Raw genomic sequence first — 144,179 nt, forward strand, 5'->3', positions numbered from 1 at the left:
GGGCAATTCTGATCCTGGCAACGCGCGAGGTCTTATTAGTACACTGTGAGCACTCGTACGGCTATAGTGAACATCAATAGAACAGTGACCAAGGGTTCCGTTTGATTCTTCTAGGATCATTACTTATTATATAACTTATATTAATTATTATTATATTAATTATTATATTACTTATTACTTAATAAATAAATATTTAGTGACTCTAGTTTCGTCATCTTTTACTTTCAGTAATAGCAAGCTGACCGTATATGGCTGACCTTTCCTCTAACATATACAGTGAACCCTCGTTAATATGACCCCCGATAATCTGACATACGCGCTTTACGACCATACTCTTGGGGAACAATGCAGTGAAACGTCTGCAAATCCCCCGGTTAATATGACAATTCCGCGATATGACCAAAATTTTCGGGGACTAACCATGGTCATAATAACGAGGGTTCACTGTATTTATTCCAATATCTATTCGATTCAATTAGTACTACAGTGAACCCTCGTTAATATGACCCCCGATAATCTGACATACGCGCTTTACGACCGTACTCCTGGGGAACAATGCAGTGAAACCTCTGCAAATTCCCCCCGTTAATACAGTGAGCCCTCGTTAATATGACCCCCGATAATCTGACATACGCGCTTTACGACCATACTCCTGGGGAACAATACAGTGAAACCTCTGCAAATCCCCCGTTAATATGACAATATCGCGTTATGACCAAAATTTTCGGCAACGACCATGGTCATAATAACGGGGGTTCACTGTATTACAATTCCGCGAATGACCAAAATTTTCGGCAACGATCATGGTCATAATAACGAGGGTTCACTGTAAACGAGCTGCATGGAATGAACGAGTCAGATCTACCGATGAATTCAACTAAATACTACGCATCCAGTGTGTGAGCGACGTTTAACTCGAATATTCCTCAACTCTCCAACGTATAATCCGTCTCCGAGCGTCATCGCGCTTAAAGTAGGTTATCGGGAAATTCCCGGAGAATGTTGCTTTCAGTCGAACTCAGGAAGATGTTTCTTCGTTTTGCGAGGAATTTAGTGTCATAAGTTATTTGGCCGTTTAAAGGACCGCTCCGACGTCAAAAACATAGTTTCACTTTGATTTCGTGACGATCTTGAGTAACAACGAGGTTACGTTGATATGAGAGTAACTTGTAACTCTAGCTATTGCTACCACTTTTGGTAAAAGTAACTGTAATTAGGTTACTTCGCGGGGGCAATACAATATTTTTTCGGCATATTTGCATGCTCCGAACGACTTTCTTATCGAGAAAATGATCGATTCCTGTTTTAAACGACCTGTTGTGGGAAGGGATGTGTTTGTACTGGAGAGGCACGTGATACAGGCACGTGATGCAAATTCGGTCGAACAGTACGAGAGCTAAAATAATGTGCTGTGAACTCTCGTTATTATGACCATGGTCGTTGCCGAAAATTTTGGTCATAACGCGGAATTGTCATATTAACGGGGTGGGGGTATTTGCAGAGGTTTCACTGCATTGTTCCCGAGGAGTATGGTCGTAAAGCGCGTATGTCAGATTATCGGGGGTCATATTAACGAGGGTTCACTGTATTCTAAATTTCTCAGATTTCGTTTCTCAAAAAGTAGTCTGTCAAGTGTCTGAATTACCTTAACGCGGTAGCGATAGACGTAACTCGTTGCCATTTAAAAAAAGTGACTTTAACTACTATTTCCACGAGCTAGCTGGAGCTGTAACTTGGTCACTTTTCGAAAGTAATCCACCGGTGGCTGTTTCGTACCAGGGTCCATCCGAATTCTAAATACTATCGGCGAACGTTCTGTCTCCCGAAATAAAGTTTCCAGTTTTCTTCCAACCTCCTGTAACTTCCACAAAGCCTCATTTTCTGCTTTCATTTCAGTTGTCCGAACCTCGAAGGAGCTTTCTATCTGATAAAGAAATAGAGTCGAACCACGTGTGTTTCTGTGGGCAATATACTGTATGTATACCTGGGAATCGTCATGGTATCACTCCGATGCATTTGTGCCAGGTACTGCATGAAGTACGACCAAATTCTTCACAGAAGTACTTATACTATATCACCTTAGAACTGATAATTTGTCTCTTTGCCTCACCCCAATTCAAACTACGGTTTACAGTGAACCCTCGTTATTATGACCATGGTCGTTGCCGAAAATTTTGGTCATAACGCTGTATTGTCATATTAACGGGGGGGATTTGCAGAGGTTTCACTGCATTTTTCCCCAGGAGTATGGTCGTAAAGCGCGTATGTCAGATTATCGGGGGTCATATTAACGAGGGTTCACAGTGAACCCTCGTTATTATGACCATGGTCGTTGCCGAAAATTTTGGTCATAACGTGGTATTGTCATATTAACGGGGGATTTGCACAGGTTTCACTGCATTGGTCCCCAGGAGTATGGTCGTAAAGCGCGTATGTCAGATTATCGGGGGTCATATTAACGAGGGTTCACTGTATTTTCTTTCTTTCTCTTATTTGCCCCGTCAATTGTGAACTGTCTTCCCTATTACGTGACTCCACATTTCTAATTTCATTTTGACGCGATCTTTATTTTTAACTCCCTGCTAGTGCCGCGAAGCAACTGTGTCCATGAGCGGCGCACAGACGTGGAGAAGATGGAGAGAGGTAGAGCAGGAAGGAGTGGGCGACAGGGGGCGACAAGTATGCGTTCTGGGCCAACTTCAGGGGGGAACTGTACCGACATTCGTCTCGAACGTCTGCCGGAAAATTCACGCAATAGTACCTCAGACGGCACACCCGGTGCCGGGATTCGAACCCGCGTCACCTCCCAGTCTCGGCGTGGAAAGAGCAACTTTCAGCCATGGTCAGCCATTTTCGGCTCCCATTGTTCCTAGAAATACAGTGAACCCTCGTTATTATGACCATGGTCGTTGCCGAAAATTTTGGGAATCGTCATATTAACGGGGGGGGGGATTTGCAGAGGTTTCACTGCATTTTTCCCCAGGAGTATGGTCGTAGAGCGCGTATGTCAGATTATCGGGGGTCATATTAACGAGGGTTCACTGTACCTCAGACGGCACAGCCGGTGCCGGGATTCGAACCCGCGTCACCTCCCAGTCTCGGTGTGGAAAGAGCAACTTTCAGCCATGGTCAGCCATTTTCGGCTCCCATTGTTCCTAGAAATACAGTGAACCCTCGTTATTATGACCATGGTCGTTGCCGAAAATTTTGGTCATATTAACGGGGGGGGGCGATTTGCAGAGGTTTCACTGCGTTGTTCCCCAGGAGTATGGTCGTAGAGCGCGTATGTCAGATTATCGGGGGTCATATTAACGAGGGCTCACTGTACACGTGGCACGGAAATTATGCTCGCCACGGTTATCAGATAACGAAGCCCTCAAATGAAAGTAGACTGAGAGGTGGTTGGTCCGAATCCTAACACCTGCTATGCTGTTGGAGGTTTTTCCGGCAATCTTTCCAGTTCCCCTTGAAGTCGGCCCAGGACGCACACACACCAGCGATGCCGCACGCCATATGTTTTGCCGGCGAATGATTAGTAGACATTACAGAAGGCAGGGAAACAACTACAAATCTCATTCCTAGACACTCTCTATTTGCGTTGTATTATACAGTGAACCCTCGTTATTATGACCATGGTCGTTGCCGAAAATTTTGGTCATAACGCGGAATTGTCAAATTAACGGGGGGATTTGCACAGGTTTCACTGCATTGTTCCCCAGGAGTATGGTCGTAAAGCGCGTATGTCACATTATCGGGGGTCATATTAACGAGGGTTCACTGTATTTTATTGTTTCCTTTTTATATCTGGACTAGGAAGCATTCGTAAGTTTCGGTTTCGTGACGTCATCGGACGTAGATATCTTCCTGGTCTTTTCGATTCATTGGTCAGCAGTTAGGGCTTAGAATGTAAAAGGTGTTGTTTGTGGAGACGCTCATCCTTACGTCATATTTCTTAAAACGAAAAATTAGTTTTTATTCATATTTTTATTACTGACTTATGTTACAGACACAGAGACGGAGATAGTACACGCCGGAGCGGTAGCACATTGGGCAGCGTGTCTGCCATCTGATCCCTAGCGTTATATAAGCAAATAATATAGCAAATAATAATAAATATTACCCGAACGATTTTATGTTGCCATCGTATAACGGGACTGGATGCATAGATGAGCAGCGCAAATACCGCGCTCTTTGCAAATAAGCGTGTTTTGGAGAACAAAAGATGTAATGGTAACGCGACTGGTGTTTGCTTTACCTCTATGGCATGAAACAAAAAAATTGTTACTTTGAAACATCGTGCTCTAGGACTCCGCCAAAGTCCAGCATCCATTTTTTTTTTTTTTTTACGAATTGGCACGTGTTTACCTTGTGTTCAAATTTTGCAAATAAAATGGGCAACTAACAAACAGAAAAGTTACAGCGAGAAAACGATAGAGATAAGTATAAGATGGCTGTAAAAGATGAGTAGAAAAAAAGAAAAACCCAAGGAAAATATGAAGCAAAATATATCGGGTCATAACAAAGGGAAAACATAATGAATCGTATACGTATATCGAGCTGTGATGTTGGATAAAGCGCATATGTTTCAAGTGTATCAATTTCAGAAAATATCTTTCCACAATGGGTACTGAAGCGTTCCACTGCAAAAGCGTATTCCTGCTTCCAAAAAGTGAGCTATATTATAGAACCGACTTTGACGGCCCTGTTTAAAACGATAACAAGAATCACTATGTTTCTGTGCCGCATAAAGTCGCCGTCAGTACATAATCACGAAATTTAAAAAAAAGAAGAAAAAAAATGCATCACACTCCGTGCCCGCAAAGAAGAATTCCGCGACCACCACCCTCAGCTCACATCCCCAGCTGACTACAACCCACCTTCCCTCCGCTCGCTACAATGAACTCTACCACACACTCTGTGGGCGAGGGAGTGAGGAGTCGCTGTGCTTTCCAACGGACCGGCGCAGTACTGAAGCCGTCGGCCTTTCAGCGCGGTGCTTCCGTATCGCAACGCCGCCGGAAAAACGTCTGGCAAACATTTTCGACATATTTTTTATTACTATTTCGGTGTCACTTCCTGCTTTCTTCCTGTTTTAGAGTCGTTCTAACCGTCGATTTGTGTGTGTGCATCATCGTCGAGTGCAGTGCAGCGTTTTTTTTTGGGATTCACCCTTCGATACATCGACACGACCAAGATGATTCTCCGACTCGTGGGATGTTCTTGTCACGGCGCCCAGTGCACATGAGTTGGGTAACGCAGTGCTTGTGAAAAAGGTGGATTCAAATGCGGTTGAGGCCCAGAGCGGTGGATATTGTTTTGCGGCGTCGCCCTGTGAACCTCTGACCCGTACCTTGTGTGGTTTCCAATGTCTTGGAGTAACAGTTACACCAAAGTAGAGGTGGTTCAACCTCAAACGTCGTCCGGATCTATCAAAGGTACGTATGTTTGCGTTTTTTTCCCCTTCCGGGCTGTGCGTGTGTGTGTGCTGTCCCGTTGGGTTATATAACGCCGGTTCGCGCCCGGCAGTTTCAGGCAACGTGCCAGTTTGCGATATATTGATTTCTCTGTACGGGAGCGGCATGCCGTACTTGTCGAACTAGAGTCACCTTCAACAGTCCTGCAGATTTTTCCTTTTTTAAAGCGTACTTTGGATCGGTGCCTTCCGTATTGGTTGAGTTCCGATGCTTGCAAATGTGTACTGCATTGTTTTGTCGATACGGTTCAACGACTCCGCGTATGAGTCAGAACGAGCATTTTGTTTCTTGCTTTTCCCCCCCACATGTTTCTGGAGCCTATCGCTGAGCCGATTATCTGTGAACAAAAAGTAGACTTATCGAGGAACGTTGGGAGAGGAGGCAGGAGCTAGGGACACTGGTGACTGATGTGACCTCAGCGTCCTTTTTTTTTTTTCACGATGACCCTATGGCTGTAAATGCCATATACGTATTGTCATGATTACAAAAATGCCGGGTTTGGGACATCTCGCCCTTATGACTAGCAGCTGTGCGCTTGAGCTGGTGATCGTCTGCTAACCGCATTGAGCCGCGCTGCTCGAAAACCCGGAAGTCAACTTGTCTCTCGGCAACACATTTGTAGAGCACTCTGCGACATGAAAGCGCATTGACTTTGCACGCTATCCATTCTGTTAATTGATCCTTAACTGCGCAAATATGTGCGTGATGTGTTTGATCCGTGCGAACATAACGGTAAGCATTCCGTTCCGCGCTGCCTCGCCTTTTGCGGCCGCTGCGCTGCACTTCCTGAAGCGAGCGAGCGAGAAAAAAAATCGAGAGGGGCGCCACTATTTCTTTTTTTTTTTTACGTTCACGTTTTTTTATCGCCGTCGCAATGTAGTGGTGTTGTCGGTGACCGCGGTTTTTCGCGTCCAGAACGCTTCGACCCCGGTTCATGTCTGGTGAGTTTTGACGTTTCCAGGGTTAGACATGTTAAAGTTGAAAATCAAGCTCCAAAGACGAGATCCCGTGTGCGGTGGAAGTGCGTTCGATGTGTGCGTGCGGTTGCTCCGGGCTCCCGAGATGTGTTTCTGCTTGCGTTCGCTCCTTATTCGATGCCGAGTATGAACAGTGTAACAGTGGCGATTGATGAGCGTCTGAGGAGCTGTAATACGACGCCTGGCAGTTCCGCATCACGCTGATCTGCTAATGGTCTCTATTACGTGTGGCTGCTATGCATGATTAGGGAGGGGGACACTTTTAAGATTGTCGTAAGGTACATAGCAAGTGCACGGTTAAGTTGCCCGTTTGAGGGAATACTATTACACCGAATATTACGAGGTATGGACCTGTCTCTGCTGATCATAGCGCAAATTGTGAACGTGGTTCTGTCACGCGTGGGATTCGGTGGATTTTTTCGCTGTCGAAATAATAACATGCGCGGAAAGATTTCAGACGGGGCGCACGCATTATTTTACGATATTGGTACGAGTAGAGTTGTAACTGCCCCGTAAATATAAACTCCTGGCACAATATATAGTGCGTGGACGAGGAAGAAATTTCCTGTTTAGTCGCGTTCTTGTCGAGTGTTGCACCTAACATTTTCACGTGGTCTATTTCGCAATTTTTTTAGTGAAAATTACAGGGAGTTCTGCGTCTTCACATATGAACTTGCGTTTCCTAGTTCTAGTCTTTCCGTGCGCTAACGGTCACATGACCTGAGCTTTTTTTTTTTTGTTTTGTTTCGTATTTATCTGCTAAACATATAAGACCTATATTTATAATTTTTGCACAGTAATTGCCCTCTAATGTTGTCTAATCAATCTAGGTCATGCTGGAGAGATTTCATTTTCTTCCAATTTCTCCGAAAAAGAAAATAAAGAAGCGAGAAAGTATTTTTAAGCGGCCACAAATTTCCGGAAATTTTGCATCTCTAGTAAAAGCAAGCAAATAGTCTAAACGAAGCACTAGCATTTTTTCTTTTAAAATCAATCAATCAATCAAGCACTAGTTAAACGACTTCTCTGGTCTTCCAAGTGTGTTATGTAACACGCTGTTCCCACCATGAATTTGAAAAAAAAAAGAAAAAAAAAACGCGTCATATGTTAACATTCCGTGCAGGCAGGTGAAAACTTTTCCTCGGAAGTCCATACGAGCGATTCGACCTTCGTCCAACAGCTCGTTTGGCGTAGCTGGAGCGGAAGTTATTTAATTTAGAGACTGACACTGGACTTGTAACTGTTATTGTAAGGAAATTCGAGGCGCTCGAAAATGCACTTCGCTTCCAGGAAGCCAATAAACATTTTTTTTTTCGTTATTATTTAACGGTTGCGTGCGTGCGTGCGAATAGCAAGTTTTTGACACGTAATTTTCGTGAATTGCGAATTGCGGAGCTTGTATTATACCCCCGTGTGTATACTTGTTTGCTGGCGATTGCGTAACAATGTAAGTAATGTTTTCTTGGAGGGTGGGGACAGTTTAATGGTCGCACGCACAGTGCGACATAGTTGCAGTCTTTTTACGCTGTGACGAACAGCGTTTTCGGGCTTAAGCTGTGCGCGCGTTTGAAGTGTCTCATTTAGTGCCGAACTTTTCCAAGCATATCTCAATTGGAGCTATGCATGTACAGTGAACCCTCGTTAATATGACCCCCGATAATCTGACATACGCGCTTTACGACCATACTCCTGGGGAACAATGCAGTGAAACCTCTGCAAATCCCCCCCGTTAATATGACAATTCAGCCTTATGACCAAAATTTTCGGCAACGACCATGGTCATAATAACGAGGGTTCACTGTATGTATCTCCCGGTGGCAATGAATAACCGTTCATAATAACAAGACGAAACGTGAGGAACGATATAATATCCAAGTGCAGAACAGCAGCTGTACGCAGGGATGTGCAATAGTTAAACTACTGCATGGTAGTTTAAACGTAGATAGAAACTACTTGGAAAATGGTAGTTTTAATTACTAGTTAATCTTATTTTTTTGTAGCTAACTATACAGTGGTTAGGTTACAGCGGGCTACAACTACTTCGCATTTTTTAAAAGAATTTTCGACTGGGAGTCTGGACATGTTGCTACAGGACATTGGTCCAGTTAGACTCGGAAATGGAGACATTCATTGTCAAGTTTGCGCACAGAAATGCTACGCCACGTAAGCAAAATGTACGTCTTTTGTGTTAATCAGGGCACATATAAGGATCGACACACACAGCACATTCAAAAAGCTTACGCCCCCTCAGTCTTCAGATTGGTGGATCATGACTTTATCGTTGCATGACGTATCACCACGTCAGTATTGTATATGGAGGGAGGCGCGCTGTGCTGTGATTGGTGCCACTGAGGGAGTTCACTGTTTTATGGCTCCCCACCCAAGCAGCACAACGTCTTGGACGAATCTTGGAACAATATTGGCAATGCCGGCCCGATATTGGGCCGCCCAGGCGTAGAAATAGCACGTGAGTACGTGCCCAAGCAGCACAACATCGTGGACCAATATTGGACCGATATTGGCAATATTGGTTCAATCTTGGTCCAATATCGGGCCGGCATTGGGCCACGATGTTGTGCTGCTTGGGCACGTACTCACGTGCGATTTCTACGCCTAGGCGGTCATAGATATAACGACGCGCACAAAATAGCAGATAGTTAAAAATGTAGTTAAACAACTACATCGCAGTAGTTGCAAAGTAGTTTTAACTAGTGCGGCTGTGATGTAGTTACACTAGTAGTTACAACACAGATCTGGTTGCACGAAAGAGTTTCCATTTGCAACTAGACCGGTAAAACGATGTATACCTAACACGATATCGATTACGTTGTGTTTTTTTTTATCTTTCGATCACTGCTCAGGTACGTATATAAACGCGCACGCGCAGTAGTCGTGATGTAGTATTGACCGCTCGCAGTAATAGTACAACGTACTTTGACATCTGAGAAGCATGCACTGTTCCGTGGGATGTAAAATCGATCAAATGGCTTTGTATGTACTGCTGTTTAGGTTTGCTTCAATTGGCATTCACTGCTTGCGCTTTGTTTCGTTTATGTAATGTTTATCATTTTTGTTTATATTTACTTTTTGCGTGCATATTATCCCAGACTACGAGTATCGGAGTAGCCAGTCCTGAGGTACATATGGGCTGACATCTCCACGTTTTCCTAATCAGATCGAAAAAATCTTTGCGTATGTGTCTGGTTTCTAGACGGTTCTATGCGAGCCTCTTTGCTTCGAATGACTTCCAGTGCTTGTGACGTGAGCGAATGTGTCAACAACTTTTTTTTTTTCCTTTCTTCTTTTGAACGTGAGCTATACTTGGCCCGCTTCTTGGATGCGATAGAAACGTTATACTTATTAACGTTACTTTGACGAGTACAGGTGTATGCAATTAGCACTCACTAGCAGTGTGCGATTTTGAAACTCTAGTTTCGGCACTAAATTGCGGCGAAGAGGCTGAAACAAAGTTCAAGATGACTGGCGTTTTTTTTTTCTTCATAAAAACGTTCATACATCTCTTGTAGGTCCATATTGTAGGTGTCGGTGTACAGTGTCATGGTGATGCTTAGCGTCTTGGGCAAATTTCACGACAACAGTGACAGAGTACAATCGCCTCATTCTAAACAGGGTTGGGCCTGGGGTGTCTCCTGTTTCATGTAAACCTCTTGCAGAGGTATATATATACGTATGACTGTGCAGATGTTTTCCGTATATTTGAGCGCACGTTTCTTCATACCCCGTTACTGCTGAAAATCATTTGGCACAAACCTCTTCTCAAGCAGCACAACATCTAGGGCCAATATTGGACCAACATTGGCAATGTCGGCCCAATATAGGACCAAGATTGGACCAATATCGGGCCAGTATTGCCGATATTGGTCCAATATTGGGCCAAGATGTTGTGCTGCTTGGGTTTCTGCGGTAGCTTCGCGGAGCCTTTTCCCACGCATGTATATATACATGGGAAGTAAAAGAACGGAATTAAATTGAGGCTGTCGTGTAGACAATCTTTTCGGAGCATGCACTTTTCGTTGTCATAGTAACGGGCCCGCATACACGTTCGAGTACTGCAAGAAAATAAACCCCTCTGGAAGATCACCCGGGGTGACGCGCAAAAGTAATCCACCATCACCGTAAGACTGTCGCTGCGATAGATGCTGGTACGAAAAACTTGTTACCTCGTTAATCAGTCGATTGTGGAATTTGACAATTACTACGAGGCCGGCATTTTCTTTGGCGTTCTGTACGGGTGAACGGACATGTTGGTGGACGTCATTTTGAGGCGTCACCGTTATGCTTCATTTGTATAGTATATATTCCGTGTGCCTTATGCCGATGGATTGTGTTTTGTTCTTGCCTTAGGAAGTGGGTGAATTATAGATTATATCTTAAGGCGGGAATGAGGTGGGGCTATATGTCATATAATCTGTCTGCCGTTTCTCTCGTTTATGAAGATTGTTTGGAGCTATGGAGAATTTTCACGCATTATATAAAATATTACGCGCAAAGCTTCTCGTTAATAACGTGATCGTTTTCTGATATTCTTTTATCGTTAGCACGCACCAAAAAGTTGGGTATTTCTTTCCATGTTGTCAATATCTTCATAGCTTTGTATTACCGCGAATAATAATATCCGTCGCTGTACTCCGTCTGTGCGTGTGCTCCCAAAGACGAAGAATGTGCTTCCCCATTTCCCCCGATGTCTCGCTTTTATTCGAGAACAATTCTTCTGCCCCACTAAGGAACAAAAAAGAGGGACCCGTGAGCAGATACTGTCACAAAACGTACGTACGGAGCAATCGATCTGGAACAAAGTTCCGGGCATAACTTGGGAACCCCATTTTGTAATAAGTCACAAGACATAATGTACTGAAGGTCCAGTTGCAATAGGGTTGGACAGTGTGTGTCTTATCAAAGTTGTTTAAGTTTCACGAGTCTGTTCAAGGCCTTCCTTCCACCTATACCCGTCCACCCCTATTGCACTCGACTTTCAGTACATTGTGCCGTTTGGGGTAAGGGTCATAACCACGTTCTCACGTGCATGTGACGCAGATTACGGGTCAACTCCTATATAGTGATGTGACCACGTGCTTCGTTCGTTCACCTCTCAGTCCGTTCTTTCACGGGAGCACAAAACCACAAAACAGAATCATCCCCCCGCCACCTGTTCTCGGGGATGGTGGACGACGACCTTGCGAAGGTCGATTCTACTCCGCTGATCCCTTCCCGCGTGCTCTCCTTTTTTTTCCCCTCCTATTAACCCCCGCTTTGGGGATATCTCTCTCTCGACAAGAGGCTCCGCAGAGGTTGCCCTGCAATGTATTGCTAGCGGAATTCGGCACGTGCGGCAAGCAGTACTGATGCGTGGTTGCGCTTTTGAGATTATCTTATATCGTGCCCCGGCGTTTCGGCGCATAGCCGGCGAAGACCGATTTAATTCCTCTCGAATTGTATCCAAAGTTTCAAGTGCGTGAAGCGGCGTGAATTGTTGAAATAAGAGAGAAACTGATGTTCTGAGGCTGGAACAACATAGAATCCAAAGTTTCAAGTGCGTGAAGCGGCGTGAATTGTTGAAATAAGAGAGAAACTGATGTTCTGAGGCTGGAACAACATAGAAGGAACAGATACAAACAAAGCCTCAAATTGCCTAAGAAATCAACGATGAAAGATGAAAGTCACTGAACAGGTTAGCCAGCTGTATAGGGATCGAACCCACATCTTCTGGATTACCGGATTACTGGATTGGTAGAGCCCTGGACCGGTAATCCAGAAGATGTGGGTTCGATCCCTACAGCTGGCTAACCTTTTCAGTGACTTTCATCTTTCATTGTTGAAATAAGCCGAGCGCCCGGATGAATTTGCTACATCGCGAACAGCGCTTTTTCTACGACGAATGTGAAGACTTCGAATGATTCTGAGCTAACCAGTGTTTCTTTGTTAACTTTGTTATTCCATGCCGTGTTCGTAACCTTTCAAAAGAATTCCAACGCAGAGAGCACAATGACCGGTGGTATTGAATGCCCTGTCATGTTCCGGAACGAGAAAGTACTCGACACATAAAACGCAAAAATAAGTATACTACCACACAATTGGAACAATCTCTGGAGTATGTTCAGTATTGGGAGGTAACAAATGCTACGGGTCAACCGCACCACTCCCTCGGGGGATAGAAGCCACGCGCTAAACCCTAGCCTGGGGAACAACAACAGTTTGGAAAGCAGTTATAATCTCTTAGGAGGAACTCTCGGGTGATTCACGCGGGGGATTTAACCGAAAAGTCCAGTGACCTGGATTCAGGCCACCGTGTTCATCGGTCAGCGGAAGGCAGCGCCGGCGGAAACCGGTTTCATGCTGCCAACGGAGTTTGTCAGCTTTTCTTCCTTTCTTTCTCTTTTTATTTTTTTATTTTTTTTAGGTAGAAGAACCATCCTAGGTGAATGGAATGTCAATCACTTAAGAGAGATGGCAACATAAATTTGAACAAAGATTAGCACAAATCGTGTCACAGAAAGAGAAAAAGAAAGGCAAAGAAGTACGTTATATAAACGACGCGAGGAAACTTGAAAAAGCAGGGGGGAAAAGATGTTCCTCTTCTTTTTTTTTACTCTTTATTATAGAGCATACAGCAGTGAGGGAATGCAGCGGAAGTATTCGGTCAAATTTAAAAAAAAAACTGCTTTGACTTAAAAATGGCGAACTTTCTGTGGTTTGAGGACTTGCACCGGAGTACATTCTGACAAGTCACTTTGATGGTTCACTGTTACGATTTTATCTCTATGGGCAGTCAGAAAGGGCGTGTCATTTGTATTTTGGGTTTCAAAGCTGGATGTCACTCGTTTATTACTCACATCAAACAGGCACAAAAAAACAAACAAAAAAAAACATTAAGTAGTCTGGGTCGGGTTCAACCCGATTTGTTTCCACGTATGTGAAGTGTAACATGTGTATCCTGCTGTAATCCACATTGTTCACCAAAGTATGTTTTATATACTCTCGTTCGATACTACCCGAACGCTCCATTCTAACCCGAAATTACAGATAAAACATCGATTTCGACTTCCCGAATATATGAAAGGCGACTAATCAGAGAAAAAGAAAACATGCATCCAGTTTTATGCGAATGAATCCCAAAGACCCCGTTCCTTACGAGGTAACCCCCCCCCCCCTTCGTTTCCTTTTTGTCTCTTTTTCCCCCCTCCCTTTATTAGATTGAAAGAGAGGTTATCCCCAGCGAGATGGCTAGCTACTCCAATCTCATCAATCCATCAACCTCGGTGTGTGGGGAGCTGTCCGTATCTTAGGATGACACTGCCGCTCCATTGAGCCGCATAGCTCCCGTCGGGCCGGAGTACACCTACTTCCGGGTTAGAGGGAAAGGGAATGCGAGCGCTGCGGGGCAAGAAAAAAAAAAAAAAGGACGACGAGGACATAGTGGGCGCTCATGGTGGTGGAGATGCCATTCCAATTCAGCTATCTGTCACGATTTCGTTGTGTATCGCTCCCTATTAGACTTCACAGCGGGGCGTACGCCCCCCCCCCCCCCTTTTGTGGCCAATTTGGACAATGTCAGTTACCAACAAATGCAGAGCGTTTTATGCTGCGAAGGCGTGTTTTTAGGGTGTGGAATCGAACGTTTTATTGACAATTTATTCGGAATAAGTTAAACGCGGGTGATCGTTTTGCGAAGGTAAAGGACTGGGTTGGATCAGTCACCTCTGTAGGCACAGAAATCTTCAGCGCAAGCTGGAAGATGAACGACGTTATATCTGAAGCAGCTGTGAAGCTTCGCTGTAGACGAATGATATCCTTGCAGGATCTCAGCACCGTCTTTCAAAATAGTGCAAAATAGTTGTAGAGAGTGTTATAATAATAATAATAATAATAATAATAATAATAATACCTTTATTAATGTGCCCAAGAACAGCTGAAGCCTTGGTGTTGTCGGTTCCTCATTATAGCAGAGTTGTAATATGTATAGACCAAAATGGCAGAATGGGCCTGTTGGTACATGACTGATGTGCTCCACTTCACTAGTTCATTCATTCAATATGCATAGAGTTGTGCAATATAAGCTTTCGTCCGTGTCGTACCTTGTGTGGGTATAATATTTTCGTAATATGGGCTCGTTAAAGTTGCACAGTCATCAGAAATATTAAAATCTCAATTTAAAAAAAATGACTACACACACAGCACTGTGCTGTGCTATCGTCCTTTTTCCTACCTTTGCACTGGGTTTTGTCCCCCCGTATTTTTAACGATTTTAATAAACACCACCCAAATTGTAACGCTTTCCATCAAAAATACAGTCTTCTGTTTTTCAGTATTGATGTCAATATTTTAGAGGTAGACCAGGGTAAAGTTAAGTAATTGCCTGGTATAGCACTGTAATAGCGTTGGAAAGGGTTAAAGTTGGAAAGATTTTGTTCATTACGAACTTCCTGTATACGAATAAAAAAAAAAAAGATACGTGCTACACACAGTGCCCTTATGCTAAAACAGCTTGGTACCACATTCAGTTATTGAGTAATGGCTGGGCTTTTTCTATGTGATTATCAGATTGATATTTGTCAATAGGGCAGTGGTGGTACCAGTGAATACGCTCATATTGAATCGTTAAAGGGAGACTTCGGAAGGATTCGAAAAAAAAAATTAGGTGAGCATGATACCGAACACGTGCCACTCCCTCGATACCGAATACGACATTCGCATTCATTTCGTACGAGTAACTAATTGGTAAATGATGACAATACCAAACCGAAACCAAAATGCAAAGCGCGCAGCGGTTCGCACAGAGGAAGATACTGTGACGTCACCCGGCATTGTCGTCTGCTACGAAGCTTGCATTCTTCCATGCAGGATGACGTCGGCAGTGTTGCTTTCAGCGCCCTCTTGCTTCACAGAGGCGAAGCGCGCACTTCGTAATAATTCGTTCGAATAAAATCTGAGCACTTTGGGAACGCGATATTTCGTACGTATGTTCCTGACACCGCAAGGGTTACTGCATTGTCGTCTGCTACAAAGCTTGCATTCTTCCATGCAGGATGACGTCGGCAGTGTTGTTTTCAGCGCCCTCTTGCTTCACAGTGGCGAAGCGCTCACTTCGTAATAATTCGTTCGAATAAAATCTGCGCACTTTGGGAACGCGATATTTCGTATGTATGTTCCTGACACCGCAAGGGTTACTGCTACGTCACAATCGTTGTGGTGATTTTGCTGCGGAGTCCCCCTTTAAAGAGAAATACGTTACCAAGAGCAATAAAAATCCATTCCAACCACTGTGCAAATCCTGTAAAAATCCGCCTTATCAAAACGAATAACAGAAAATCTTAATTTTTTTCCCCCTCGTTGTCGAGGGAGTGAACATTTTCCCGCAAGAAGTAGTGCAGGTGCAATTTGCTATCGTATCCTCGTTTCTGAAATTTTACAAAACTAATAATGTGTTTCACCTAACAGGGGGATAGCAAGCGTCGTAATCGTGGTAATCTTTGACCCCCCCCCCCCCCTCCACACTGTAACTAAACCTCGTGGTAGGTCAACAGATGGGTTTTCAACTATAAGGATCATTAAAGAGAGAGACACACACACCGGGAATAGAAAGCGATCTTCTTTTCCCGAATTGAAGAATTTTCTGCTCCGGCATCATTAGAGGGGGACGGTCATGCTCACACCGGAAATGTGGAGGAATACCGGAAGAGAGCGCTTCCTTCAACTGTCAGGTGCGCCTAGGAAAGCATTCCTCAACAGTCTTAGAATTCGTCGTATTTCTTGTTTTTTTCTTTTTTTTTCTGTTTCAATGTCTTTATTTCTATCGCTTTCGTCTGTTTAGATCTTCAAATACCTTTACGTTGCGGTACGTTTCTTCATTTCGGACGTTTCGGACTTTACGTTTCTACTTCTTCTTTTCGGAGCTCCTAAATAGGTATTCCATATGTGGGAACATTATATAATCGGACATGGTAAAAAGGAGGTTTGTACATTTTTTTGTTAACCAGTGATTTGTCCTAGTGTTACCATCTACCATAGTATTCTAATTTGCATTATAATCCCAAGCAGCACAACATCTTGGGCCAATATTGGACCAATATTGTCAATGTCGGCCCAATATAGGACCAAGATTGGACCAATATCGGGCCACTATTGCTGGTATTGGTCCAATATTGGGCCGGTATTGCCGATATTGGTCCAATATTGGGCCAAGGTGTTGTGCTGCTTCTGATCTTTGTAGCGTAACTTCGTTAAGTGACATTCCAGCTATCGTTTTAGACATTCGTTAAACTTTTTCTCACTGTTTGTTTCCGTTGTCAGAAATGCTGGTTCCGAACCGTGGGCAGCGGAGCCTCGTCAAGTTGCCAGGTGGCAGCTTTTTATTGCCCCTTTGCCCAACCATGTATATATGGTAAATTGAATCAATTGAATTTATTTGAATTTTCTTTTTAGTCCGTGTTAGCGCCCGCGAAGCAGCTGTGGCTATACGAACAGCGTGCGGCCGTGGGTTAGTGTGCGTCTAGGGCCGACTTCGCTGCTAGTGACTTGTAGGTGGTGTGGGTTCGTATCTCTGTCACCCACTCGTTCCCCTGTCCGTATGTCCATTTGTCGTATTTGTTGAAAACGGGGGGCGTACGCCATTTCTGTGACACTTATGCTGTTCATAATTGTCACAGAAAAGGCGTACGCCCCCTGTTTTCAACAAATCAGGGCAGATAACGATATCATTGGAGATAATGGTTGGCTAGGAGCGTGCCATGCGGTGAAGTTCATTTTTAAGAGTGATGCAGAGAGGGAATTTAAAAAAGTGCGGTCTTTTAACCCGTCCGGCCCGCGCGCGTGGGAGGAGCGCGCGCGCGCGTCCTTGAAGGCGGAAGCGTCTTGGTCGGAAGCGATCTGGAACGGGTGACCGACGCCGTTGCCGTTGTGAACGGATCGTTGCCAGCGCTCGCGCTTCCGGCCCCCTCACTCAGATGGGGCCGACAGGTGCTCTCGTGTGGAGTACACTACCCAGAGCACAGGGGTGACACAAGTCCGCCATTGTTGTAACTACCCTCAAGCGGGTGCTTTTGGCAAAACTGCCATCTTGTCCTGGTCGCACGTCATAAAAAACGTCATTTTCAGGTCATGTGACTTTGTTTACATGTCGTTTTGCCGCTTACCGACATATTTTCGCCGTCATAACACGAAGAGATTACCGTATTTTGCCAGCGTAAACTATGCGGTGCTTCTTCCGCAACATGGTAGCCCATTTCTCCTTAGTTTAAGTACATGGCATCGGCTCGGTAAGTCTTAACGAGCGGTCGTCATCACACCTTTGGAAGTCAACAATACGAGGCTTTGTGTGCAAAACTGCGCGTTTTACTGCGAGATTATCGGATAAAAATAGTTCCCGTGATCGAAAAACATCCAAAACGTCGTCCAGAAACAACAACCGCATTGTTTACAAACGGTTTGGCCGCCGATCACGGGCGCCGCCATCTTTAAGGTCACGTGCGCCTTGACGTTTGCTGTGACGTGCGACCAGGACCTGTCCAGGATGCATTGCGTTCGCCCAGCACGCTTTCGTCTACGGAGGAATACATTGGATGCCACCCCTGTGACCCAGAGCTTCAATGTACGAGGGGCAGACTTGTGCGTAACACGTTACTAGTAATTGCGTTACTTCGAATCAATTACTTTCTTGCGTAATTTTTCGAGTAATCATTTACTTTTTTGAGTAATCGATTACTTACTTTTCCGGCAGAGATTAAGTTATCTTTCGGATGTGCTGCCCCAAGTCATGCCCCTCGTGCCGTCAGCCTTGTGCCTTTGTTGGGTCGTTTACCTGGAGTCACTAAATACTATAGTTCTTCAACTATTACTACTACTACTACTATTTACTTCTACTATTCTATTACTTCTACTATTACTACTACTACTACTATTTACTTCTACTATTCTATTACTTCTACTATTACTACTACTACTTCTACTATAGCAAGCCTAGGTCCTTGTAATAACGTTCCGGAATTTCAGGGTGTCTCTCTCCCTAATCTCTTCCTACACCAGTATGCTGGTACATGAATTTTTGGGGGGTTTAGTGAGTCATGGGGGGAAGTTCCACCCAATGTTCTTCCACCAACGGGTCCACGTCTTCCCGGGCGGTAAATACAGTAGACGTACCTGTGCTACGCGTTTTTATTTTCCGAATTTTATCAGCTGTTCGGTTGTTCATACTTTTTTTCTTCTTCTTCTTTTACTGAGGCACGCGAAGATGGGTATAATTTGCGTGAATGCAGAGTAACGACCGGAGTAACGCGTTACTTTGCTACTCGTTACTCAATTAACTTTGGAGTCGAGTAATTGGTAACGGTAATCAATTACTTTTTTTCGAGTAACGGGCACCGGTCTGAATTCTAGGGGGTGCTTTATTGGAGAGCTTGACATTTCAGAACAGTAATGAAAGATGGCCAACACGGAGGGTAGGTAGCGTTCACGGCAGATGTTTTGGGTGTCGTAGGTGGCGCTGTTGTTCTCGTAAGCTTCTTGATCACAGCTGTCTCGCGGCGTAATGTCCCGAATTATTATTATTATGATAAGTTTCGATACGCATCGGGACTGGTTCTTTCTTTGTTGTTATTATCGTCATTAGGCGTTAAATTTAGTTTTCTAGGTCTCAGTATTCACTGTCTTCACTCGTCACCCCTCTAGAGGGCGCCAGCTTCGAAAAGCCGCCATGATGTCGGTCTGGCGAAGTTTGGTTTCGGTTTTCGTTCGATGCTAGCGGTATTCTGAGGGCTAATAACGTCGAAAATATGAATATTTCGGCAGTATTCACACGGTACAGTAACACCAAAAAAGAACGGGTGAATTCATCGTTGAAGATGAAGGTGAGGCCCCTCGGGTACCGTAATATTCCAAATTCTACACTCTAAGAAAAAAAGGAGTAAAACGGGGAGTAATTGCAGCTTCTACTCCCCTAGTCTGCAATTACTCCCCATTTTAGTCCCCTAACCCGACATTTAGTCCCGACGTTTACTCCCCAGGACTGAAAATAGTCACTAAACTTCGCGAATGGTCTCCCGAATGCAAAAGTCTACGTAAATATGTGCGCTTGGTCAGTTTGAACGACATAGGGCTGTATAACTCACACAACGTAGCAATTTTCCAGCCACACAGAGTAAGAAACAGTTAGCGCATCTTTCTTCGCAAATTGTGCCCTAGTATGGGGCAAGATTTTATATCATTCGATATATCACGGTTGACGGTTCAAAGTATCTTCATGCATGCGGACCAATTATGTACCTGGGACTCTTACAACAGCGCGTGAAATGCGGTCTTCACTCTGTGACATTCATTTACTCCCGTGCATTTACTCCCGAAAGGGACTATTTTTTGTGGCAAGGCAATTACTCCACAAAAGGAGTAAAAGTACTCCTTTTTTTTGCTTAGAGTGTAGAGCGAAAATTCTTTCTGTCTTTGTCTTTGTTGCTCAACCTCATGAGCTTCCGGGACCTGCCGTATGTGAGCGTGTGGCGACCCTGTAAGGAAGTCTTCTCGCATCGCATCCACGTAGGAACGAACGGCTGTGCAAAGAGGTAACATTTGCTCGGCGACGGGAAGAGAGCTGCTTGGAGTGTGGATATCATTTATCTGTTCCATTATTTATTTATTTATTTATTTGAAAGATACTGCCGGCCATCTCTTGATGGCCATGGCAGAGGAGGTGAGTACACTCCATACACCACATACAACATACAGCTATACACAGTGCAAAATGTCAAGTGTTAAACATCTGAAGTCAAGAAAGAAAGTTAGTCTACAAGACCTTGTAAAAACCGGGTTGGTGATGAAATTTGTGTAACACAAGAGGGCAATTTGTTCCATTCTCGTACAGTGCGAGGAAAAAAAGAAAATTTAAACACATCTTTATTGCAACGAAACTCACGGATTAATTTACTATGTTTCAGTCTTGTGGATCGGCTCGAATTGTAAGTTAAGTAATCGCAGAACTTGAGCCCATTGGTACCGCTGACCATATCGTGCAAAAACTTGAGACGCCGAATTTTCCTTCGTTGAGCCAAGGTTGGCAAACCAGATTTAGCATAGAGTGAAGTCGAAGATGTGTGCTGACCATATGCATTATATATAAATCGAAGGGCGAGGGAGGGAGGTTTGAGCAGTTTGTGTCTGTATACCTTTGACCCGGGCAAATGTTACTCGCTGCTAACTTGGAGAACACAGGTTCTCAACCGGTGGGCAGTGACTCTGGGAACGCTTCGACGTATGTCATGATGGCTCCAGGATGCGTAAGGTACGGGAAGGGCCATCTAGCGGTACACTGTAAACTGAAAAACACCCTTATGGGTGTAAATGGCTTGTCCTATAGCTCACACCACATTTTACACCGTATGGTCTTGGAACACCCTTTTTAGAGGGTGTATTCTGTGTAAAATACCCTTTGAAAGGATGCTTTTCCTTGAAAATGCCGTGTTTTGCATCCTTTATACACCATTTTGGAGGGTGTTTAACAATCTTACACCCCCATAAAGGGGTACTTAAGGGGTGCAAAAGAAGGCATTTTCAAGGAAAAGCACCCTTTCAAAGGGTGTTTTACACAGAATACACCCTCTAAAAAGGGTGTTCCAGACCATACGGCGTAAAAAGTGGTGTGAGTTATAGGACAAGCCACTTACACCCATAAGGGTGTTTTTCAGTTTACAGTGTGGGGTCACTCCGGAGTTGGAATGGTTCCGGAATGATTCCGGATTTAGCAGAGCTCGGAATGGAGTTGGAATGGAATGGCGGAAACTGTCCTATAGGAATGGGAATGCGAATGGTCTGGGTGCGCCGGTGGCAGTTTTTCGTTTCAGCGTGCTGGTTTCTGCCCTCGCACCCTTTGCACCGCACCTGCACACGGTCAAGAGTGATTGATTGATTGATTGATTGATTATTTAAAAGAGTGAAATAATCTGGTCTTTGTGCTTTTTCCGTGCTTGGTAATGTCAATCTCCTCCATAGCACTGCTGGACTTGCCAGTAGGGTTACGGGTCCTTTTTCTTTTATTGAGGGAATTAACCGGATGGAATTGGGTTGCCAAGCCCATTCCAGGAGTGCGAATTGACCGTACCTTTCAATTCCGAGGAATTGAAAGGAACGGGATTATCGCAAATCTCCATTCCTCGCAGTGGAATTGGAACGGAATGGGAGGTCTGAAGATTCACCATCGTTCGGGAAAAACCAATGTTGTCGCTGATGCTCTATCACGCATCCCACAACCTTTGGTTGCGTCACTAATTCTCACTGCCGAGAATTCTCATCTCTCCAATCACCAACAGTCAGATCCGTCGTTATTAGAGATTTTTGAAGTCCTCAAAAATCCTAATATTTCTTCTCGCAAAGCTGAGAACATGCGGAATACATTCATGTTGTCAAATGGCATACTCTGCCACAAAACCACTCAACAAAACGGACTGACAAAAACAAGGATTGTCATACCAGAATCTCTTAGGAAAGAGATATTGCTTAAGTTTCACGATAAACGTGGTCACATGGACAAATTCAAGACCAAAAGCAGTATTCTGAGTAAATACTGGTGGTCGTCCATTAATAAGGACGTCAAAGAGTACGTCCAGACCCTGCAACCCTGCTCGCAAAAAAAAAAAAAAAGTAACTCGCCGTCGCCCAGAGTCGCAACATATGTGTAATGTTCCCTCTTATCTGGTCGTCGCACAAGTATATTGTGGTGCAGTATAAGAGGCACACTTGATGTTGCCAGACGAAGTAGAGTTCTTGCGCCGCTGGTCTACCCGTTATATTTCTCTGAGGGGAACTGTCTACTGCACTGTCTAAGGTCGTGCACGTCTACTGGTTTTCCTATAGGCTTATCCGATTGCGTGTGTCTTAAGGTAGTTATGTCTACCTGGTAGTATCTTACCCGAGTAATAAACAACATACTGACCAGAAACTACACTCTTAAAAATGAACTTCACCGCATAGCACGCTCCTAGCCAACCATCATCTCGAATGATAACGTTATCTGCCCTGATTTGTTGAAAACGGGAGGCGTACGCCTTTTTTGTGACAATTATGAACAGCATAAGTGTCACAAAAAGGCGTACGCCTCCCGTTTTCAACAAATCAGGACAGGCAACGATATCATTCGAGATGATGGTTGGCTAGGAGCGTGCTATGCGGCGAAGTTCATTTTTAAGAGTGTAGGAAGAAGCGAGGGTGAATACTTCCAATTTGTATGCGTGTGTAACGCGTTCGTGAAGTTAATATATGGGGGATAACGCTTTTTGATGAGCGGCATATGGGGTGCACGGTGCAAAAAAAAAAAAAAAGGGTTGAGAGCTGGTGACGCAAAATAGCGGCATTTAAAACGTTACTCCGCGTGGTACTTTGAATTCGGAGCGCCGTCCATCACCGTGGCATTGTTTACACTGACGGCAAACGCTTTCGTCACTGCATTGGAAGGCAGACCTAAACGTGGGGTATTGTGTCTTGTGTAACGAGTGTAACCTTGTGAGACGGCATTCATTTGGCGGCTTCCTGTCTCTCCGACAGCCTGGTCATTTTCTTTTGCCACAAGGTCGGACGTTGATATAGTAGCACCGAACTCGGGGGCGGGACTGGTCTCGCTAAAGACCTCTTTTTTCGCGTTTTTTTGCGCTCTCGGGCACCGTCAACCGTTAAGCGCGGGCGCGGAAGCAGCTTTGCACGTGCCGAGTGTTTCGGGAACTTAATTGAACGGACTCAACTTTTTTTGTTTCCGTTCCCTCAGTTTCCGGTTTTCCTGGATGCAGCGTGGGCGTGAACATTAGGGACACAGGCATCCAGTGTATTGCTCCGTAGACGAAAGCGTGCTGGGCGAACGCAATGCGTCCCTGGACAGGTGCTGGTTGCACGTCACAGCAAACGTCACGGCGCACGTGACCTTAAAGATGGCGTCGCCCGTGATCGGCGGCCACACCGTTTGTAAACAATGTGGTTGTTGTTTCTGCGCGACGTTTTGGATGTCTTTCGATCACGGTAACTATTTTTATCCGATAATCTCGCATTAAAACGAGCAGTTTTGCATATAAGGCCTCGTACTGTTGACGACTCCCGAAGATGTGATGACGACCGCGCGTTAAGACTCACTGAGCCGATGCGATGACACTTAAACTAAGGAGAAATGGGCTGCCATGTTGCGGAAGAAGCACCGCATAGTTTACACTGGCAAAATGCGTTCATCTCTTGGCTTTACGACGACGGAGCTATGTCGGTAAGCGGCAAACCGACACGTAAACAAAGTCACATGACCTCAAAATGACGTTTTCTATGACGTGCGTCGAGGACAGGATGGCAGTTTTGTTAAAAGCGACCTCTTGAGGGTATAGTTACAACAATGGCGGGTTTGTATCACTCCTGTGATTAAGGAGCCCAATAGGGGGCTCAATATTAGCGGACCACCCTCCCCAAAAACATGAACACCCAAAAATTCGCAGCGCCATCGATGGGTCCCAAATATCGTGGCTGAATTTTAGTTGGCACTAAAATATTTGCTTTTCACTTCTCTTTTTGACTGTCTCGCACAGCGCCGCGAGCGACGGGTGTTCATTTTAGGAGTACGATGAATACCCATAGCGCGGTGGTTGGGTTGGGTTTCTAGATACCCCCCCCTCCCCCCCAAAAAAGCACACAAAAATAAAAAACACACACAAAAAAAAATAAACACGGGTTTGGTTACGAGGATACGCAATGGCAACCTCCATTTCATTACTATACCCTGGTTGCTACTGATAGTATCCTGGTACTACATTTATACCCGCTTTGGGGGAGGGGGGGATATGTTTATTACGAAAAAAAAGGGGGGTCAGGCAAAAGGAAAGGTCAGCCAGGCAGAAGCCGACTTGCTATTCCTTGAAAAAAAAATGAAAAAGAAAAAAAACAGAAAAAGAGAAAGACGCAAGCTTTGGTACCCAACATTCTAAAACTGCCGATCTTTTGGGGCAATGCACTGAGTCCACGCTCGGCTCCTGATTCCATTCGGCCACGGTTCCGCTTTTTTTTTTTTTTTTAAATTCCGTGTTAGCGCTGAGTAACAACTGTGGCTATCAGCGCCGTACAGACGTGGACAGATGGAGAGAGGGCAGCATTTAAGGAGTGGGGGGACAGAAGGGTTAGTGTGCGTCCTGGTCCGGCTTGACGAGGAACTGTGCCACCATTCGTCAGGAAAGTTAGTGAGCAATCAGAATTGTGACTATAAGTGGCGTGAGTGTAACTATAAGTGGCTGCTGTCTACGCAAAATGGTCATGCGTTAAACTTAGTGGAACAGCGGTACTTAGAGCACAGTGAACCCTGGTTAATATATGACCCCCGATAATCTGACATACGCGCTTTACGACCATACTCTTAGGGAACGATGCAATGAAACCTCTGCAAATCCCCCCGTTAATATGACAATTCCGCGCTATGACCAAAATTTTCGGGAACGACCGTGGTCATAATAACGAGGGTTCTCTGTACAGTGAACCCTCGTTAATATGACACCCGATAATCTGACATACGCGCTTTACGACCATACTCTTAGGGAACGATGCAATGAAACCTCTGCAAATCCCCCCCGTTAATATGGCAATTCCGCGCTATGACCAAAATTTTCGGGAACGACCGTGGTCATAATAACGAGGGTTCTCCGTATTTATCTACCGGCCGCTATTGTAAACACGCAAGAGCCTTAGGCCCCCAAATACATAACGGAACGCCGTTTGCTCCAGAATCCAAATTAGGTTTTTTCGGCTTGGGGCCCCAAGGCACTTGGGTCGCTAAAAGTCTGTCCCCCTATTTTTCCCGTTTAGCTCACACGGCGATCGCTGGAGTCATCCAGCCGATCTGCTATCGTGCGCGCTCCTTTTTATGTAGGTCATCCCTTGTCTGGCCACAAAGACAAGCCAGATAAGGTTCCCTTATCACTTGCGTAGTCGTCACCGTCTGCATAACCGCGCTGCACGTGTAAGTCGTCCCCCACCTAACGTGTAACAAAGTTCAGCAAAATTACGCATTCACTGTCATCGGTTGCATGCGGGTCGTGATCACTGGAGGCGATAATGTTAATACAGTGAACCCTCGTTATTATGACCATGGTCGTTCCCGAAAATTTTTGTCATAATGCGGAATTGTCATATTAACGGGCGAGATTTGCAGAGGTTCCACAGCATTGTCCCCCCAAGAGTATGGTCATAAAGCGCGTATGTCAGATTATCGGGGGTCATATTAACGAGGGTTCACTGTATCTTTATCCTAATCGCGGCTAGAGCTGTGCACGGGCCGACTTCTCCGAGCCCCATCTCATCGAAAAATGGCCCGGCCCGGCCCGGTGACTCAGCGAATAGAGCACGCCCTGACATTTCCAGCCGTGATTTGCGCGCTTCTAGCGCTTATCAGACAATTGTATAAGTAAATTTATAAGAAGAGAAGACAGGGGCCACAAACATACAATAACTGGCGGCTTAGCACCACAACACTACGAGACCGAATTAAATCCGTAAATTACAGTGAACACTCGTTATTATGACCATGGTCGTTCCCGAAAATTTTGGTCATAATGCGGAATTGTCATATTAACGAGAGGGATTTGCAGAGCTTTCACTGCATTGTTCCCCAGGTGTATGGTCGTAAAGCGGGTATGTCAGATTATCGGGGGTCATATTAACGAGGGTTCACTGTAAATGCGTTATCGTTACACTACAAATTTTTGTGGAGGCAGGGGACGTCGGGACAAACTCCTTTCCCAATCGCTACCCCTCTCACCAAGGTTCGCGAACGGGATTGTGAAATATGTGAGTAGTCAGGAGCAATGCGAAGTGGCTTTGAGAATGTTCTAGAGGGTCGAATCATGCGTATAATGCAGTGTCCCTTGCTTGTTTTTGCAAATATATGCGCGGGAATGACGCAAGCGCGTGATGACACGAACTAATAGACCTCCATTGTGTGGAATTAGCTGCGCAAACCCGGCCGAGCCGGACTCTCGGAAACATATTTGTCGGCCCGTGATCCGGCTCGGGCCCGCGGTGCTGGCGTAGTTTGTCGGTCCGACCCGGAGCACACAGCCAATAAGAAGTCCGGACCGCGGGCCGGGTCGGGGGCAAGGAAACGCTATACAAGCGACAGAGACAGACACTGTCCGTGTATTCATACGAACGACATTCCCGCAGAATGCGAAAGATGCGAAAAACGTCATAGCTTTCTGCTGTCACGTGTTTTCACGTGCAATGCTGACCGCGGGGAGCATCCCGCGCGACAGAGCCGCAAGATATTTCGTAGCAGACGACAGGAAAAGGCGCTGACGGTGTCGTCTGCTAAATGCGCAGTACGCCACGCCCGATATTCTGCACCGTGTGAATGCTCACATAACACGGGACGGAACTTCGTCTCTGTAAGCAGTTTTCTTGCTTTTTCTTCCACTAGAATATTCCGTGAGGATGTCGCTCGTGTGAATACACGGTAATTCGAACCGCGTATCAGGTTGTACCACGTATGACGTGCACTGTTTAGTAGCAGTTTGTTACGCAATCGTGTTGTAAATATTATTTGTGCACGACAAAGTATGCGATGCAGATTTGGTGTTACACCATGCGGTGCCTGTCACTATAAGTCGCGAGGTATATGTATCTTTGACGAATATATGCACTGTAATTGCGGGTGGCTTTCTAGACAGAAAGGAAAAAAAAATTATAACCCGATCACACCCGAACGTATCAGTAGCACGCGATTTCGTCCAAAAATTGCAGATTTAAAATAGCACCCGATTTTTCCCTCCCGAGTCCGTAGGGTTCGTTCGTGTGATATGCCGCGTGATATGCGTTCTGACCATCACCCTCTTCGAATTCGGGCTGCTTGTACTTCGTCAGTGCCATGCTTGTTCAATATCTCTGTAATTTCCCTACTTTCGAGGTTCATAGTCTTTCATATAGCATATGGCGGCCGACAGAACACAAAACTTCGAGGTTCATATCTTTCTAGTTCTATAGTCATAGGCCGACGGAACACAAAACTTCGCCGGACCTGCATCGTTGTGGTGGACTCCCCCTTTTCGAATCTAGCGCCCTCTAGGTAGGTGACGTCAGTGGTAAGCAGTATGGGGGAGAAAAGAAAGGACGAATAAATATTAATATTAAATAACGAATAAATCTTTCCGATAGGGGCTCCTGATGGACAGATATACGAATAGGAAACGGGTTGGAACCACGTTAAATGTCACCTCACTGCTCCTTTAAAAGGACACAAAATTCCACACAGTAACTTGTGTGCTTTCTTTCACGATAAAAACAACGTCAATTAAACACTCAATGCGCGAAATTTAAATTATGTGAGCGAACATTATGTACTTCTGCTAATTTCTCGAGGAACTGGAGAGCGTTTACATGTTTCAGTTTCGCGAACGGGTAGATGACGTCATCGCTTGGCTCACGTGTGCTATTCCCGCCAAGCGCAAGGGTTTCGCTGGTTACCGTCACATCGTGACTAGCATTTCTATGTGCCCGAAGGCGATGTGGTGGAGCAGCAATGTTGCCAACCGGGAGCCGGAGCGCGCGCGCATCTTTGGGTCGTATTTCTGGAAATTTAATAAATTCGTATTTAAGTTGCGCGTCGCAGAGTAGCAACAATGTTTGCTGGAACACACACTGAGTTCCATAGATTTAAACGCGCAGATTAGATTAACTAAATTAAAATTAATCGATTAAATTAAAACGCACGCCGGACTGACAATTGTGTGTGTTAGTTTTTAATTATTATTATTATTATTATTATATGAACCACCGCTGCTCAGAGAATCAGCTTACGAAGCATAAATGCTGTGAACGAACGTTACGTACACGTAAAATTTTTATTTTTGTTTAAGAACTGGCTAAATGACAATTTTTTGCTTCGCTCAGAAGAGTGACGTCATGATGCGCGCGCGAACGTTCGTCTCCTAGCAACGGCCATGTCGAAGGATGGCCATGCCCGGAAGTGGAGGAACAATGTTGCTAGACTGGAGGCAAATTGCGCGCATCTGCACGTCGCATTTTCCGAAATTGGAAATAATTTTTCGTTACTTCCGCGTCACATAAAGAAACGATATTTTTGGGAGCGCTCAGTTGTGAGACTGCACTGTCATAAATTATGAAGGACTTTAAAAACGCGAGATTGACTCCGGAGTGGCACCTTAAAGGTACTGTAAAGGCAGCAGAGCTGCAATCTCAGAAAATTTGTCAACTCGCCAGCCTCAGTACTCTTACGTCGCAATTTTCATCACGATTGCGCTCATAGTTTTTTTTTAGAAAATTAAAATTGAAAATTACGGGCAACACTGTGTCGAAGTCGCAACCAACTGCGCATTGCGCGTCAAGTACGGCGACAAAACTGCATTGTATGCGCGTAACACTGAGTCTAAAAGAAAAAGTCGGCTACGGAGCCATCATGAGCAAGCCAGTTGGGAACATAGATCACTGTTGCTTGACAAATTGGGGATTATTTCTCACCAGACGTCGCCCCGAGCCGTTTTACCGCAATTTTATAAATTCTGCGTTGGCGCCGCGAAGCAACTGTTGGTATGAGCGGCGACCGCAATTTTACGAGCAAATTAAAAATATTTAGAGTTCTGTGTCACGTGTTTAACTTGTTGTGCTGGTTTAACAAGCTGTGAAGGTGGACTCATGCGATCTCGTTTTTCGTTCGCTTCCGGCGAGAGATGGCGGTACCGTCGGAAAATAGTTTTCTTAGTTTTGTTTTCCTCGCGCGCTCTAACCAAGTGATGTAATCGGCGCCGCCATAGCAAACGACAAAACCATTTTCGTACGCAGGGATCTGGGAAACTAGAGTGAGTTTGTCGAATTTGTTGATTGCAATCAATTCCCAGACTGTTACAGTAGGGAAGGACATCATTTTTGGACCAGATAATCGCTGCCGTGCGTGCCCAGAGAAGCGATTTTGCGGCATCCCCCATAGACTCCCATGTATTAAAAATTTCACAAACTTTAATTCGCCAAAAATCAGTGGATCGTTTCTAGCCTTTAAAAAATGTGTCATTCCCTAGACAAACTCCAAAGGAACACGCCTGTATCTGTTTCGTGTAGAAATTTAGCGATGTTTCCGTGAACCCTGCGAACAAAAATTCCGCATAGACTTTCTTAAGAAGTGAGTCCGCCTACGCCTCCATCGTAACCTCTCTGCCTGCTTCTTTACGGTACCTTTAAATGTCTTTTTTTTTTCTTGGTTGAATTGTGTCAATAATATTCGAGTGCATTGTAGTTAACCGTGAGTGGTGGGTGGGTTCTGTGTCTTTCTAGCGCTCTCTGATGGTGGTGCTGGTGGCGGCGGCGGTGGTGGTGGTGACAGTGTTGGTGGTGGTGGTTTGAATGGTTGTGGTGGCCTTCTGGTCGGCGTTGACGTCACCCCGGCTTCCTGGGGGGACACGCGGAGGACGCCCCTCTGTGAGTTATCCTCACTCGCATGTGTCTCTCCCCCGCCACACGCACACATTTGCTATAGTTAGTATTGAAACAGCCCGTATGTAGCAGAACTTTACCTCATAGCACGTTGAAAGGCCAACCATGGCACAGAATGATGCCGTTATCACTCCTGAAAACGCGGGCGTACGCCTTTTTTTTTGGGGGGGGGACAATTAACGTAACTGCATAAGTGTCACAAAAAGGGGTACGCCTCCTCCGGTTTTTAACCAATCGTGGGGCGGAACGATGTCATCGGGGTTGGTGGTTGGCAAAGAGCGTGCTGTGCGGTCAATTTCTGTTTTGAGAGTGTGTAAAAGTGTAGCACGGAGGAGGAGGGCAGAGCTTTTTGCACGTAGATTGCGTTATAGGGGGCGCTAACCGCTGTATGCGAAAGGCGGTGGACGGCTTGACAATAGAAGGCGCGAGTTAACGTTTCTGTCTCGTTTCCGGTTGACCGCAAGCTAAATATGCGTTGCAAATACAGTGAACCCTCGTTAATATGACCCCCGATAATCTGACATACGCGCTTTATACGACCGTACTCCTGGGGAACAATGCAGTGAAACCTCTGCAAATCGCCCCCGTTAATATGACAATTCCGCATTATGACCAGAATTTTCGGGAACGACCATGGTCATAGTAACGAGGGTTCACTGTAGTAACGATAATCCAACTATAAAGGTAAGAAATAGTTGCGCGTTATATTTGCCGTTCAAATGAAACGATGGAAGGTTGGAACTTTTCGAGGCTGCCCCGCTGTAGGCTACACTTCTTAAAATTCAGGGGTGGGGGCAGAGAGGTAATGGCTTCACCACATAGCACGCTGTTGGCCAACCACCATCGCGAACGACACCGTTCTGCCCCCTGATTGGCTAAAAACGTGAGGTGCGCACGCCCCCCACCACCACCTTGTGACACTTATGCAGCTTTCTTAATCGTCACAAAAAAGCGTACGCCACGCTCTTTCCACAAATCAGGAGTAATAATGGTATCGTTCTGCGCAACACGCTTAAAAATGAACTTCACCGCATAGCACGCTCCTAGCCAACCATCATCTCGAATGATATCGTTATCTGCCCTGATTTGTTGAAAACGGGAGGCGTACGCCTTTTTTGTGACAATTATGAACAGCATAAGTGTCACAAAAAAGGCGTACGCCTCCCGTTTTCAACAAATCAGGGCAGATAACGATATCATTCGAGATGATGGTTGGCTAGAAGCGTGCTATGCGGTAAAGTTCATTTCTAAGAGTGAATGGTTGGCCTTCACCGTGCTTTGTGGTGAAGTTTTGTTTTAAGAGTGCAGTTCGAGGTATACCGAGTATGGCGGTATAGATATTACCATAACAACGTGGTAGTTTTTCGCGTCGGAGGCAGGATATAAGCACTGGTATGACGTCACAGACAAGAAGACGTAAGGAGATCCTTCGCCGGTGTCTTATCTTAGCGTGGGCTCGACTGGTGTTTAGCACGTTGGGGACCCAAAATCGCTTCCCAAACAGAAAGTTGCGCTTCTCACGTTTCATCAGTATAGAGATGTAAATGCTGCTAACTCAAGCAAAACGCTCCAACGTATAGTGTACACTGCATGACAGCTTTGTGTTTTGCACGACGCATGGAACTATTTCTAGGCATGCGTACTTTGCTCTTTAGCACCATTTTTATAGGCCCCTTTGCCATACCAGTAGGACGTCTCGCAAAAGGGTGTGCTGATATTTACCGACAATACAGTGAACCCTCGTTATTATGACCATGGTCGTTCCCGAACATTTTTGTCATAATGCGGAATTGTCATATTAACGGGCGAGATTTGCAGAGGTTCCACAGCATTGTCCCCCAAGAGTATGGTCATAAAGCGCGTATGTCAGATTATCGGGGGTCATATTAACGAGGGTTCACTGTAGTTATAAAGGAGCGCGCAGCTATACATCCGCGTGTTTTTTTTTTTTTTTTTGAAAGAGCTTTCAAATCTGGAGCGCGTGTACATCCACAAATAAGCACTGGGGGGGTATCCCGGAATCCAATACTTAAGAATCCAGAGGCTCGAAATCCCCAGACGTTCAAAATCCCAAATCGGCACAGTCTAATCGCCTATATATGAAACACGCGCGGAGACCTATGGTCTTGAACGAACTTATATATGGGCTCACTACAGCACTATATGGGATCCTTGTGACAAAAAACCAACGCGGCTTCGTTTTGTGATGCTCCAGCGCGTCCGCTAAAACGTGGTTTTCATTCACAACAGCGACTTCGACGGATATCGAAAGCACGCGAAGCTGGCACGTTGGCCAGTGATACCCTATACTTTGGAACACGGCCACTCTCAGACCTCGTTGATATAAGCTTTGATCTTGCAATATGGAATTTTGGTATTGGGGATTCTGAGATCTGGGATTTCTAACGCTGGGATATCGTAGCGTAACCGGCATTAGTGTATCTGCCGGCGTTTCCTATAGATGCCAAGTAATGCAATATGGCGTGTCGAATCAGTTGCGTTGCTGCTCTCTGCTGGAAGTCAGCGGGTGCATGGAATATTGTTCCTGAACAGTTTGTAAGCTCAGAAGCTGCATACGTAACACTTTCCTCACGTAGCTTTTTCACCGCCAATCTGTATCCGCGCGGATGCAGCTGCTTCAAGAAAAAATTGGCTGGGTTTCTTCCAAACGCGGGTGGTGCGTTAATGCGGGTAATGCGTGGATAATGCGTTCCAAAAGCGTTACCAACGCTTACCTCCAACAATAGTAAGCTACGTCTCTTCACAGCGACACAACGGGAAGGTGGTTTGGGGTTCTTCCAAATGCGGCTAATATGCGTTAATGCGCGGGTAATGCGTTCCAAAAAAGCGTTACCAACGCTTACCTCCAACAATAGTAAGCTACGTTTCTTCACAGCGACACAACGGGAAGGTGGTTCGGGGTTCTTCCAAATGCGGGTAATACGTTAATGCGCGGGTAATGCGTTCGAAAAGCGTTGCCAACGCTTACTTCCAACAATAGTAAGCTACGTCTCTTCACAGCGACACAACGGGAAGGTGGTTTGGGGTTCTTCCAAATGCGGCTAATGCGTTAATGCGCGGGTAATGCGTTCCAAAAAAGCGTTACCAACGCTTACCTCCAACAATAGTAAGCTATGTTTCTTCACAGCGACACAACGGGAAGGTGGTTCAGGGTTCTTCCAAATGCGGATAATGCGTTAATGCGCGGGTAATGCGTTCCAAAAAAAGCGTTACCAACGCTTACCTCCAACAATAGTAAGCTACGTTTCTTCGCAGCGACACAACGGGATTCTCGGATCTCTGACGCGCGGCTCAGATATAACGTTCGCGCGAATATAATCGAACCCGTTCTTTCGACGCGGTAGAGATACATGGTAATTTTTCTGGGCGTGCGCGCAGCACAAAGGTGTCTGCTTTGCGTATACGCCGCTAATGCCCCATAGCTCCGCCGTCAGTTGATCACCTCCCATCAACAACCATTACCCTACATTCGGAGCCCGTACACAAGTTGCTTTCTTCCGATGACACAAACCCCTTTGATTCTTAGTATCTCAGATGAGGTTAAAAGCTCTTTTTTTTCTCTCTCTCTCTTCTTATTTCATTTAATGTGAATGGCATCCTGATTAATGGGGGGGAGTCCATTTTTTTTATTTAGTTTTGGATAGCTCGTGATACTTTGCTCCAAGTTATGCTGCTGGCTAAATGTTGAAGATAATTACGCGTTGCATCGATGTCAGCCCGCATTCCACCATTGACAGCAAAACGGGGCAATAGACCCCCGTAGAAAAGCGGCATCGAGAGTTCCGAAACTCAACCGGTGGTGGTGGAGGTGCGGCAGAGCCCGTACCAGGATTCGAACCCGGGTACTCCGACTACAACTGGTACAACCGCAAGCAGCACAACATCTTTGCCCAATATTGGCCCAATCTTTGACCAATATTGGGCCGGCATTGCCAATATTGGGCCAAAATGTTGTGCTGCTTGGGACTCCGGGTGCAACCGGCGGTGAGGAGGCCGCTAGATAGGTCACGCGCTTAAAAGAACCAATAAGAAGGGAGGCTCCTCTTCCTCTGAGCTCGACGCAGAAAGTTGTTTACCTACGCCTACTATCACTCGAACCTGCGACGCCTGCAATAATTTTTTTCCTAAGTACTTTTGCGTGCACAACGACACAACCCCTTTAAAAGGATGGTCCCATCCGGAAACTCATCCTCGAAACCTATACCACAATGTTCGGCATCGGCAGACAATCTGCTTGGCTAATTTGTTTCGTTCGAAAAGCGCTTAGACATTAAATAAACGGATTTTTAGAATCGGCGCTGCTTCCGCGGCTGCAGAGGCTCCGGCGACGTGACGTCATTCCCTAACCGGAGGAGTGAGAGAGAGAGGCGCCGTCCAGATGCCCCGCAACTCTATGAGACGGCCGCGGCATCCCTTCCTCAAGGTCTCGCCATCATTGGTTCTTAGGGAGTGACGTTTCGTCGTTTTTCCAGAGAGTGGGAATTCCGGCACACTCTCAACATCCGGCGTCTGCCCTTGTCATGTGTTCCATGGAATAACAGTCAAACTACGCCTCCCTTTCGCGTGGAATTTTCGATACCGTAGTCAGTGGCCTCCGAGGAATAAAATGCCACCATAGTTTTCGAATTCGACCGGAACCGATAAGACCGGATCTCTTTAAAGCATACTGTAAAGGCAGTAGAGCTGCAATCTCAGAAAATTAATCTGTACGCGATTGCCCGAGTCGTCAGTACTCTCGTGTCGCAATTATCGTCGCGATTGCACTCATAGTTTTTAGAAGATTAAAATAGAAAATTACGGGCAACACTGTGTCGAAGTCGCCACCAACTGCGCTTGTGCACGTCAAGGACGGCGGTAAAAAAAGAGTGCATGCGCATAACACTGTGTCTAAAACAAAAGAAGTCTGCTTCGTGTCGGCTATACGTAGTCATCATGAGCAAGCAAGCAATTCAGGAACATAGATCACTGTTGCTCGACAAATTGGGGATTATTTCCCATCAGACGTCGCCCCGGGCCGTTTTACCGCAACCAAAGTGCAAAGTTGGGGTAGTTGGTGTGACATTACTAGTTTAGGCTGCCAAGGGGGACGGACAAAGTAAGAGACACGACAACAGAAACAGCTTACTCTCAACTGACGAAATTTAATGCAAGGAACAAAAACAACACATCAGAACTACAAGATATGATGACGTCAACAGCAATGACAGCAGGGTTAGCCCACTCAACTCACTTTGAGTGTGCTAACCCTGCTGTCATTGCTGTTGACGTCATCATATCTTGTAGTTCTGATGTTTTTTTTTTTTTTGTTCCTTGCATTAAATTTCGTCAGTTGAGAGTAAGCTGTTTCTGTTGTCGTGTCTCTTACTTTGTCCGTCCCCCTTGGCAGCCTAAACTAGTAAAGTTTTACCGCAAGTTTACTAGAACATTAAAAATATTTTGCGTTTCTCGTCACACGTATAGCTCGGTGTGCTGGGTTTACGAGCAACAAGCTCCTATGGACTATGCGGATCAGCGTAACGTGTCTGCTGATTTACGGAACCTTTAAACCGTGAGATGTGTGTAGATATCCACGATTGGGGAAGCCTGAGCTTGGGTACATAAAAGATCGGAACGACGCCAACGTCTGATCTTTCGTTTTCTTTTTTTTCTTTTTTTTTATGTGCCCAAGCTCAGGTACCCGCGTTCACCAGCATACCCGCATTTACGCCACTTCATACGTCGAGATAGGCCGTGCAGAATTTACGATGTCCGCGCGCTACTGATACGCCCAGTTTGCTTCGCGGTGAACGAAAAAGGGCACCGCTTACAAAAAAAAAAAAAGTTTGATCCGCTATAACGCCCCGGACGATACGTCGTCGAACAGTCGAAGAAGTAGCACATGAGGAGAGGAGCGCTCAGACGAAAAAAAAAAAAACACCGTGGAGAGAGATAACTAAGAAAAAAAAAACATCAAAGGCTTCGGCAGTTATCTCCAAATGATAACAAACGCCCTTAAAAAACAAAGAAGCGAGCTGGTTGCAATCCTATGGCGCTCGTGCACGTTGGAAATAATGAACAAAAGCGGGGAGTTATTTCTCGTGTATACGGACCGGTTGGGTGACGTCTCCGGGCACGTGATCTCGGCTGCCATTGTGGAGCTTCCGGGTCGCGCCTCGATATTACTTCCGTATGTGTGTGTGTTCGTGTGTATGCCGCGGCCGCCTACTATAAGCTGGAAGAACGTACATAGGATATTGCTTCTTCTCTATGCAGTCATTCTTTCTCGCGGTGTTTTCTAGAGGCATAGCATTTTTTTTTCTCTGTCTCTCCACTACTTGCCGGTAAAAAAAAAGAGAGAAAAAGAAAGAAAAAAACGTTTATCTGAAAGGGGATGTATATAGGATCTCGCGTTTTACAGTTAAATAACTCGTTCGTCGAAGCAAAAACCTCGGGTCAGGGGCCGGTGTTATTTCGAACGGAGTCTGATCTTGATTGATGATTGAGTCTGATCTTCTAAGGCATCGTTCTCATTATTGGCATTGCATTTAAGGGGTACACTGTAAACTGGAAAACACCATTATGGGTGTAAATGGCTTGTCTTATAACTGACACCTATTTTTACACCGTATATGGTCTGGAACACCCTTTTTAGAGGGTGTATTCCGTGTAAATCACCCCTGCAAAGGGCGCTTTTCTTTGAAAATGCCCTCTTTTGCACCCTTTAAACACCCTTTTAGGAGGGTGTAAGATCGTTAGCCACCCTCCTAAAAAGGTGTATAAAGGGTGCAAAAGACGGCATTTTCAAGGAAAAGCACCCTTTCAAAGGGCGTTTTACACGGGATACACCCTCTAAAAAGGGTGTTCCAGACCATACGGTGTAAAAAGAGGAGTCAATTATAGGACAAGCGATTTACACCCATAAGGGTGTTTTTCAGTTTACAGTGTAGGAAGTAACGCGTGCACGGGGACACTGTAAATCTTGCGTGGATGGAAAAATCCAACCGCTGACCCTTGGACTAAAAAAGGTGAACAACCTTCGTCCTTGGGACGTTTTGCTAGCGTGGAGAAGTGGGTTACCCACAGCGGAGTACGGGCTTACATAAAAAAGCGGATTAGGCCCTTCGCGCACTGCTCAGGACCCCGTGCCGTACATACTAAATTAAAAAGAAAAAGACGTTTACTCGGAGGTATTATAGGACCGCATTATACTTGTCTGTGCGCGTCCATTTCTTAATAATTTCTTCTTTTTTTTCCTTTGCGCTCTTTAAAAATAACGCGATAGGCGAAATTTTCAGGCACCACTTCTCGTGATGATATGCAGATTCCAATAACTCGGTATAAAGATTCTCGTTAAAGAACCCAAGGATTCTTGGCCGTTTGGAGGTCATGCTTGTAGCCTGCGTCGCCTAATTAATTCTCTCCTTGTTTACACGATATGCAGCTTCCAAGCACGCTCAACTTTTATTAAATACTGCCGACATGAAACTCGGTCTCTGAAACTGACTTCCCCCCCCCCCCAAATTGCGTGAAGTCGTCATTTTTAATGTCAAATATAAATAAACTTTTAAAACACATATCGTCCGTAGAACTCGTAATTTTTTTTCGTGTGTATGCATTTGACGTTACTGTTTTTCGCTGCACTTTTGCAATGGAGAGTACGCAGTTAGTACGCGTGATGTGATGTGATGTGATGTGCATAAAGAAAAAAACGGGGATGTGAGTTTCGACGAAGTCAAACTGGCTACCGCAGTACACTTAATACAGAAAGTTCAATCCGATGATGAGATGATGAAAACGCAAAAGGATGATGTCCAGAGACGAACAGAGATGATAATGGAGTTCAACATGTAGGTCAGAAGTTCAAGAGCTGCGCCCGAGTTTGAGTAAAGTGGCGGAATCACCGGGGGAACACACAGGACACATCACACATTCACCGTGTCATAGGATGTCCATACGCAAATGCGCATGCGCGGATGTTAGTACGCAAAGCAACTCATTCGATTCATTCTATGCTCCCGTGTGGAAGCGAAAGAATGATGTTCATTTCTCGTGCTGCAGGGTGAGACGGAAGATATTAGATACGTAACACTCAACAGCGAAGTGAATCTGTTTTCCTTTACGCAGCTTTATCTTTGTTTTTTTTTGTTTTTTTTTTTTTATCCGATCTGCATCGAACTTCCCGAGCACGCTCGAGTTTTGACGCTGCTACACGGCCACTTTCAATGCGCATTGAATGGTTGACCTGTGCAAATGAATAAACGGAACTCATTAATTTCGCGTTTCCTATATAACAGCGATATTAGTGGTAATTTATCGTATACCGATGTAAGCATCATTTGTAGCTTCGCGCGCATGTCCGTGACAGTTCACCGGGGTCGAGGATGCAAATGGCGGCCGTCGAGCCGTCTTGAAATTCTCAATCCTGTTATGGGAACTGTCTTGAGTCAAGCAGGATGAAAGTTCGATCCTGCTTCGAAGCGGCCGTGTAGCACCATCCGATCTGCATTGGGTTCAAGCAGGTTTGGTCGAGCAGGATCGAAAATGCCCGTGTGACAGGGATATAACACTCAACAGCGAAGTGAATCTGTTTTTTTTTTCTTTTTTTTTTTACGCAGCTTTATCATTGTTTTTTTTTTCACCAGCGCCGAACGGCGGCATGTAAAGTCAGGTAAAACGCGGGCGCCGCTCCGTAACGGCCAGAGTGACGTAAGGTGACGTAACGTGCAGTTAGACAACGGAAAGGAGGAGAGGGCCTCGCAAGGACGTTCGTTTGCTCCGTTCCAGAGGAGGAGGAGGAGGAGGATGCTCGCCTCTCTCGGAATACGGAAAGACGGCCGATTGCCTCGGAAGACGACGTCGATGGCCTGTGTGCTCCCTTCGATTGGAGCGATTTCCGCTCGGGCTATGGGACGAACACTCCCTAGGGGTCTCTGGTTCGAGTCCTGGCACACCACTGGCTTTTCTCGAAAAATTATTTAATGTTCGTGGCTCTTTTTGGCATGTACTACCGTTCGGGGATGGGCATAAATACATTTTTTAAATGTAAATCTCTAAATATTTAAAATTTATTTAAAATTTGAAATTTTTATTTAAAAAATTTATAAAAATTAAAAAATATATAAAATTAAAAAATATATAAAAAATTAAAATTTAAATATTTATTTAAATATTTAAAAAAATATTTTTAAACAGTATTTAAATATAAAATACGTTATTGAAAAGGGTATTTAAATACTCCTCATAAATACTTTTCAATATGGGTATTTAAATGAAAATATAAATACAGTATTTAAATATCGTAACAACTACCGTAAATACTGCGAGGAGGATGTCGTCTGGAATTACAGAAATAACGATTATCATAACGATAAATCAGCGAGGGGCAGTAGCATTTATTTGTTAGCTTATCGTGGCAACTTTAATATTAGAAGGTTTCTCGAAGACTGCATCTTTTAGTAGTCTTTTATTTTGCCGTACCGAATCAAATTCGCAAGGGAGAACAGCATCTCCACAGGTGCCGACGAACAAAGGCTCGCATTAAATTTGCAGAAGATGCTCTTCGTACAACAAGGTAATCAGCCGCTGCCACTGTCCCAATAACAGCGAAAAACTCGCCGTCTAAAACGGTTTGTCGCATGCATGCTAGCTCAAACACTGCGCCCCAAACTGTACCTTCTTCCCCAAAAGGTCAAATGCACGGAAACTTTAAGACATGAGTCTGGTATGTATGTATGTATGTATCAGGGATGGGCATAAATACATTTTTTGAGTATTTAAATATACATACAAAATACTTTGTTGACAGGGGTATTTAAATACTCTTCATAAATAGTTTTCAACGTGAGTATTTAAATACAAAATATAAATACGGTATTTAAATACCCTAACTACTACCATAAATACTGTGAGGAAGATGTCATCTTGAATTACAGAAATAATGATGATCATAAGGACAAGTCAGCAAGGAAGAATAGCATTTATTTGTTAGATTATCGTGGCGATTTTAATATTAGAAATTCCTCGAAGACTGCTTCTTTTAGGCATCTTCTGTTCGACCGTACAATCAGATTCGCAAAGGAGAACAGCATCTCCACAGGTGCCGATGAACAAATGCTTGTATTAAATTTGACGAAGATGCTTCGTGGAACAATGTAATCGGGTAGTCACGACCGTTGTCCGCAACAACAGTGAAAAACTCGCCATCTAAAATGGTTTGTCGCATGCGCATGCTAGCGCAAACCTGGCATAATTGCGCCCCAAACTCGCCCTTCTTCCCGAAAGGTCAAATGCAGGGCAACGTTAAGATATGTGTCAGTATATTCTGTATTTAAGAGTATTTATAAAGTATTTACAAGAATAAATACCCGAAAATTGGTATTTAAATATAATTATAAATACATTTTTCGAGTCTGTATTTAGATACAAAATATAAATACATGTATTTATATTTTAAATAGTATTTTAATTACAATGTATTTAAATACTGCCCATCCCTGGTATGTATGTATGACGTTCGGTATTTAGAAGTATTTATAAAGTATTTACAAGAATAAATACCCCAAAATTGGTATTTAAATATAATTATAAATATATTTTTCGATGACAGATGAAAGTCGCTGAAAAGGTTAGCCAGCTGTAGGACTTGAACCCACACCTTCTGGATTACCAGAAGATTACCAGACCTTCGGTAATCCAGAAGATGTGGGTTCAAGTCCTAAAGCTGGCCAACCTTTTCAGTGACTTTCATCTTTCATCGTTAATTTCTTAGGCAATTTGAGGCTTTGCATGTATTTGTCCCTTCTATGTTGTTTCAGCCTCAGAACATCAGTTCTCTCATATTTTTTCGAGTCTGTATTTAAATACAAATTATAAATACGTGTATTTATATTTTAAATAGTATTTTAATTGAAATGTATTTAAATATACTGCCTTTTACTTTTTATTTTATTTTGTTAGATACGTTTCTTCACTGTGAAGACGGGCCGTAGTGGTGACACAAAGTTTCGCTACGTTCTATGACATGGAAAATGTCTACAGGACGGTCTCGAGAGAAGTGTTGGAGTTGGAGTTGGACGGACTAAAAATAATACGAAGAGGCTAAACTTGTCACCTGACAAGTTCTGCTACTCCAAGAAAACAAACAAACAAACAAACAAAAAAGAGAAGTGTTGTTTGCAATGCAACCACATGCTTTGCAGGTAATGAAACGCCTTTTTTTTTTTTTTTTCAAATATTGCGTCACGTAGAGCCGAAAAGTGGCATGTAGGTTACCTACCGCGCCTTTGTACCGACATATTTTTATTTTATTTTTAATGGTACCGCATATTACGGAGGAAATTCGTTTAAAAAACATGCAGGAAAGTAAACCTTTTATTAATTTTATTTTATTATTATTATATTTTTTGCCGCAGCTGTCATGCGTCGCTGATGATATCCTAAAGGCAGAGCAGCTTGTATCAGCTGTATGACTTTCTCGGGTCCTTCGTACGTTCGAAAAAAGAAGAAAAAAAACGGCTTATTATATTGTAATAATTAATTCTTGTAATTAATTGTATTAATTGGATTGTAATTGGTAACTTAGCGTAAAATGTCTCGCTTTCGGGTGTCATCGGGTCAAACTAAACCAAGTTTTCTTATTCAAATAAGTTCTTTCCTTTATTTAATACACGTATTGACTGTGTCCCAGCAGCGAACAACCGTTTACGGCCTCCAAACTAATTATACTAACAAATGCAACACATAGGCGATAGTAAGCAGAATACAGTAACATTTCAACCAATAATTCTTATATGAATTAATGTATGACAGCGAGTAAATTATATAAGAAAAAGAACATCAGGCAAAAAAACCGGCGTAGCCTGCAGGAGTATAGGTGGCGTCTTAGGTTGAGCAAATGTGCGGGACAATGCGCATGTTGATGAATGGTGATGTTGTTGTTGATGACTGGGCCACAACCCGGGTGGCGAATTTCCCCGTTCATCATCATCATCATCAGTGTATTTGTTGTTGTTGGGGTCTGTCGAAGCCAGCGGAGGGGACTGGTGTTTCGTGGAGTTTTAGCGAGCTACAAACGTTAATACAGTGAGCCATCGTTAATATGACCCCCGATAATCTGACATACGCGCTTTACGACCATACTCCTGGGGAACAACGCAGTGAAACCCCCGCAAATTCCCCCCGTTAATATGACAATTGCGCGTTATGACCAAAATTTTCGGGAACGACCATGGTCGTAATAACGAGGGTTCACTGTATAATTGCACTTGATTAAAACAATTTAAGGTGTCTCGCTAACGTACATTGGGGTGGGGGGTGGGGGATACGTTTATTGAAAAAAAAAATCGAGGTTAGTCAGGCATAGACCGACTTGCTATTCCTTTCATAAACAGAAAACGAAGAAAACAGAAAGAAAACGAAAAAGAGAGAGAGAGAAAAGAAATACGCACATACAGGAGGAGGGTCCGCGGGGGAGAGGAGAAAGAAGAAGAAAAAGGGCGTGCACCAAAAAAATATCGCGGGAAAATAACCGTTTTTATCTTCACGCGCTTTGTAATTGTTTGACAAAAAGTTTCACGAGTTGCATCTTGATGGCATCTTCAAAATAAGGAGTTACCTTTTCGAGTAGTACATATAGTTTACTCAAATACTTTTCGAGGTTGAGTATTCAGTGCTCTACTCAGTTGCTTTTTTTTCTTTTCCCTGAGAAGTAGTCAGTATAACTGAAGTTGAATACTTTCGTTGAGTATCTTGTATACAAGCCTAGCTGGAACATACAGGTATATACGTTTAATTTGCAGAAGGGGCTGTTTGACGATGATGTTTCTACACACCTTCGGTTATGCTCGGCAAGGGAAACCGAAAACACACGTTACGTAATTTATAAGTACGGTATAGTTAAAGTACCCTTCCCGAACACATTTTATGTGACAACCTTACGGAGACTGTCATAATAATGTGACAACATCATCGCGGAACATCGCTGTTGAAACACACATTCGCAGTCAATTGAAGAAATATACAGTGAACCCCAGTTAATATGACCCCCGTTAATATGACCCCCGATAATCTGACATTCTGACGTACGCGTTTTACGACCATAATCTTGGGGAAAAATGCAGGGAAACCTCTGGAAATCCTCCCCACCCCCGTTAATACGACAATTCCGCGTTATGACCAAAATTTTCGGGAACGACCACGGTCATAATAACGAGGGTTCACTCTACAGTGAACCCTCGTTATTACGACCATGGCCGTTCCCGAAAATTTTGGTCTTAACGCGCAATTGCCATATTAACGGAGGGAATTTGCGGGGGTTTCACTGCGTTGTTCCCCAGGAGTATGGTCGTAAAACGCGTATGTCAGATTATCGGGAGTCATATTAACGATGGCTCACTGTACCCCGTTTTCAACGTGAAATATTCGCCTATACCCTCAGTCATACGCGATCGAACGAAATTGCCACATGGAAAAACTATAGGGAGCAGGCCTCTTCATAAGGAGATTGGTGAATGCGTACAATGCGACGATACGCGCACAAAAACAAAGCGGAGGTGACACCGGAAGTATAGGAGAGGAAGTCCCATTTCCGACCTCGCGCCGCGGCTTCCCCCATTGTGCCTGCCAACTATACATGCAATGCACCACACGAGCAACAATGGGACGCGCGCGCGGAAGTATATCTATCGCTCATGCTAAACGCAAAGCCATTCTCAGAGGCCCATCTTTTTTTTTTTTTTTTCGCTACAAAAAAAGCCACGCGTTTCGTTCTTGCGCGGCGAACGAAAGTTATAGACATACATACGGGTTTGAAACAATGTGAACGCGCCACCGAGAACGAACGGAACCGCGAATCGATATGTAGGCGTTTCAGAAGTTTGCGCGAGCTTTTCGGAAAAAAAAAAAAGGTGTGAACATATTTTCGCAGTGGCGGAAGAATCGTTGAAAACGGCGCGTTCGTGGCGTTTGATAAGAGAGGTTCTCGTGGCCTTGTCGGAAACCTTTGTCGAAGACTTGTTTCTTTTCTTTCTCTAGTATTCGCGCAAAAAACAGAGCGCGCGAAATTCAAACGTGTTCGCGGGTTCTCTGGTTGCGGGTGCATTGAAGACATTTACCGTGTACAGTGAACCCTCGTTAATATGACCCCCGATAATCTGACATACGCGCTTTATGACCATACTCTTGGGGGACAATGCTGTGCAACCTCTGCAAATCTCGCCCGTTAATATGACAATTCCGCATTATGACAAAAATTTTCGGGAACGACCATGGTCATAATAACGGGGGTTCACTGTATTCACACGGGCGACATTCCCCCAAAAGCGGAAGTCGCGAAAAACGTCATAGCTTTCTGCTATCACGTGAGCGCGAGCGCTCAACGTCTTGTCTTAATGTACACTGCTAACCGTGGGGAATATCTTGCTGCACAGCCACAAGATATTCCGTAGCAGACGACAGGAAAACACGCTGACGGTGTCGTCTGCTTAGTGTCGTCTGCTAAATGCGCAGTACGCCACTCCCGATATTCCTTACCGTGTGAATGCTCAACATAAAACGGGTCGGAACGTGGTCTATGTGAGCAGTGTTTTCGCTTTTTCTTCCACTAGAATATTCCGTGAGGATGTCGCTCGTGTGAATACACGGTTACTGGGTGCTCGATATGCTATGGAGAGCGGAAAGGTACGAAAGGAAATTGATAATGGAGCGGGACGTGCAGTTGGAGTGAACACGGAGCCGCAAACCGAAACTTTATCTTGCATTGACGATCCTTTTTGTGTGCGTTGTTTCCTTTGCACTTTTTCTTAACCTCAAACCCAACTTCGGTCCCAGAATCCGGTCGTAATAACAGGCAGCGATACTGTACGAAGTTATCTACTCAGGCTTAAAGAGATGACGTGATTATCTTTCTTGCTCTTGCTTTATTGCTGTATGTATTTTGCGTGTTAGTTGTAGTTATTACTTGTTTATTGCAAGGAACGATGAACATTGTACTCAAATGAGCTCCCATGAAAACTGATGTTTAATTTTTTTTTGTCAATGCTGTTGAAATAGTTTCACGGGCTTAGTGGTACATATAAGGTACCAGCTTGAAATATAACGCAGTGCAGTGTTGATCTATAAACGCACGCTTTAAGAAAGAACCCAAGCTCAGTATTGATATTCTGGCCCAAAAGAAATTCGAGATGGTGAAATCGGAGCTATTTTTTTCTTGGAGAAAAATTCGACGATAAGATTAAATTTCTGAAAGAATGTTGGCCTAGCAAATAAAAGGGTATTTTTTATCCAGTAATCACGTTCAAGAAGGTTCCTTTCGATTCGCAATGTAAAGAAATCCACCCAAGCAAACGATGACCTCTCACACAAAATGTCACTCTCGATCGTAGCGGAAGGTGGCAGACTCCAACCTCAGGGGTCATTCTCAGCCGTTGACCCCTCACTTTAGCCCCCCGTCGAATACACGCAACCCCCTTGACGCGAAACCAAACACCACATTCGTCGAGGGAAATACGTTCAAACCTGCGCTCGGAACCTGGCCCCGAAGAAACGATGGGGGAGCCCAACAACAATGGGCCACCGCGGCAAGAAAAATGGCGTTTTCTTGTTGCCAGACGCAGGTTCCGCTCCTTCTCTTTTCTCTCTCTTTTTTTTTCGTCTTTTCTGGCAGACGGAAAATGTATTTTCCGTCGGAATATATAGAAAATTTCATTCCTTACAAGGAGGGGGGTCATGTGTGCAACATATGCACAAGGAGAAGGTTGCCTTTTTTTTTTTCTGGCGTCTTTGTAGTTTGGGGACACCTTTTGTCGGTGTAGTGCTCCATACCATGCCTCATTCTTGAGGTTGACTCTGGGGCTCTTGAACTTTGAAACTAGCCGAGGTGTTTGACCTTTGCACTTGAGGACCTAACTCAACTTTGCACCCTTTTCGTTATTTTATTCGATGCGTGCCGTTTGAGTATTGGAAAAGAAAAAAAAAAGACAAACATGGAGATGAAGGTACTGTAAGGCAGCAGACGGGTAGTTTATGTTGATGACATAGTTTTCTTCTACCCCCAGCGCAACAAGTGAGAAAGGTGACAAAGAAGCTTAATCGTTTTAATTTACGAGTAAAACTGAGGAAGAACGGATCGCGGTGACGTCTGGTGGCAAATATCCCCAAATTCGTCTAGCAACAGTGATCTACGTTCCCGATTGACTCGTTGCTCCTGATGGCTACGTAGCCGACACGTAGTCAAATTCTTTCGTTTTAGAGCCAGTGTTGCGTGCAATATAGTTTTGCCGCCGTACTTGACGTTCAATGCTCAATTGGTGACCACTTCGACGCAGTATTGCCCGTAATTTCCAATTTTCATTTTCCAAAAAACTATGAGCGCAATTGGGATGAAAATTGTGACGTAAGAGTGCTGAGGGCTAATACTACCACCGTGATACAACCATCTGGAATCGTCACGTAAAATATTTCGTTTGAGGAGCGCGAATTTCCTGGAAAATTAGTGGGGGGGAAATGGGCATAGCAGCGGCGACAATCTTGTTAACGCTAGTCTTCGCGTGAGGTGACGTCAGGTCAGCTCACTCTGACAAGCCAACAGCGAACTCTGTACAGAAAGCGGGAAAAGCAAAACGCAAATAGCCAAAACAATATTATTTCATGCATACTCTGCATTCCTGCTCTGCGCATTTGAAAGCTTCATATAGAACAGCACATGCAAGAGCTTCCCTCTGCAGCCGAGCAGTTTGGCGAGATCCGCTTCGGAAATAACGTATCAGTGACGAAAGACGACAGTGGATTGTGATCGTATAGTAGATCTACGGCAGTAGACTGTGAAAAACGGCAACAACCGTTCATGACTGGGCCCTTCGACGTCTTCCCAAGGTTGCGCGTTCGATCCCTGCCGAGGACGGAAGCAACTCGGCGACATGGTACAAGTTACAAATATACGCTTGTTTCTGCTGGTGCAACACTTTTTGCTTCCCTGTCTTTGTTTCTTACGCAACCATCCATTCCGAGCTATCTTCATTCGTGTTTGCAGACGACAGCATAAAAGTAGCCAAGCAGAGCCGCTCGTCTGCAACTTCCTCGAGACGCTCTCCTCGTAGAGCCGGCGAAGGGCAGGACAGGGCGAACCTGAAACGGTGACCCGCTTCCCTCCATATTATGTAACCCATCCTCCTCTCCCGCCACACGGCGTAATTGCGCTGCCGGCGAGTATATTTATCCGCATAAATATAGTTCCTCTTGCGTCTCGCTCCGGAGCACGAGAGGGCGCTCCCACTCGCAAAAACAAAAACTAGCAGAAGCGGAATGGTGTCTGTGGCAGACTGGCACCGTGAACTTTTGGAGAAGGCATCCTCTTCGACGTTACCACTTGTGCCTCTTCGGGAGAAAGAAAGAAAGAAACAAAAATACGCAGAAAAACGTGGAGGCGATGCGTGGTGGAGGGATCGTCTACTGCACGAGCACGTGACGTCACATCTTTGCCTTCTGCTTGTCGTGTCGTCTGCAATGTGTGGATGTGGTTGTTTGCCCGGAACAGATCGTGGGAAGGTTGCGGTTTTTCGCACTGCGTCCGACATGAGAGAATGCTTCTTTCTTTTTTTTTTTTTCGTAAGTTTTTAGACGGGCTTGGGAAATGGAGATGACAAGAGTTTGCTGATGAATAATACAACGTGCGCGTTTTAGGAAGTAGTTAAAGAAGCGAACATTTTTTCTTTATGTTCTTGCTTTCAGTTAACGAGTTAGCATTACGTGAATTATCTCAAACTGAAAATAAGAAACAACATACAACGGTTAAGAAGATTAAAAACGAACAGCTGATTGCAACAAGCCATGTGCACAAAACGCAGCATCAAATATTACGGCCGTCAGATGTAACAGAGAGACTGGGAGCTGGCCAAAGCAGCACCAACAACCTGTGCTGTGTGCCCTGGCAAACTACCTGAAGGGCATACCTGCTGAAATAATCTTTTATATCAATCAGTGCTTTCACACATCAAGCGTCGACCTACGTTTCAATTTTTTTCTTTCTACTTCTATTCTATTCTATCCTGTAACAGAAAGCCGCCGTAGCGATGGCTAACCTCCTCCTTTTTTATATAATAAACATATCCCCCCTACGTAACAGAAAGTGTGATTGCATCTCTCGTATACAATTAATGGTTTATTATTACAATTATTATTTTCCGCGGTGCCCACGACCGCATGGTCTAAGTAATCATTAATCAAGCACAAAATTAGTACGTACGAATGAGAAAAATCGAAACGTTAGACTACATGCCCTTCACAACCAGCACTGTTATTTTTATGGCTACTTTAAAAACTATAGGAAATTTGATATAGATAAACCAACGAGGTGGTTCATGTAGTGTGCCGAAATACCAGCGGGATGCGAACATGGACCTCTTATGATCTCTGGTCTGGCATGCAGACGACTACATCGCATCTTCTTAATCCTCTTAACCGCATACCACATCTTGCATTGTAAATGAAATCTACGTCTTGAACTGTAACAGTGTGAAATAAAACGTTCTTGAAAAAAAAAAAAAAACATTCAGTGGAGAAATTGGTCATGCTGTGAATACTCAGTGCAATATTCTTAATAGGGGTGCTTCCAGCACCACGATAAGCATCGCGATATTTGACCAAGGAGTCGAAAGGGATCCCAGGCAGCACAATGTACTGAAAGTCGAGTGCAATAGGGGTGGACGGGTAGGTGGAAGGCCTTGGACAGACTTGTGAAACTAAAGAGCATTGATAAGACACATACCTTCCACCCCTATTGCACTCGACTTTCAGTACATTGTGCTGCTTGGGATTGATCTGCCGTTGTATACTGACAGAGAAATTAATAACGCTGCACAAACAGCAAAGCGCGGTGCCCACACCGATAACGGGCACCTAATGCTTCTTATCCCTCTTATCTCGTTTGTTTATATCCGGACCATTCGGCTCTACTGCCAAGTCACGATACCCTATCTAGCGTTTCGCAATTTGCGCACAGAAAAAATATAACGAGTCTTCTATTCATTCAAACCGTCGAGTTGTCGAAGAAATGTTTGCTGTTCACCTGTGGAGCTTTGATTGTAGCACCATTTCTGCGATGACCATTCCTTTATAGTCGTTAGATACGGTGGGATTGAAACCGCAGTAAGAAAGTAGCCGTGTGACGTCGCCAAATTAGCCTCTGGCATAGTTCCGTGGTCAATCCTTTCCAATCTTGACGAAAGGGGGGAAGGGGGAATATATTTATTAGACGAAAGGAAAAAAAAAAAAAACTGGGACGTCGGCTCGATAATCTTGCCTCCTCCTCCTTGCATCGACAGGCGCGATATTTACAGGCGCTTGTATTTCGATCTTATTATCTATTATGTTTTTTTTTAGTCAGTAAGTTGATGGAGAGCAGTTATAAAATTAAGTAGAATTAAATTATAAAATTAAAGTATGCTTCTCGTATGCTACTTCTGTTGATGTTTCGTGTTGTTTATTTGCTCATGATTTATTTGTTGTTGTTGTTGTTGTTTTGTCGTAGCGGAGAACATTAAACTTTATTTCAATTGTGACACTGCATCCGTGTGACTGAAAGCAGACACCGGGGGGCGGGGGGTATTTATTAGACGAAAAGGAAAAAAAAACGGGGGAGAGGTCAGCTACACGGGACGTTGGCTTGCTATTCCGGCTCGCTATTCCGCCGGTTTATTGGCGTGGTCATTGCAGAAAGACACGTATTCCGTGTTCTTTATTACTGTCTGGTGTCTCTCAGCATGTACACGTTGACTATGTGACGGCTAATTATACATTTTCAATTATAATGTAAATATAATGATATTATACGGTGTGTATTTTTAACCGTTACAGATTTCCCATACAAATGCTATGAGAGCTGCGCAGATGCAGTTTTGCAGGCCTATATGACACGGCCAAGCGCATATTCTGTGCGAGAGAGTTTATGTCACTACTACACGACTAATTGCCTATAATTGTATTAAATAAAATAAAAACGCATATTTATTTTTAAGTAAATGTTTCCGGGCTGATGTGCGGCAAGGTGACGATGACTGACACCTGAATGTGTTTGCTCGTTGATTTTTTAAAAGTAGGGTGGTTTTGAGTAATGGGTGGCTCTAATCCTGGTATCTCATGTTTCCCCGAGAGCCCCTTATTAAAAGTTAATCAACAATTTTTTTTTTTAATTATTCATCTAGTAGTTACGTACTCTCACCAAAAGAAATTCGACAGGACCCGTATCCGGTTCTGCTCTGATAGCTTTTTTTATTAAAAATTTCCCGGATAGAAATAACGAATACAAAGCACCCTACGTATTAAACATACAATAGTCAACACAAATGTATTATTTGAGGTAGTTATATAATTACATGTATATAATTTAATTCTATTACGTTAATTCATTCCTTTTCACGTGAACTTATTGAAGCAATTTTCGCGCGTAGTTGTGGGGGAGGGTGTATATGTTTATTAAGAAAAAAAAAAAAGAAAGTTGTGGATTCAGTATAGATTAGATAAGGCAGTGCATGTGTCCTGGACTTCTCTGCGGAAACTGCTTTCTCTCTTGGAAGAGCATATCCGTAGTAGTTGCTACAAACCTTAACAGTTTGATTGATTGATTGATTGATCGAGAGAAGATGGAGACGCGAGTTCTGACAAAGTCGTGATAGGTTACTCCAGTGTACGTAAATAGAAGTGATATCAGAGAAAACAAAACGAATGGAGTCGGGAGACAAGTTCAATTTCTCCCTGGTTTTCTTTTAAATAATCAATCAATCAAATAATCAAATGGAGACAAAATCGAAACAAATGCAACCCTAGTTGCCCAAGAGACATCGCGTTAGACAGACATTATATAAAACAAGGACAATCAGTAAGTCCAGTTGATGTATGATGATGATGATGTATGATGATGAGACCATAGCTCAAACATTTCAAGAGTTTACTCCGATAAATATATACAGTACAGGTAAATGAAGTGATACCCGTAATAAACCGTAAAGACTGGGTTCGAATTTCTAGTTTTTTGCAAAATTCAATTTCGTTGCCAGTTGTAACTGCAAAACCAGCGAAGATTTTATCTAAAAAAAAACAGGCATATTTATGTAAAACTAAATATTTCAGATATTAACGTAGATTTCGATATGTAGACTTAATCTAAAAACAATGAATATGGATTTATTCATGTACATTCATTCGCTGTCTGGTGCTTTGTCAGCACACACTTTGTTTTGAACATTTTTGCAATACTTTTTCAACTTTCCCCTCGCTTCATCGCATTTGCATTGGATTACATTTACAGTGATATCGAAATAGCAGGTATAGAGGTATTTGAACGATTAGATACGAGAGAATGTTCGTTGTGATTCCCCCATATGTGAGCCATTGGCAACTGAGAACCCCTTCATCAGTAAGGGAGCGCATGTTGTGTGTTGTGTTTTCATGTTGCCATGCGCGGTGCAGAGAGGGCTAACCCTTCCCTCTGCAACTCTATTTGCACTGGCAAGCCACCGCTGCTGCCTGCCGTCGAGGCGCCGTTTCCGGATTCGCGACGTCATATAGAGAGAGTGTCATTGACCGCGCCGATCGGTCACGTGGTGCACAACCCTTCTCTCTTTCTCTCTCTCTTTCCTTCCCTCACAAGTTACGAAGGATCGCGCGCACTGTCACGCAGCTTTCAGATGCTTTTTTACGTAGGGGGTGACTTTTTCGGGTTAAATGCCTTTCCCAGATTCGGGGGGTACAAATCGGGCGCTATTTTTTTTTTTAAATCCGTAATTCGGGGATAAATCGGGCGATAATTGTGCCTTCGGGTGTTATCGGGTGTTTTTGTTTCTCCTCTTGTTTATTAAGTCATTTCCTAATCTCTCTTTTTTTGTTTGTTTTTTTGCGGGATCGTGACGTTCCAGCGGTAATCCCCGAAGGCATATAGACAGTGTTGACACACATGGGTGTATTGTTGGGAACGTAAGTGACCCGTTCTTACGTGTGTTCACACGTGGCGACCTTTGTTCGTCTTCAGTGGAAACGTCACTTGAGGATTTCATAGTGACTGGAATTCGGGGAGACATCGGGTTTGACCCGAATTAGTCGGAGGTCAGTTCGGGGGTGCACTGTAAACTGGAAAACACCCTTATGGGTGTAAATGGCTTGTCCTATAACTGACACCTCTTTTTACACCGTACATGGTCTGGAACACCCTTTTTAGAGGGTGTATTCCGTGTAAATCACCCCTGGAAAGGGCGCTTTTCCTTGAAAATGCCGTCTTTTGCACCCTTTAAACACCCTTCTAGGAGGGTGTAAGATCGTTAAACACCCTCCTAAAAAGGTGTATAAAGGGTGCAAAAGACGGCATTTTCAAGGAAAAGCACCCTTTCAAAGGGCGTTTTACACGGGATACATCCTCTAAAAAGGGTGTTCCAGACCATACGGTGTAAAAAGAGGAGTCAATTATAGGACAAGCGATTTACACCCATAAGGGTGTTTTTCAGGTTACAGTGTGAATAACCGGGGGGGAATCGGGTTTAACCCGAAAAAGTCACTCCCTATTTTTACGCCAGCGTTTATTTGCAGGGATTTACGCGGGCAGTAGTCAACAAAAATATCGATAAGGGCGATCAAAATGTATCTTTAAAGATCATTCGCATGGCGTAGAATAATTGGATGTCAACTCGCCACCTTGCGATTAGTGACCGTGTGACATCCGATTATACTACGCATGGGCGTAGCCACGGGGGGTTGGGGGGTTAGGGGGTTCAACCCCCGTACCCCAAATCGTACCCTTGATAGTGCATCCAGGAGAAACACTTCTTCCCCTATGTAAAGTCCCCATAGAATCCCCCCCGAAATATTTTTCTGGCTACCATGCTCACACTACGTCATGAGGTCCCATCCACTTTACCTGGTATTTACTAGCGAATTATAATATTATTCGCTCGTAATTAGTGACGTCGGAAATAAACCTTTCCCTCGCCTGGCGTGTTTGCTTCTCCAATTTCCGTTTATGCCTTTTAATTTATTACTCTCGCTTCTACTATCAATTTATTATAACAACTCGTACATATTGTTACTTCGCGATACTTATAATGTTATACAGTCAAACTCCTTTATAGCGAACACCTTTTTAACGAAAATACCACTACAGCAATTTTTTTTTGCGGTCCCGCTGGAGCCTATAGGTCCAATAATGGACATCTTTTTTGACGAAAATTCCTTTACTGAGAATTTTTTTTTTGCTGTCCCCTGAGCTTCGTTGTAAAGGAGTTTGACTGTAGTTTTTTTTTTAATCTCCCTACCAACTACTTGTTCAGTGTCGTTAAACTCTCGGCTTGTACAGACATAACTCCGGCCCTCCCAGTTTTCACATTCTGAGGCATAGGTTAAATGGGCTTCGACACTTTGATGTTACAATTATGCGGATTACGTTTTATATAAACCTGTCCATCACTCTTACACTATGGCTTCTATCGTTACTAGTCGTGTCTCTATAGTAGTAGAGATTTGGGCATTTTTCTTTGACAGCAACCTTTCTTTTCTAACGCACATGGCTAGACAAGCATTCTCTAAACTTTGTGTTATCTCTAGACTCACTAAGAATTTCGATCGACCCCTGTGCATCTTTCGCCTAATTTTTTTCCCCACTGTTGTTCCTATTCTCGAATTTTCTTCAGTTGTGTGGAACTGTCTGAACAAAACCCTTTCAACGGACGTGCAAAAAGTCCAGTGACGATTCATATCTGCAGGGTGGTCCACCAACCATGATAGAAATTCACATAGTAAAAAAAACGTAGGTTATAGCCTCAGTTGCTCATGCGCCAGTAAAACCTCAATCCAATCCAATCCAATCCAATCCAAAAAACGTAGTTCCCGGAGAGACACGCGGTCAAGGGATTTTTTCTGCCTATAACTTTTGCCACATATTGGTGACATTTTTATTTCATTTTAATTGACGAAAAGTTAAGTTCTTGAATTGAATTCCAAAGTTTCCCAAGGCAACCTGACGTTTTCTTTGCGAGAATGGGTTCCCCGTGGTCATTTTACTCAGTATAGCGCATAATCCCACTCGTAATGCAATGGCAATTGCCGAAATAAATTCGCCGAAAATCCGTGGAAATGAGCCCTTGGCTGCGCCTCTTTTTTCACGGCTCGTAGTTTGAGCGCAAAGCTGCGAAGAAAGGAGGTTTCATTGACACGCCACACGAGGGGGGAAAGGGTTACAAGCCGCCGGGTGACCTCATTTTTGATAAGATAGCTCTGATTCCCGCACTCACCGCGCGTGTTTGTTCCGTGGGTAAGGCTTGTAACCCTTGTAACCTACGTTATTTACTGTGAATTTCTATCATGGTTGGTGGACCACCCTGTATACTACATGCCAGTTACTTTGGTGAAACAATGTACACTGTAAACTGAAAAACACCCTTATGGGTGTAAATGGCTTGTCCTATAACTGACACCTCTTTTTACACCATATGGTCTTAGAACACCCTTTTCAGAGGGTGTATTCTGTGTAAGACACCCTTTGAAAGGGTGCTTTTCCTTGAAAATGCCTTCTTTTGCACCCTTTAAACACCCTTTTAGGAGGGTGTTTAACAACTTTACACCCTCCTAGAAGGGTGTTTAAAGGGTGCAAAAGAAAGCATTTTCAAGGAAAAGCACCCTTTCAAAGGGTGTCTTACACAGAATACACCCTCTGAAAAGGGTGTTCTAAGACCATATGGTGTAAAAAGAGGTGTCAGTTATAGGACAAGCCATTTACACCCATAAGGGTGTTTTTCAGTTTACAGTGATACTACACAACTATGATCACACTCTTCATAAACTTAACCTGTACTCACCCTATCTCACCGTATAGAGCATTACGCGATTGTCATTTCCTCTACAAGCTCGTACACGGTATCATTGACTGCTCTGACTTGTTATCTTTGCTGCCCATTCATCTTCCCTTACGCAATCTGAGAGCACATCCTGTTTTCTATGTTAATATTGAAAATAGCTGTGCTCCGGTACCTGGTTTATTGCGCAGTATGAACCCATTTAGCCATAACCATGATGTTGACATTTTTTCGCCCTTATTCCTCTTTTACACCTTCCCTTCTTAACAGTAATGCGCATTCGACTTCTTTGACATTCCTACACTTTCCCGATGTTTGCTTTATATATTCTTGATGTTTTGTTTTGCTTTTGTTTTGCTATTTCTGTTTTGGTTTGTGTACTGTTTCCATGTTAGAACTGCCATTGACCTTGTTGGTGCACCATCCGGTAGACCTCACGGTTGTTTGATGGGCACCGTTCAAAATAAATTATTATTATTATTATTATTATTATTATTATTATTATTATTATTATTATTATTATTATTATTATTATTATTATTATTATTATTATTATTATTATTATTATTATATTTGAATTGCGAGCGATATCTCAATTTCTGCACGCATTGTACCGCATGCTGGAACGTTGAGGAAAAGAACACTGTTTTTCTACGTGTCGTAGTTGACAGTACGGACACTCGAACGCGTATTTGCGTCGAACTGTGACGTCAGAGAAGCGACCGCCATTTCTATTGGTTCTCGTCACGTGACCTCTCCCGCGGTCGGCTCATTGGCGGACATGCCTCCGTTTGCTGTAAAAAAAAAAAAAAAAAAAAGAATGCAGACTGATGCGAGAATATAACCGTCTTCGTCGCATTCATAACTTGCGAATGATCCGTTCAAATACGCGGTGCCACTCTACAGGTGGCGTTATATGTCAGGAAGGGGACACTCCGTCCTGGGCTGACTTCACTTTGATCTGAACGGTCAGCTTCAACTTTGCGTTACACCGTCGGTGATAGAAAGGAAGTTGTTGTTCTTCAGCCTGAAATGTAACTTGCAGTTACGAAGTTACTTTCTTAAAAAAAAAAAAAAGAACGAGTTACTTCCAAGTTACTTCGGACGCAAAGTAGCACTGCACAGGTGCAGCGCGCGTGTGCAGTTGAGTTCGACCTTGAGTTGCCTGCGGTGGAGTGCAACGCGCTTAGATCGTTTTCGTTTATGTCCAACAATTCGAACGCTCTGCATCTTACTCCTTGCGGACGCACAATGGTTCAGCTTCATTTCAATGGCAGCGGTTCTTACTTTCTGAATAGAATGCTGTCATTGATGGAATATCACGTTTTATGGCATAAAATGCATTGAACGAACCAGAGAGAAAGCAAGAAAATATGTGGGCGTGACTGAAAAGTGAATTCAAAGTAACCCGGAACTTAGCTTAACTTACTTTGGCAAAGTTGCCTGAAAAAAGAAACTAGTTCCTCCGAAAGTTACCACGGCGTAAAAGTAACGGGTTGAGTTACAAGTTACCAAACAAAATGGAACTTAGTTACAGTAACGAGTTACGTCGAACTCTGGTTTGTACTGCTCGTTTTGTACTCGATCAACAGCTCAGAAACAATTTACACTCTGTACATGGACATAGTATTATACAGTAGTGAGGGCTGGAATAGCAGATCATATATGTCCGGGTTAGGCCTAATCCCTCCAGATATAGAGGCTAAGACCAATTTCTTTTTTCGGCCGTTATTCGTGTGCTACCTCGTACCTATACTTGTACAGCAAATGACGTCCCTAAAACCTTGATTCCGTAACCACGATACTAGTGAAAGAAGGCACTTTTATGAAACGTCAACGTGTGCCGGTGGCGGTACCTGAAGCCACACATCACAGACCAATTACCACTACGCCGACAGTTAACATACCAATTCCTCATTCTAGCAGTACTACCCGGCACATCCAGGTATCAGCAGAACCCTTCTTACTCCACGAAGGTCACGTACGCAACAAAAGTCGCTTCCGGCTGAACTTCGTCACACACACACACACACACCTGAGACACTAAAAAAATGCAATACCAGGGCAGGTTGAAGCCACATTGGGAAAAAATGAAATGTCAAAATTATAAATCAGGCTACATGGAATTGAAAGGGGTGTGATACTTCGATATTTGTGGTTTTATCGAATAGTGTGCGCATTCGATTTTTTTTTTCAATTTCAATTTATTTCAATTTCTGCGGTACAGAAATCTGGTCCACGTACAAAATGCCCAGACCTGACGAGGTACATGGACCAACATAATGCAGCCAGTGGAAGCGCATTAAGGTGTACCAGTGAACATGAAAAGGTCACACATCATTTGAAATACAAGCAGTATTCCAACAAAGTAGTAACACCCAAACATAAGTGATTGCACATTAATTCCATTTCGCACTTCGCACATTGCACATTGCATGCCGGTGTATCGAGAAAAAAAAGAGCTTTTTCTGCGTGTCGTAGTTGATGAGCCAGCAACCATTCCAGGCATTTCCGCGTCGAGTTCTGACGTCAGAAGAAAGAGAGAGAGAGAGACATTCTTATTGGTCCGTGTAAGCACCTTTCGCTCGGCCCCTCATTGGCTGGGATGATGGGATTAGTCTCGGTGTTGGTTGTGTTCCTTTGCTGCACAACCCCTTAACATGTGGACCTTACAGCTCCCTGAAAAATACTCAAGAAAAACGCATACCAACCCGGTTCATCTCCTAGTCGAATCGGCGGGCTGAAATTTCAGTGCACGTTGAAAAGCCCTCAAGTGGCCGATATGGATTCAGTGAGCGACCGTGCGGTTATCAATTGCATCGTTCCCCGCGTTTTTTCGTCACTGATAGCAGGAACTGGGAAGCAGCTTCCCACGAACGACGATGTTCTTACGCAATATTACCGCGATTAATCGTGATTTTAACGCCTAAAGTTCCGCTATTGACATTTGCGGACTCTCGAGCTCATGGGAAGCAGCAACGGGGCAAAGGGTCAATGAGGTTCACGAAGCGGCCGACAGGTGGAGACCTTGAAGTAGCGCGGAGCCACCTTGCGGAGGTCGGAAGTGGTAGAGTATGTGGTTCTGTAACCGTGTATTCACACGAGCGACATTCCCCGCAGAATAAGCGGAAGACGCGAAAGACGTCCAGTGTTCACGTACACTACTAACCGCGGGGAACATCCTCTGACAGACCCGCAGCGCAAGATATTCCATAGCAGACGACAGGAAAGACGCTGATGGTGTCGTCTGCTAAGTGTCGTCTGCTACGTGCGCAGTACGTCACAACCGATATTCCGCACCGTGTGAACGCTCAACATAACACGGGACGGATCTTCGTCTCTGTGAGCAGTGTTTACGCTTTTTCTTCCACTAGAGTCTTCCGTAAGGATGTCCCTCGTTTGAATACACAGTAAACGGGATGGAAAAATGTCGCTCCAAGCGTGGTTCATGTTCTTCGAGTTGGCCGGATGTGTGTAAAAATGCCCAAGATCCTGGAACTCAGTGTTGTGAGAAAAACTCGGTTCTTCCCTGCCAAGTGACACGCGCAAGTTTTTATTTTAAATACGCACGCATGTATGCGATGGCGTATTTATTAAAATTTGCAAATTCGGATGGAACCATAGATGAAGAATATTTCGTATCACATTAGTGCGCATTAGCACAAAATCATTTGGTTAGCGCGAAAAGGTTTGTTGATGATTTCATTCACTCTTCTGGCGACGAACATGTTGGGGCACCACTCATTAATCTTACAATGGACGGATTTCTCCAGCTTCGTGACGTAAAAAAAGTTATTCGTATCAATATGTTGGGTGCGTTTGAAGCAATCCTGGAAACTTGTATTGGCATCTTGACAGCTGTCAGGTGTTGTAGTTGGTTCTTTGTTCTCGAATGGTCATTAAGACGTCATGCGCCCATCGGATAATGTCACCTGTCTGTCGCGTAAGTTCATATATTGAAGACGCTTCACCAACTTCACTTCGGTACTGCAGTCTTTGGAAGCATTAATGACGTAATTACTGCGTGACGTTAGAGCGTTACAACTTAATTAGTGCGGTATAATATGTCACTGTAAACTGTTTAGTTTCAGAGTGTAAGAGCTTTCTGCAAGCTTCATATGTCATCCATCGCTGTCAACGGTCCTTGAAATGAATGACGATGGAACTGAATTGTAATCGGACGCTGTTACACGGCCACTCGGACGGTCTTCGACTCAATGGAGGTTCGTGCAACGTAATCGAAGCTGTCTGCGGTCTTCGAAAACAGCCGCTGCAAGCCTCGTCATCAGTGCACGTGCAAATGCTAAACAAGCGCGCACAATAAATATGCAGGAAGTCCAATGAAAATTCCGAAAACTTCAGTGTAAAAGTTAATTCTTAATTAACTGTAATAATGTAGCAGTTAATTCAGTGTAACAGTTAACAGTTAAAACTTCAATGGAACTGTTAAAGCGAATTGCACGTGGCTGACATTTACAATTTACATTTACAATTTACATTTACAATTTGCATTTACAATTACTCATCTCGCACCGGCACTGTGTCAACACCATGCAGTCGTCCGAAAATGTGTATAAAATCCGTACCTATATTTGTAATGAACAATTCAAATGCCGTTAAAATTCCAAAACCGTTTTCTACCTTACATGTTCCGTCACTGTAGACGTCTTTCATCTACGAACACTTTTGCAGACGTCTTTCGTCTACGAGAACTTTTGCCGTGTGGCTGCGGGACATCGTCAAAGGTGCTCAAAATGTTGAATGGCCATTACCTTCAATGATAATTTAAATACCCGCGTGACAGCGGTATAAGTTAGTCAATGAGATGTTACGATAATTGCGATTAATATAAATTTAATTAACGTGACAATAAGAGATGTCAACTGAGATACTCTGCTCGCTTTACCACATGACTGCAGGGAGCGATAGCAAGACCACCTCGCGCGCCTTCGTCACAAACGCTGCGCGTGTTGTGGGGGAAGCGCAATCGACGCTGTCGCCATCTATCGCAGCGGCGATGAACCCTCCTCAAATGTAGGTCTCCTCGGTCAAAGACATCGGCCGCCAGCCTACCGCGCTCGCCTTTTCAGGAAGCCTGGGTGTATGCCGCAGGGGGGGGGGGGGGAAGTTCCCCTCGCTCATTCTGCTCCTCCTCTCTCAGTTGACACAGTTCCAGAGACGCGGGCCACTCACCCTCCCCGAGTGGGATAGGTGGCGCTGCTGAGAATTCTTTTGCGTCATCTTTTCGGTAAAAGGAGATGCGAAAACAATGTCGCCACTCTGCGTGGTTTACGTCTTTTCATTTCTTTAGCGGGCGAAAGAAATGAATACGTATTGTTGCTTCCGGCAGAAATCCCTTCCGCAGAGATTTATGTATCTCGGGAAGCATCTGGAAGACCTTCCACTTTTGGTTACGCAATTTACGTAACTCGTCATAGGCTACAATTACGAGAAATAAAAGAAACGAAAAAAAAAGTGACGAAAATAATAAGAAAGAAAAGGAACACGATTATAATGAGGTATATAGTTAAAACATTCGGTCGATTAATGTATTTAATCCGAAAAGTCTCCGTCGTTAGAAATAACCAAATAAAATAAATTAGTTTGCACAGATGAACGCTCGTCCATAATTTATTCCGATACACGATATAATCCCTCTTGCTCGTTTGTACATTATGAATTTGTGTCATTTTTTTTTTAATTACTCGTCCGATTTGCATCACCTCAATGTCTCTCTTGTTTACTACATAATTCGGTGCATGAGCAATTTTTTGTCGCCTGACGAAGCGCAAACTCTGCACGAAAGCTCGTCAGTCATTAAAATGTTTGGAGATGCTTCAGTCTTTGTCCTTCATGCTTTGCGTTTCACGCTTTTGTCGTTTCAGTGCCTTCTACCGCTAGATTCTACTATAAATATTTCTTCTTCCACACTGGGATTATTTCAATAACGTACTAAAGTATTTTTATCCTCACCCCGCTTCAGCTCGACAGTCTTTTCCTTCGTCCCCTGCAGCGCGTGCAGAACTTATTTCGTGAATTGCGAATAATTCGGACGTAAAGTGAATTATTGCTTCCACAATACACATTTCTATTTTGTACCGCGTGTCGAAATTTTCTGACCGGACTGTTTCTCAACTAACGTGTAAGAATCTCGTCAGTTGGAGTTTGTTTGCGAAGTCTTCTCTTGTGTATAGACTATAGAGGGTTCTAACGGGTAGAGCCTCATCGAATAGGAGACCCCTTTCAAAAATGGGCGCCACCTGTTGGGCTTTCGTCGAACTGCTCTGCGCCGGCCATGTTGCGGGAGAATCTGACGCGGCCTCGATGTGCTTATTACTATTCCCACTGCAGCAGACTGCAGACTAAACGAACTTATGAGCTGTTGGGAATTTATCTTTCGTTTTTCTCTTCGTTGTAATGTGTAAATGGTGCAAAAAAAAGTTTAACTCGAAACTTTCTTTCTAAGTGCTTTTTTTTACTTTATTGTTTATTATATTCATTTGAACGGTTATTACATGTATTTACACATATATGCACATAGATACAAAAGCTAAATATAACGAAAGAGACAAACAAACAACAAATAACAAAATAGTTTTTTTTACTTGACACTCGGAAAATACAGGCAACAGTGTTTGAAAACGAAAATATGTAAGCTTCGATTCTACACGAACCCAGCCCAGTTAGACTCTGATACAGTTATTGGAATAGTACACAACAAAATGAGTCCACCGTAGCGCCGAAATTGCCCTTTGCAAGATAACTCGGTTAGTATAGTTGAAACTCGAGATTTCTGTTTAATGCACGAGCCATAAAACTTGGGCAGGTTGGTACAACACGATAAAATCGTGAAAAACACCCAGTGCTGGGACAACAGTGCCCAGTGCTGTGTCTGCTTTTAATTGTCGCAGCACTGTGGAGTTTAACGATTTTATCATTCTGTTTAATGCCAGCCGTCCCGTTCTGCCAGCTATGGTGTTCTCCTTGCCCTCACTATTTTCTACTGGTTAGGGAGAAGAAAGCTTCTTCTCAAAGGTAATCGAGGTTTGCATTTCAAAGGGAATATGACCACTTGATTTCCAGGTTTCCGTGGGGGGCGAATCTTCTCCCTTTGCCTCGTACATTCTCATTTTTGTGGATTCGTCCCGCTCTTCTTCTCAAATTCAGCGCCAATTCCACGATGTCAATCAATCAATCAATCAGTCAGTCAATTAATCAATCACTGAAATACAGTAGGGCAATTGGAGCAAAAAGCTGCGTGATGCAGTTTGAGAGGGCTCCAAGCACGTGAATAAGTTTGAAGGTGGCGAAAACGAAAGTATGGATACGCGGGACAACAAAAAGAATAGACGAAATAACAACACATATCTGGACCTGGCAAGTAATAACAGTTAAAAAAAAGAAAGGAATATAGAAAATACAATACAATACAGAAGATACAACAGGGGTAATAAAGAAGTAGTAGGAAATGCTCAACAGAACAAAGTGAACTGACGTACCGGATATCTTGCTTCCACGAAGGCACCCTTCCCTGTTTCGGAACGCCAGTACGGGACAGTTGTGGAGGAGCTTCGGTGAAGAAACTGTGAGCAAAGCCATACTTATCTGATGATTACGTGCTTGTTTTCCCGCGTGGCAGTCACAGGCGCCGTCACGAACAATTGCACTCTCGTCCAAACAGATCGCACTGACGCGTAGAATTCATGAGCCTTTTTCTTACTTTCGTATAGCACGATGGCTCGATGAAGTTAGACACCTTGTCCGCAAATAATAATGTTTACGAACGAATTGACTCATCGTTCCTTTAGTGTAAAGTGCCGCAGGCCAAAGTCTGTATTCTGCGAAATGTGAACACGCAAGCTATACGAGGCAAGTACTATCCTCACTCCCAGTCTTCCTTTATGCTTTATCCTGCTTGGTTGTTTGTTTGTTTGTCCTATTTTTCGTAGCTGACCTTTTTCTTTCTTTCTGTTTACCAACAAACGCGTTTTGGAGTAGCCAGTTCTGACTGGGTCGGGACTAACCTCTCCATATTTCTTTCCATTTTTCTTTCTTTTCCAATCCAATCCAATCCACTATCCTCACTCAGCTTGTGTTTAATTTGCTCGAATTGAAGAGGCGACATATATACTGTTCAATGTAGAATTTGTAACTTCTCAAATTTCGCTGCGTGACAAACCAAACGACGCCATGTTTTCTTCCGAAAGCTTTGGTAAACTTGGATAGATCGGTCACCCATCCAATCATGGGGAACATTTCCACCGACATGAAGAAAAAGAAAAGAAGAAACAGGCACGTATCAAGCGGCGAGCATAAATCGCGTGCGTGCGTGCGTGCGTGGAAATGGCGAGAGAGATACCACGGTCCCTTGATAGCTTTCTGGTCATGCAGCTCCGTCGAAGAGTTGGCCTAGGGACAACGGGAGCCGCGTGGCGGCGCCGCGATCGGAACCCGGTAGAATCTCCCGCTCGGCAGGTATAATGCGTGCTGACAAAATACCGAAAGACGAATACCGATAGGTTTTACGATGTTTCTTGATTAAACTCTCCAACATTTCAACTCAACACAACTCATTTTATTACAACATAAGTTACACCATAGTACAATTAATAGCCGCGAGGCAATGCCTGTGAAGTGGGCTCACATAATAAAGTAGTACATATTACCAATTACAAAGAGTCTCAGAGGCAAAAAAGAGAGAAAGAGACAGAGAGGGGGGGGGGGGAGAGAAGAGGGAAAAAAAAGAACACTGTGAAAAAGCAATAAATACCAATTGACAATTTTAATTGTCCGTAAGTGCATTTCGAGCGAGACGCGAGAACAACATCGGGAAGCGAACATTTTCGAGCGATTGTGTCTCTGGAACATACCCGTAATATGGGCTCGTGCACATATTTCATTAACGCACCTCGTCGAAAACAGACACACTTGTCTAAACCCAAGATCGCAACGCCATATAGGTAAGCTCGACTACCCCACCCCCCCGCCACCCCCCCACCCCCGATGTATCGGTAAGATGCTGATGGGGGTGCTTGATTGCTAAAATTGGGGGTGCGTCGATTATGCGGGTAAATACGGAATAAACATCACAATATACCCCATGCTTTCTTCTCTGTCGCATTCTCGTTGGTGTCAAGCGTTGCCGCACACTTTGTTGCCGCGCATGGTGCACCCCCAAGTGGCCAGTCAGTTATTTATCCAGACCCCCCCACCCCTAACACCCCCCTCACAAATGTTTAGTGACACCCCCAAAACTTTTTCACCCGTGCACTCCCTACACAGGGGGTGCCTTTGCGATTTCAGCTTTAGACACATGTCGGTGATAATATATGTTAAGCTGTATATAATGGCGCAACTATAATAATGACACCCCCCCCCCCCCTCAATTTTTTCCAACACCCCTCGCTGCTTGGGATTCTGGATAAACCACTGGCGAGGGTGATTGACGGGAAGATGCATAATCCCTGGTGGTTTCTCTGGAAGGTGTTGGGCTCGAAAATCCCTGTGTCGTCTCAGGTTCCGCGCGGGTTTTTCGACAAACTTTCCTCGGACATGTCGCCGCAAGTTTTGCACGAAGTCTGCCCTGTTAATCCGCTAACACCCCTGTCTCGCACTTTTCCTTGTCGTAGTTATATTCACGATTTTACACTGCGCCATTACTTCGTGGTGAGAACGCAGAACTTAGGAAAAATGGTTTAGGAAAAACTTAGGAAAAACTCAGGAAAAACCTGGCGGACGAAGGCGTCCGTGCTTGTGAGCCCATTGACCGCTTCGTGGGTCATTGTTTAGACGCGGCGTTCAAATTCGGTACATATATCGTCGTACCACCAACGTCGTAACACCATCATAACACCAACGTCGTACCTAGAAATCGATATACAGTGAACACTCGTTATTATGACCATGGTCGTTCCCGAAAATTTTGGTCATAATGCGGAATTGTCATATTAACGGGGGGAGGGATTTGCAGAGGTTTCACTGCATTGTTCCCCGGGAGTATGGTCGTAAAGTGCGTATGTCATATTATCGGGGGTCATATTAACGAGGGTTCACTGTACATGTACTACTACAAAGAGAGACCGGATCAATGCGCAAGGTAACTGGGTAGTAGTTCCTGCCGTCGCCGCTACGCGGTTGGATTTGGCGCTAGTTGGCACTATTGAGCATCACCCGATCTTTCCTTATGTCACCGTACTTTCCTCGCCCACTTAATGTTAAGTAGCGCTCCTAGCGGCCACTATCGTTACTAACCCTCAGCCAGGCCCTCCCGCGGAAAGATTGCCCTAGCGGTGTTGAGTCGAAATTAAGCCCTGCGAGAACTGGGAGTCGAAGGTATGGAAGTGAAGACGTTTCCGAAGAAAGCCCCCTGTTACGAAACAAAAAATAATCCATTACGAGTGAGAGGACGGCTGGACAGGCAACCTTGTGCCGGACCTATTTCAGACGTCAGAAGGAGGAAGTGACCATCTGGAGAGGTATCCCCAAAAAACTTGACACTGCACCGACACAGGGAGCGAGCTTTCTAGGTCGAAAATACTCGCTCGCTTCATACGGGGTGTAAGAGTGGTCAGCCAAAATAAATGGCTAGCTACTCTTTAGACTCACATCCTCTATACGTGCAAGTGCATTTCTCGCTTGCTCTCATCAAACGCGACAAGATATCGCGTGTTTCAAGAGTGGCCGGCGGAAAGGTTACGGTTGGGATGATGGAGATACAATTCCACGCCGCCAGGAAAAGTTTGAATACAGTCAAACTCCTTTATAGCGAACACCTTTTTAACGAAAATACCACTACAGCGAATTTTTTTGCGGTCCCGCTGGAGCCCTATAGGTCCAATAATGGACATCCTTTTTAACGAAAATACCTTTACAGCGATTTTTTTTTTGCTGTCCCCTGAGTTTCGTTGTAAAGGAGTTTGACTGTATAGGTTAACAATAGTGATGTATTGGGCTAGTTGGGTAACACATACAAGTGACAACACCAGCAGGGGAGTGCTACAGTCGTTAGGGAATTTGTCGCCATCGTGTAGGTGCTGAAGAACAAATTCTTGTGCCGTGCGAACGTTATTTGTACGATATTCCCGTAATTTTCATTAATTTTGTACGCGGGGGTATATCGAAGCTTATCCGCACCACGTTGACATCCTTTATATGTATATACTACACGATTTTCGAAGTATAGTTTAGCGCTTAATAAACGCGCTTGTTGTAAATGCATCTACTTCTGTTGTCCACTTATTTTGAAAGATGAAAAAAATAGCGGGTCTTTGGGAGAAGTTTACAGTGAAATAGAGCCTTAATGATTTATTACGACTGAAAGAGGTTGTTAGTTATGTAATGCTAGCGTTATATATATATATATATATATATAGCTGAAATGAAAATTGAAACATAGACTACGAAGGTACGGGAAGTAAGAAAAAAGGGATAATTTATTTACATTTAAGATACTTGGAATGCTAAAAGGGTTGTCGACGTTTCGACAGTGGCACTGTCTTCGTCAGGACTAAAGATGCGTAGCTGATTACACATTTCTTAAATAGGTTTGCTACATGACGTCATAATCGGTCGATTATGACGTCATGTAGCAAACCTATTTAAGAAATGTATATATATATATATATATATATAAAAAGGCGTTACAAGTTGATCAACTTCCTGGCGGAAGTTCGTTTTCCTCGGGATTAAAAACTCGGGACATTGAGGTGGAGTTGGAAGGTGGTCCAACGTGGGGAAGGGTTAGCAGGGGAAGGGGCATGGAGAATGAGAGAGGGATCCCCGAGGAATGGTTAGATGACCCTTATATTAGTCACTAACAGTACTACTACATTACACGAACGTAGCTGTAACCGCGACATATTCACCGTTTTGCGATACACTATATAAGGCCGTGTATGATCCTCTGTTTAAGAGTAGTTAGCTCGCAAAAAAGTGACAAACGGTTAATAACCATTAGCCCCTTTTGAGCAAGCTTGGCATGAGCTACAATGCGCATCGACGAGTAGCTATATAAGATGCAATGTGGAAATACGAGCCTTATTAGTTTGAGCTACTGTATGTATACAAGCGGGTCATTTTGCTTCCGAAAATTTTTCTAGCGTAAGGTTCACGAAAAGACGATACGAACGGACATGCCGTTTCGTGTCGTCTTTTCGTGTTGGTTCCTCACCCTCAATTTGAAATAATCTACACCAGCTCGCTCGCTTTCGAATCTTCAGTTCCCACGTAATTCTGCACCTTCGTTACTTGTTACTTTATACTACGTACACAAGCTTACTTACTACACCTTCTTTGCGACACAACGTATAAAGTGTAACGAAACGAATAATTCCTAAAAGACGACACTCACGCATAAAACGCACAATTTGTTTGTAAGAAAAAATGAGGAGAAATTCAACTCGTCCCTCGATGTGTTCTGCTGCTACTAACATAAATTCTCTCACCCCGAACAAAAAGAAAGAAAGGAAAAACTACTACTACTACTACTACTACTACTACTACTACTACTACTGCTACTACTGAAACACATAATTTCTTACGCACAAAGCCGTTCAACTAACGACGACAGCCACATCGTATTCAGTTGTCCAGTGGAAAAAAAAAAATAAAACGAAAAAAAAAAAGGAAAGACCACTAACACATATTTCCACGAGGCAACGCAATCTGTTCAGCGATCTGAAGAGCCAAAAGAGATGGCGCGGTCCTTGTCATAACGGTGTGATGTCATAACGTCAGTCCGTGTTTCGCCCTTATTGCTACTATCATTTGTAATACACTTCTCAGAGCCATCTCTCCGTGCATCGTGTTTTTTTTTCTTTTCTTCTTCTTCTTCAAAGAACAGAATAAAAGGCTGTATTCCTCACGCCGGGATGGCGACGTTGATGATGGGTAATACACCTTCCCAGAGTGCTTTATTCACCGGGTTAGCGTTTCCGGAAAGCAGGTGAGAACCGGTCTGAAGGAAGCGGAACCAGGAAGTGACCCAGAAACGTAATATTACGGGGCGGTAAAAGAAAGAAAGAAAGAAAGAAAGAAAAAAAAAAGCTTCCGGATCGCTCGTCTGTGGACATTCATCCTTCTCCTCCTCTTTTTTGACCGGCAGCACGTATGACGGACACGTCACCGGCCACATGGCCAATAAAAGTGACTATCGATTATTGATTGTTAATCGCCATTATGTAGGTCCTATCGGTCTGGTGTTCGTTCTATTTGGCTCCTGCAACGCGGCCATCGTGTTTATTGATTTCTTCGCTAATTTATATTAAATGCTCGTTCGTCGTTGTGTCTGTGCCTTGATTGATGTCAATTGATTGAGTGATTATACAAAGATCAGTATGGGTGTCTAATAAGTTTATTTATGCGTTATAGGTATCCATGAGTTTTATTAGTTCGTTTGCTAGCGCGCATATACGCGCAAAAGGATGCAGGCTGAGAAATATTCAATTTTGTTGGAATTTTGAAACGTAAGCAGCACTCCACTACATTTTGTATCAGAAGCAGACGCAGCATTCTTAGCACGTATTCATTGCAGAAACACGTGTATTCGGTGTTCTTTGTTATTTCCGGTTGTTCGATGTTTGTTCAGTCTGTCTCTGCATACCTGTCTGAGCTCCATTTCGACTAATTTTAGGTCATATCGTATATATGTATCTCTAATCATATATATGCAGTAATATTTTTGGTATTTATCTGTTTGTTATCAGTTTCTCATGACTGACGAATTCGTTGATGTGAAAATCTTAATATTTTAATCTTAATATTTTCTTCCTGTGTCCCTGGCCAACAGCGTGGTGGTTTCGCGTTAATTCTACGTTGGGCTGACTAAACCAGATGCTGGCTTTTGAACTACATGTTGAACTCCATTATCATCCCTATTCTTCTCTGGACATTGTCTCTTTGTTTTCATCATCTCATCATCTGTTTGTACTTCCTGTGTGTAAATGTACCGAGGTAGCCAGTTCGACTTCGTCGAAACTCGCATCTCCATTCGTTTCTTTATCACATCGCATCGCAGATGCTGTCGCGTGCTTTATCATTAGCTCACCACATTAAGAATTAAAGTGGGACTCCGCAGCAAAAGCACCACAACGATTGTGACGTAGTAGTAACCCTTGCGGTGTCAGGAACATACATACGAAATATCGCGTTCCTAAAGTACGGAGATTTCATCTGAACGAATCATTACGAAGTGAGCGCTTCGCCTCTGTGTAGCAAGAGGGCGCTGAAAGCAACACTGCTGACGCCATCCGGCGTGGAAGAACGCGAGCTTCGTAGCAGACGACAATGCCGGGTGACGTCACAGTATCTTCCTCCAGGCGAGGCGCTGTGCGCTTTGCATGTTGGTTTCGGTTTGGTATTGTCATCATTTACGAATTAATTACTCGCACAAAATTTGTGCGAATGTTGTATTCGGTATGATGCTCACCTATTTTTTATTTATTATTTTCGAATCCCTTCCGGAGTCTCCCTTTAAGAATTAAGAAACAGAGTATGCTAGAACAATGAACAAGCATGGCGGGCGACGTTATGTACGCAACGATGCAATTGGCGAGGAACGACGAAATTGCAGGGGGGGGGGGGGCATCGTGTGCACCCGTAAAGCCCGCAGGCCCACACTATGCCTCCGTCTGCGGAGAAGCGACATTTACAGGGACATATGGCTTCGTCGCATGTTCGCGTCTCGTTCGAAAGATGCGTTGTATGAGCCTCAACAGAGGGATGCTTTCCGTCGGCATCAAAGCACGTGAAAACACTTGAAACGCGTTCGAGTCTGAAAAGGCTACTGGTAGAACGATCATCGTGTAAACTTAAATTGATACGCGCTAAATGGATGAATCGTAAATACTAGAAATATATGTTAGAAATACATGTATTTCGTTGAATCCATTGTTATATCTGACTCGTTCATTCCATGCGGCTCGTTTAGTACTAAATTGAATTGAATAGATATATTGGAATAAATACAGTGAACCCTCGTCATTATGACCATGGTCGTTCCCAAAAATTGTGGTCATAATGCGGGATTGTCATATTAACGTGGGGATTTGTAGAGGTTTCACTGCATTGTTCCCAAGAGTATGGTCGCAAAAGCTTATGTCAGATTATCGGGGGCCATATTAACGAGGGTTCACTGTAGTTGATTTACGATGTGTCCTGCCAAAGGCGTGGTCGGCTGGGGTACAGCACGAGCTCCTTACTAGAGGAAGGGAGGGGTAGTGAGTTCCAATTCCTGCCACCGCGTGTGCTATATCTGAGGAATTCCCTGGGCAAAGAGTAGCAAGCCACTTGACTGTGGCTGACAACTCTTACCCCCTACAAAGAAGAAGAAGAGTTCCCTGACTCGCCGTCCGGCAGACGCTTCTTCGCGCGGCGGGTGTCCGCAGACAGTTCCCCGTGAATACACCCCGAGCAACACAATACCTCGGCCAAATACTCGCTGGATATCGCCAATACAGGTGCGAATTGGAATGACGTTGTATACCAGTATTGCCAGTATCCAGCCAATATTGGGCCAACCTATTTAGGGAGTGGGACTTTTTCGGGTTAAATGCCTTTCTCCAGATTCGGGGGGTAAAACTCGGGCGCTATTTTTCTTTTTAAATCCGTAATTCGGGGAGAAATCGGGCGATAATTGTGCCTTCGGGTGTTATCGGGTGTTTTTGTTTCTCCTCTTGTCTATTAAGTCATTTCCTAATCTCTCTTTATTTGTTGTTGTCTCTATTGAGGGATCGTGACCTTCCAGCGGTAATCCCCGAAGGCATAGACAGTGTTAACACACATGGGTGTATTGCTGGGAACGTAAGTGACCCATTCTTACATGTGTTACACGTGGAGACCTTTGTTCGTATTCAGTGGAAACGTCACTCGAGGATTTCATAGTGACTGGAAATCGGGTTTAACTCGAAGTGATCGGAGGTCACTTCGGGGGGGGGGGGGGGCGGTAACCGGGCGGAATCGGGTTTTTAACCCGAAAAAGTCACTCCTTAAATATATTGTGCTGCCTGGGACCACACTGTACACTCTAAGAAAAAAAGGAGTAAAACGGGGAGTAATTGCAGCTTCTACTCCCCTAGTCTGCAATTACTCCCCATTTTAGTCCCCTAACCCAACATTTAGTCCCGACATTTACTCCCCAGGACTGCAAATTGTCACTAAACTTCGCGAATGGTCTCCCGAATGCAACAGTCTACGTAAATATGTGCCCTTGGTCAATTTGAACGATATAAGGATGTATAACTCAGACAACGTAGCAATTTTCCAGCCACACAGAGTAAGAAACAGTTAGCGCATCTTTCTTCGCAAATTGTGCCCTATAGTATGGCGCAAGATTTTATATCACTCGATATATCACGGTTGACGGTTTGCTTCAAAGTATTTTTATGCATGCGCATCAATTATGTACCTGGGACTTTTACAACAGCGCCTGAAATGCGGTCTTTACTCTGTGACATTCATTTACTCCCGTGCATTTACTCTCGAAAGGGACTATTTTTTGTGGCAATGCAATTAGTCCCCCAAAGGAGTAAAAGTACTCCTTTTTTTCTTAGAGTGTATGCCGCTCATAGACACAAATGCTTCGCGGTGCTATCGGGAAACACACACACACAATCACGCGCGCGCGCGCGTAGTTACTGGTTCGAGAGCGTGGAGACTCGAATCGCACGCGCGGGACCAAAAAAAAAAAAAAAAAAAAACGCAAGAGAAAACCGGAAGCCCGGGACAAACCGCGTACACGTTCGATTTCCTGCCGCATGTGCGTCACTGTGCCGTCGTCGCTCCAGAGTGTTTTATCGTGCACGTATTCCTTTCCCGGCTCGGTGTTTCTTTTTGATCTTCCCCGACGCTATTACCGAAATTGCGTAGCGGGTGCGGCATGTCTGCAAGTTATGGCTGGACGAGCGCACGTCCTTCCATTCCCCTAGGGTTACGGGGCTTTTCACCTCTGCCCTATTTGCCCCGATAGGTGTTTTTTTTTTTTTTTCTACGTGGGTGCTCAGCGTGCCGTCGTGACGTCACTGGTCGTAGCGTGACGTAGAAGTAATTTTTTTAGATAAAATGGTTAAAAAGCAAGCGAGCTGGTGGCTAAGATCCATGACGAAAACCCGAGACTGGGAAAAAGACGAAAAACAGACGACACAACACAAAGTCTCAAGTTGTGTTGTGTCGTCTGTTTTTCGTCTTTTTCCCAGTCTCGGGTTTTCGTCATTAATTTTTTTTAAAACGCCGTGTTTGCGCCGAGAAATACAACTGTGGCTATAAGCGGCGTACAGACATGGATAGATGGAGAGAGGATAGCAGGGGAGCGGGAGACGGGGGGGTTAGTAGGGGGGCTGCGTTGCTTTCCGTCCTGGGCCGACTTCAGGGAGAACTGGAAAGTCTGGAAAGTCTTTCTACCATTATTAACCACTTGCCACGCGAGCTGGTTGCAGTGTCACGGACTATACCCGAGCTTAATCTAAGAACCGCACGAAATGTAGTTCGTCAACCCGTACTGTGTTACTCCGCCGCAGAAATTACACTGCAGCGCCACCAGATGCCGCCACGACACCAATACATTTTCCAACATGTAAGTGTGTACGTTGGAACGACAAAGCAAATATTTTGTGATAAAAATAAAATTACATAAATTTAATTTCGTCCTGTGAGCATACAGGGTGATCCACCAACCACAATAGAAATTCATAGTAAACAACGTAGGCAACGGAGAGACGTGTGGTCCAGGGATTTTTTTTTTCTGCAGGGAACATTTGCCACATATTGGTACAGTTTTTATTTCGTTTCAATTCGTGGGAAATTTAATTTCTTTAATTGAACTCCGAAATTTCCCAAGTCAACCTAACGTTTTCTTTCTCTCCCACCTCTTCGCTCTCAGAACGTTCCACTCAATCTCTCTTTCTCACTTTCTCTCTTTTTTTCACTCTACATCACCTAATAGACTTATAATAGGCTTATAGACTTATATATATAGTCTTATAGTCTACTTATATATATATATAGACTTATATATGGACTTATAATAGACTAATAGACTTGGAGCGTCACAGTCAGCGCTGGGCGGCTTCACGAGTGACATATCCATTCAGAAGTCATGAATAGCAATAACTATTGCTGGTTGGCATTAGATTATTGACAGCTGGTATAGTTGTCTTGATTGATGGACGTTCCTAGTTGCTGACTGACCGCAGGATAGTCTCGATGTGCGTGCGTGTGTTCCTTTCGAGTCATCTGCCTACCAAATTGTTATACATGCTGTGTCACCGCGTTTGTGCGTCCATGGCCGACTTCGCAGGAAGTTGTGGCGATATTTTTCCGTAACAGCAAGAGTTAAACCCAGGGGACACATCCAAGCTGTGTAGATCCAGGACGTGTCTTTAATTGGTGATCATTGGTAGATATGTGTTGATTGGTGTCACTTTGTAGCGACTTGGGTTAGAATATGACTGGTCATCATGGGCGGTACGCGGAGTTCCGTTGGTACAAAGGTTGCTGCGTTGCTGTTGCTGTGAAAGCATTAAGAAACTGAAGACCATAAAAAAGAAAAGTTAAGTAAAGAAAAAGTAAGAAAGGAGTAAGGAAAGAAAAAGTAATTAAGAAAAGTGACCACCATTGGTGTTGACCCTGAAGGAGCGCAGAAATCATTTCAGTCGCTACCCTTCTTTCTAAACCAAGCGGTTAACCTGCCTATTAAATGTACAAAGCGAAGTGGTTCATTCGACAGGTGCATAAATATCGCCGAATTCGATTTTAAAGGTACTATAAAGCAGTCGGAGTGCAACATCATGTTTTGTGTGCCCTGAATTGTGTACGTCTTCAGGAGTAAAATGCCGCAAAATTTTCTCACATAGACGTTATAGCTCCCGAAAAAATGCAAATTTAAATCTACTGGCAACACTGTGGTGAAGCGGACCGACGAAACGCCAATTCCGCCAAGTACGGCGGCGAAAATGTCTCATGCGCACGACTCTGGGCCAAACAGAGCGACGTACGATAGCAGCGCCACGGTGCTGAAACAAGGCCGAAGTATAGACGTTTAGCTACTGAGTGCATGATTCGGCTTTTGTTTATTTTCTTTCGCACAAATTACATTTTCTCAAAAGGTAGTATTTGCAAATCCCAACAGGAAAGCCACCTGTTTATCGGTCTCCTTGTTTACAGGGTTGCTCGACAAATTGAGGACTTCTTCCCACCAGGCGTCGCCACGACATTCTTGACTGCGTTTTTATTTACCAATTAGAAATACATAGAGTAAACTCCTGCGCATATTACTTGTTGTGCGGAACCTTTGAGTCTAGCACTCTCACGTCATGCTGATTGCATAAGTTCGACCTCGACTGCTTTATAGTACCTTTAAAAAATGCGCATCGGTGGCCATGTTCGGAGCTAGCGCGCGCCCCGGTCGCTTTGAAGCTCAAACATTGGTTTAGAGAAACCTCGTCTGCTGCACAGCTATTATTCCGGAATGAGCAACAACATCGTCATCCACAGCGTGGAAGAAGAATTGCTTTCCGCTTATTTTCTTCTTCTTAATTTTGTCACACACAGTGAACGAACAGCGGTACTGTTTTGTTACTGTTACTGTTACTACACCTCAGCGCACGCTTCAAATAACACTCAACACTCCGTTTGATCACCCTTGGGACCGTAATGACATCGTTTTTCGTCCTGCTCCCTGGTTTCACGCGGTGCAGAGCGAATAAAGTGAGAACGCCCGTGCGGCGATGTTTGAGGGCGTTCTTTTCTAGGAAATATATTGCGTACAGAAAAAAGTTAAGAGGTTATAAGTCACATCCTTTCATAATGTGTCAGAAAGAAAAAATCTTGAAAATAGCTTTCTGTGCTCCCTTAAAGGAGCAACAAACAATAAAACATTATAACTCATTCCAACTAGTGTATTAGTGTGTATTAATATTAATAGTATTGTATTGTAGTAGTAGTGTGTAATTAATAATAATAGCACTAGTACTCGTAGTGTGCTCTATAGTATGAGTCGTCTAATACATTTTCTCAAACAACAACAAAACTCGCTTCATTCATCAAGCAGTCTATCAGGAGGAACAATGCAAACTATTTTAGCGGAAGTATGTCTCCTCTCTGCACAATTTAATTCAATCAATCAATCAAATCAAAAGCTTTGTTTCACTGAAATACAGTGTGGCATTTGAAGCGAAGAGCTACATTATGCAGCGTGAGGTGCAATTTACGAAATCGCCCTCGAAAACCGGCCATGAGCGATGCCGCGCGACTCTGCAAGCCCGATCTCCTGGCGTGACGTAATCAGATCAGTGTGACGTATTTCCATCGGCGTAGCGAGCAGCCGCTTTCAATTGCAGTGTCTGCAACGTATAGGGCCTGACTTTTTAGGGTTAAACCCGTATCCGCCCGATATTTACCCCCCGAACGAAATCTGTAAAATTCGGGTTTAACCCGAATCTACACGAAAACATCCGGGTCGCGTGGCACACTCGTAAGCGTGCATTAAAATAAAGTTTGATAACATTGCTAAACATTAGTTCCATGTTAAGACAAATTTTTATTAAACACAAAAAAAATCACCCGAATACACCCAAATTCCTGACGACAGAATATGCCGTAACGGGATTTAACCCGAATACACCCGAATTTTCAAATGAAAAATATCACCCGATATTTACCCCCCGAATTTGGCCAAAAATAAAACCCGAAAAAGTCAGCCCTCGTTAATATGACCCCCGATAATGTGACATACGCGCTTTACGACCATACTCCTGGGGAACAATGCAGTGAAACATCTGAAAATCCCCCCCGTTAATATGACAATTCCGCGTTATGACCAAAATTTTCGGGAACGACCATGGTCATAATAACGAGGGTTCACTGTATACAGCGCCTGTATTCACGGGTCGCAATGGGAGACACGCTGACCAAGTTCAGGTGAGGGTCGTGAACCTTAATGACTTCCTGCTTACAAAAATGCACTCTTTCGCTTCGACGAGGCTCGTGGGAGTTGAAACGAAGGAATCCAATCAACCCGAACAGTTAAAGAGGGCGCTTTAACGAGCGCATCCCCCTCCGTCAACTCATTTGGGACTCATATATAGACTCTGGCGGATTTAAGGAAGGGAAAGTTGATCCTCCTCTTCCCTTTCCTTCCCTCGGGGATTCCCCTCGAGGTGTTTCCAGTAGCGGCCGGGGGATCGGAACCGGTATTTTTCTCCGGTACCGGTTCGGGTTCAGGCATAATATTGGTTGGGTTCGGGTTTAGCTCCGCTGAACCGAAGTTATCGGCTCGAACCCGGTTCAGGTGTATCGGTTCGGCTCAGGGAGAGAGCCCCCCACCCGCACACACACAGACAAAAGAAAATCGGTCAGCGGTCGGGACATTTATACCAGTCTTGGGTAAGTTACTTCTAGAAAGTAACTGAGTTGCAGTTATAGTTACTTTCTTGGTTAAGTAACTAAGTTACAGTTATAGTTACTTTCTTGGTCAAGTAACTAGTTACAGTTACAGTGACTGTGAGAAAGTAACTTAGTTACATTACAGTTACTTTTTATAAAAATGACCATGAGAGGGTGATACAGTCGTTAAAAACGTACATTTATTTACATTTACTTAAGTGCGATAAAAGTATTATTGCACTTAACCAGAAGCTGTATAAGTCAATATGTGGCTCTCCCACAGGGAAAAATACGACGTGTGTACGTACGTAAAAAAGGATCGACATTTATTCGAGTAACTAGTTACATTTTGCAGTTACATTCACAGAAATAATAACTAGTTACAGTTAAAAGCTACTTTTCCGGAAATGTAACTAGTTACTGTAACTAGTTAACCCGAAAAGTAACTAGTTACAGTTACAAGTTAAAAGTAACTTAGTTACTACCCAAGACCGATTTATACAGGGATTGGAACCGTTACTTTTTCTGGTGCCGGTTTAACCGGTTCATGGGCAGTCATTTTGCTACATGAAGGCGAGCTTATACGCTCACCGTAAACGGTTGTAAGAGAAAGGTGTGAGATAACCGTTTCAGGTGAGTAAAAAAAAAAACAAGTCGGTCAGTAGTACAATTATTTCACCCCTGAACCGATTCCCGAACCGGTAACCGTATGAATTTTTTTTTTCGGTTCAGCCCCGGTTCGGTTTGGGACAAGCAAAAAATTGTTTGGGTTCGATTCAGTTCGGGTTCGTCAGAAAATAACGATTTTTTCCCCCGTTTTCGGTTCGGGTTCAATTCCGGTTCGGATCCGTGGTAGCGGCACAGCCGAGTGGATACAAGGTCACGCTCAACACTAAAAGGTGGCAGGTTCGAATCCCTCCACGGGCTCTGCTGTCTGAGGGTTTCCCGGCAGATTGTCCAGGTGGATGTCAGCAAACTTCCGCCCGAAGGAAGTCGGCCCAGGAGGCATACTAATCTCCCGTCTCCAACTCCATCCCTCTACTGTGCTCTCTGCATCTGCACACCGCTCGTAGTCATAGCTGCTTCGCGGCGCTAACACTAGATTAAAAACACAACTTGGTGGTGGGTTGGAAAAGCGGGATGTATGTATATATACCCGAGATGATTGTAGTTTCTCGAAAAGCTGTGTATAGGCTGGCCACGAGCGCGGCATATCCGTAGCTGCTTGTTTGAGTTTGAGTTTATTTCATGAAATTGTTATTTACCATATACATGAATGACGAGGAAAAAGCTGTTGGTAGCAACAGCTTGACTAGCCTCGCCTTTCAATATACTCTGGCAGCAAAAACAACAGCTTGCATGTGATCAAACAAATATCAAGTAAATAAGTTACCACAACAAAGGTACAAATAAAATAGATGAACATTGAACTATACATAGCATTTATACAAAAAAAATATGTACAGACGAACCAACCATGATATATACAGTGAACCCTCGTTAATATGACCCCCGATAATCTGACATACGCGCTTTACGACCATACTCCTGGGGAACAATGCAGTGAAACCTCTGCAAATCCCCTCCGTTAATATGACAATTCCGCATTATGACCAGAATTTTCGGGAACGACCATGGTCATAATAACGAGGGTTCACTGTATATACCAACCATGATATACACACAGCCCTACGTATCATCGAGGGCTATTTACCAAAACGTACGTTTGTCTTATTTTTGTTCATTTAATAAGAACATCTGAAACATACGCGTTTGTGCGCCATAAAAACTGAAATCGTCGTCATCATCAGCGTCACTTGGGAGCTATCGCAGTTCGGTCACCGTGCCTGAATCGGTTGCAGGGTTGGTTACCGAAAATAATAATGTCTTCGCTTCTGTCTCCGGTACGTAAGAAATTCAGTTTCCCGTTTTCGCCCCCGTTTCCAGATGATTTTCGGTAACGGTTTCTGTTTCCGTTTCTGTTTTCGGTACAGCTAACGAAAATATAAAATATATTGTTTCCGTTTCTATTTTCGTTTCCTGCAGAATTTTGGGTCCTTAACTTTTTCGTTTCCGGCAACAAACCCTGCTTTTTATGTCATACTTGGGGTAGTGAAACACAGAACACGTGTGTGTGTGTCGTCTTGCCTGCAGGCAAGACCAGACACACACACGTCTGTTGGTGGGGGGGGGGGGGGCTGTTTATGCGAGTGGCCGAATTCGACGTGGGATGAATTCAATCTGTTCTTTTTTTCAACATCAACATCAACGTTCGATGCGAATAGTGACCGTGGTGGCTTCATGTCGCGCAGCTACTATGATCATGAGCGACGTTGTACCCCTGAGAGTTGTTTAACGTGCACTCGTATTTAATGTCCCTCGCGGAAGACTGCGTGTCTGTGAGCACTATTTGTCAAAGTCTGCTTATTAGTTTCTTTGTCCAGAGTACCTTTTGCGTCGTAATGCAGTGCACGTTTAAACACCGCGCTGGGGATTCTTCCATCGTTATATAGGCGCCAGTTTTTTGCTAGTTTCTAGCAATTCCCTTTAATGTAACTCGAATTATTCAAAACTGATCGATTGATAGACACCGTTTCGCACACTGTAAACTGAAAAACACCCTTATGGGTGTAAATGGCTTGTCCTATAACTGACACCTCTTTTTACACCATATGGTCTTAGAACACCCTTTTCAGAGGGTGTATTCTGTGTAAGACACCCTTTGAAAAGGTGCTTTTCCTTGAAAGTGCTTTCTTTTGCACCCTTTAAACACCCTTTTTAGGGGGGGTGTTTAACAACTTTACACCCTCCTAGAAGGGTGTTTAACAACTTTACACCCTCCTAGAAGGGTGTTTAAAGGGTGCAAAAGAAAGCATTTTCAAGGAAAAGCACCCTTTCAAAAGTTGTCTTACACAGAATACACCCTTTGAAAAGGGTGTTCTAAGACCATATGGTGTAAAAAGAGGTGTCAGTTATAGGACAAGCCATTTACACCCATAAGGGTGTTTTTCAGTTTACAGTGCAGTGCACTTTCGAAGCATTCTCCGATCTCCCCCGTTTCTAGAAGGAGGCCACATATCATTGAGGATCCAATTGAATGCGCAAGAGATGAGCTTCAATGGCGCCACAGAACGATTACGTTTTTTGAAAAACGACCATTGAAAACACGCTGCAAGGAAGCACGCCAACTCGATGGGAATACGCATGCGCGGTCCACTCTGGCACCGTGCCAAAGGGAAGAGGGAAAAAAGAGAGAGTGTGCTTGAATCGAATTTTGGTGATGTGTCCCCCGCGCGAAGGCTGGGTGGGGATTCCGTTTTCGTAATCTCTCTACTGTACGAGGGATTTGAAAGCAAATTACACACTCTAAGAAAAAAAAAGGAGTAAAACGGGGAGTAATTGCAGCTTCTACTCCCCTAGTCTGCAATTACTCCCCATTTTAGTCCCCTAACCCGACATTTAGTCCCGACATTTACTCCCCAGGACTGCAAATTGTCACTAAACTTCGCGAATGGTCTCCTAAATGCAACAGTCTACGTAAATATGTGCCCTTGGTGAATTTGAACGGTATAAGGCTGTATAACTCAGACAACGTAGCAATTTTCCAGCCACACAGAGTAAGAAACAGTTAGCGCATCTTTCTTCGCAAATTGTGCCCTAGTATGGCGCAAGATTTTATATCACTCGATATATCACCGTTGACGGTTTGCTTCAAAGTATTTTCATGCATGCGCACCAATTATGTACCTGAGACTCTTACAACAGCGCGTGAAATGCGGTCTTCACTCTGTGACATTCATTTACTCCCGTGAATTTACTCCCGAAAGGGACTATTTTTTGTGGCAATGCAATTACTCCCCAAAAGGAGTAAAAGTACTCCTTTTTTTCTTAGAATGCAGGGACTATACGAGGATGATGTTTATACGTGTCATTCTCACAGCGGTATAGCTGTTGACGGGAAGTTCTCGGGATATCGTTGTGGCTGATTCACAAAGCCCCCCGGTATTCGGGACAAGTTAAAATAATCTAGAGCTAATAAAAGCAGTTTTGATATACTCAGAGATGCGTACGTTGTCCCCGAAAGTGTCCCGGTTTTCAGCGTTTTTTTTTGTCCCGCTTTTGTCCCGATTTTTAGTAATATTTTTGTCCCGCTAATCCCGGCTCTAACACATAAAAACTCACTTCGCAGACCACGAGGCAGTGCTCGTCACTCTAAATTTAGTTTTGCATACATCAGCAATAAAAGTGTCGACATCCACACACAACAGCTACCGCTGAAATTAATTCGCGTTACACAATCGTAACCGTCGTGTAATTTTTTAAGAAAACTTGCGGGAAGGAATTTTTCTTTCTAAAATACCGGAGAACGACGCCAGTTACTGAGTTACGGGCCCAAAAAGTAACCGGTTACAAGTCGCTCGAAAAATGGTACTCCAAATTGTCACTATTATTATTCGTAACTCGATTACTACGCAATACCAGAAAGGGTTATATAAATTTTCATTAGTAAGTAAAGGTCGAACGAAGTGCGCCTCGAAGAAACGTCATGCCCCGTTTCTTAACTGCAGCTCAGACGCAGCTGCTTTTGTTTTTTGTTTTGTTTTTTTATATAGCGATCTTGTTTTCGTTTGATTCGTTTGTTTTCGTTGGTAGACAACGGTCCCATGAAATCAGGAAGCTTCGAACGTGTTTACGTCTCCTCCGCTCAGCGGGTTAGCGACATTCCGACTGAGCATGCGCACAACGCTCAGCAGGGAGCGGATCTTCGGAGTCTCCCTCGGCTGACCTGGCTGCTGAACGGAGCGTCTTTACGTAGATTATTATGATTACTGTTATTATTATTATTATTATTAATGACAGTGAATCCTCGTTATTATGACCATGGTCGTTCCCGAAAATTTTGGTCATAATGCGGAATTGTCATATTAACGGGGGGAGGGATTTGCAGAGGGATTTCACTGCATTGTTCCCCAGGAGTATGGTCGTAAAGCGCGTATGTCAGATTATCGGGGGTCATATTAACGAGGGTTCACTGTGTAAAGATTCTTGTTTCTCGTCCCAGTGTCACTGCAGTGGCTTGTTTCATATATCTTTTCGTTTCACCCGAAAAATTCCCCGATGACGTATCAAACAGAGATCGTAACGCCCGATTTCTCCCCGAATGCTCGGGCGTAAATAGCACCCGATTTTTACCCCTCGAATTCGAAAAATCATAAAAGCCGAAAATGAAAACCCTACCTATACGATCTATCTCGTTCTTTGGAGCCGTTTAACGAGTGTATTTTTACCGCAGCTTCCATTTAAACCTGAAGCACGGGCCCGTGAGATAAACAAGCCCTCGGTCAATGGCCCTTTCCTTTTGTGATTATGCATTTCAGTTGCAGTTACTTATCGCTGCTCTGTGTGTGGCTTATCTGCGCCTTCTTCCTCAGTCCATTTCGTTATCGGGTGTTGCGTTACAGACTTTGGCATCACGAGCGCTTTGGCGTAGTGAAAGTGATTTTTTCCCCCCCTGGAAACTCTCGGCGTGCAGTGCAAGCACGTTAACGGAACACGCGGCACTGATTGATTGATTGATTAACTATTTAAAAGAAAACCAGGGAGAAATTGAACTTGTCTCCTGACTAGTTCTGGTACTCCCAAAACAAAACAACACAAACACTCTTGCTTTACCCGGAATAATGAACGATATTTATCGGGGTAACCGTAAGAAATGCTTTGTAAGGTTGAATCAGTTCCTACGCTTGCTCGATTTTTATTTTCCTCCGGGAAAAGGGGCAGCCGTTCATTATGGAGTTTTCGAAGAACGTATACAAGTTTCACGATAACGTTTCCGAAAACACGATAAGCCAGTCGGCCCGATTCCTTTGGGGTGGCTGACATCACGTTGCTGATATCTCACTGATTGACAGCGATACGGAATCGGTGGCCGCTTTTACGACATTGGGCAATTCTTGCCACCGCACGACCACTATTAAAATAGAATGTCTCGTTGTTGCGACCTCTTTATTGTTTCCATACACCGGCCCTAGAGGGGCACTAAAATGCAAAAAACAACTTGCTCTCGAATGAAAGTCCGTGTTTCAATTAATATCATTTCAAACAAAATTATAGTTCACACAGGGCTACCGTTTCGAAGAAAGCGCAATGAAAACGGATCCCCAGGAGGCAAAGATTGTCGGCATCCAATCAGACAGCTGGAGAAGCGCGTGTGAATTTGGAACGGGTCCCGTCGTAGTGTTCCGTACATGCGCGGCATTTTTCAATAACGATTCACTGAACTGTAGCCCGCAGCAGTTCTCGCGAATGTTCCACTGACAACATTTATCTTCGCGTCCTTCGGACAGCGACGCCAGTCCGCTTTGCAAGGCGCACGATGTTTTTCACTGGGACCTCTCCATGGCGTGCCGCGCGCGTGCACGCACATCATGGACTATAAAAACGCCGATGCACGAGCTATAGTTCACTATATAGTGTCGTTCACCGCTTAGCGGCGATGCAAGAAAGAGTCCAATATAATTATGATTCTAGCTTCGTAACGGAATCGAAGTTTTGAATTATGATAACAAGTACGAAATCAACATAGCGTGTAACGTAATTTGAATTAAACTTGTTTTGTATCCGGACTGACTTCCCGCTGCTCTGCGTAGTCAAACTCTCGGAATTGCTCGAAAAAGACGCGAAAAATGCGTGGCGAGCAGCGGCAGCACCATCGCGAATACTTCCGCTCTTCTGTCGTCTGCTCGGAGCCATCTGCGACTGTACACTTCAGCGTCGTCTGCATTTTGCTCCACGATTTCTGCATTCTAATAGAATGCCACCGAGGTATTTGTGACGTCACGCAAGGAGGAACTGCACCTCCTCTTTTTCTCAATATATATTCTACTTAGTGTTTCGCGAGAATACAATGTTTGTTTGTCACTTTGGCTTCGAGAATGATCCGAGAACTTGTTTGTCGCGTTAGAGAGCAAGTGCCATTCACCGTGAAGGAGGAACACAATACTGGCACGCCGTCCTGCGCGCGTGCTCTTTTTGGATGCCTTCCAAGAATCCTGGAAATAAATACAACCGCTCCTACGGGGTCTTACGGAGACGTTGTTTAAAAATACAGAAGCAAAATGTATATCCAGGTCATTAGTCGACGTTTTGCAGACAGCGTTGCTTGCTTCTCAAGAAATCTTTTTTTTTTTTTTTCTTTGCTGCGGCGGCCCGCAGCTGTCACTCGTGAGTTTGAAAAATCCGTGTCGCGCGCATTTTTGGTATTTATACGTCGGTCTCCCAGAAACGGTCCCTCTCAAAAAGGGGGGCAAACAGGTGAGGGAAAGGTGACTTTTAAAAGTACGATTAATAATCAAAACTTAATCAAAATCAATTAATAATAATCAAAACTACAACGTTATTACGTGGACTGGCATGTCCGACTGCGAATTGCGTTTAAATCCTGCCCACCAACATCGTGAAGCCAGGCGGTATTTTGTGGCATGGTGTTGTGCACTGTAGATATGCACTCCATCTTGTATTTTGCGATAAGGAGATATTAGGGGAGATAAGATTAAGAGATAAGGAGATTAGAGATAAGGAGGGATTAATAAACTAGGGACTTTTAAAATAGGGGAGACAGTGTTTTAGCGTACCCTATAGAAAAAGGGGACGTACGGATGACGCAAACGAAGGCAACGCCAGAGAGTCTTCCTCAGTGGCAACCCAAAACGCAAGCACGTTGCACTTGTACCGCCATCACGCGGCAGCCACAGTACGTATTTACTGCGCAAAATTAATTTCATCTAAAAAAAAATGCCCCTTTTGGTCCGAAGTATACTTTCAGAATTTATGTCACACGAACAGTCTCAGAGCCGTGTATATATAAAAAAAATTGTCTGGCTATTAGGAGGAGCCTAATAAGAGGCTCGACCTGTCAATCAAACTTGAGCTCATATCATTGGTTATCTGGCATTGGTTTCACTGGTTGGTGGCCATCTGCGTACGAAATACCAGTTTCTGCACTTGTGCGTCTTCCCGACATGCCTCTCTTCATGCAGGTGGCTCGGATAAAAGTGGCAGCAAAATCCATAGTTCTCGTATGTCGCTAGGGTTATCCGTTTTAATCCAAACCAATCCAGTTTCCCTCACTAAATAAGGGGCGAAGATCGTCTGTTTGTAATACCGAAGCGTATTTCGGCTCCCTTTTCAATGATAATACCAGGCTCCCTTTTCAATGATAACGCCACAAAGCATGTAGCGTGTCTAGCTTCTCAAAGGGCATTGGACCCAATGCTCTCTGTGGCAGGTTGACACTGGCCACCCGTGTAGTCAGAGGGGGGTTCGACCCCCCCTCCCCCGAAATCGTGCCTTGGGTAGCGCATTTGGGAGAGGGAAAAAGAAGGTATATCCTCTTCCCCTATGTAAAATTCCTGTAGAACCCCTCCCGAAATATTTTTCTGGCTACGCAACCGGGGTATTACTCAACGCGATGCGTTTTTTTTTTTTTTTCTTTTCCGTCGCACTGTCCCAAAATGTCGCGCGTCGCGACGGCGACGCAAGTTGGGCGAGTTCGCGCACTCGCGCAATTTTCGGAAACTAACGTGCGCTCCCAAAACCAAAAGCACAGATTGGGCGCAGTACCCCCTACTATACGTACCCCTTGGGTACTCCATATTAAATTCCGTAAAGAATAAAGAAAGCTACAATGAAGGCTTTCTTCAACTCCCCTCACATCCTCCGAAAGACGTTTTTTTTTTGTTTTTTGTTTTTTACCAATATAAAAAAAAATATTTTATACAAATATAGCAGCAGTATCCACCGTGTACTGGTGTCCCATCCCCACAGGAGAATGCAAACATCCCCAATCAGGAGCGCTTTCCCCTTCAAAGCGACAGGGAATATCCAAACTTTTGCAAAAAACGCTCTTGTCAAACCACTTATTAAAATCGCGTAACATTGCAGTCAAATTCGCGGTCGCTTATTTATAATTTAAATCATTTGTCTCTCCCTGTTCTCTCTACACCGTGAGGAACTTACTGTTTTTGACTCTCGCAAACACCGCCAGACAGCAACCAAAAATAATGTTGATCCATTTGTGCAATTCCCAGCTTTCATTTTGGTCTCCGTGTAATGGGGAAAAGTCAATTAGAGTCACAACTAGCTGTTTGAACTATAGCTACCTTTATCAAAATGCAATTAGATGCAGTTACCAAGCTAAAAACTTACTTACCTTACAGCTACCTGTTAAGGAAACGAAATCAGAGTATACAAGCAACTCTGGAAAACCTTATTATTTTTATTTTAGATCTCGTGGCGTCCGTGTTGGTCGCACTCGAGCGGTATTTTTGTATTTCGAAGTTATCGTCAGTAAGCTAAGTGTCCACCGCTTTAGTCGAAACACATCCCCTCCGGGTCACTGTAAAAAAGTCGTTCAAAGAAGGACAAAGACGTTGTTTGTAAACTGATGGCACCACACTTACATTTTAAAGTTGCTTTCACCGAAAGTGATAACTACTTTATACGTTACTTCCCAGAGAAGTGACTTGCAGCACCAACTTCTATAAGCTACATGTAAGAGTTACTCCCCATCAAGACTGTCTGTGGCGCAAGCGAAGTTCTGACTGAATCACACACTCTAAGAAAAAAAGGAGTACTTTTACTCCTTTTGGGGAGTAATTGCATTGCCACAAAAAATAGTCCCTTTCGGGAGTAAATGCACGGGAGTAAATGAATGTCACAGAGCGAAGACCGCATTTCAGGCGCTGTTGTAAGAGTCCCAGGTACATAATTGGTGCGCATGCATGAAAATACTTTGAAGGAAACCGACAACCGTGATATATCGAGTGATATAAAATCTTGCGCCATACTAGGGCACAATTTGCGAAGAAAGATGCGCTAACTCTTTCTTACTCTGTGTGGCTGGAAAATTGCTACGTTGTCTGAGTCATACAGCCTTATGTCGTTCAAATTGACCAAGAGCACATATTTACGTAGGCTGTTGCATTCAGGAGACCATTCGCGAAGTTTAGTGACAATTTGCAGTCCCGGGGAGTAAATGTCGGGACTAAATGTTGGGTTAGGGGACTAAAATGGGGAGTAATTGCAGACTAGGGGAGTAGAAGCTGCAATTACTCCCCGTTTTACTCCTTTTTTTCTTAGAGTGCACGAATACCGCATGTTGGTGTAACGTGTTTAAAATAGTGTCGTGAAAGGCAGACACAATGTTAGTCTCACAACGGTTTAGACGTCCTTTCAAACGTATTTAAGTAATCCTACACGGAACTGAATCCGAAAAACCATTAGTCCGTATTTCCAGCTAAGCTTAACGAGGGTAATCCCATTCTAAGTGAGAGACAGAAATCTCTTCTCGAGATCGCTGCTCGCCTCCTCCGCAGAAAGAAGGAAACAGTAGTTTTACTTCCGCTTCCGGAGTTTCTTCGTAATTATAAGTCGGCTCTATAGGCGGAAGTTTGATAAAGCTGATACGGACGATATGCAAAGAGTGATGAATGAACTTCGTTTCTTTTAAATCGCCCCGCCTGCCGGAATCGATTGCAATTATAAGCGATACAAAATAATGGCGCGAATGAGCACGTGCGCACGTACAAATGTGGCACGGCGTCATATTTCAGCCGCACTGGATATGTGCATATTTGTGTCGAATAAATGTATACGAGGCAGCTATTCCAATCCAAATAAATCCATTGACGAAAATTCACCCCGCAAGTTCTGCTGGCAAGAGCACACATTCTATACAACACCTTTTGGTGTTGTATAGAATGGACACTAGGCGGGAGTGCTGGGAAAATCCCTGATCAAACTCAAGCTTTTCGCAGACGTATAGCCAATTAGACGAGCCGCCATCAGAGAGTCTTTGCGAAATTGAAACTTGCCTCTTCAAAACGTACTATGTAGTTACAAGTTTATTTCGCAAAGTTAGTTTATAATACGAAACGAAATAAATCGTTTTTTTTTTAGTACTGAGTGACTCCTTAATTGTGGAACAGCTTGTCCCCATCTGCATGTGAACTGATTTCAATGCGCTTTACTGGGTATTATGTAAAGATGCCATAAATCACTCAGTGCTTTCATGCGTCAAGCGTCCTGGAACAGCTACGTTTCCATTTTTTTCTTTCTACTTCTATCCTGCCATACGCAAAATTCCATTCAGCAGAGCGTGGTAGTGTTGAGATGGTACAAGAAGAATGTAGGCATGGTCACATCTGGCTTCTGTTTTACAGTGGCGTAAGCCGCATCTTTGTGGATGTCAAACTGACGGACGTTTTCTTGTTCTTTGCAGCACAAATCGAGATCATACCATGTAAGGTTTGCGGCGACAAATCATCCGGCGTCCACTACGGTGTCATCACTTGTGAAGGCTGCAAGGTAAGCTCTGTCTCTCTCTGCTGTAAAGGCCACTCATACGTGTCAAATGCACGTACGTATGATCAGGTATCTAGCCGTCAGCTCTAGACTTAGGGTACTCAAGTACCTGTAGCGTGCCCCTAGTCGTTGCCGGTAGTAGCTCGAAGGACATGCTGAAGACTGCGAGGTAGTAGGTTCGAATCCTACCACCTAATGGTTTATCAGACTTTGCGGACGGATGTAGGCTCAGTAGTCCTTCCTGATGTCCTCTCTCTGCCTGTATAGTCATTGCCATTGCCATTGTCATTGCCATAGCCATTGCCATGGTCATAGCCACAGCCAAGTCTTGTGCTAAATACTTTAGATTGGTTTGATTTAGTGCGGAAATAAGGATTAGACGATTGGTGCGATCCAGGCATATTCCCAGGATTTTCATCTCGGGGGTGGGGGTGGGGGCGGGGGTGATGCCCATATCTGCAGCTTCTGTGGCGTTTTTAGCCTTTCTGGCCAGTTCCTTTTCTTTTTTTTTTCTTTTTTTGTTGGGGGGTTGTAAGATGTTTGGGAGGACACTAGGCGGGAGTGCTGGGAAAATCCCTGATTGCGATCTTACAACCGATGAGCTGGTTACTCCGAGGAGTCACTAATATGAGTAGTAGTGAATAGCCATAGCTGTTAAAATGTGGAAGGAAGTGTTGTACATGACTATGCATCTGAGCCCTATTTTACACCTAGTTTCGGAATGAAGCAGGTGAAAAAGGCAGGATCGGGAGTGAAACAGATGCTCGGTTCGATTGCAACACAAAAACAATGTGAGACATCGCTGCAAATATTGGTAAACGTGTACAAAGAAGTGGAAGTGCCCACTGTTCTGCAACAGATGACTCATAGTCATAGTGCCAAACAAGCGCAAGGACACCGGTTGGACTGCGGTTAGTTCTGTCATGTGTCGTCTGAGACACATTCAGCTAACGAGGGTAAATGAGGTTTGCATCTGTTATAGACGTTATACAACCGACTGAACCGCGCTTCGCGATTGGCTGAGCGCGGTTTCCTTCTCTGCGAGTTGAGGGGCAAAGGATGAGCGCTGTTTTTATCTCACGATTATCTCGTGTATTTATTGGTTGTGCTTGTGTGTCCAGGGTTTCTTCAGACGGAGTCAGTCGAGCGTGGTAAACTACCAGTGTCCAAGGCAGAAGAACTGCGTCGTTGATAGAGTCAACCGGAATCGATGCCAGTACTGCAGGTTACAAAAATGCCTCGCACTAGGAATGTCAAGAGACGGTAAGTTACACATTATGCCCGCATAATATGGAATGTCATTGCGTAATATAGCGTTTGTTCGCATATGACGTCATTCGCAGGGGGAGCGCCACAGTGGCTAGCAACCATGGTGTATAGGTTCTGACGCTCAGCCTCACTGTATTCACCGCTATTTTTGGTATCTGAAAGTTCTTCAATTGTGTGAATATATTTGTACATTATCGCGGTAATTTTCATATATGATGGCGGCGAAACGAATACCAAACATCGCCGGTATCTTCATCGCTTCATCGTGGCGACGGTGTCGCCTTCCCGTGTGGCCTTTGCGAGTCTCCTGTGACGTCACGAGGCGTAATTTGTTGTGTCTCCATCGGTTCGGACGACATCTCGGGAGTTCGGGACGGGCGATGGCGCTCCTCGTTACTGCCGTTGTCGCTATACACTGTTTATTCACACGAGCGACATCCTCACGGAATATTCTAGTGGAAGAAAAAGCAAGACCACTGCTCACAGAGACGAAGTTCTGTCCCGTGTTATGTTGAGCATTCACACGGTGCGGAATAGCGGGGGTGGCGCACTGCGCGTTTAGCAGACGACACTTTGCAGACGACACCGTCAGCGTCTTTCCTGTCGTCTGCTACGGAATATCTTGTGGCTGTGCCGCAGGGTCTTTCCCACGGTTAGCAGTGTACGTGAACACTGAACGTTGAGCGCTGGTACTCAGAAAGCTATGACGTTTTTCGCGTCTTCCGCTTCTGCAGGGAATGTCGCTCGTGTGAATTCACGGTCAGTCCGTAGCAGAGTTTATTTTTCGGCACTATTCGGACACATCCAGCGCTATTGTTTTTATACTAGGTTGCCAACTGAAATATAGTGAAACGAAAGATTTTTCTCGTGCCTACTCAAACCAACTTTTATCTCGGTGATCTCGTGCCATTACATCCGCGAGTAACATAACAACACAACAGATGGCGTTGTATGAAACGCGCCGACCATATTCGGAACCACATGCAGCGACACGCGAAAAACAGTTGCTACAATGTGCGAGGAAGCCGTGCTCCAATGCAAATGAAGGAACGGCGCAGCCCCCAGCTGTTGTGAAAGGGCGCCTTCGGTGCATTAAGAGTGTGCCTGCAGAGAAAGTATCCTTCCGGGCGAACGTCTCGGCAGAAGCGCGCGGAATTTCTTATACAAATGATGTGATTGTCCCTTCTATGTTGTTCCAGCCTCAGAACATCAGTTCTCCATGTTCTTATACAAAGAGTGGGAAATTTTTGCCGCTATAGAACCGTGAAGTACGAGTTTGGTAGGGAGATTTCTGCTGCGAAAATTGCTGTACTTTTCACGGGAAGAGTTTTAGTCCTGTCGTCGCTATATAGTCTCTTTCTTCTAACGTGGTCGACAAGAGAGAGAGGGAATACGCGGCTCGCCTTTACGTTGACCACGACCTACTGATTATAACGACCATGTCATAATCAGCAACCCCTATATGTCCTCACCATCCGCTTGGGGCGCTACTCATCGGCACGCGAGATCTGCATCACGATTGGACGACGGAAATTTGAATTCTGAACGCGCAGAAGCGTACGTATGGCTACCGTAGCAGACGACAGCTTCACCCTTTCCTCTCCTCCTCTCCACCACCTTTCCCTTCCCGAGAAACATGCCGCCTATTCAGGCAGGCAGACCTCTCGGGTTCCTCCCAACGACACTCGTCCTCCTCCTCCTAGCAGACGACAGCAATAGCTACTATGAAAACGCGTAGAATGATGATGGTGATCAACCTCAGAATGAAACATCTTCCGTGGAATATCCACCGCTTGTACAGAAATACTAAGGTAAGCTTAAGTACAAAGTATTGTAGAAGTTGAGGAAGCAATAATTGGGACGATGAGTAGCGCCACCGCTAGCTTCCAAAAATGCGGCGCTGGGAAGGGGTGCCTATGACATGATGTCGTTATAATCTAGTAGGTCGTGACGTAGACACAAGGCAGAAGCTGACACTTCTGTGGCTGCTCGTGCGAGAGAGAGGCGGATTGAACAGAGGTGCTTCATGATTGGATATCAAGCTGCTCGCAACTCCACCTACCTTGCTCATGATCAGAGGTTGATTCACTGGAAATAGTTATGAGCTGGCATTCCAATGCACTGCTTCTTTACACGTTAAAGGGCCACAGAAAGCCATCCCAAAGATTTTCCATTTCTAACACAATATGAAATGATGTGACATGACTGATACAAAAGAAATTTCTCTGTACGCGAACCCGGACATCCGAGGCGCGCGTTCCCGCTCGACTCGCTCTGCGGGTTGAAGCGAGGAGGAGGAGGAGGACGACAAAAAAACGTCATCAGTGATGTCATTACGGTTCCAAGAGCACCCGCGCTCCAATCGGAATCGGCGCTTCCAGCCTTTTTTTTTTTTTTTCTTTTTCGTTTCTGTCACAGTTCTTTCTGTGCAGCAGACGCGTTTCTCTAAACCAATGAGCGGGCTGTACCGTAATGCGACCCGGGCGGCTGGTTGCGGACGTTGTCAGCATTGCGCACGGTCGCGATTTTTAAAATCGGATTCTACGATATTCTTGCATCTGTCGAATGAATCACTTCGCTTCGCATCGTGCATCTTAATAAGCAAGATAAGCGCTTTTTTTTAGAAAAAGGGTAATGACTGAAGTGCTTTCTGTGCTTCTTTAAACTATGAGAAAACAGACAAAGCGATAAAAAAGACTGTTAATCAGATTAATCCGAAGTTATATCTTAGACAGGATGGGTTAGGAACGAAGACAACTTCGTTATTTTTGGAGACTTCTCATCGCGTTCTTCTCGATCACTGACTTGATGCTAATATATGTTCTCTGCACCGCTGTGTTTCATGTTGATGGATAGATATACTTTTTGTCACTGCAGCTGTGAAGTTTGGGAGAATGAGCAAGAAACAGCGAGAAAAAGTAGAAGACGAAGTACGATTTCATCGGGCTCAGCTGGTCCGGCCCCAGGGGCAGACAACGGGTGTCACGCAGCCGGCGCAAACGACGGAAACATCACCCGACAGTTCTGTCTTTGACCAACAACAAACGCCCTCATCCTCAAACCAGATAACCGTTCCGTTCATCAACGGCAGGTAAGTATAGGTCTAGCACCCTAGAACACTGCATGGACCCATATCCAAAGCTTTGCCCGACCCGGCTGCCAAAAACACAAACCTGGCCGAAGCTCGACCGGCAATTGCATTGGCAGATTTGTAATGCCATCCGTCCAAACTGTTTCCACATGGCAGAGACTCGTAATACCCCCAAGCAGCACAACATCTTGGGCCAATATTGGACTGATATTGGCAATGTCTGCCCAATATAGGACAACGATTGGACCAATATTGGACTAATACTGGCAATGTCGGCCCAATATAGGACAAAGATTGGACCAATATTGGACTAATATTGGCAATGTCTGCCCAATGTAGGACAAAGATTGGACCCATATCGGGCCAATATTGGACTAATATTGGCAGTGTCGGCCCAATATAGGACAAAGATTAGACCAATATCGGGCCAATATTGGACTGATATTGGCAATGTCAGCCCGATGTAGGAGCAAGATTGGACCAAGACTGGGACAGTATTGCCGATATTGGTCCAATGTTGGCCCAGCATTGCCCATTTTGTGCTGTTTGGGACAGCGTAAATCACACATACCTGGAACGGGCAAGCTCAGCGCCTTTGAAGCAGTTTCTCCCTGTAGCTACGTGTTGTCATGGAGTCTAACGCGCCCCTCTACGGTGCACACCCCTGCGAGGGCATGATCCTCAACACGGCAAAGTCGAGACCGTCACATTTGTTGTAGCCTTTTAGCAGGAAAACGGAGGAAAGGCCCAGACACTTTCAAAACGAATGTTGATTTTAAAAAAATCTGAAAGAGTGGTTCACAAGAGCTCGACCCAACTCAGGCACATCACCGGGCCGCCGTACAGTTTCCCTCTTTTTATGCCAGCATGATCACTTTCCAGTTAAAAGGACCTTTATAATGAAACAATTATTGCTGCATTATGAAACCACTCCAGAAGCAAATGTTAAGGCGGTCTGAAAGGAAAACATGAGCAAGAAACGCATCCGAAGCATGCAAACGGATTGAATGAAATGAAAACTGCAATTGAAAGGCAATTGAAAACTTGTGATAATCGTGAGAACGATGTGTCCATGGCAGTGCTGCTATCCACCTTACCTATCCCTTCTATCCACCTTACACCACGCTTCTTGATTGTTCTTTCTGAATTTCCATCTTTCTTGGGCCATATATTTACGGAAAAAGGCTATTAAAATTAGAAACTGATCATAATTTGTGTTTGTGATTGTTAGCGTGCATTAGAGCTGTAATCAAGGATGATACAGCAGTTGTATCATCCTTGTATATGTAGGTCCTGCGTTCTGCTCTGTCAATATTGATTAGTTTGCTTCTTTTGAAATTGGTAAGCTTTGACAGTCAATCACCAGTCGTCATGCATTTTTGTTCTTATATTTCAAATTACGTTTTATTTGCTATGATGTGTTCAGTAAAAACGCGTTTGGAGCGCATGCTTCTGATTTATCTATTTATTTATTTTACCTCAAGGGCACTTAAGAGCATTACATGGGGGGGGGGGGCAAAAAAAAATGAAACACTTGCAATTGCAGTACAGTTACATACAGTGAATATTTTGCAATGAGGAAAGAACAAAGAAAAGAAAGAAAAGGAAAGAGGACATAATACAAAAAAAGAGTTAGTACACGTATACTGATATTTCTTATCATGATCACGGACATGTCAGTGCAGTTTTTGCTGGGAACTGGCATAGAATAATGCGACTGACTGTCATGACACTCTCTTCAGGGATCCTGCCGAATGCTCTTAACTTGTTTGTGACTAGGGTTGCCACCAGTCCGATATTATACCGGCACGGCCGGTTATGTGCTCGCTCTGCCAGTTGCCGGTAGGAAGGTGATACCGGCAGCCTTTTGCCGGTATTTGCGACTCGAGACCTTTCATATGGGCTTTTGCGGGGTTTTCCCTTCAGCATTCCACTACAGCTTGAATAAATCTGGAGCATAGCCCCAACTCCGCAGTCACCAGTTCTTTCCTTAGTTATTCAATATTATTATTATTATTACACACAGGAACATATGTTTCCTCGTATTATCTTGAGCTCTCGCTCTATCTCTCTGTTTTCTGTGTGTGCTCTTCCACCCCTCACCCACTTCCCTTTCCCGCGAGCCTTTCCCCTTTCCCTCTATTCCACCTCCTCTCCCTCAGCCGGTATTTTTTACTACGAAAGGTGGCAACCCTATTTGTGACATAGCTCGTGAAAGCTTGCAGCACATCTTCATAACGAACCCTGAGACTGGGGAGAGAACACACACAATACATGAGTCTCGAGTGCTCGAGTTCTCTTTTTCCGGTCTCAGGGTTCGTTGTGAAGATGAACCATCACCTTTTTTTCAACTTTCTGGCCGCTCTTTACGTTGCAACACACTTTGTCTTGCTGCGCAGCTACACCTACACGGACGACCTCGGGACGTACACGCCCAACGGGTACGCGTACACGACGACGACGGGTCCCACCATTGCCTTTGAAATGAGCACAGATTACGTGGACAGCACCACCTTCGAACAGCGGCAGCAGCGCCAGCTGGACACTGTCCCGGACACCAACGGCCTGCTGGCCACCACGACGACACCCGTACCTGCCACCACGTCCATCTCTTCCCACTTGGGTGCGTAGGCGCTTTTTCCTCCTAGGGCACGTCTCTCTCTTGCACCTGGTGGTGGTGGGAGCACGAGTCACAGCTACGCGAAATGGTACCCTAGACCACTAGATTAGACCAATATCGGGCCACTATTGGACTGATATTGGCAATGTTGGCCCAATATAGGACCAAGATTAAACCATTGGGACAGTATTGACGATATACTGTCGACAGTATTGACACATACTGACACATACTGTGACAACAGTATTGACGTAAGATTGGGACAGTATTGACGATATTGGTCCAATATTGGCCCAGCATTGCCCATTTTGTGCCGTTTGGGTCAGCGTAAATCACACATACCTGCACTTGTTGCACTAGAAGCCTGTTGTCGACGTACAGTTCAAGCAGGTTGCTTGCTTACCGAACGATATCAACTGGCTCCGTATCATCCGTTCTAGTAATGACGAAGAAATGGTTTCGATTACCCTAGCTGGTTCCTTGAACTAACTAGACCTTAAGGGGGAATCACTCCTTCAGAAATATGTGGGCGACTTTTGTTCGCACAAGACACGTTGAACGCTCTAAACTACCATCTTAAGATTGGTACTGGCGTGTTCTCTTAGCTTTTCTCTAGTCGATGACGTATTTTTTAGAGGACAAGGTTGAGCCGTTGATTTTTAATGAATTAAAGTTTGGCGCGCCTCGAACGTGTGCTGCCATCTCGATAGAGTGTCGCGCACTAAAATATTTGCGAATTCGGGCTCAATACAAATTGACGGATAGTCCTGGAATTCTACAATACGTGTCATTGATTGATTGATTGATTGATTTTATTTAAAGTGCCCACAAACAGCCGTGGCCTTTAGTGTGGTGCACGAAACACAATACATACTCTCTATACAACAGGGAACTACAGATGCATAATGCTGGCTAATTAAAGATTACGAGATAACTAAATTAAGAGAAAGATATACTATCGAAATGTCGCACGATCAGAACCATAGTCATTATACACTTTCAATAACCGAGACAAAGGAGAAGCAACGTTTGAATGACTAATGTAGAACAAATTTCGTGCCCTTGTCCTTGTTGTACACAGAAAATTAACGGATGATAACAACATGGGACAGTCGATTTCACCGTTAATTACTTTTTCCAAAAATCGCAAATCAATACATCGTCTTCGACACGACAATAACGGAAGTCCTATATAATCAAGAATGCGCTCATAGTCATAGTATAACCTCCTACCAATATATCTGTCATAAACAGTAGTGACCAGCTTACGTTGTACACATTCAATTTGGTCTGACTGCGTTTTAGTCAAACGGTTCCAAACAATACTGCAATGTTCGAGTCTGCTCCTGACATGGCTCATATACAGCACTAACAAGCACCGAGGGTCAGTGAAGCCACGAGTAAATCGCGTTATAACACCCAGAGACCTGACAGCATTGTTCACAATGCTCATTGACGAGGGTAAAGCAAGGAGAACACGCCAGTACTTCTGTTTTGACGATATTTTACGCCGTTTCTGAGCACTGTGCGAACAAACTTTCTCTATTGTCTTGCGTAGAAGTGATTCCCCCTTAAAGTGCTACTACAGTTGAAAAAACAATATCTTATTTCGTGTAATAAGTCAACTTCTCTCGAAGACTCGGTACACAAAATATAAATGCTCTCAGTGAACCTTACAGTGCTTCCTCAAATTGTTGAAGGGGCCTCTAAAAATTCATAGTTTCTTCTTCACTTTGAGCTCTGGCGTTTGACCCCTCGCAAGAGCGCACACACCTTCCCAGTCTCTGCTGCCTGCCCCTCATTGTAAGCAACTGTGGCGACCTTTGAGGAGCAGTGTGGCCAGATGTGTGGCACATAGATTGCACTAGATTGCACGCACTGTCACATATAGTACTTCTCAAAACTAGAAATTAATTTTTTGATGCTTCCACATCACATATAGAGAAACAATATTTTTGGCAGAATACAACGTGAGACGCATGGACTGCAATGACATAAATTTAGTAGGAATGCGAGGACGCAAGATTTATATCCGTAGTTGCACTTTAATTTGACTAAGACCTGGTTTCACCAACCCGCGATTAACATTTGATCAGTGGTCCCTCAACCTGAATTTAACTCTGCTTCACCGACCGACGTGTGCTTCCGACCTAAAAGTCGTTGGGCCGTCCTTGCAGAAAAAGGTTGGGCCAAGCTTGGGGATTGACGTTGGCCTTGCTCGGCCCGACTTAGTACTGCCAACGTTGGGCCAATGTAGCAGACCGACCTATAAGACATGAAGCCCACAACACGTTGCAGAGTGTTCTCGGCCCGATGTCGTTCGCTAACCACCGCTGTGGGCGACATCAGACCAACGTTGGTCCAAGGTGCAGTGGCCGACTAAGTTGCTTGCCGACCAAAAACCGACCACTGGCCGATCGTTGGTAGTCTGCAATTTCCACTTGGGTTGTTTGCACTGAAAGATTCATGTCCCTAAGTAATGTTTTTAAGCAAAGAACTAACTGAGTGTTAATTTCAAGTTTTAGTGAACCCTGATCTTGGTTCAAAGTTAACCAGCGTTGGTGAAACCGGGCCTAAGTAAGCCTAAGTTTTACCGGATCCGTGGAGCTGTCTCCAGTACGCTAGTATTTCTAATTTCCTATCAGGACCCAATTTTGAGACTATGTGCACTACGTGTGACTCCTGTTGAGAATGAATGGTGTCAAGCAGACCATTTTGCGTAAACTGTGACTTGCCTTCCATTCTGGTGGTGGCTTTGCAATCGTACGTAACCTAGCGCATTTTGTAGCAAGAATTGGTGGTGGGTCCAGTATTTTTTGCAGCCCAACCACACACGTGGTTAATAACACTGTTTGAGGCGTACTGGACATACAGAGACAGGAGGTGCTGATGTCATCACCAGGGAACCAGACACAGACATCACGTTTTTAAGGACAAGATAAAGGAAAAAGCAGCTGATGAAAGGGCTAGAGCAGTGGGGTCTTGACTTGCTAACGCCTGCAGCAATGCCCTCCTCGTTAATTGCAAAGTCTGTGGTAACAGGCATCGAACTGCCTCCCAGATGGGATAACTACATGGAACAATGTTGATTAGCACGAGGAAAAAAAATCTAATGTGAAGTCAATTGAACAAATTTAAAGAAATTCCTTCACCATTAGGTCCAAACTTTGGGCGTTCAGGAACAAGCTGAGCCTGGTATGACTAACACCAGCCGTTTCACTGAATGAACGGCACTGTCTGCTGCCATTTTCCCATCTTTAGTACCGTTCAAGTGTGTTTAAAGAAGCCATTAAAAAAATTTTCAATTTTGAATACCTTAACTCGTTTGCGTCCATCATTGGAGGCCTAATATTGCATAAATATGAGCCACTATTCTTCTGCTCAATTTGTAAGAATTTTTGCAATAATCTTAGCTGCAGCACGTAATATTTTTTTTTTTTTCAACTTTGGAGGGTACTCAAATAAAGAATCAGGGATGTGGCTGTTACATGCATTTGCATGGTAACTCCTGCTTTACGTTGCTGGAGAACGTGCTATGGTTGTATGCCCATTTCTGCACATTCAAAATTCAAATTTCTATTATCCAATCATGACGGGGTTCTCATGGGCCAATGCGTAGCGCCCCCGGCGTAAGCCCAGCATATAGTGCAGACGGGCTCGTGCATAGGAGTAGCTGGTTCTAACACCGTCGCTATAATTTGGTGCAGTGGTCTTCAGCCGTGCACGCGTCGAGGGCCCCCTTCTGGGCGGAGGGGGAGTAAGGGGGGACCTGTTGAAGGTTCACATGCAGAAGAGAGCAACAGGTACCCTAGTAACACATATTGTTGCCACAACGTTGCTGCAACGTTGCGAATGTTGTAAATAGTGGAGCAATGTTTTACAATATTCAACAGTATTGTGGCAACGCTGCTAGATGTTGGTCAACATTTTTCGTCACATGTCGTCACAACGTCACACTAAAACGTTTACCGAATATTGCTGCCAGGAACATTGCAGCAATGTTGGAACAACGTTAAAAACATGTTGTCCTTATGTGGCGGTATCGTTGCAGCAACGTCGCAAAGCTAATTTAAACATTGTGGCAATGTCGGAGAAATGTTCGCACGTAACGTTACTAGGATATGTGGCTTCAAAAGGGCATTAGCTACGTTTTGACAACGTTTGGGGGCAACATTGCAACAATGTTCCGGCAACATTTTGTGTTACAAGGGTACTAGCACAAACTGCATAAGCTGCTGCTTCATAACTGAGATAATTGAGTATTTTCGTGGCACAAGTAGCAATGAAGGTACGATTAGCCTATATGACTGCGTTGTTTTTGTTACCGGTGCTCCGAAGCGTGGAGCAATATGATATTCGTACAAAGTGTCGTACCTGCATCCGTATTCGGCAGATGCTCGCGCAGGTGTGGCAAGCTCACCGACGAGTGGGGACCTCGCGGACCCCAGGAAGTGCCGTCGCGAACCCCCTGGGATCCGCGGACCCCTGTTTGAGAATCACCGATCTTAAGGGTGCGGCCCTCAAGTGCGCCACATTTCCGTCACTTCATAAGAAAAGAAGATAAAGTGCAGCTCGCCTGAAATTTTGCACAGTGAGAGCCAGTTCCTGAAGTTTCTTTAGCATTTCTTGCGGACGTCGTCTGTTCACGCACGCAGGAGATAAAAATTGTTCGAACTTTTGACCCAATGCATTTTCTATGGCCTATTCCCGGTTATTTTAGGGACACTTCATTGGGGAAGTGTCCCCAAAGTAACTGGGAATAGGCCATAGAAAATGCATTGGGTCAAAAGTTTCAAAAAGGGGTTTCAAAAAGTTTCAAAAGAAGTTTCAAAAAGTTTCAAAAAAGGGTCAAAAGTGCATTTTCTATGGCCTATTCCCAGTTACTTTGGGGACACTTCCCCAATGAAGTGTCCCTAAAATAACCGGGAATAGGCCATAGAAAATGCATTGGGTCAAAAGTTCGAACAACTGTTATCTCCTGCGTGCGTGAACAGACGACGTCCGCAAGAAATGCTAGAAAAACCTCAGGAAAACGGCTCGGAAAGTGACGGAAAAGTGACGGAAACGTGGCGCACTTGAGTGCTGCACCCTGCAGTAGGTCGTGGTTCTAACACAGGGAACCCGACCTGCGCCACGCCCTGTCTTCATTACATCTTGCATGACTCTCCTCCTCTCTCACGACATCTCCTCTCTCTCTGACGGGAATTTCACACGGTGGTGGCCATCACTTACGGAAAAAGTGTCGCCGATACTTGATGGTTGTTAACCGTGTTTGTTCTCTTTTTTTGATTCTCTCTCTGTCCCACAACCCAACAGAGGAAACTGATTTGAAATCTGCTTCGCAAGAAGGTTAGTTCTTTGAAATAATTTTACGGATTTACGGACAGGTAGTGGGTTTTGCCGCTCTTTTTTTTTTTCTGTTTGTTACTAGAGCTTCTCAAATTTTTGTTTGAGGCTTCTGCATTTTGGTTTCTGCCACATAACAGCAATGAGTGGCCAGATAGCTTTTTTTTCCTTTTTATGCCACACAGAGCCTGGTAGAGACCTTATTATTTCTAAGCAGGTTTCGTTGCAAGCAAACTGTTGTGTAGTCATTTAAAAATCGTCGAGGTGAATGTACTAGTCACTACACTATCTCACGGAGAATGTTGGAGGTACCAGATCTGGCTGCAGATAATTTTATATAATTTTCGTATCTAGAGCTGATAGGCAAAGTATAAAATTGTGTGACTTTCGACAAACACTGGTTAATTTAGTACGACAACAGGTGTGGCGGGAAAAATGGCTGGAATTGCAGTGGCTGCAGAAAAAAAAATGAAACAGAAAGTTACTACTTAACTTTGACACTTCTCAGTAATTTAAAGGAGACAACACAGATAAAGATAATGTCGTTCTTAAGGCGTCAGGTGTACGACATAGAAGTGGCATGACGGCGATTTTGCCCTGCAGGTGACTCTTAGCTATTCGTCAACATCAGGTTCGCAGACTTGGTCACAGCAAGCCATTTGCCTTAAAGAAGCATGGAAGGGCTCGAACAACAAAATATTGAAAAAAAATGTCCCACAAAAAATATGAGCACAGAGTGTGCAATCCTAGTATGCAAGCAAGCTCTCAATTAAGTGGGCCGGAAAAAATAAAAATCTTTCCCTCGCCTGGCCGGTCCTCGCCTCCATCTCATCCGTCTGCTAATGTGTGCACGTCCCCTTTTTCTTTCTTTTTGCGACTTCATCTGGCAACAACAACGTCCTACGTCTGACATATAGAGCCGTGGTCCGGTCGCCTTGCCCTTGCGCCATAGCAAGTTAAGTATATTCTCGGCAGCCAATTGAAGTGCTCGGATGAGCAGAATGTTACAACACTATTAAACAGTAAAACAACATACGTTTTACATGACCTCCATGCTTCTTTAAGCCCCACGGTCAGAAGTGTGTACAGCACAGCTAGAGAAAAGGTCTGCAAACGTCTGCTTTTGGCAATCAACTCGTCATATCTTTTGCTGCTTAAAGCGAGAGTTCGAGTCTAACTCGGAGCTCTTGCACAGTTTCTTCTGATGCTCAGATCCACTGTGCGAAATGTTTCAGTTAAATTTGCAGCAGTTATATTTTCAATTGAATTTCGTAGTGAGCACACTTGCTGACATGTCATTATCAGTGACTTTTTACTTTTTCCACTAAGCAATCAAACCATGAGTGTCTTGTCTCAAAAACAATGTCGACACTTTTTGTAGCCACTCGCACGAGTATTCGGGGAAACGTAGCAGACGCTGCTTACAGTGCAGCTAATGAAAAGCATCGGTGCTGTTATTAACCTGATTCCTTCATTCAATAACCGTGGGCTGTTGGGGCAATATGGCTTGCGCTATAAGTGATACAGTGAATGGGATGGTATGCGTTCTGCTTGGTTTAGCTTCTACGAGGGTTTCACTTCAGGACTTTGCAGACGCTGCAGCCCTGTCATTTTTCTCACCGTCACATATTGAATTACAAGTTCCGTGTTTGCTAGTCTCACGCACACTACTTTTTCTTCCCCCCTCCTCACCGCATTTCCACATTCATTTGCCAACGGCCACTCCATACACAGCCTTACGAGGTAAAGTCTTACCGGACACTTTACAAACTCCTTCGCGGTCGCTGTCTTGTGCTGTCGCATCACATGGCCTACTAAGTGAATAGGAATTACACTGTTTGCTGTTCACCCTCCCCCACAGTAGTGCTTTGCTTGTCTTTGTGTTTTATTTTCCCATACACCCAACATTTTCTGCATGTGTTTGCTGACTGTGAAATGTGTGCCGTGGTGAGTATGTCTGCTTGCACCAAGGCGTGAACCTGCATGCCGAATAATTTGTGCCAGTGTTGTGAAGAGGCAACACCATCTAGACTGTATAAGGCCTGATTGCTAATTAACCTTTACACACATAGGCACCCAAGCAGCACAACATCTTGGCCCAATATTGGACCAATATCGGCAATACTAGCCCAATATTGGACCAATACCAGCAATACTGGCCCGATATTGGTCCAATCTTGGTCCTATATTGGGCCGACATTGCCAATATTGATCCAATATTGGCCCAAGACGTCGTGCTGCTTGGGCAGGAACTTGTTTTTTGTGGGTGGGGGGTTGCGACGTAGAAGAAGAAAATTAATTTGGCTGACTAATGTTAACGTGCATGTTGCACATTGACATAGTGATCACTACGTGGTTTGGTCTTCGGCACATCCCCCAGTGTGCTTCAGTGAATTCCCCCAAGCTGACCACGAAGAAATGGTCGACTACACTGGGGAGTGGGGGTTGAAGCTCCCCGAGCCCTGCGCTGATGCTTGCTCGATCAGGCCTTCTTTAGTCTAAGAGGTGTTGGCCGTCATTCTTCTCACAGTGCTCTGTAAATGTGCCCAGTGTTGCCCGACGTGTGTTTGAATTCAGCAAATGGAGTCTCAGTGTTTATGCATCAGTGCGGCACGTGAACGTGGCCAGAGCAGCAAGTGCATTTACTGAGAGTTTGAACTGATGTGTCATAAGCTGGCAATGCAGAATGTTGTCTAACTGAGAGGGTTATATTGGTTCATTTCAATACCATTGGGTGTGTTAAGAGAGCAGTAGAATGTACATACACGTGCATACGTGTACATGCATACATGTACATACATCTACAGGTAGAATGTACACAACTGTAAAAATTACAGCCAACATCTAGCAATGCAAGACGCCATTGACCAGCTCATGCACGGAAGCTTCCCTCTCTCACTTACAGGGGCGCCACTCGAGGAAGAGAGTGGTCTACGTAACTGTGGTGCGAATATGACTCGAGCAAGGCAATAGTGTTGCTGCAGAGGGTGTTGTCTAAGTTCTGTGAGCACTGCTATTCCTGTGTGCTCTTTTAAATTCTTTTGCTCCACGATAAACTACGATGTATTGCGCAGGAAGGGAGTTGCCTCAGGACAGAAGCCGCTTCAGAAGAAGCTTCTGTCCTGAGGCAACTCCCTTCCTACATCTCTACCGGTTCGCTGGGTTTCTACCCATCTACGATGTATTGTGCAGTTACTCGTGGTGTCAGGTTGCCTAGTCAAATACATTGGACTTCTAAGGAATAAAAATGTATTTTGCCAGCTCTTTTAAATGATCTCGAAGGCCGCTTATTTTCAAGTACGTCGCCTCGCGTAAAATAATATGTCAGATAGGCCACTTTGCCGACGAAATGTTTCCATGTAGTGCAAAAAATTACAGATATTCGTTGATAGGCTGCAAATATTTCTGTATCACATTAGCCACCCCGTTGTCTGCTCATTGTTCTTTGTACATACAACGATACATTGTCGGTACGTCGGTACATTGTAACGATTTTGTCGTCTGCAGTAGGGAAGCCAAACTTATTACTCGTATTTAGACGTTACCCAGTTTGTGGCTCATTCCACATATGTTCTGAGGGGCTTTTTTAAACGTGAATGGTGTAGGAGTAGCGCTGTCCATGCTAAATGTCCTTCCATGTGACTGGAATTGCAGACCTCTTAGCCAAGACAGTGTCGGATGCACACAACCGGACGTGTCTCTACAGCACCGATCAAATTCAGGACCTCATGCGGAAACCACTTGACATCTCGCATGTCATGATGTACAAAAACATGGTGAGTGCCTCGTATGTGCTCATGTCGGGGTCATCGCAAATCACACGATGCCCTCGGATTTATCTGATTATTCTAGTTATTCACGAAGTTCTTCCAATGTTCAGTTCACTAAGGACCTTATGCACCAGCAGAGTTGCATTTGATTTTTCTTAAGCATTGACGGGGAACATTGGGCCCAAAGTTGCTGGACCCTAAGTATCAGTTCATGTTCTCACACGTTCTGAACAGACAAAGAAAATTGAAACTCCGGTGAAGGTCCATGTACCGCCGTATCGGACGGTCGCATCAGTTCCAATCTCTTTCGATACCACAGTGTAATCTTATTTGCCGTGGACTACCGACCATGGCATTGAAAATGCCTCGCAAAATAGTGGCGTAGTTTGACCGTTATTCGACGGAATACGTGAGAAGAGCAGACGCTGGATGATGAGAGTATGCCGGAATACCCTATCTGGAAAAATGACAAACGTCACTCCCAAAGAACCAATGAGGTCGCTCCACGGGCAGTAGGGCAGAGAGGGAAACTGTGAAGCTACGACGGAATACGTGAGAAGAGCAGACGCTGGATGATGAGAGTATGCCGGAATACCCTATCTGTAAAAATGACAAACGTCACTCCCAAAGAACCAATGAGGTCGCTCCATGGGCAGTAGGGCAGAGAGGGAAACCGTGGAGCTGCACCAACACCAGCTAGATAGGGAAAGCCTGCTTACTCGTCGACGTGACACGTAACAACTAAGAGTCAGCCAATCAGGATCGTGTTTCCAACGGCGGCGGCCAATCACGAACGAGCTTTCAGCGGTCGTGGCCACGGATACGAACTGCCGTCGTCTGCGAGTGGTGATGGGACGTCCCCGCGTGTTAAAACGGGAAAACTCGGAAGTACAGCTCGACACGGTCCCGATGTTTCTCGAAAACTGATTTTCTGGAAAGCGTGTAACACTTTCTGTCTACGTATTCGGGTCTGCAAGTTCCAAGTAAGCTGCAATCATTTGCGGCGAGTTGCAGTAGCAGACGAATTCTGACTCTATATATGTCCACGTAGCGAAGGAGAGAAAGGAGGCAATAAGCAGGCCTTCTGTATCCAGGTGGCGCTGCCCCCTCACTCCTCTACGTAGAGAATGGCGTCACGCCGACGGAGCACCTCCAGCTGCGGAATGCCGCGCGCACTATGATCTTTAAAATTTGTTCATTTATATCTAAGCACTTTTGAAACGAAAAAATTAGCCAAGTAGATTGTCGGCCGATGTCAAACGTAGCCAACAAAAATACGTAGACCGAAACCAATTAATAACTGCAACAAATGTCCCGCTTCGGTGGCAGATTTTTTTTCGAAAAGGTGTCCACTGAACGTTCCAAAACGGGTAGTTCCCATTTTAATGTCGACGGGCCCTAACATTAGAAGTTAAATTTTTTCACGCAACTCATTTGAATTTTTATTTAAATAATGAGCGCCTCCCACTCATTCACACGGTGCGCAGCTTGTAGGTGGCATCGGACAGCTACTTGTAAAAAAAGAAAGTTCTTCGATTGGTGCACCCATTCGCGAATTATTTAGCCCGGGGATTTAACTGAAACACCCTGTATAATAAAATAAGAGGAGAAGCCAATGTGAGCTCTATATGGTAACGATTTTAGTAGAGCGCTACATATCTCATCGTTTGACATTGTACGACTTTTTCAGACAGTGTTTGGGGCAGTGGTTTACAATGCTGCTACTTGTTTCAGGCCCATGAGGAACTCTGGTTGGACTGTGCGCAGAAACTGACGCAGATAATCCAGCAGATCATAGAGTTTGCGAAGATGGTTCCCGGTTTCATGAAGCTCTCTCAAGACGACCAAATAGTTCTCCTGAAGGCTGGTGCGTAGTTGTTGTAGTATCCACGTTTTCTTCTCGAGAAGTGCATTATGTTAGAGCTTTCCTCGCGCTGCTGCTACATCAGCATGTTGCTTCGACAGGCCCTATCTAGTGCTTTATGAAGGTTTCCAATGTTACTTGCTTCCAACTCTTTGCAGGGAGTTTTGAACTGTGCATCTTGAGGATGAGCAGGTACTACGACGTCAATACAGGTTCCGTCCTCTACAATGACAGCCTGTTGCCCATGGATGCGTTTATTACACAAGGTAAACCTACATATTGAATAATTCATGGAGATAATTACCGAAAAACCCAGAGCATAGATTTTCCCTGGGAGCACATGTGTGACTGAACAGCAGCTGACGTTACGTTTTTTACGGGATCTGTAGTTTTGACCTGCATGCTCACTTCACATTTGTTAAAAGCTAATATGTCTGTCTATTATGCTAGGTACCCTAGTAACACATATTGTTGCCACAACGTTGCTGCAACGTTGTGAATGTTGTAAATAGTGGAGCAATGTTTTACAATATTCAACAATATTGTGGCAACGTTGCTAGATGTTGGTCAACATTTTTCTATGCACGGCAACGTCGTCACAACGTCACACTAAAACGTTTACCGAATATTGCTGCCAGGAACATTGCAGCAATGTTGGAACAATGTTAAAAACATGTTGTCCTTATGTGGCAGTATCATTGCAGCAACGTTGCAAAGCTAATTTAAACATTGTGGCAATGTCGGAGAAATGTTCGCATGTAACGTTACTGGGATGTGGCTTGAAAAGGACATTAGCCACTTTTGACAACGTTTGGGGCCAACATTGCAACAATGTTCCGGCAACATTTCGTTTTACTAGGGACATAGAGAAAGGCTAGCTATTGCTCAAATAACCGAATGTTGTAAGCTGAAGCTATTTAGCGTATTTGGAACCATTCTAAACTGCACTTGCGTTGCGTATTAGCATGCCATTCTAAACTGCTTGTAGCTTTTCTTTATAAGAGAAAGTTCTCAGCGTACCAATCCTTTGAACATCTCGGCTTGAGAAAGAGGAAAGGGTTTGGCATTGGTGTGCACACGTATCTTTAGTAAATGTAACATAATCTTATCTCTTCCATCAACAGAAACGCTTGAGATGAAGCTTGTCAATAACGTCTTCACGTTTGTGAAGAGCACGGCGGAGATGAAACTGACAGAGACTGAGCTAGCCCTCTACTCCGCCTACGTCCTCCTCTCGCCAGGTAAGCGCATTTTTCGGAAAGCGTCTTACAGAGGTGCTGATACATTATGTCTTTATCTTATGAGACAACCGTGATTATGATTGATCTTGATTATGATTGAATAATCTTGGCTCTGTATCGTGAGCTGAAATGTGGAACCTTGCATTTTTTGTCATGGCCGGTGCACATCATAGGCATCACCTGTGTTAATCGTTGCATTGTTAACAAAATGTGTAGCCTTTTGGACTGCAGAGCATTGATTACAACTTGCAGAGTACATGACGTAGGGAATGTCAGCACAGTTCCCCCTGAAGTTGGCCCAGGACGCATACTAACCCCCCCTGTTTTCCACTCCTTCCTTCCTGCTATCCTCTCTTTATCTGTACGCCAGGGGTGCCGAATTAATTCCTGTCCGCGGGCCGCATACCACGGGTTTGGAGTTAGCCTGTTTCTGATATCGATGACGCAACGCAGAACTTACGACGACATAAAACGTATATATTTGCGTTGCTGAATCACACGGTCAGCAATCATGTTTATTTGCTGTGTGCTGAGGAAGCTTGGCACCTCTTGTTTTTAACTATTACAGCAACATCGGGTGAAAGTGACTTAAGCGTGAAAGTGAAAACAATCTTAAGGACAGCGTTGAGGTGTTCATTTGTGAGTTCATCACAGAAGACACCAGCTCACAGTCCTATTGCTGATAGAGTTCTCTTGCAATGTAAAGGCACAAATTAATATTATTATTATTATTAGACGTCTGTTGTACCGAACAGGGACAGGTTTCTCCGCGACAACATAAGTCTTAGCATACTTTCGTCCAACGTTTCGTCCAATTTAAACGAAGCCACACCAACTTCAGCGAATTTGTTCTATATCGGTAGTATTCGCACTGCAGGTCAATCAGTTCCGTTTGTAAGTCATCAGGAACGTTGTCCACAGCTGCAGAAAACAGTGACCCAAAAAATCCCTGTTTCAAATATCCCGAACTCAAAGAATCTTTGCTCAAGTGCTGCTGCAATCTTTGCTGCTTTGCTTTCTGTGCTCAAGTAGTGCGTAGTTCTGGTTTCGGCTCATTTGCATAGCGAAATTTGCCAATTTACGTTTTCAAGGTACGTTCGCTGTTCAGTAAGGACAATGGATTTGAATAATGACTGGCTCCAATTTAGCTATCTCGCATTTCCCAGAAAACATATAATTAATAAGTTAATAGACTCTTTTACAAAAGCAAGCGCCACCTGTGTCACGCAAGGGCTCATGGGAACTTATAGCGCCTTAGAGCATTACGAGACGGACAGAGGCGGAGGTAGAGGATGAAGAACAACGTTCCCGGAGTGCGCAGCAGCAGCGTCAGCCGGGGTAAACATAACCGAAGCAGACGACGGATCAGTGTCGCTCAAAGTACCCATGCTGCTATGTACCGCGTGCCTGGCTGACCCGTGCGTCTTTATAAAATCGTATATTAACGAATTTTATCTAGTTATAGTCGTCCAGTAGTTGCATACAATGTCCTACACGATGTCTGCCTGGTCGTATAACTCCCTGTGAAAATGAAATTTATGCATCTCTAATAGTTTTTTTTTTTTTATAATACATCTGTGTCGAATTAAAAATAACGCCCTGTATATCTCCGCAACCCATCAACGTAGCAACGAGCGCTCGTCCCGTCTACATCTTCTCAGTGGTCGTCTGTTCTTAGCGTTATCTTCTGTACTGCAATGCACTAACTAGCCCAACAACGTATATCATTAACATATCCGCTCTTTTCCCCCCTTTTTTTTTGTCAGACCGACCAGGACTGAAAGGAATCACGGAGGTGCAGCGGCTGAGCTCGGCCATCCTTAAATCGCTCCGGTACGAGCTGAGCAACACGCACGAGCTGCCGTACAAGGGTGACGTGAGTGCGTTCGACTGCCTTCTGGCCAAGCTTCCCACCCTCAGGGAAGCCAGTGTCTTACACATGGACGCCCTAGGGAAATTCCGCCGGGCCTTCCCGCACCTGGAATTTCCGGCGCTGCACAAGGAACTGTTCTCTGTCGACGTATGAGGCCTCCATCCGCGGACAAATAGACTCAAAAGCTCGGTGATGTCATCGTCTCGTTGCATTCTCCGTCGACGGTAAATTGTCAACGGCGAATTGGTCGCCGACAGTGGCGCATCGAGGGTGGTCCTTGAAGGCGAATCATCAACAGTGCATTGTCAGTAATTAATCATCCACGCTGAGACATAAAACGATGAAGCATCAGTGAGTTGTAGCGAGCGAATCGCCGACGACGAACCGTCATTGGTGGAGTGTCTGCAGTGACTCATCATAGGTGAATCGACCGGCAAAGCGTCGGCCGTACGCCGGCGCTTCTGAGTCACCATCAACGAAGCATCTCGTGATGAATGCGTCAGAAGGCACACCGCGGTTCTCATCACCGGGAGGATGTGAGACGCCCAGATGTGAATCAAGTTGGAGAAATTGCGATTGAATGATGAAGTAGTAGCTGCGATGTCGATCGTCGCTGCCCTTGTCGAGCACCGAGAGAGAGAGCGTACGGAGAGGGCAAGGGCTCAGGAGGGGGCTTTTTTTTTTTCTGGGAAGTTACCTTGTGTCCACCTTTTGTCGTTCCTCACCCAACAAAGGCTAAATGCATTTTTTTTTTCTCCCTCTCCTTTGCGTTGGTTTGCATTGTGATGTGAAGACAACGTTCAAATGTCATACATGAACAATCGTGTCGTTTCAAATTCGAACTGAAACCCTGTGTCTCTTAGGTTGTTTTGTTGCGTTGTGCACATGATACTTCCAGCCAGGAAATGTGAGTGTGTTACTTTTGTAAAGTCATGGTTTCCTTCAGTACTACTATGGGGTCACGTAACTTTCAGGTGCCGCATCTACTAGATCGTAACCCGGCCCGCTCTCTTTCCCCCCCCCCCCGCTCGTAACTCCAGATCCGAATGACGTCCTGAGGTGGGACATCGACTGAATTGTGGGGGAAAGGCGGGTGTGGCTCACATCACTCAAGTAAATAGTAGTCCAATTAAAACTGCTGTATCACAAAGACTAGTGGAGGACTGGATGGAGGAGGCACTCTATGGAATAGTATTTACCCCAAGAATTCGTCCGAGGTACATCCGGATGACGTCCAAAGGCATCAGATTGGCACTTCTCCATTATTTATTCACATACGTTAACGTAATTATGCGAGAAAAAGATTTGGATTGGCACTGAGGCTCTGGTGGTCGCTCACACTCTGCTGCGGTTATCTCTAAATTTTATAACTTCTGTCGTAGCACACGTCGGAGTAATTTATTAATCTTCAGCTTGAGGTGGAGGAATTTGGCAGCTAGAACATCAACGTACTGCGACCTTGCAATGTTTCAAGCGGGTTGCCATATGGTTACAGTGGCCCTGTAATAGCTTTATTTGCGTAGATTTACCAATGATGATGAAATCCTATATTGTCCATTATTTATTAAGATCTATAGAGCGAGACAAAGAGTAGAAACTATTTTTTACGATTTGATTGCACCGTAGGAGACGAAATCATTGTCTTAAACGAGACCGAGTTGAACAAACCAGCAGACGGAAGAAACAAAGAAACCTCGGGGTGGCGTCCCCGCAACTGTAAATAAGAGTTATTAGACGGACAACCTTGTGCGGCGATCTCTCCCAAAAGGAGTTGCGCTTGACCTATGTCTTGCAAGAGCGAAGCAATAATGTGATATTAACACGGCAGACGCCTGGGCTGTACATTGTATATATGCACGAACGGTCGATCTCCATTTTTAGGCGCATAATTATCACCGTCGATTACACACTACAATCTCTATTGCAGTCGGAAACATCACAATGCTGTTGTGACCGTTTTGAATGAGAGAGACGCAAGTGTTTTTGCCTTAGTCCTTGCTAAGGGTGTAGAAAAGCGAGACAAGGTGCTAAGAAAAAAATACTTTGTGGGTGTCGTCAGTTTTTCTGCTAATGCTGCGATCGTTACGGTTTCCTACTTCATTGTACTAAGCACGTTTTTTGAAACTCTGGACTATTTTACCAAACCATGAAGCAATTGCAGGACATGCGATATATCTCGACACAGTGTAATGGTGCTGCAAATACCAGGGTTGTATGTTACCTTAAACTTGTTTGAAGGCACTGCATTATCCCCTTAGAATAACCCAAAAGTTCTGCAAACCTTGCTAAGGAAGTTTCCATTTTGCAGCCAAGCAACAGGTTATCTTGACTAACTTGCCGGTAATGTAACATTAGGTCCAACCTTCATTAGATATGCGTAGGGTTTCCAGTGTTTTCCCGAGGTATTATAGGATAGTGCGAAGATAAGTGACAAAGTAAAGTTATCCTGTTCTTTCATTATGTTATAAGCCAATTCGGTCTTTTACTACGTACTGTAATTTGGTTTGGCATCCATTGTTGCGGCACTTTGGAGATTCAAAAAATGATAAACAACGAAAACCAGAAACCCTGCATATGCTCGGTGTTGCCTACTCGACAAAACGGGAAAAAAAAGGTGTGTTAACAGACACATGCAAAAGCAGGGTGAACCGAATGCTACGCACCGAAGTCGCAATGGCTTATCCTTTGTGCCCGGCTCAGACAGTTCTCATGCGGTTACTACGTGGCGAAACTCCAGCGAATACTTAACCGTCATTCTGTATGCATCTACTTAACTGAAAACGCCCACAAAGTTAGCAGTGCCCCCTTGACCCGCGAAGAACTTTTGGTTTCAGCGCAACCGGTTACTTGGAAATGGAGACAGAGTGCTGTTTTGAAGAGACTACTGCCATGTTTCTTTTCTTTTTTCTTTTTTTTTAAACTTCGTTTCTTGTTGTTGGTGAATGGCATAGAGAGAGAAATGTTTAGATATCTTGCAAGAGTTTAACAATGTCTTGGGTACGAGCTCACTTATTTATGATGCACAAATTCATTTTTGTCATCTTGTGTACATTATCTTTTCTCCAATGGGGGAATCGGAGTCCCCCATTTTCGCTAGTATTTTTGTCCCCTGTTCCTTCCCTAGAGTATTCCCCTTTTCCCCCCCTTCAACATCGCTGCTCACAACATTCTATCATCGAACACATGGTTATGCATATTCTTCAGGTTCATTTTTTTTTTTTGACACATCACATCATTGGTTGGAACTTTTCTCAACATTGTCCTCATGCGATTATATCTCTGCCATGTTCATCGCTTTTTTAATAAATATATTATATATATATATATATATAAATATATATACACACACATGTATATGAATATATTGAATATGCCATGAAGCACCAGAAAGCTACAGAACGACAAACATAACCTCGACTGGCTCCCTCTGTCTTTTCCTGTCCTTTGCAAGCGCCTGTAGGGCCCTCTCTGTTTGTTTGTGTCCCTCGAGGAATCGACAGGAAATGTTCAGTAAAAAGCTGGAAACCATGGGACAAATGTCTCTCCTGTACTACTGATATTCGGGTTCCGTTGTTCTTTCGTTGTTCATTGTTTGTGTATCTGTGCCGCAGAACACGTTCTAGGTTGGCTGAGCATTATTGACCAGTGAACTTTCACGTACTTCAATTGTAACTGTGTGGCTTTTCCCCGGAACATATATATATAGTATTAAAGATATCTGTCCATGTATCTGCATTAAGCAAGGATGATCTACTACGAGGACAACGATACTAATAACACGTCAACCGATGAAGCGCCGTTGCACGTTCCAATCCACAATTCTGCAGGGCGTACAATCAGTTTCACCCAAAAGTCTAAAAAATAGTTTTGTGGCTGAGAGCAAATACTGTATCAGGTCTTCCCAAAAGCCAAAGAGTCCTAAAGTGCAAAGTGAGGTCGTGGGATGGGATATTTTGCCAATTCCATCTCCCAAAATTTAGCCAAGAGATAAAAAAATCGGCATTTCTGTCAGTTTTTTTCGTTTCTTGGCTAACTTTTTTCTTTTGTAAGGTCTCATTGATAGCTGTTGCTTTTTCTCTTCCAAAAGTTGTTGAGATTCTCACCGTGTTGACTGATCAACTCGGTATTTTCTACGTTCAAGAAAAACTGCAACTGCGGAGGTTCGGAAGTTTGTTTTGGACAGACGTTCTCGAAAATTTGAACAAAATTATTGAGCAAATATATAATTGAGTAAAATACACAATGGGATTGGAGTGTAAATTATATTTGTTGCAATGACAGCAATACGAACACAGGCACCTCGTTTGAGCAGCGTAGTTACGGTGATCAACAGTGTGTAAACACAAAACTGAGTAGATGGTCGTACAGAAAATTCCCGAAAAATAAATTCATTTTCCCAGTTTAAGACCCATTCCGTGGAAAGCCCAAAAGTGGATCCGAAAATGTGGAAGCTTCGTTAAAAGCGTTTGCACATGTGGCACAATCACGAAAAATATAGCGAATCGAGTTGGCAACCAGACAAAACACAGAGAGAATGAGTATTTTTCTAGAAGCCTGAACTGGGTGCCCATCGGTGAACTGCCAGTTGGCCAGCACTGCGGCACGACTGAAATAACGGACACAGCGGCGTCGATACAGTCTTTCAAGGGCCTTTTCAGCGAGATAATTAATGGTTTCATGTTGCATTGATTGTTCTATATAGGCAGATATTTTAGGCAGTGCCTTTCATGAATTACGAATAGAATGCGGAGTGGTTATTGTTCCTTTCTCTGGGGAAAAAAAGATTATTATGTCGTCTTAATAATGTTCGCAATAATGCACATGATTGCAGTGTTTTGGGATGCTTATTGCGTGAAACTGTTAATTTATTCTGGTCCACGGTTATTTCATCGACGATGCCTTTTTTGCTTTTTTTTTTTACCACCCAGCAGCTATTTATAAACACAGCAGTTGAGAATGCCATCGAAAGAGCTATATTTTGTCGACAAAATTACTGCCTGTCGATGAAATGTGGCCGGGCCAATGGAGTGGTCTCTCGATGTCGTCGGTGCTGAAAATGCATTCTGCAGTGAAGCGATGTACTTTTCGTCGATCAGGAAGACGCTCAGTTGATAAGCTGGAGGAAATACGTTGCTGGTGAACTGTCGATGAAGTAGCTGTTGACCGTATAATCTCTGTATAAAGATGATGACTGCATAATAGTTTTTTGTTTGAGATGTTGATGTTTATGCTGCTGCATTGCCAGATAACTGCTTCCAGTGGCGACTTGTAGAAAGGAAAAGAGATGTTAAACGGGCACAAAAAAAAAAATGGACTCGTGTACTTCTTACCTGTACAGTAGTGCTAAGGACGTACGCTAGAGCCACAACAAGAAAAAAAAAAAAAAGTCAAACGACACTATATAGAAACGATACAGAGTGCCTTGATTTCTGTAGATATATGCATGTGGGACTGCCGAGGCACTTTGAACCTGGTGCATCATGTGCACGTGACATATGTGTATTGTAAATGCAGAGTTAGAGGGGACCTGGTCATGACTACAACAGCTGTCGTTTAGTGTTCTCATTTTGGCTTGCAGGTCTTTTTTCATACTAACTTGTGTCTTGGGATGGAACTGACATTTGAGCTGTTTGTAAAATAAAATATATCATTCAACACGAAAATAAAATGTATCATTCAACATCACCCTAGTGGACGATGTTGTCTGTTTTCTAGACGTTTGCGGGTGGCTTTGGACTTACAGGCTGTGTGCGTGTTTGTGTGCACGACAACGTACCATACCAGCTTGCTACTGGTTGCGCATGTTCATGCCAGAAAATTTTTTTGTGGGGGGTCGTGTGTTGGAATATCCTTTACACCATAGCTCACGTCGCAGTTCTGCAGTTGAGGGATGACTTCGAAACCGGTACTGGTACTGGTACCGGTTTGAAACCGAAACCTGTAATCGGTTGATTGGCCTTTGAAACTTAGCATTACAGTGGTGTGTTTAAGAAACTGTGTCATACAACTTGAGTAAAAAGAATCATTTTGAAGCAGGGAGATTTTACGGTACTCCCCGAGATCAACCATATCTGCAGGGTCAACGGTGTCCTGTTTCACGTCACATTTGAGTAAAAAGTACAGAAAAGCGCGACATTCCAGTTTCTACTTCCGCCTAGGAAATGTAGTTCTTATTTCAGTGGTTAATTAACAGAAGCTAATTTGTACAAAAACTTGCAGATGAACTGGGTTTCTGCTCATGCGCTAAGGCTGGAATACAGTTCAGGCTATTTGGACCGAATTCTAAAGGAACTGTGACGACATGTGTCTGACAGTGTAAGAAAAACCCAGGCACCAGGATTCGAACCCGGGTACATCCCAGTTTCCATGTGACAAGGCCAGCACGGTAGCCACTCGGCCACGCCAGCTGGTCACATTTAGGTGTCATGGCGCCCCCCCCCCCCTCCTCTCCATAGAAAACACGCCAACCAATGAAATGCGCCCAAGCTTGATTGACAGGTCGGGCCTCTTTTACACTAATAGCTGTATGAGGGAACCTGTTTCTCAAGGACGGCGTACGTCCCGACTTCCGACTCGGCGCGCCGTTGGCTGGCGCAGCAGCCAATCGGAGAGCACACATGAAAAGACGTCTGGAGTGCCACGCCCACGCTGCATCGTTGACAAGTTGGGCCTTGGCAAAAAAAAAAACGGCAGCCGTGCGGTGTATACAAGCACAAGCGTCGTCAGTGTATCACACGGTGTATGTGGCGGCCACGAAGAGTGTGCGCACGGCATCTGCAAATATAGGGAGCGGAGGGCTCGGTACGCCGCTGTAAAACGCAAATGGTATGGCACACCGAGGGGACAAGTGTAGAAGCGATGGTGTTCCTCTACACGAGTCCTGACCGGCGATGATGGAATGTCCCAGTGGGCAGATGTGCGTGGCCTCACGCTAGGACGGTGCTAGTAGAACTGGCTGCCTGCGCAGTAGCGCGCGGCAGCAAAGTCGCGTCGTCGTCGTCCACGGGCCGCCACATCACCCCCCCCCCTTTCAGACGCGGAGCGGTGCATGCGGATGAGGCCCGCGTCGATACCATGAAGAGGAGAATGAGGACGACATCGTTGATGATGGACGACTGGACACACAAGCAACCAGACACGAATTGGCCACATTGGCTGCTCGACGGCAACACGACCCGGCAGAGAGGGAACGCAAAGTGGCTGCATGTCGACTACAGATATTTGTGCGTGTCTGGACGCGTGCGGCAGACAAGGTTGCGTATGAGTAGCTCGCGCAATTTTTTGAGACACTATCCACTATAGACTAAGATTTAGTTCTACATTTCAACGCTATCTGGAATGAACGAATGCAGAAGCCGAAGGAAATAACATCATCGGCACATTCTAACAGACATTTCTGGTCGACGAACGTAGCAACATTGGCGCGCGTCACTCGCTCTGTACGCGTCCCGGGGCACTTGATCGAACGCCGTTTGGTCGAAAGGCGTGTGATCGAATGCGGGACATTTGGTCGAAAGCCATTTGATCTAAACGACAGCGGTCGTTTGATCGATTTTTCTTATTGGTTCACCTGGAGCGCTGATGAAAAAAAAAATTATATATAAAAAAGAACGAAAGAGAACAACAAAAGGAAGCTGAAGTTCTAAATGTCGTTAACCTAAGGACACTTACCTCTGTGTAATCCGTTTGCCCGTAATCATAGTCATGATAGTAACCCACTTTTCCGCATCCAAAAAGCGGTCCGGGCTCCGAGTTGTTCACCCTAGCCCGCTCGGCAACTTGATTGGTTTCCCCGCTCTGACACATAGTGACTAAACATGCCATACATGTCTTTCACCCCATAATCCCCAACCCTTTTTCAAGTAATAATTGATGTCAAATAAATAAACAAATAAATGACATCTTTGGATGATTTATTCGCGTCGGACGTTGACATATTTTAACAATGTATATTATTAATGTTTGTATTTAACTGACCATTGTATATAGGAGAAAGAACTGTTTTAGTTAATTTACTTTGCGCCTATGTGCAAGTGAATCTAAATTTGGTTCTTGCAACACGCATGTAACCGAAGAAGTCCTTCAAAACCTAGACAAGATAAGCCGGCCACGGCGTGCGCGCGACATGTCCCATGCAAGATGAAAGTCACTGAAAAGGTTAGCCAGCTGTAGGGATCGAACCCACATCTTCTGGATTGCCGGTCCAGGGCTCTACCAATTGAGCTAAGCTAACACGACTCTCCAGTTGTTGTTCCAGCCTCAGAACATCAGTTTATCTCTTGTCCCATGCGTTTTGGGCCCTAGGGAACGCGAGGCCGAGGCCAAACTGTCCCATACGTGTGCACCGAGTGCGCATCCGTCGGAGTTTGCCCTGACCGACGCGCATTTTGCAGAGAAGTTTTTGAAGAACGAGTTTGGGCATTCTTGTGACGCATGTTGTGACGTTTGCCATGTCGACTGTGGTTACGCACCAACGTGGCGCCCTCGCACGCGCAACACCGCCAACTGTTGGCCAAGGAGTTCACGTGCCCTAGTAGCACGAAAGGTCTAAAGAAAAAACGTCCGTATTTGGTGAAATTAAGATAGAAAACGATCAAGACGTTCACGGGACGTCTAGAAGACGTAATTTGTAGTATGTAGAGATGTGCTGTAACTACTTTTTAGTAGTTTAACTATAACTACTAACTACTGCGTCAAATTGTAGTTTAATTACTAGTGTGACTACATCACAGCCCGCACTAGTCAAAACTACTCTGGAAGTACTAGTATGTATAGCTCTCTAACTGCATTTTTAACTATACTCTGATATTTGGTGTCAGCTCATTTGGTCGAACGCCGTTTCATCGAACGCCGCTTGGTCGAAAGCCGTTTGATCGAAGGCCGGTTGATCGACGCCATTTGTTCGAAGGGAGTTCAAAGCTCCAAAGGATCTCAGTTGTCTCGCGACGTAAACACCCAATTATTATTATTAAAGCTCCAAAGCTCAAAGCAGTGTGTCGTCCGCACCGCTTTTTCTGTAACCTTTGACTCGAGCATACGGAGACAATCGTTGTCCTTTGTGTGTGTGTTTTTCTTCTTCTTTTTTTCAGCCGAAGAGGGGAGACCACTGATTATTTGCAGACCTTTGTCATTCACGACCAGCACAGCTAAATAAAACAGTGCAGAAGAATCCGGCGAACCAGTACGACACATATTGAAGAAAATGGGCAGTCAATGGTCCGTGCTTCTTCTGGGCACCCCTCTCATTGCTGGCTACATATTTAAAGAGAGCGATCTGAAATAGGATAGCTATATGTGCGCAAAAGCCACTCGAAGTCTGTGGATGCTAACAAGGAAATTTCGCCATGATGAAAGATATTAAATTAACAGCCATAAAAAACCTTAGCTCAACCTTGTTTAGAGTATGGATCTGCAGTGTAGGATACACAGGCACGCTATCAAAAAAAAAAAAAAAAAGAAGTAGAGAAAGTACAAAGATCTGCTCCCCGGCTTATCTTGTCTGGGTTCTGAAGGACTTCTTCGGTGACATGTATGCTGCAAGAACCAAATTTAGATTCACTTGCACATAGGCGCAAAGTAAATTAACTAAAACGGTTCTTTCTTCTATACAATGGTCAGTTAAATACAAACATTAATAACACATCGTTAAAATGTGCCCACGTCCGACGCGAATAAATCATCCAAAGATGTCATTTATTTGTTTGATTTATTTATTGGACATCAATTATTACTTGAAAAAGGGTTGGGGGGCTAGGGGTGAAAGACATGTATGACATGAAGGATGAAAGTCACTGAAAAGGTTAGCCAGCTGTAGGTCTCGAACCCACATCTTCTGGATTGTATGTATTGTATGTATGTAAGCTTTGTATGTATTTGTCCCTTCTATGTTGTTCCAGCCTCAGAAAATCAGTTCTTTCATGTATGACATGTTTAGTCACAATGTGTCAGAGCGGAAAAACCTATCAAGTTGCCGAACGGGCTAGGGTGAACAACTCGGCCCACGAAAGTGTAAAGAAAGGAAGTTACATTGTGTGCGCTCCTAAACAAACCCTCGGGTAGGTTGTAGTCACGTGACCAGGTCGTACCACGTGATCGAATGTGTAACTCAGCCCTCAGTAGTTTTTGGAACGATGCAGTGGGCCGAGACACCCGGCTTTCAAGCGCGATCCCGGCTGGCAAACGAGTGATAAGGACTAAAAGAGGGGGGGGGGGGGTCAAATAAACACATTTTGCTGCCGTACTGCGTTTTTGGGAATAAAAATAAACGATTACAACAAAGGAATTGTGTTGTTTGGAACTGTTTCGGCAGTTTGCAGCCGACATGACAGCGACAGTGCATGACGAAGCGACTCCTGGTACATTTCTGCTACGGGCAGCAAAATTTTTTCACTTGCACTGGGATGAAGCGTTTCCCACGCTAAGATGCAGTCCCTTTTTTTATTTATCTTATTCTTCTTTAATTTATTTTCTCTCTTTGGGGAATAGCAAGCCGACGTCCCGTTTGGCTGACCTTTTCCCCGTTTTTTCCCCCTTTCGTCTAATAAATATATCCCCCAACCCCCCACGAGAAAGAAATGTATGCTGAATCTGACCACGAATTTGATTGCGTGTCACGTGATGCACAGCTCACCGGTTTTCGCACAAGCTATAGCAGGTTATTGCAGAATATACCTCTGGCTGCTGGCTTTTTGTTTGGCTGCCGCAATACTGCGTCAATCAGCAGCGCATATTTGAGGCTTTTAGGATAAAACATCATGCATCAAAGTGCGCCAAGCTGAAACTGCATCACGACATTCGTGTTATATGGTTTATTCACTGACGTCGTCTCGCCGTCATACTGTAGGTCCCTCGAAGTTATGTTCCCGCACTAGTTCGCTGCTATATGCTTTTTGGGTGACTATTAAACTTCGAAAACATGGAAATTGCTTGTATATATGCTACAAATCACGCCGCAAAAAAACTTTGAAACACCAAATACACGGTGGGTGCGATATGGTTAGCGGCTTGCATGGGACCTATACAATATGGCGGCCGATGCAGTACATCTGCTTGCAAGCGACAGTGGCGGTCCCCAGCGGATGACGTCATGTGAATAAACCATATACTGGCAATTCTGACAATATTACAGCAATTCTTGCGTCGTAATGTGGTCCATGCAAGCATATTTACCGGTGGTTTTCACTAATTTTGTCCTCCTTAACCGGTTTCTTGTTATCTTTTTTAAATTCATCCATTTGCGGTAGCTTTATGGAGCGAACCACCGCGTGTAGTTCCGTCGGTAGCACCAAGGGACCGTGGTAGCACTATAGGGCCATGACCTGTCACGTGGCACTGTCACGTGCCGCCGCCACCACGTGATGGTAAAACTCTTATTTCAAAATGAATAGACCTCTCCCCGTTTGTAAACAAATGACGTCATCGTGTTCGACAGCGCCACCAGTTTGATAGAGTTGAACTATGCTCGAAGCTATATAGGGAGAACAAGGTCGCGCCCGAAAACCACGGTCTTGAGGGGATTAAGATGGTCCCTGAAAGGGACGCAACCTTCGTGTCCATTCATGGAACCCAGCTCTCCCCTTCCGATCTGTTTCGGTTTCAGTCTGTCTACCAACGTCACGATGACGTTTCTCGGGTAGAGGTTTATTTCGCCAAAATTTTACCTTTAGCGATGGCAAGAAGTAGTGGACGTTTTTCGTTCCATGTTATCACGAGCGCAGCAATTGTGGAGGTGAGTGGCTTATAGACGTGTATACAGATGCAGAGAGACAGAGGGAGTTAGCACGCGTCCTGGGCTGACTTCAGAGGGAACTGTGCCTACGTCCGTCTGGAAAGTCTGCCTGGAAACGTGAGGTAGCACAGAAGCTGTGATGAAAACGGCAGCCAGTGGAAGAATTCGAACCCACCCGCTATCAGTCCTCAGCACGGCCCTTTAGAGTTGTCGGTATACCTATGACACACACACACACACAAAAAAAAAAAAAAAAGAAATAGCGCCGTTCGAGTTCGCAACAAATCAGACTCGCGGATCCGAAGCGTCTCAACGTACGCAATTTAACGCAGAATTCATTTTTTTTTTAAACACACGTGACAACATTTTTAAGTACTAGACATCGGGGTCCCACGCACACTCACTCGGCCTCGTTCAGTATTCCGAATCTTGCCAACTGGGGTAACTTCCTTCATGGACACCACACAGCCTATGTCACAGTCTCGGCCATGGGTGGAGTTCGTCATATATTACCGCGAAGGTCAGTGTGCACGAACGACGAGGAAATTTCTCGGTGGCGTCCTCCTCAGTACCTTTGGAAGCGTACACTGTAAACTGAAAAACACCCTTATGGGTGTAAATCGCTTGTCCTATAATTGACTCCTCTTTTTACACCGTATGGTCTGGAACACCCTTTTTAGAGGGTGTATCCCGTGTAAAACGCCCTTTGAAAGGGTGCTTTTCCTTGAAAATGCCGCCTTTTGCACCCTTTATACACCTTTTTAGGAGGGTGTTTAACGATCTTACACCCTCTTAGAAGGGTGTTTAAAGGGTGCAAAAGAGGGTATTTTCAAAGAAAAGCGCCCTTTCCAGGGGTGATTTACACGGAATACACCCTCTAAAAAGGGTGTTCCAGACCATGTACGGTGTAAAAAGAGGTGTCAGTTATAGGACAAGCCATTTACACCCATAAGGGTGTTTTCCAGTTTACAGTGTATGCTCTGAAGCACTACCGGAGCTACTGAGGGCGCCATTGAGGAATATCCTACGACGTTCATGCTTGAGAAGTTCGATATTTCGGAAGAGCTCCGTGTGTGTGCGCACCAGCAGCGAACAACACGTACCGCGAAAATATATGGTCCCGCGAAATATTCCTCAATCGGAACTCGCGAACTGTTTGAAGACCGCGAAATTAACCACTTTTATGGTCATAAATCGCCTTGCTCCACTGGCAACGTCCGAAGACGTCCCATATGTAGCTTCCCTTTCCCGGCCACTCCTCCTCGCATACTTTTCGCTCTAGCATCATTCACCGATATCTGGGGATCGAACCAGTAACGCAGTTGTTCGTTGAGATTTGATAAATGGGCGATATAAACCGTCGCTGCGATAAAGGCATGCCACAAAATTGTTATCGCATTTTTTTCTTCTTTCTATTATCAAAAGACCAAAATTGTTTTTCCAGAGATACATCGCGTATCTAGCGCCACCATTTCTTTAAAAGCAACGCGCACGGTCCAGAAGCCACCAGTTCTTCTTGGTTGTGTGACGCTGTGTGTAGCTTCCGTAGTTCCAGACGAGCGGTGAGTATAAGCACCTTGCGTGGACCGCCTACCCGTATTATCTCCTTTTCCTATCATGACCGCGCGTCTTCTGCCATTTCTTTCAGGCCACATTGAAGAAGTTTGTTCAGCAGTGACGACAAGGCGGATTTTTGTTCCTCAACATTCACGGCTTGGAAAATGAAGCCTTCGAAATGGTGAGCGTATGACTTTTCTTTAGCAGTGACCGTCTGGGCTCTCCTAGTCGGCTCTGCAACAAACTGGGCTCAGTTAAGGAAGTGTCAGCGAAACGTCAATGTAAATGTAAAAGTTGTTTCGCTGTAGCTAAGCTAGACAGATGAAGATGGCAAGCTTCAAGAGGAGCTACGCGGCGTTTGTCCTCGAGTAGCTTTAGTTAGGCCTAACTGAGCCCGCATTTCGTTCGTCACAGACCAACTGTTCATGGTAGTTATTGACATTGTTGCGCTTTGACGAACGGAATGTTTTTTTTTCTTTTTCTTGCGTCAACTGAAGAGGAACTCCGCATTTCAGTTCGTAAGCCAAATGGGTGTTACGACAAAGGTAGGTAGGAACTTCTGTATCCACTTTCGATTCCAATTCCATCGTCGTTAGGGTTAGCTTACGGTCGCGGTGTTAGGCATGCCATCCGTTGCTGCGTTTCTTCACACTTTTATCTTCTCGTTGTGACTGGGCTACTTTTGAAAATAAAGTTTCTGTACTGCTTCCTTGTATGTCATTTTTCTCTCCGCCCCCTGGACGCAAACATTCACTAGCTTATACCGGTGAGGCAGTGATATATACTGCGACCAACCCCGTTGTCTGTCTTGCTTTCTCATTTGGCTACATTATTGTGAAATTGTATATGTGATTGTTGAAATAAATGCTCGCTTCGATGTTTCGCATTCGTTGTTTTATCTGTCCCTGGTACACAAACATGCACTAGATTACTGGTTGAGGCAGGTACATTTTGAATGGCGTCCTCCTTGCCTTCCAGATCATCTGCTGTACCAGTCTTCAAGTTCACCTAAGTGACTGCGAGGACATCCAGCAATGAGGCGCACCATCTCGTGAAGTATATTGTTTTGTATCGATATTTGCTAATTTGATTCTATCTGCAGGCGGTGGTCCCTTGGATGGGGACGCAGGAACCATTTCATCCCGCTGTGTCCTGTTCATTCCTGAAAGGATGGCACGTAGCTGGTGAAGATGCATCATACAAGCCGTCGTGCTGTACTTGTTTTCCCTCAAGCTCAAGGTTTTATGTATGATGTTGATTTTTATGATTGTGAATTAAATATGATCGAGAAATTTCCTTTTGCTGTCTTGGTGTATTGCACTCCCTACATTGTTTCACGAGGGGGGCTTAGGCATGGCAATGTCTTGATGACGAGCTCCTAGGGGGTGGACGGATAAGAGCCAGGCGTAAGGAAAGTCCTTTGCTGTCGGCACAGCCGGCTTACCATATAGGTTAGTCGTACGGATATCTAGTCATGGCAAATATAATATATAGTCTATCTATAATAATATATCTAGCAAATGGCTTCCAAAGAAAACTGATAGACGGATAGATGTTGCGTTAATTCAAACTTGTTTGATCAGAATTAGCAATGATAGCTTTATCCGCTTTTATCGAATGAACTATCTGGCATCGAAATACGAACAGATGCACAATAAAGGCTTACTTTTTCTTTCTTTGGCTACAAGGCGACGGGAACTCCTCGTTGTGCCATCTATAGTTCTCCCGGATCTGAAATTAGCGAGTTCCGTCCACGTTACCTCGGTCTGTCCAGACTCTCTTGCACAGGTTCCGTTTGAACGTGCCATACGGGCGTAATTCCTCCATGAAATTGGGAAGGCTGATTCAGCGAACTGTACATTTTGTGCGACCGTGGAGGACACTGAGCACATTCTCGTGCACTGTTCTAAATACGCACCTCAAAGGGCTATGGGCTAAGGGCTATGCCCGCAAGGGCCCTTGAGGTATTATTAATAAATAAATAAATAAAATCATGAAATCTGCTCTCTACCGACTGGACGACCGCAACTTTGATCTCGGAAAAATGCTGGGTCCTTGGCCATCTGACAAGAGGGATGCTGCCTTGTCAGCGCTTCCCAAGCAGCAAAATGTACTGAAAGTCGGGTGCAATAGGGGTGGACGGGTAGGTGGAAGGCCTTGAACAGATTCGTGAAACTAAGGAACATCGATAAGACACATACCGTCCACCCCTATTGCACTCGACTTTCAGTACATTGTGCTGCTTGGGTTGTGACATTTATTCCCAGGTGCGCGTTGGAGTCAGTCTATTAGGACCGTGTGATTCATTGCGTGCTATGTTAACCGGTGATTTGGCCTTCGGCCGATAATTATCGCGAAAGCGGTGGGTTTTCCTTTTCTATTTTTTTTTCCTTGGGGGGGGGGGGGGAGGGTCTGTTTACGGGAGTAGCCGAATGTGGCGTGTAACGAATTCGGTCTCTCCCTATGATTTTTTTCCCTCAACATCAACAACTTTCTTTGGGTGATATGGGCGTTCTTCATGCATGCACAGGGGAACGAAAAAAAAGTAGCATAATAGGCAGTTTTAGCAGACTGTTGGTAAGGTTGTCGCTCCTATCGGAAACAATTGCAATTGTGTGTGACTCCGAATCTTATCCACTGCTTGGTTCCGGTTGATACGGTTTGACACATGCCGCGTTATCAACGGCTCGCTAAAACTTACTTTCATATTCCTCTAATCGTCCACGGTATAGTAAGAAGAATAAGGGGCCGCATCTTGGTAAGGGGCATGTTGTTGGATATGTATATCAGATTAAAATTTTTCTTTCATTGTGTCCAACTCATTAGATAAGACTACGTAAAGGCTGAGGTGTCAGTTGGGGCGGATCCAGACCCTGGGATCCCCCCTCCCCCTCCTGATTCGCCGCCGGCACTACGTAAGTTACTTTCGTGGTACGGTGCTGGACAAAAGTTTACGGAACGCGCGAACGGTGTATTTTCTCCCTGGTGCGACACCCTGGCGGCGGACAGAAGCGGTCTCGTTCATTTGTTCAGAGGGAGGAAAGTATGCGCCGGTAGCGACACCAATCCAAAACACTTCGCCGGCGCATTCAAGTGATACCGAAACCACCGCAGTGTGTCGCAACCAGCGCACTCGCCATTCCTCTTAACCCAGGTCCCCCAAGGTCGCCATTTTCCCATGTATTTGTTCCTATCCCGATGCGTGCAATGCCGGAGGCCGCCCTTAGATACCCCATTGTTACCAGACGTTGGCTTGCGTTTGATTGTAGCGCGCTAAAGATCCAGTTGAAGCACAATTCAAGCCAGGCCAAGTCATGGAAGGAGAAATGGACGACTGCGCCTGCGGCGCCCACTCGCGGCGCCTGGTACGACAGGTACGCTATGTGATACACGCAGCCGTACACTAGATCCTTCCGATCGCTCAACACGTTTAAAAACGGACCAAAAAGTGAAACACGACAGAGAAAGTTGTTATACGCGTTTTATTTGGACATATAAAGACTAGATTCATTCGCAGAAACAACAAAAACATTTTGCCGCTAAACTTAGCGGGCTGAAGTGATACGGAACGGCAACAGTGGGGTATCTAGTGGCGGCCTTCTTCGTTGCATGCTTTTCCGAGGTGAGTTTGGGGGACCTGTCTTAACCTCAGTGAACTGGCACGCTTCCGCCCGCCGCTAGGGTGTCGCACCGAAGAGAAAATACACCGCTGGTTTCCCTTTTGCAAGTGACCACACTTGATCCTATTTGATCACACAATACACACCCGGTGTCTCCCTTTTCTGATTCTGCCTTTTGAAACACCATGGGAGATACGAGAAACAAACAAATGGGAGAAACGGACAAAGAAATGTACGGGTGAGGGGAGAGGAGGTTCAGGAGAGGAGGCGTGCTGCTGAGAGGGAGAGTACAGGTGATGAACGCACGGAAGTAGGTCACGGGGCAGAAGAGGACGGCGCGCGAGCATGCGGGGTGAGTGGGGAGGGAAGGACTGAAGGAGAGGGCGCGCCATTGGTTATGAAAGCTGTGCAGAGGAGCGGCGGGGAAAGAAGGCTGAGGCTGCGAGACTGCGTCGGCCAAGCTGAATCGGAGGAAGCCGAAAAGCTCGTTTGGCTGCGGATGCTTTCTTGCGTTAGCGTTGTGTTGTGTAGTTACTCACATTTCGTTTCACATTGCTAATAGGTAAAAACAAAAACCGTCGTTTTTCGTCAACTTGATGTAAAAAGCGGCGAAACTCTGAACATTCATCATCATACACCATCTTCTCCCCCTAAAACTATGGGTTAGGGTACCGCCTCAGCGGCGGAACATCCCAATACATCATCATTCAGCATTACTTATTTGTTGTTGCTGTACAGTTATGGATAACTGACGGCAGCCGAGAATTTGTGCGTCTCGAAGCGACGGTTTTCGCTTTTTTTTTTCAGCCATTGCCATTATAGCCATTATTATGCCATTATATGGGGAATGTGTTTTGTAATGAAATGGGAGTGTAAATCCGATATGCACTTTCTGTTGGCAAAGAAGCATTACTTTCACATACGGAATTTCACAATTCAACATGATGGAAATGCATGGATGGCAGAGCTCTGGACCGGTAATCCAGAAGACGTGGGTTCGAGTCCTACTGCTGGCTAACCTTTTCAGTGACTTCCTTCCTTCTTCTTTCACAGTTCAATTCAGAAAATACAAGTTCTCGCGTCAAAAAATTTATTGCAATGCTCGTAAGGAGTGGGAAATCTTCGCCGAAGGCAACTATCCTTGACACCATAATTTTTTCGGAACTTAGATTTGTTCATACATTTTATTCGACGGGACCCGACGGCACTTCGACGGGACCGGACGGCACCGGACGTCATACGACGGGACCGGACGTCAGCAGTTCACGACGGGACCGGACGTCCTACACCATGCTAAGGAACCTGAGTCAGGAAGGTATCCGTTACTTGTTGTCTCTCTTCAATAACTCATGGTGCTCCGGGAAGGTTCCCGAATCGTGGAAGGAGGCGATTCCATTCCGCTGCTGAAACCAGGGAAATCTCCAAAGGATATGACATCCTTCAGACGAGTCAGCCTATAACCAGCTGCATACGCAAAGTCATGGAACGCATGATTCTTCATCGTCTGAAATGGTGGCTCGAGTCACACTAAGCAGTCTGCCAGAATCCGTGGCAGGATTCCGGCGCTCCAGCTGTACGATGGACTGCCTTATAGACCTTACCACCTACATCGACCACGAGCGTACACTCCGCCGCATAAGAGTTGGCGTGTTTCTTGACATCAAGATGGCATTTGACACCATAAGCCACCCGCACGTTATTCCTGCATTGCGACGGAGAGTCGTCATGGGACGAATGTGACTTTCTGTCCGTCAGGAGCATCTTCATGCGCACAGAAGATGGGGTGTGCCAAAAGCACACAATGAACACGGGCGGAGGCCCGCTGGGCAGCGTGCTCAGCCCGGTGCTCTTTAACACGGTGCTATGCGACCTCCCCAAGCATCTTCCCCGGAGAGTTCATGTTTCTCTGCATTCAGACGACGTTTGCATTTGGACGTCGGGCAAAGCGCGGCCTCAAATACAGCAGCGCATGCAGAAAGCTCTGGACACTGTAGTGAGCTACTTGTCAGAAAGAGGTATGGATGTCTTGCCAGAGAAGACCGTCGTTCTACCTTTCACGCGCAAGCGCATGACGAGATTCCCCTAACGCCTTGGAGACTCTGTCCTGAACACAGCGAACCAACATCGCTTTCTGGGCGTGACTCTGGACGCTGGTTTGACTTGGCCACCGCAGATGAAAAAGATCGCCACAAAAGCCGATGCTCACCGCGCCATATTCCGCGCTCCTTGGGTGGCATGAGATGGGGTAGTTCCAGTAAGTCTTTCCTGAGGCTTCACAGAAGGCAGGCGGTACTCTATTCTCATCCCGTTCTCTGTTGAGCTGTACCTATGTCTCGGTCTACCGCAGCTGGTGCCCTGGCATTCCAACACGCGAGAGTGCAGAACGACCACGTCTACTTCGTCGCTTAGCGGTGCCAAAAAAGATCGCGCTGCCGCACCTGCAGCTCGGTTTTATTTCCCCCATAGAAAACCAAGTTATGTACAATATATACAGGGTTGCCAACGTGGCTGCCAACATTCTCCATATGGAGAACGGGATGAGGATATGGGCTCTCGGCCGCATCGGAACTCAAAGCTGCAGAAAACACTCGCCAGAAGCCTGCGTACTGTACTGGGCTTACCCCGAGCAGCTTCAGACCGTTGCATATTGGTGGAAGGAAATGAACCACCTGTGCAAGTCCTGAGGGTGCAAAAGACATTGCGCCATTACATGCGCCTGCTGACTCGTCATGAAAAACGTCCACTAGTCCGGAAGCTTAGTGACAGGTGCCACTCTAAGTTTCACTCGCTCGTCGCCGAACACGTCGACCAGCTACCCACAAACTTTCAACCGCCTGCACCCTCAATGGTTGCACCATGGCTATTACGGGACCCAGCTGTATCCCTGACTGTGCCTGAATGTCCAAGTAAACAAATCGTCAATGCGGATGTCATCAAACAGCGAGTCCTGGAGATGATGGCAGAGCTCCATAGCAGCCACTGTGATGTCTACACGGACGGATCATATGCACATCGGATTCTTCTTTGTCCGCCTTTGTGGTACCCGAGAGAGGCGTTGAAAGCCGTTATCGCCTATCACACATGTCATCGTCTGCTGCTGCGGAGATTCACGCCATTACCCAAGCTCTTCGATACATTAAGACAGCAAAGTACAATCATGAAAGATTAAAGTCACTGAAAGGTTAGCCAGCTGTAGGGATCGAACCCACATCTTCTGGATTACCGGTCCAGGGCTCTACCAATTGAGCTGAGCTAACACGCCTCTTCCTGCGACTTTCGGGGTGCGTCATCTGAAGGGACGACAAACCAGCCACTCGCTCTCACTCACCCTCCTTTTCACTCTTACATTTTTTGCTCACTCATACACACATTCATACGACGGAAATCGACGCAAGCGGCACCTGTTGAACAAGAGAGAAACTGATGTTCTGAGGCTGGAACAACATAGAAGGGACAGATACAAACAAAGCCTCAAATTGCCTAAGAAATCAACGATGAAAGATGAAAGTCACTGAAAAGGTTAGCCAGCTGTAGGGATCGAACCCACATCTTCTGGATTACCGGTCCAAGGGCTCTACCAAGGCCCTTCAGATGACGCACCCCGAAAGTCGCTGGAGAGGCGTGTTAGCTTAGCTCAATTGGTAGAGCCCTGGACCGGTAATCCAGAAGATGTGGGTTCGATCCCTACAGTTGGCTAACCTTTTCAGTGACTTTCATCTTTCATCGTTGATTTCTTAGACAATTTGAGGCTTTGTTTGTATCTGTCCCTTTTATGTTGTTCCAGCCTCAGAACATCAGTTTCTCTCTTGTTCAAAGTACAATCGTTAGGTCGTGTATTGCGACAGCAAAGTCGCTCTATCTGCGCTACGCAGCCGCTACCCATACTCATCGTACGCTTCGATGGTGTATGACGCCCTTCTTGTTCACGACGCTGTTGTCCAGGACGGTCACGAGGCTGGGTTCCAGAAGGTACCCAGCCATTGCGGTATCCCTGGTAATGAAAAGGCTGACTGTCTTGCCACAGAGGCACATAGTACCCACCGAATTCGTGGTATTCCATTCACAGAGCACGACGCCCGCCGACTACTACACAGCGTCACGTCCGACGTTCCTCGTCGACTGTGGTATGCAGACAGTAGCCGTAACCTGAATGGTCTACGACAGATGGACCCCAACCTAAGATTTTTCATGCCTTGCCGCGTACCCCGAATTGCTGAGACCCTTATTCACCGTCTTCGAGCTGGCGTCCCGTTCTGCCGTTCTCTACTGCACATGATGGGTCTGGTTGAGTCTCCGTAGCGCCACGAGTGTGATGTGGTGGATGACAGCGGTCACGTCCTGCTGGAGTGCCGCAACTTCAGATCGGACGGACAGTCACTCCTTGCCGGCATTTTACGCATGACGGACCGTCCAGTGTGGTTGACTCATTTATATTGGGTCCTTGGATACTCCGCCCAATCAACGGAAGGCAATCCGTCTGGTGGTAGCGTTCTTGAGTGAGACTGGTCTCACAACTGTATTGTGAACGCTAAGTGCGAACTCCGTTTTAATGTGAACTGCTCACACCGTGTTTTTTTAGATCTGTAGTGTACTATATTGTTTTCCCGCTCTATTGATTGAGTGCCCGTAAGTATGTGAGGGTCCCCGCTGTGATTTGTTTTGATTGCTGTGAGGATTTTGATTCAGTGTGTGTGATAGCTATACAGCTCTTGCAGTGGAGCAGGTAGCACCCAAAGTGGGTTGCTGCAAGATCCAAGGTTTACTTTATTTTACTAATTTACTAACTAACTAACTACATTTTATTAACACGTTAGGTGAAACACGCTGTTCATCAGAGCGTTACGGCCACATTAAGCGGTGTATTGCAAAAAATTGTCATCGTGGCTCGCAGACGCAGCGTTACATACTTGCACCTTGCAGCAACGCTCGCAAAACTTGAGAATCACGAAGTGTCTCTCACGACGTGACAACGTTTTCAGACGTGAAATCGACGTCTGTGTCTCGGTATGTAGCCTCTCACGGCTCAATGTAGGCCGTGAACAAATTTCTCACTCGCGTTTAAAATATGACGGGAGGAAGACAAGAAGAGAAAAAAAAAACGGAAGGATGCTACGCGTCTCACTTAATCCACCATTAAAACAAGGGTTGCCATCCGCGTAGCAATGAGGGGGGTCACCGCGAGGGAAGATAAGTATATAAGACTCCCCCGTTGACACCTCAGTAGCCAGACATCGTTCGAAGAACAACTCGTCGCCCATAAGGAATACAAAGGATCTTACTTCGAGACCACAGGACGAAATGAAGCTCTTCCAGGTATGGTGGTGGTGGAGGTGGTGGTGCTGGTGGGGAAAGGGGTCGCCATTCTCGACCTCACAGAGGTGGGCAACGTCACGACTGACGCCCTGGGGGAACGTGCGTCCTGGGCCGACTTCTATGGGAACTGCGCCGACATATGTCTGCCGAAACATACCTGGGTAGTAATGTCATTACTGTATGATGAAGTTACAGTAATGAATTACTTTTTCTGGTAATTTGTAATGTAATGCGTTACTTTTGACATTATGTAATTTGTAACGTAATTTAATTACTACATTTGGGCAGTAATTTTGATGACATTACTCGTTACTTTTTACAAAAGAATCGAGTGTGTGTTCCGAGTTGGCACTTGGCAGACAGAAAGTTGCCGACTGGCGAGTTAAAAGGAACGTTAAAGGGAAGAATGTTAAAGTTAAAGGGAATGTGCGTCCAGGGCCGACTTCTTAGGGAACTGCGCCGACATAAGTCCGCAACATACCTGGGTAGTAATGTCATTACTGTATAATGAAATTACAGTAATGAATTACTTTTTCTGATAATTTGTAATGTAATGCGTTACTTTTGACATGATGTAATTTGTAACGTAATTTAATTATATTTGGGCAGTAATTTTAATGACATTACTCGTTACTTTTTACAAAAGAATCGAGTGTGTGCTCCGTGTTGGCACTTGGCAGACAGAAAGTTGCCGACTGGCGAGTTAAAAGGAACGTTAAAGGGAAGAATGTTAAAGTTAAAGAGAATGTGCGTCCAGGGCCGACTTCTTAGGGAACTGCGCCGACATATGTGTGCCGAAACATACATGGGTAGTAATGTCATTACTGTATAACGAAATTACAGTAATGAATTACTTTTTCTGGTAATTTGTAATGTAATGCGTTACTTTTGACATTATGTAATTTATAACGTAATTTAATTACATTTGGGCAGTAATTTTAATGACATTACTCGTTACTTTTTACAAAAGAATCGAGTGTGTGCTCCGTGTTGGCACTTGTCAGGCAGAAAGTTGCCGACTGGCGAGTTAAAAGGAACGTTATAGGGAAGAATGTTAAAGTTAAAGGGAATGTGCGTCCAGGGCCGACTTCTTAGGGAACTGCGCCGACATATGTCTGCCGAAACATACCTGGGTAGTAATGTCATTACTGTATAATGAAATTACAGTAATGAATTACTTTTTCTGGTAATTTGTAATGTAATGCGTTACTTTTGACATGATGTAATTTGTAACGTAATTTAATTATATTTGGACAGTAATTTTAATGACATTACTCGTTACTTTTTACAAAAGAATCGAGTGTGTGTTCCGTGTTGGCACTTGTCAGACAGAAAGTTGCCGACTGGCGAGTTAAAAGGAACGTTAAAGGGAAGAATGTTAAAGTTAAAGGGAATGTGCGTCCAGGGCCGACTTCTTAGGGAACTGCGCCGACATATGTCTGCGGAAACATACCTGGGTAGTAATGTCATTACTGTATAACGAAATTACGGTAATGAATTACTTTTTCTGGTAATTTGTAATGTAATGCGTTACTTTTGACATTATGTAATTTGTAACGTAATTTAATTACATTTGGGCAGTAATTTTAATGACATTACTCGTTACTTTTTACAAAAGAATCGAGTGTGTGTTCCGTGTTGGCACTTGTCAGACAGAAAGTTGCCGACTGGCGAGTTAAAAGGAACGTTAAAGTTAAAGGGAATGTGCGTCCAGGGCCGACTTCTTAGGGAACTGCGCCGACATATGTCTGCCGAAACATACCCGGGTAGTAATGTCATTACTGTATAACGAAATTACAGTAATGAATTACTTTTTCTGGTAATTTGTAATGTAATGCGTTACTTTTGACATTATGTAATTTATAACGTAATTTAATTACATTTCGGCAGTAATTTTGATGACATTACTCGTTACTTTTTACAAAAGAATCGAGTGTGTGTTCCGTGTTGGCACTTGTCAGACAGAAAGTTGCCGACTGGCGAGTTAAAAGGAACGTTAAAGGGAATGTGCGTCCAGGGCCGACTTCTTAGGGAACTGCGCCGACATATGTCTGAAACATACCTGGGTAGTAATGTCATTACTGTAATGAAATTACAGTAATGAATTACTTTTTCTGATAATTTGTAATGTAATGCGTTACTTTTGACATTATGTAATTTATAACGTAATTTAATTACATTTGGGCAGTAATTTTGATGACATTACTCGTTACTTTTTACAAAAGAATCGAGTGTGTGTTCCGTGTTGGCACTTGGCAGAAAGAGAGTTGCCGACTGGCGAGTTAAAAGAATTCCAACGCCCAATTTTTACGAATTTCGAATTTTTACAACGTTTTTACAACGTAGTGTTGTCTGACAAAGAATTTCCACATCCTCAATCTCGTTAGGATTAAACTCGCAGTAATGACTTTGTAATGTCGTTACTTTTTCGTAGTAATTGTAATGTAATTTCATTACATTTCGATTGAAATAATGAGTATAATGTAATTTAATTTAATTCTAACTGCAGTAATGAGTAATGTAATTTAATTACATTTTAGAAGTAATTTACCCAGGTAGTGCCTGGGAGAATGTGCATCCTGGGCCGACTTCTATGGGAACTGTGTCGACATATGTCTGAAAGCGTCCGAGGGAAACCCCAGGAAAAACGTCAGACAGCACAGCCGATGCAAGCAGAAGCAGTCTGCGTATAGCCGATGGCGTGCATTCATGGGGGATATTGTAAGGCGACGTGGTTATGGTTGTAGGGATTCAAGTTTGGTAAGACGAGCGTCACGCAGTTGAGCAGTTGAGGAACAAACAACAGTTGAGCAGCCAGAGTAGTTCTGACCGGGATTGCGAGAAGAGCAGCAGTGTTGCCAAATCATTCTCACGGAAAGTCGCCAGTGACCGCTCGAATAATGGCTAGAGATAACGGTAAAATTGATAAGGAAAACCTCCGAAAGGGTCGCTGCACTTACATACTGCGCCGTTGTTCGCGTGCTGTACGAAATACAAAGCCACCGCAGGCGTTTCAGCCATTGATGGTTCAGAGAATTACAGCGTTGCCAAATGCTGAACAGGCAGGCCCGCTATGACAGGGAGCCTGAGATGTCAGTGAGATTCACGACAGGTGAGTGAAAGTAACAACAATCAAATGACAGAAAAAGAAGAGAAGAGAGAAAAAAAAACAAGATATAATTTATTGGTTTAAAAAGTACGTGTTGCATCTAAAGGCACAACTGTAGACATCAAACCAGGACCAGGAGCAAGCGGAGACTGAGTTAGAGCGTACTGTCCCTAGCAGCACAATGTACTGAAAGTCGAGTGCAATAGGGGTGGACGGGTAGGTGGATGGCTTTGAAGGGACTCCTGACACTAATAACATTGATAAGATACACACCGTCCACCCGTATTGTACTCGACTTTCAGTACATTGTGCTGCGTAGGGTATAGCTCAGCAATTGGAAAGGCACATAGCTCGGCGTTTTGGACCTCGAAACTCACGGCCACAATCATCTGATAAGGCGTGAGTTCAGCCGCGGTTAGGAACTCAACGTGAAGGTCAACATGGCGTATATCGGTGAGCTCGATGCCGCTTATTAGTGCACTCGCCGGATAGCATCACACGTGCTCTGTTTACAAGTGTGATATTATTTTCTTTTTCTAGGATACTGTGCAATCCTTAGACGATTCTGCTTTGGGGGGGGGGGGGGCTAAAGTTGGCCCCAGGGCGGCTTTGTGAATAGCAGCATGGATTATTGACTATCTTCTCCGAAATTTCTAGGGTTCGTGGGATGACATATCCTTCTCGCTTCGGTACTATATTTTGATCTCATATCGCGTGCGTGGAGTTAACTTCTCGTCCGAAAAGGGCCAAGTTAGACCAGTCGGTCACTTGAAAATCGTACACTGAGGAATTGACGGGGGCATTTTTTGTTTGCAGGTCACGGCAGTGTTTGTGCTTGCAGTAGCTGTATCCGCTATACCACCTGGGAACGGTAAGCATAGCAGCAGCGCTGGAAGGTCTGCTCGTGAGGGCGATGATCCGTTAGACCTGGAAGCTGCAGCCGCTGGTTACAGTCCGGTTCATCCTGACCTTGGATTCGCACCTGGGGTATGTATACTATGGACTCGTAAACCACGGGTAGTATACTATATAATATACGGGGTACGTTACTATGAAGTCGTATAAGGCGAGAGGCTAGTAGAAGAACCGAGAAAGGGAGACGGGCGGTAAAGGATCGCCAGGTGACGCTGTTGCCACAGTGAAACCGAAACTGGATGAGAACGTTCCATTGAGGTTTCTTCCTTATCTCAAACACTATATATGGGGACTTGGGTGATTAAAGCTGACAGTAGAGCTGATATACCAGAAAATTCATCCATTCGACTGCACGAGCCAGTACTGTTCCGTCACAATAGACCTCTACCTGTTTGTAAACAAATGACGCCATAGTGTTCGACAGCGCCATTAAACGTAGTTCAACTCTACCAAACTCGTGGCGCTGTCGAACATTATGACATCATTTGTTTACAAACAGGTAGAGGTCTATTTGGTAGAGTTGAACTACGTTCAAAGCTAGTGGCGAACAAGGTCGTGCCCGAAAGCCACGGTCTTGAGGAGATTACGATGATCTCTGAAAGGGACGCGACCTTCGGTCCTACTTTTCTTTCAATAGCAGGCAGCGAACAATTGTCAAATCGTGGAACCCAGCTCTCCCCTTCCGATATGTTCCGGTTTCGGTCTGTCTACCAACGTCATGATGACGTTTCTCGGGTAGAGGTTTATTTTCGTCACATTTGCGCTCATAAACTTTAGAGAATGAAAAAAATAAAAATAAAAATTACGGGCAATACTGAGGCCGAAGTTGCACCAACTGCGCATTTCTCGCGAAGTACGGCGGGAAAACTACATTGCATGTGCATACACCGCGCTGGACCGCAGTGTAGCCAGTTGGGAGCTCTCCGTGCGGTGGTGTATACCTCATTAGTGATAAAGATTGATCGCGCCATGTTGCATATAGCCTGTGTACTTACATTACTCTTCTCTATACTCCTCACGCCTGAAAAACATCTCAGCAGCAGGACGCAAAAGGGATGCCATTCGAGTTCAACTACAATGTTCAAGACGAACAAGGCACCGGACTGTTCCACGAATCCAAGGGCGACGAGTCAGGAACAGTAAGGGGAAGCTACGGCTACACTGACGCCCAAGGGCTCTACCGCACAGTGAAATACGTCGCCGACGCCAACGGGTTCAGAGCTGAGGTAAAGTCCAACGAACCAGGGTTGAAAGCCGAAGACCCTGCCGACGCCAAGTTCGACGTCGAGCCGTCTCCTGCAGGACTTCAGAGCGCGGCACCAAAATTTTCGGCCGCTAAGCCAAGTTTTAAGCCGAGCGCCCAACCCGGAGGTGGCAAAGCCGCTTTCGGGCCGGTATCCAAAGGACCAGCCCGTGCGAAGCCAGGGTACGGAACTGCTCCAGTACCTTCGGCGGTATTTCCCGTCCCGTTTTAGGTCAGATGCCACGCAGTCTCTAACGTACGCTATTTGAACTTGTAAAGTCGTCATCATGCAATCAAACTGCTGAACGTAAATAAACGAACATATATAGAGCTGCAATGTTCTTGGGTACGTATCTGAACGAGCTTAAATTAATCGTTTTGTTAATTTACTCGACTAGCTGGTATGTACAGCTCACGCCAACCTTAATAATAACACCGGAAAACAATAGGACCTCGATCGTTCCCGAGCGCGAAGCAACCCATGGGGCCATGAGGAAATCTTAATTGAACAAAATTTTTCTGTAATTACTTTAACGCAAGGATTTTGTTCGTCTAACATTCCTCCAGTGCCCCAAGGGTGGCTATTATCGCGCTCGGAAATTAGACTTATTTTTCCCCAGCGTTATTATTAAGGCTGAAGGGAGATGTACATATAGTCATATCGAGCGAAGCCCAGCGAAAAGGCGCGAAAGCACAAAAGGAAAGAGTAAATTGAATAAGACTGGTAACGGTGTTGGACATCTGGAAGCTGGAGGTGCCACACAAGAGTCGGAATGATTCCGGAATCATTCCAGATTTAGCAGAGCCCGGAATGGAGTTGGAATGGAATGGCGGAAACTGTCCTATAGGAATGGGAATGGAATGGTCTGGGTGCCCCGGTGGCAGTTTTGGTTTCAACGTGCTGGTTTCTGCCCTCGCACCTATTGCACCGCACCTGCACACGGTCAAGAGTGAAATGACTTTGTCTTTGTGCTTTTTTCCGTGCTTGGTAATGTCAATCTCCTCTAGCACTGCTGAACCTGCAAGTATGGTTACCGGTCCTTTTCTTTTACTAAGGGAATTAACGAAATGGAATTGGGTTGCCAAGCCATTCCAGGAGTGAGAATTGACGATACCTTTTCATTCCGAGGAATTGAAAGGAATGGAATTATCGCAAATCTCCATTCCTTGAAGGATGGAATTGGAACGGAATGGGAGACCCCATTCCGCAACCCTGCTGGACACGAGTTTACGGAACACGCTCTGGCGCACTCCTTCCTTAGAGTAAGAGGGGCACGGTATAGCTGCGAATGGGAACGTATTGACCTACAGACATGTACCCAGGTAACCCAGTCACCTGTTTGCAAGACTGCACGGTACCATTGGCTGCTGAGCGTGTCACTCTGAGGAAGGAATGCGCCGGAGCATGTTCCGTAAACTTTTGTCCAACGCTGTACCAATCTATACCTGGTCTTCTTCCTTGTAAGATAAGCTAACATTGCTTGCGTTGGCCTCTGCGGGTCAGCTTCTGACGTGTCTTTCTGCTGATCTCAGAGTTGAGATTTCAAACCGTACGGGGCATGCCAACATGGTACAGGATGACATGACATCTAGGTGACATATGGTACAGGTTGCTCGACATGTCGTCCACCGCGAAGGACGTTAAATACGATGAGATCTACGTATACACATTTAAAAGAACCGTCAGGTGGGAGAAATTAATGCACGAACCGACCATCATCACAGCTGTCTCGAGATGTATAACGACACGAATTGCGTGAACAATACTCCGTGTGGACTTGCGCTGAAGCTATATCGTGAAAAAAATACTGTGAAATCACTGTACGTGAAAAAAATACGTGAAATCACTGTACTTTTTGGCGCTCTGGCAAACGCGTGCGAAATGTGATGGCATTGCAGCAGACGAAGGGCGGTCCGTCCGCTGTGGCCGCACGACAAACGACAAACCCGTCCGTGGGTTGCTACGGACGTCGGTTAGGGTGTCAAACACGAGTTTCGCCTGCAAACGCGTTCATTTCCTATTAAAGTCACTATACCATGGCGGGCATTTCTGAACATCTAAACGAGTGTAATGGCGGCACGCTTTGTCGCACGCCGCTTCCTGGCATTATTGACGGCACGCAGATTACGTTCCTCATTTTCGGCCACCGCGTCTGCCTTAGAGTCGCTAAACAGGGAGCAGAGTAGCGACACTGGGCCACGCCGGCGAGCGAGACCGCCATCTTGTGTCCTGCGCGGCTGCGTCGCCTAGCAACGGGACGCCAATCTCCCCCTTCTCCGCCGCAGAACAGCGCGCAGTCGAGCCAGCTCGCAACCGAGGAAACCGGTTTTGGATGGAGGGGACTCAACATGGACGGCGCGTTCTTGGACAGAGAAACCACGTGACAGGTTCGGGCCCAATCGCAGACACCGAACGGCGGCTCCGGCGCGGAAAAGGAATGTGATACTCTGTACCCCTATTTAGTGAATCTAGTCTGCCTCTCCCACCTGTATTTGTGCGAAGACTCCGCGGCACACCGCCTACGCTGTAATACCGCGGCGTCCGTGTTGCCAGAAAATGTGGGCAACACCACGTGAGACGCGCTGCACAGACACTGAGTGACCAGCGACGTGGCTGAGTGGGTGAAAGCATCGGCTTGTTAGTGGCAGCCAAGGTCGTGTGGAAGATTTGGAAATTGTGGGTGCGGATCCGGCTCTGCTGTCGAATGTTTTCCCTCGGCTTTCCAGTAGACTTTACAGAATAATATGTCGGCACAATTCCCCTGGAGTCCTAGGATGCCTAGGACGGACGCACGCTAACCTCCCTGTCCCCACTCATTCCTGCTGTCCTCTCTCCATCTGTCCACGTCTGTACGCCGATGGAAGAAAGCACCCAAGCAGGGCTGGAACATCGGCCTCAAATTCAAATCGAGTCGCATTGACCTTAGACAACATCAGGGAGGGTCGCGCAGAAGAGAAATGGCGGTAATTACCATAAAATACCCTAGTATGCCACAAAGTAAAAATATATATAATAACAGGAGCGATGTAGTTATTGTGGAGCTGGACGGTGTGTGCTGAATAGACGATTTTTTTTTTTTTAAATGCGCGCGCCAACAAGCGCGCGGCGCAAAGCAGCATGGGCACTTTGAGCGACACTGGTCGTCTGCTGTGTGTGTCGTCTGCTGCGCACACCGGGAATTTTGTTGCTCTTCTTCTACCTCCGGCTCAGGCCGTCTCGTGTCCGAAAGAATGCGATAAAATACGATAGATACAGCTGGATGACATAAATTTTCTGCCACGATGATGCCAATACATATATATACATAAATTTTCTCGAAAGCGTTTTTGCAACGCTTCTCTCCAGTTCTTGGTACACCTATTCCTCCTTTCCAGGCCTGTGCTGTCTCTGAGCGGTCCATCATACTTCATACGCAGGCTTGTTTTGGGCACATAGTCTGCGGCGACCTTGTGTTTTAGTGTCGTTTGACCAAAAAAAGGCCTTTGATCGTGTGCTTCATGAATACCTGTATCGTGTGTTGGACGCGAGTGGGTTTCATTTGTGTCAATGGGGGTAGTTCTGCTAACTTCCCAATAAAGGTGGGTGCCAGCCAGGGCTGTCCCTTGTCACCGGCACTGTATGCCGTAGTGTTTAGCCCGCTTTTGCAGTCCCTCGCATCCTCGGTTGCACCCCGGATGCTTGCCCTTCCGGGCACACCCGGGTTACCACTTTTCGCGTATGCAGACGACCTATCTCTCATCCTGACTGACGAGGAAGCTATCGGGAATGTCCTCCAGGTAATCCAGAGCTATGGTAGGGTTTCTAATGCGCAGATCAACAGAGAGAGAGAAAAAAAAAGCGCACTACTCCTTGGTAACCTCAACCCGTCGTGCTGCGCACCCTTTGGTATTCCTGCGAAAAATGCCGTACGCGTTCTTGGGTATGATTTCCTGCCTTCAGGAGTATCTCCCAACTCCTGGCCACGTGTCCATACGCGTAGTGTTCCTGTCCTTCGGGACTTGAAAGAGCTCGCGCACTCTCCATTACCTGCAGAGCGCGTCTTGCCGCGTCTTGGTTTCTCAGCAAATATTGGTATTTAGCCAATATTTCCATCCCTCCGCGGACTACTCTTCAGGCTGCTACACGTGCAGTGTTTCAGTTTTTCTGGGGGGGGGGGGGGTTCTGTAGGATGGGTATCAAGAGGTCGTATGTATCAGCCTCGCGTAGATGGCGGCCTATTGGTGCCCCATTTCAAAGTGAAGTGCATTGCCTTAGGTCTGCGCGCGATCTTTCAGGGTCTCCAAGAGCAGCAGCATCCTGCTCGGGGTGTAATAACTTTTCTGTTAGGGCCCGACATTCGTTTTTTTTTTTTTTTCTGTGCTGACACACACACACGCTCGCGTTCAGTGTGCGTGGCTCCCCACCCGAAGGCATACGTTGTGGCAATGCGCAGTCTGCAAACTTCTTCCCCGGATGATGATATAACATCATGCCCTGTGCTGTGCCTTTACATGGCACTTCTTGCGCTTGATCGGCCACCTACGAACTCGACGCGTATTCAGCGTCACATAGCGTGGCGTACGACCACTGCTGGCTGTCTGGCAGGCTGGCTGGACGCCCGCCGGGCCAGTCTTCAGTGGCGCTTAGCGCATGACGCCTTGCCGCTGCGTGAGCATTTTCCGCATTTTGGTGTACCGTCACCCGGATGTCCCTTTTGCGAGTACAGGGTGTCAGCAGAACATGCTTTTAGTCTATGTTTGTTGCCGGGTGCCCTGTGGCATCGTGTAGCATCTATAGCCTGACGGATGTTGGATGGAGTTCACCGCCCATGGTCTGTACCCCCTCCCTGTCTCGTAGTGGGATAGGCGGCATTTTGTGCTCTTGATAGTCGAAATAAATTATCAAGCGTGGATTTCATGCTGGCGACCAGTGCACGCGCAGCAGAGCCGCAGTGTGCAAGTGGTGATTCAGCTAGTTAATGCCGGTATTCGCAGAGTTCTTTGCAGGGAGCAGTAGTTTTACAGTACTTTAATAGTTTACTTATAGTTAAAAAGTAGTTAGAAACCATTTACGGGAATATGCAACAAAATAATGTAGTTATTGTGATTGAGTAGCGTAGTGTTGAACGAACTCGCGAGATGGCGCGAGAAAATGTCATCGTCATTATTGTTGTCGAATCGCTCGAGAGCGAAACTGGAAATACTGCCGACGACAACAACAGCAACTTTGTTTGAATGATGGTGATGATTGGGGAGTTTCATCACCAGGGGTGACACCAGTAGTTTATCCAGAATCCCAAGTACGGAGGGGTACGTGTTGGAAAAAATGGGAGGGGGGTCATTATTATAGTAACTTCATTACAGCTTAACATATCATTACCGACATGTGTCTAAAGCTGACATCGCAAGGGTCACCCCCTGTTGGGGGTACACAGATGAAAAAGTTAGGGGGTGGCACCGAACATTTGGGGGTGTTATGGGGGTGTAGGGGGGGTCTGGATAAATCACCGGGAGACACAGTTTGGATGTCTTCGGAGGAAGAGTCAAGTGGCCGTTCAGTAAAAGGAAGGGCGCTCCGTGCGCTCCAGAGCCGCTACTTAACGAGTCCATTGACAGATTGCGAGAAGAATCGCTCGTGCAGCTCTTCCTTCAACTCTTGCAAGCGGAGTTGCGCAACCCGTTCACACGGTGCAACCTACTTGCGCCCCTCTAATGTTGCATCGTGCGAATAGACCCTTATCAATTCATCGCCACCGAGCAGTGCAGTCGTGGTCAACGCTCTTGAGCGTTGACAGGTGAAGGGGGAGGGGGGGGGGTATATTTCTTAGAAGACAAAAGAAATGGGGAAAGAAGGAGAAGGAAGGGTCAGTCAAATGTTGCGTCGGCTTGTTATTCCGCAAGTGAATACTTAAAAAAAAAAGGAAGAAGAAAAGCAAGGCAAAAGAAGGATTGTAGGGATGCACCCGGTATAGTGTGGAGGCGCGCGACGGATGGCTCACGCGCGATCGCAAGGGCTTATTAGCTTATCACAGCAGAGCTTATCACAGTAGATAGGAGGAGAGCGGGGAGTATAGAGAGAGCAGAGTGGTGTGCTGCGTTTTGGAGCGCGGCTCTTGGAATGCACGGTCGGTTCCCAATTCTTCCGCTGGACCTGCACTGTTTGGTGGTTGACGGACACTGTTATGCACTTATATGCACTGTTGCTTGCACAGGCGTGCCCCATCCAATGTATTGCTCCATATAGATGAAAGTGCGCTGGGCGAACACAATGCTTTCTGGACAGGTCATGGTCAAACGTCACAGCAAGCGTCACCGCACACGTGACCTTAAAAATGGCGGCGCCCGTGATCGGCTGCCAAACCATAGAACCTTTCACTGCGCCGTTTGGGACATTTTTCGGTAATTATTTTTATCCGATAATCTCGCAGTAAAACGCGCAATTTTGTACGTGAGAGCTCGTACTGCTGACGACTGCCAAATATGTGATGACGACCCCGCGTTGGTTAAGATACACTCAGTTGGCGTGATGTTCATAAAGTAAGGAGAAATGGGAAACCATGTCGCCGAAGAAGTACCGTATACACTCTAAGAAAAAAAGGAGTACTTTTACTCCTTTTGGGGAGTAATTGCATTGCCACAAAAAATAGTCCCTTTCGGGAGTAAATGCACGGGAGTAAATGAATGTCACAGAGTGAAGACCGCATTTCACGCGCTGTTGTAAGAGTCCCAGGTACATAATTGGTGCGCATGCATGAAAATACTTTGAAGCAAACCGTCAATCGTGATATATCGAGTGATATAAAATCTTGCGCCATACTAGGGCACAATTTGCGAAGAAAGATGCGCTAACTGTTTCTTACTCTGTATGGCTGGAAAATTGCTACGTTGTCTGAGTTATACAGCCTTATGTCGTTCAAATTGACCAAGGGCACATATTTACGTAGACTTTTGCATTCAGGAGACCATTCGCGAAGTTTAGTGACAATTTGCAGTCCTGGGGAGTAAACGTCGGGACTAAATGTTGGGTTAGGGGACTAAAATGGGGACTAATTGCAGACTAGGGGAGTAGAAGCTGCAATTACTCCCCTGTTTACTCCTTTTTTTCTTAGAGTGTAGTTTAAAAATACGTTCATCTCTTGACTTTATGTCAACGCGAATATGTCCGCATGCGCTAAAACGACATGTGAGCAAAAGTCACATGACCTCAAAATGACGTTGCCTATTAATTATGTGTGACCGCAACAAGATGTCGGTCTTCCAAAAACCCACCGCTTGAGGGCAGCTACAAAAAATGGCGGGTATGTATCACCCCTGTGGTTGCGTGACGAACTGCGTAACTTGTTGCTCTGGGTTTACAACAATGAGTTGTTAAACTACGTCATCAACAATGACCTGTCCATCTGCTGCTTTACGGTGCCCCTAGATGCATGATTCTGAAAAGGTGTCGTGCGTAACTTTTAACTTTTAATGATATTTAACTATATTACTTTTATATATGATCTAATAATGCAGAGAGGAGTGAATCCTGACAGTGCACACGGGAGTGGAGACAACATTTTCAGGAAGTCGTTATTGTGAGCGCTAGCATTATGTCGCTTCTGATGCGCCTTGGTGTTGTTTCTACTCCAATGGAAAGCTTCGAACTGAATAAAAACAGGCCAGATGTGGGTTTTATCAATCAATCAATCAATCAATCAATCAATCAATCAATGAGTCAATGAATGAATGAGTCAATGAATGAATGAATCAATGAATGAATGCTCACTAAGTTCGAAGGACCAGAGGAGTGAAACACGTATAGCTACACTACTTTGCGGTACCTGCAAGATAATTGCAACTAATGCCGCTACGATGTACTCGAAACAATAGTTAAACTACAATTTCCGAGAGTAGTTTAGTTGTATAGGTAAACGACTAAAAACTACTTAGGTAACTACTCTAGTAATTACTGGTCACCTATGGTTAGTATTCTGTGTTAGTATTGTAGTTGGTTAGTGTAGTACTGTGTGTGTACCGAAAAATTGTGTCATCATTTATATGTAAAATTTTCCTTTCTCGTTTATCTCCCCACTTCCGTCTGTAGCGCTCAAAAGCCCTGAGGGTCAAATAAATAAGGAAATAAATTTATCAGATAACTGTTTCAGATAACTGTGCGTCGATTTCATGGGAGGAGATT

The 144,179-nt window shown here is 44.8% G+C and overlaps 2 protein-coding genes and 1 long non-coding RNA gene across 8 annotated transcripts; all 3 read left to right on the forward strand.

Annotated features, from left to right (window-relative positions):
• Positions 1-4,957: 4,957 nt before the first annotated feature.
• LOC135386341 (probable nuclear hormone receptor HR3) lies at positions 4,958-114,224 on the forward strand. 6 transcript variants are annotated; one of them, XM_064616196.1, is made up of 12 exons: positions 4,958-5,435; positions 29,741-29,884; positions 87,383-87,468; positions 88,587-88,728; positions 91,612-91,825; positions 94,225-94,448; positions 99,762-99,794; positions 103,446-103,567; positions 105,296-105,428; positions 105,584-105,691; positions 106,550-106,666; positions 108,433-114,224. In XM_064616196.1, exons 1-12 carry the CDS (start codon positions 5,366-5,368, stop codon positions 108,690-108,692), a joined length of 1,653 nt encoding a protein of 550 aa, XP_064472266.1. In that variant the 5' UTR covers positions 4,958-5,365; the 3' UTR covers positions 108,693-114,224. The 6 variants fall into 6 exon arrangements, with proteins under 6 accessions (XP_064472266.1, XP_064472267.1, XP_064472269.1 ...); XM_064616198.1 differs by lacking the exon at positions 4,958-5,435 and adding an exon at positions 6,295-6,415; XM_064616197.1 differs by lacking the exon at positions 99,762-99,794 and having other exon boundaries at positions 4,961-5,435.
• A 7,539-nt stretch (positions 114,225-121,763) lies between these two features.
• On the forward strand, positions 121,764-123,120 carry LOC135384237 (uncharacterized). The gene is made up of 2 exons (XR_010420300.1): positions 121,764-121,829; positions 121,916-123,120. It is a non-coding gene; the product is annotated as an uncharacterized LOC135384237 (long non-coding RNA).
• Positions 123,121-133,808: 10,688 nt separating this feature from the next.
• On the forward strand, positions 133,809-136,256 carry LOC135385130 (cuticle protein 6-like). Its single transcript, XM_064614306.1, has 3 exons — positions 133,809-133,853; positions 134,683-134,853; positions 135,819-136,256. The coding sequence occupies exons 1-3, from the start codon at positions 133,809-133,811 to the stop codon at positions 136,254-136,256; spliced, it is 654 nt and encodes a 217-aa protein (XP_064470376.1).
• Positions 136,257-144,179: the final 7,923 nt, after the last annotated feature.

This window comes from Ornithodoros turicata, chromosome 2 (genome assembly GCF_037126465.1).
Source record: "Ornithodoros turicata isolate Travis chromosome 2, ASM3712646v1, whole genome shotgun sequence".
Taxonomy (NCBI): domain Eukaryota; kingdom Metazoa; phylum Arthropoda; class Arachnida; order Ixodida; family Argasidae; genus Ornithodoros; species Ornithodoros turicata.

Bases quoted from the DNA above. Each gene is read 5' to 3' on its own strand.
- LOC135386341 (XM_064616196.1), top strand. From the start codon at position 5,366: ATGTCTTGGAGTAACAGTTACACCAAAGTAGAGGTGGTTCAACCTCAA. The intron at 5,436-29,740 runs GTACGTATGTTT...GTGTCTTTCTAG, and splicing joins GTCGTCCGGATCTATCAAAG to CGCTCTCTGATGGTGGTGCT. The intron at 103,568-105,295 runs GTGAGTGCCTCG...TACTTGTTTCAG, and splicing joins TCATGATGTACAAAAACATG to GCCCATGAGGAACTCTGGTT.
- LOC135385130 (XM_064614306.1), top strand. From the start codon at position 133,809: ATGCTGAACAGGCAGGCCCGCTATGACAGGGAGCCTGAGATGTCA. The intron at 133,854-134,682 runs GTGAGATTCACG...TTTTGTTTGCAG, and splicing joins ACAGGGAGCCTGAGATGTCA to GTCACGGCAGTGTTTGTGCT. The intron at 134,854-135,818 runs GTATGTATACTA...AAAACATCTCAG, and splicing joins ACCTTGGATTCGCACCTGGG to CAGCAGGACGCAAAAGGGAT.